This window comes from Somniosus microcephalus, chromosome 3 (genome assembly GCF_052327205.1).
Source record: "Somniosus microcephalus isolate GS21.2 chromosome 3, FLI_Smic_1.0, whole genome shotgun sequence".
Classification (NCBI taxonomy): domain Eukaryota; kingdom Metazoa; phylum Chordata; class Chondrichthyes; order Squaliformes; family Somniosidae; genus Somniosus; species Somniosus microcephalus.
In genome coordinates, this window is record NC_140989.1 from 344,906,274 (window position 1) to 345,028,169 (window position 121,896).

Genomic DNA, 121,896 nt, shown 5'->3' on the forward strand with positions numbered 1-121,896 from the left:
ACATTAAAAATGAGTTCGCAGGTGACTGATGAGTCCAATGCGAGAACTACAGTCTCTGTCACAGGTGGGGCAGACGGTGGTTGAAGGGGCGGGTGGGTGGGGTGCTTGGGTTGATGTGCGCTCCTTGCGCTGCCTGGGCTTGGCTTCCGCTTGCTCCCGGCGAAGAGACTCGAGGTGTTTCTCCTCCACTTTGTGCGGTCTTGGGCAAGATGTAAATACAAGATTGGACTCAGCTGTGATGACCCCCTATGCTGGAGTAGCCTGGCTATACTCACTGTCCACGGGCAAACACACACAAAACAGCTATTTAGACGACGTACTGGACGGTTAGTACAGCTTATGGATCTACATGAGTCACCAAATTATGACAGGAACAGTAAAGAAAGATGATTCGCATCATAGAAACTTACAGCACAGGAGGAGGCCATTCGGCCCGTCGTGCCTGTGCTGGCTCTTTGGAAGAGCAGTCGTGCTCAGTCCCACAGCCCCGCTTTTTGTCCATAACCCTGTAAGTTCCTCTTCCTCAAGGACCTGTCCAACTCCCTTTTAAAATTATTTATGGAATCAGCTTCCACCACCTTTTCAGGCAGAGCGTTCCAGATCCCGACAACTCTGGGTAGAAAAATTTCTCCTCATCTCCGCTCTAGATCTTTTTCCAACAATTTTGAATCTATGACCTCTGATTATTGACCCACTCACCAGAGGAAATAGTTTTTCTCTCTTTACTCTATCAAAACTTCTGACCATCTTGAAAACCTCTAACAGCTCACCTCTTAACCTTAGCAAAATACTGCGGATGCTGGAAATCCAAAATAACAACAGAAAATGCTGGAATAACTCAGCAGGCCAGGCAACATCCGTGGAGAGAAAATAGAGTCAACGTTTCGGGTGAAAACCCCTTTGTCAAGACTTGACAAAGAGTTTGACTCGAAACGTTGACTCTATTTTCTCTCCACGGATGTTGCCTGGCCTGCTGAGTTATTCCAGCATTTTCTGTTGTCACCTCTTAACCGTCTCTGTTCCAAGGAGCACAGTCCTAACTTTTCCAACCTCTCCTCATAACTGAAGTCCCTCATCCCTGGTAAACCTCCTCTGTCCCCTTTCTAAGGCCTTTACATCTTTCCTGAAGTGTGGGGCCCAGAATTGTCCACAATATTCCAGCTGAGGCCTAACCAGTGACTTATAAAGTTCTAGCATGATCCCTTTGCTTTTATATTCTATTCCTCTATTTATAAATCCAAGTAACCCATATGCTTTTTTAATCACTTTATCATCATGCCCGGCCATCTTTAAGGATTTGTGTATATGGACACCAAGGTCTCTCTGCTCATCCATACTTTTCAAAATGGCACCATTTATAATGTACTGTCTTTCCATATTAGTCCTCCCAAAGTGCATCACTTCTCCGCATTGAACTCCATCTGCCCTGCGTCCGCCCATTTCACCATCATGCTCTACTACTTTGCCAAATTTCGTATCATCTGCAAACTTCATAATGCTGCTCCCTACACCCGAGTCTAAGTCGTTGATAAAAATTGCAAAGAGTAATGGACCCAAAACTGACCCTTGGGGAACACCACTGAAATAAAGGAAACTACGATGGTCTGAGGAGCGAGTTGGGTGGGATTGATTGGGGAATGGCACTCAAAGGGTTGATGGTGGATAGGCAATGGCAAACATTCAAAGACCGAATGGATGAACTACAGAAATTGTTCATCCCAGTTTGGCATAAAAATAAAACAAAAAAGGTGACTCAACCGTGGCTAACAAGGAAAATTAGGGATAGCATAAGATCCAAGGAGAGCACATATAAATTGGCCAGAAAAAGCAATAATCCTGAGGATTGGGAGCAGTTTAGGATTCAACAAAGGAGGACAAAGGGATTAATTAAGAAAGGGAAAATAGAATATGAGAGTAAGCTTTCAGGGAACATAAAAACTGACTGTAAAAGCTTTTATAGATATGTAAAGAGGAAAAGATTGGTGAAGTCAAGCGTAGGTCCCTTGCAGTCAGAATCGGGGGAATTTATAATGGGGAACAAAGAAATGGCAGACCAACTAAATATATATTTTGGTTCTGTCTTCACAAAGGAGGACACAAATAACCTCCCAGAAATACCGCGGAACATAGGGTCTGATGAAAGGGTGGAACTGAAAGATATCAGTATTTGTAAGGAAATGGTGTTAGGAAAATCGATGGGACTGAAGGCCGATAAATCCCCAGGGCCTGATAATCTACATCCCAGGGTACTTAAGGAAGTGGCCCTAGAAATAGTAGATGCATTGCTGGTCATCTTCCAGAACTCAATAGACTCTGGAACAGTACCCATGGATTGGAGGGTAGCTAATGTTACCCCACTATTCAAAAAAGGTGGTAGAGAAAAAGCGGGGAATTATAGACCGGTAAGCCTGACATCGGTAGTGGGGAAAATGCTAGAGTCCATTATAAAAGATGTAATAGCAGAGCACTTGGAAAGCAGTGACAGGATCGGACAAAGTCAACATGGATTTACAATAGGTAAATCATGCTTGACTAATCTACTGGAATTTTTTGAGGATGTAACTGGTAAAATAGATAAGGGAGAACCAGTGGATGTGGTGCATTTGGACTTTCAGAAGGCTTTCGATAAGGTCCCGCATAAGAGGTTAGCGTGCAAAATTAAGGCACATGGGATTGGGGGCAAGGTATTGACTTGGATAGAGAACTGGTTGGCGGACAGAAAGCAAAGAGTTGGAATAAACGGGTCGTTTTCCGAGTGGCAGGCAGTGATTAGTGGGGTACCGCAAGGATCGGTCCTAGGACCCCAGCTGTTCACAATATATATTAATGATCTGGACGAGGGAATTGGATGTAATATCTCCAAATTTGCAGATGACACAAAGCTGGGTGGGAGGGTATGCTGTGAGGAGGATGTTGTGAAACTCCAGTACGATTTGGACAGGTTGGGTGATTGGGCAGAAACATGGCAAATGCACTATAATGTGGATAAATGTGAGGTTATCCACTTTGGTGGCAAAAACAGGAAGGCAGATTATTATTTGAATGGCAATAGATTGGGAGAAGGGGAAGTGCAAAGAGACCTGGGTGTTCTTGTGCACCAGTCGCTGAAGGTAAGCATGCAGGTGCAGCAGGCGGTTAAGAAGGCAAATGGTATGTTGGCCTTCGTAGCAAGAGGGTTTGAGTATAAGAACAAGGATGTCTTGCTGCAGTTGTACAGGGCCTTGGTGAGACCGCACCTTGAGTATTGTGTGCAGTTTTGGTCACCTTACCTGAGGAAGGACGTTCTTGCCATGGAGGGAGTGCAGCGAAGATTCACCAGGCTGATACCTGGGATGGCAGGAATGACGTATGAGGAGAGATTGTGTCAATTGGGCTTATACTCACTGGAGTTTAGAAGATTGAGAGGGGATCTCATCGAAACCTATAAAATTCTGTCAGGTCTGGACAGACTAGATGCAGAAAGGATGTTTCTGATGGCCGGGGAGTCCAGAACCAGGGGTCATAGTCTAAGGATAAGGGGTAAGCCATTTAGGACTGAAATGAGGAGGAATTTCTTCACCCAGAGAGTGGTGAACCTGTGGAATTCTCTGCCACAGAGGGCGGTGGAGGCCAGTTCATTAAATATATTCAAAAAAGAGTTGGATATATTTCTTGAGGCTAAAGGGATCAAGGGATATGGGGAGAAGGCAGGGACAGGGTACTGAATTTGGATGATCAGCCATGATCTCATTGAATGGCGGAGCAGGCTCGAAGGGCCGAATGGCCTACTCCTGCTCCTATCTTCTATGTTTCTATGTTAAACCACCTCCCAGCCTGAAAAACATCCATCCACCACCACCCTCTGCTTCCTGTCACTGAGCCAATTTTGTATCCATACCGCCACTTTCCCCTTAATTCCTTGGGCTTCCATCTTCTTAATAAGCCTCCTGTATGGTACTTTGTCGAATGCCTTCTGAAAGTCCTCATGTACAACATCTACTGCACTACCTTCTCTGTTACCTCATCAAAGAATTCAATCAAGTTAGTCAGACAAGGTTTACCTTTAGTAAGTCCATGCTGGCTCTCCTTGATTAACCCATGCCTTTCCAAATGAAAGTTTATTTTGTCCCTGATAATGGTTTTCAATAACTTCCCCACCACCGATGTTAGGCTGACTGGCCTGTAGTTTCCTGCTTTATCCCTCGCCCCTTTCTTGAATAGTGGTATAACATTAACAACCCTCCAGTCCTCCAGCACTACTCCTGTATCTAGTGAGGATTGAAAGATTGTGACCAATGCCTCTGCTATTTCTACCTTTGCTTCTTTCAGCGACCTAGGATGCATTCCATCTGGACCAGGTGACTTACCAACTTTTAGTAATGCTAATCTTTTTAGTACATCTTCTCTATCTATTATTATCCTGTCCATAACTTCCCTCTCCTCTTTTAGTGCAACCTTCATTTCATCCACTTCCTTTGTGAAGACAGATGCAAAGTACTTATTTGATACTTTTGCCATGTCCTCTGCCTCTACATGAAGATTTCCCTTTTGGTCCTTAATCGGCTAAACTTATTCCCTAGCTAACCGCTTACACTTTGTTTTTATGTTAAAATGTTTTGAGGTTCAGTTAAATGTTGCCTGCTAATCTTTTCTCGTAACCTTTCTTTGCTTCCCATATTAACTTTTTCAATTCCCTCCTGTACTTTCCATAATCTATCTGGTTATTAATTGAATCTTGCTCCTGACATTTGTCATAAGCCTCCTTTTTCTGTTTCATTTTAACTTTTATTTCCTTTGTCATCCAGGGCGCATTAGCTTTGGATGCTCTACCCTTTCTCTTCAAAGGCATATGTCTAGTTTGTACCTGAACTGCCTCTTCCCTGAATGACTTCCATTGCTCAGTTACTGCTTTACTCTGCAACCGCCTTTTCCAATCTACCTGTCCTAGGTCCCTTCTTAAATCACTGAAATTAGCTCTTCCCTGGTTGAGCATTTTTACCGTCGATATTTTCTGGTCTCTTTCCATAGTTACTTTAAACTGAATTATGTTGTGGTCACTGTTAGCTAGTTGATGCCCTACTTCATTTCCCAGAAGCAGATCCAACACTGCGTCCTTTCTTGTTGGGCTAGAGACATATTGATCGAAAAAGTTCTCCTGTGCACATATCAGAAGTTCTTCTCCTTCCTTCCCCTTAGCACTATCTTTTTCCCAGTCTATATTGGGGTAATTAAATCCAATTTTTGTTACACGCGTTTGAAATTTGCTGAAAAATTTGCTCATCTATCTACCTCTCCTTCCTCCTTTAAGACGCTCCTTAAAACCTTAAAGCTTTGACCAAGCTTTTGGTCACCCGCCCTAATTTCTCCTTATGTGGCTCAGTGTCAAGTTTTTTGTCTTTTAATACTCCTGTGAAGTGCCCTGGGACGTTTTACTATGTTAAAGGCGCTATATTTCTCTACCACAGAAGGCAGTTGAGGCCAATTCATTAAATATATTCAAGAAGGAGTTAGATATATTTAAGGCTAAAGGGATCAAGGGATATGGGGAGAAGGCAGGGACAGGGTACTGAATTTGGATGATCAGCCATGATCTCATTAAATGGCGGAGCAGGCTCGAGGGGCCGAATGGCCTACTCCTGCTCCTATCTTCTATGTTTCTATAAATATAAGTTGTTGTTGTTGTTTGGAGCTCTATTAAAAAAAAACTCCCAGCAATGTAACAGCTCCCCCTCTGTTCCTCAACTCAAGCCAAATAGATTCAGTCCTAGAACCATCGAGTAAATACTTTCCATTTAGAACTGTAACTTCATCCTTAATCAAGACTGCCATGCCCCCTCCTCTTTATCCTTCTCTATCATTCCTGAACACTTGGTGATCAGGAATATTAAGAACCCATTCCCAGCCTTGTTTGAGTCATGTCTCTGTTAATACAACCACGTCATAATCCCTTGTGACAATTTGTTCCTGCAGCTCACCAACCTTATTAGTTACACTACGGACATTGACGTACATACAATTTAATACCTCCTTCATCACTTTTGCTATTTCCCTCAATCTGGTCCCTGCAATTTTGGGAATATTTCTAATTTTACTGCTGCTTATATCTCTGTCCTCTGATCTCATTGCTGCTCCTTTCTGCTATTTTCTGGTTCCCCTCCCCCTGCCAAATTAGTTTAATTCCTCCCCAGCAGCACTAGTTAACCTCTCAGCGAGAACATTGATCCTGGCTTTGTTCGGGTGCAACTGGCCACCTTGTACAGGTGCCCCTTCCCCCCAGACCCGGTCCCAATGCCCCAAGAATCTGAAACCCTCCCTCCTGCGCCACTTCTCCAGCCACGCGTTTACCTGGTTCCTGGTTCTATACTCACCAGCACATGGCGCTGGGAGTAATCCTGAGATTAGAGAAAGGGGTAGTTTTAAAAATTCACAGTAAGGCTGATCTCTCACTGATAGTGGCCTCTATGTTTAGAACAGTTCCAAAGCTAAATCCTGCATTTTATCAATTAATCTCAATTCCCAGCACCTCCCTTGTTACTCCAGTGAAAAGTCAAGGTGCGATCTTAACCTGAAGGGCTCTCAAAAATGTTTGCATTGTCACCTGTCCCTCCCACCCAAACTATAGAAACATAGAAGATAGGTGCAGGAGTGGGCCATTCGGCCCCTCGAGCCTGCTCCGCCATTTAATGTGATCATGGCTGATCATCCAAATTCAGTGCGCTGTCCCTGCTTTCTCCCCATATCTCTTTAGCCTTAAGACATATATCTAACTCCTTCTTGAATATATTTAATGAATTGGCCTCAACTGCCTTCTGTGGTAGAGAATTCCACAGGTTCACCACTCTCTGAGTGAAGAAATTCCTCCTAATCTCTGTCCTAAATGGCTTACCCCTTATCCTTAGACTGTGACCCCTGGTTCTGGACTCCCCCGCCATCGGGAACATCCTTCCTGCATCTAGTCTGTCTAGTCCTGTTAGAATTTTATAAATTTCAATGAGATCCCCTCTCATTCTTCTAAACTCCAGCAAGTATAAGCCTAATCGACCCAATCTCTCTTCGTACGTCATTCCTGCCATCCCAGGTATCAGCCTGGTGAATCTTCGCTGCACTCCCTCCATGGCAAGAACATCCTTCCTCAGATAAGGCGACCAAAACTGCACACAATACTCAAGGTGTGGTCTCACCAAGGCCTTGTACAACTGCAGCAAGACATCCTTGCTCCTATACTCGAACCCTCTCGCTATGAAGGCCAACATACCATTTGTCTTCTTAACCGCCTGCTGCACCTGCATGCTTACCTTCAGTGACTGGTGCACAAGGACACCCAGGTCTTGTTGCACTTCCCCTTCTCCCAATCTATTGCTGTTCAGATAATAATCTGCTTTCCTGTTTTTGCCACCAAAGTGGATAACCTCGTATTTATCCACATTATACTGCATCTGCCCAATCACCCAGCCTGTCCAAATCGTACTGGAGTTTCTCTGCATCCTCCTCACAGCACACACGCCCACCCAGCTTTGTGTCATCTGCAAACTTGGAGATATTACATCTAGTTCCCTCATCTAGATCATTAATATATATTGTGAATAGCTGTGGTCCTAGCACCGATCCCTGCGGTACCCCTATGCACTACTCCTTGGCAGGTGGAAAATATACCTGTTCTAAGGCCTTTGCCAAGATACCAGGTGAGAGAGCAAACCCACTTCTGCCTATGGGAAAGAACCTCTCCTCCTCCAACACTTTCTTGTGAAATGAAACCAGTTATGGCCCATCACCAGAACAAAATGGTTTTCATTTTGTGGCTTTTGAGGATGTTGTCCCGTCCAGCCCATATTTCCATGATTGGACGACAAGTCGGACCGCTTGTGTTTTTTTAAACGCTGCTCCTGTTCAGAGGTTAATGCAACTTTTTAAAACAACTGTAGACTGTGTTGTGGCTGTTTGGTGATAATCACTTGCAGGTGCCGCTCATCCATCTTCACTGCAGCTAGCTATATTGCTGAGAAATGAAAATATTACATGGCAAAATTGAATCAATTGATAGATGTTAAGATTCATTTTAGGCATAGCGAAATGATTAAATGATATCGCCCTTCAATGCTAATAAAGCATTTTATCAGATCAAATGGAATGAATTGTGCAGAACAATGTCTCAATTTCCATTTGAACCAATATTTATAATGTTAAGTTACCTAAGGTAGGTACAGTCTTGTCAGTTCCCGCCACTTACAAATAGAATTTCCCATCATCCCGTCAGGGGCAAGGGAAAAATCACCTTGGAGGAATGTGATGCTTTAAGGAAGTCAGGTGACCTAGCCCACCCTCCACCCCCCAAGCTGTGTATTAGGCCACGGGCTGGTATTGACCCTTTGTTCTTTGACCAGAGGAAGCAGCACTGAAACACACACAACGAACAACATCAACACTGGGTCAGAAAGAAAAACAGAGGCTAGGTAGGCTGGGTGGGAACTGGATTTGTGGAAGCTGAACCACATGACGATTATAACCAAAGTAGGTAAACAAATGTTCTTCCCCACTGAATGAAGTGGTATTGCAGGAGCTGGCAGTGAGATAACTGAAGAGCTAAATCTTCAGGCTCACTTGAAACAAACTAATACTTTCTTTCAACAGAAGAAACGTGAGGTGATAGATAAAAAATTGGGACTGTGATTTCCTAGACAATTTTGGGCAAGATTATTGAGACCTGAAATCTGTCAGAGGTTTGTGATTTTAAGCCCCTTTCCGGGTCATGAGCATAGTCTAGGTTGGCTGAAGAAGTGCTGCATAGTTAGGGCTGGTGTCCTTCAGACGAGAGATTAAAACAAGGTCTGGTCTGCACATTGTATTGGTTCAGGAGGATGATTAAAAATCCCTGGACACTAGGCAACGAAGAACTAGGAGTTCCTCCTGTGTCTGGCCAACATTCCTCTCCCTAACCACCATCACCAAAAGTAGATTAACTGGTCACTCACCTCATTACTGATTATGGGATCTTGCTGCATTTGCCTACATAAAAAAGTGTTTAAAATCATGAAGGATTTAGATACACTGTTTCCAATGGGTGAGGAGTCGATAACAAGAGGGCTCAGATTTAAGGTGATTGGCAAAAGAACCAGAGGCGACACGAGGAAAAACTTTTTTATGCAACGAGTTGTTAGGATTTGGAATGCACGGCCTGATAATGTGGTGGATACAGAGTCAACAGTCGCCTTTAAAACAGAATTGGATAAATACTTGAGGGAGAAAAAATTGCAGGGATATGGGGAAAGAGCGGGGGAGTGGGACTAACTGGATTGCTCCTCGAAAGAGCCGGCGCAGACTCGATGGGCTGAATGGCCTCCTTCTCTGCTGTACTATTCCATGATTCTATAACAAGCACTGCACTTCAAAGGAATTAATTGTATGTGAAGCACCGAGATGTTTGACATGTGATGAGGTGCTATATAAATGAAAATGTTTCTTTCCATGTGCCAAGTAAGGTACTATGGCCTAGAAATTCAGTTGGTTGCGCCAGCCATTAGCGCCTTAGGAGGAGTAGATGTCGGGCGCTAGGCGGGTAGCGCCCGGGCGCAGCGAGAACTGCGCCTCGCCCCAACTTCACTCGAGATTTAGCGCCGGCGCAAAGTCTTTGCGCGCGCTCAGCTGCGCGCGCAGATCATGACGTCATTTCCTCGTGCAACGCCCTTTGTGCGCCCCCCAACCGGAACTTCAGTGGCAACGCCCCATTGTGCGCCTGACGCCCCTAGCGACTGTTAAGTGGAACGGTGCTCAGCCGATGCGGGGCACGGGGGGCGCAAATTAAAGGGCACTCCTCCTGCAATATAAAAGGCTGCCATTTTGCAGCACTCCCTCTTGCGAAACGGATCTTTGGAGAGAGACCAAGGTAGATAGCTTTCTGCTTTGGCCCAACACTCGGACAGGTACTTCTGGCTTCAGGCCACAGCTTTCCACTAGTCTTTGCCTTCATTGACATCTCATTGTTTGCCAGCATATTATGGGGGCTGCAATGGGTGTCAACGCAGGCTTTTTCAATTACATCCAAAGGGCTCACAGACGCCGTGAGAGAGTAGCAGCCCTGGCTAAACGGAGAGGGGGCAACAGGCGTCGGCAAAGGAGGCCTTACCCACCCAGGGTATACCGCCAGCAGTTCTCCTATCTCAACATGTCTGAGGAGCAGTGTGTTCGGAGGCTGCGATTCAGAAGGGACGTGGTCACAGAGATCTGCCAGCTGCTTGGCGGTGATCTGCAGCCACAGCTGAGGAGCAGGACGTCTCTGTCAGTGGCAGTGAAGGTGACGGTGGCTCTCAACTTCTATGCCACCGGCTCCTTCCAAGCCGCTACTGGGGACATTGCCAACATCTCCCAGTTCGCCGTGCATTGCTGCATCCGCCAGGTGACCAATGCCCTTTTCCAAAGGAGACGTCAGTTCATCTCCTTCTCCATGGCCCTTGCCAAGCAGCAACAGCGTGCAATGGGCTTTGCAGCATTCGCGGGCTTCCCCATGGTGCAGGGCGCCATTGACTGCACGCATGTGGCTTTGCGGGCACCTCTGGAGAATGCCGAGGATTACCGCAACCGGAAGGGCTACCATTCGCTGAACGTACAGCTGGTGTGTGACCACAGGCAGCTCATCCCAGCTGTCAATGCCCGCTTTCCAGGCAGCAGCCACGATGCCTTCATCCTGCGACAGACTTCTGTGGCAGACATGTTCCAGGCCCAGCCTCACCCACGCGGATGGCTTATCGGGGACAAAGGCTATCCTTTGTGTACCTGGCTGATGACCCCGCTCCGTGCGCCCAGCACCCCTGCTGAAGAGAGATACAACGAGAGCCATCAAGCGACCAGGAACATCATCGAACAAACAATCGGCGTCCTGAAGCAACGGTTCCGCTGTCTGGATCGTTCTGGTGGAGCCCTACAGTATTCGCCGGAGCGAGTCTCCCATTTCGTGGTCGTTTGCTGCATGCTGCACAACCTGGCTATCCGCAGGACTCAGCCACTGCCACCACAGATTGGAGGACCACCTGAGGAGGAGGAGGAGGACCAGCACAGGAGGGAGGCACAAAGTGCAAGGGCCGCCCGTCGCCGGCTTATTGAACGTCGGTTCTAGGCCCCCTCTCAGGGACTGGCATGTGCCAATGTCAGCAGATGAATGTAGCCGCTCCACAAGCCCTCAGAGCAGGGCAACCAGGACTTAACCAAAAAAACATGCACACTGCAATTTAACAACAATAATTTATCGAAAACCTCTGCCCTTCCCACATTACATGCTCATGTGGAGAAGCCCCCTCCAAAAACACAAAACTACCAGTCTCGGCCTTACAAAAAGAAAGAAAGATACCAGTCTCGGCCTTACATAAAGAAATAAAGACACCAGTCTCGGCCTTACACAAAAACAACTGCACCAGTGTCGGCCTTACAACAAGCACCAGGCATTTGTGCATACCTCTACTTTTTGGCCTGCGAGGGCGATGCCTTGCGCATCCTTGCCTGGCCCCTGGCCCGCCCTGCTGCTCCTCCTCAATGCGAGCCCAGTGGCTGCAGCAAGGCTGGGGGAAGGCTGCTGAGGGGCAGATGGCGAGACGGCAGATGCCCTTGGGGGTCGGCCTGCACCAGCTCTGGCCTTGGAGTGGCCGGCTGCTGACTGCTCCAACTCTAGCTGGGCGGCAGCAGTCTGTCCAGCAGCTCGTGGCAGCTGCAATGGCGGAGTGGCAGTGTCGGCTGCAGGAATGGTGGCAACCTGGCAGATCGCAGGTGCTCGCTGGTCGCCTGAGACACTGGCACTCACACGGGCCAGCACTGCAGCATGCGCAGCAAACAGCTGAAGGACAGACTGCTGGGCTGCTGCTGCGCGGCGAGTGCCCTTGCGATGCCTGTCTGATCCAGCGAGGGTGGCAGCAGTTAGTGCCCGTGTGGCCCTGGTCTGTGTCCGCATGACACCAGCCAGTGAATGGACGGCACGACTGAGCACTTGGCTAGAAGCCGACTGTGCTGCCGCGAAGTCCTGCAGACTCCTGGCCTGTGCTGCCGCGATGTCCTGCAGACGCCTGGCCTGTGCTGCACTGAATTGTTGCAGACTCCTGGCCTGTGCTGCCCCGAATTCCTGCACACTCCTTGCCAGTGACTCTATGGAGTCAGGCATCCTTGCCACTGCAGCCATGAGCTCAGTGTGCCTGCGCTCAGCCTGGACGGCCATTTCCTCTAGGAGGCGCACCTCCTCTGCGCTGACCGTCGCAGGACTGGAGGCCGCACTCACCCTCTGGGGAGAAGTCCGCCGAGCTTCCCCACCCCTCCCGCGTTGCAGCAGGCCACTGGGCCCCGGAGCTTCACTCTCCTCCGACCCTTCCCCCCGGCTCCCCTCCAGGGAAGACGTGTCCCCTACATCGTCATGGGCTGGCGCGGCTGAGGGTGGCACTGATGGGCCGGCTTCCTCTTCCTCCTCCTCGTCTTCCGAAGGGCTGACAGTGGCAGCTTGAGGGCCCGCCTCCTCACCTGGCGATTCACCATCTGAAAGCAGGAAGGCACAAGAGTAGCTTTAGAGTGAGGACAGGGCGGCAGCGAGGGAGGCATGAGTGGTGCCATTCACTGCATTGGTCGGACAGTGGCAAAGGATACTGATCTGATGCGCAAGTGGAACGAGAGAGGTCCAAAAGGTGATGCCCTTACCATTGGTGCCCAGAACAGGGTCGGCATCTCCACTGGCGACGGGGCCAATCAGCCGGACTCCCATAATGCGCTCCACACGCTGATCGAGGTTGGAGAGCTCTTTGAGGTCAGGACGGCCTCCGCCGGTGTCAGTGCGGTTGCGCCGGTTGTGCGCAACCTTGGCCTGCAAGAGAAAGGACGGCCTCTAAGTACAGTGTGTAGCCCTGATCTTGTCTGCACTGCCTCCCATGGTCGAATAGCTTGGACAGTGTGTAGCCCTGATTTTGTCTGCACTGCCTCCCATGGTCGAATAGCTTGGACAGTGTGTAGCCCTGATCTTGTCTGCAATGCCTCCCACGGTCGAATAGCTTGGACAGTGTGTAAAGTGCTGAATGTGCAATTGATTTTCATGCCAGTCCCATAGCTGCTGGATGAGGGCTGGCCATTAGGGCTTTCAGGTCCCTTTGCCCATAATGTGAGGTGCACATGCAAGGATGAGGAGGACACTGGAAAGGGTACTCACCCCGACAACCCGAGTGAGGTCATTGAACTTCTTCCGGCATTGCACAGGAGTCCTGGCAACCACGCTGTTGGAAGACACCCTGTTGGACACCTCCCTCCAGGCTTTCCGGTAGGCGCTGGGCAGCGGCCTCTTGCCACCTTCTGGGAACAAAACATGGCGCTTGCACTCCAATCTGCCAACCAGCACCCTCAGGTCTCCATCGCTGAAGCGCTGCGCTCTCTCCCTGGCCTTCTCCATAGTCCTGGGCGTTGTACAGGTGAAGCTGAAGTGGTCAGGCCTAGGTTGAGGGCTGCAGTGTGCAGGGCGTGGCAGGCAAACAAATCCACCCTCCCCCTTTAAGAGATGACCGGCGCCAGAGTGTCTGCCGTCAATCAAGAACTTGCCGCACCTGCGCTGCGCCCGGCCTCGGGGGTATCGCTCAGCACCGCCGGCTTAGCGCCTAAAGATAGTCGTGCATCGCTTGTTTTAGCGCAGCAGCAACCTCTTGGGGCATTGCGACTGAATATCGGCGAAGGGGACGCGACTTTGCGCCGGGCGCAAAATTTAGCGGCCGCCCGACTTTACCGCCCCAAAAGTGGCTATACTGAATTTCTAGGCCTATGTCTTTACCACCAATGACTACATCATGCCAGCAATAATTTTGCTCATAAAAAATTCATTGGATTACTTAGAACCAAATGCAAATCTCCACTAGGAATAACCTGAGGAAAGGAGTCATACTTTTCAGAAATTTCATAAAATCAGAGTGTTCTCCACCACCAATCCCAAGAAGCTGGTGATAGTAAGAAATAGCTAGTCAGTGAAAAATGGTTTCTGCTATGGCACCTCCGATGACTATCTAGGATAGTTACTCGGGTTAACGAAGGTTATACTCTTGGTCCAAAGCAGTCCTAATATAGAACTGAACAGTTTTGTTAAGATGGTCAGTCTCTCCCATCTCTAAGGGCCTTCTCACCAGGTGTAGTGCCTGCAAAGCCATCATCTTAAGGATCATGAACTCAGATTATTTTCTGAAACTAGGCTGGTGTACTGATTACATTGAGCTATAGAAGTTTACTCTACAGGAGGCCATGCAACCAATCATGTCTGCGTCAGGAATCCAAAGCTCATCTCACTGCCCGACTCTCTTCCCGATGGCCTTGCATCTTCCTTTGCTTCAAAAATATATCCAATTTTCCCTTAATAGACACGATGGTCTCTACTTCAACCATTCCCTGTAGCAAAGAATTCCATGCTCCGACAATCCTCTGTGTAAAGAAAATTCTCGTCACATCTCTAAGATATCTTTTAAGATAATTGGCGAAAGAACCTTGGGGGGGGGGGGGGATGAGGCAAATTTCTTTATGCAGCAAGATACGATGATCTGGAATGCACTGCATGAAAGGGTGGTGGGAGGAGATTCAATAGTAACTTTCTACGGGGAATTGGATATATACTTGAAAAGGAAAAATTTGCAGGCTATGGGGAAAGAGCGGGGGAGTGGAACCCAGGGTCTCGTTTCAGAATTGTCCTTAAACTGGATAGCAGAGGTAAAGGATAATAGAGAAAATATCCAATTTTTAAAAGTCTATTCAATTTTGAAAGAAATATCAGCGTGGCAACAAAACACTGGGCTGTGCCCGTGTTCCATGCAATTTTATGTCAAGATGCTCAGTGTGTTTAGCAGCCCAAAAGAGATTACATTTCTAGAGACAGATCGTGAGATGCAAGGAAAAAATGGGTCTCCATTGCCATCGAACCTGTGGAGGCTGATAAGTTTATGTTTGCCTGTACTGTTTACTGCGCAAGACTTAAACCTCAGGAGTTGACTACACTTAAGTAAACATGCTTTGAAAGTGTTCAAACCAAACTGCTGGGAAACTTACATAGGTAGAATTTCTGAATGCCCAATATTAATTGCATATGTTCTTTCCCCATAAGGTTACATCCGCTTACCTAAGCTTAGAGAACTTAGGGAGAAGTTGGCAACAGTCAAGGCTTAGGCTCCCACCCCTCCCCCAAGGTGGAGGCCCGAGGATCCAGATCCTCCATATCTGACTAAAGCATAGGATAAAGTTAGTACTTTAACCTTGAACTGTGGGGGAAGAGCTCATGAAAGTTTTCATGGAGAACACATATACTGATTACAGTACTTCAAAAAAAAGCTTTTATTTCAGCTGTAGTTTATTTGTTACACAACCCAAATCATAACTAGGGCTTGCCAACACTCCAAGAATGGAGCACGAATCTCCCATGCACTTCTGCTAGCAGCCCAGGAGTATTTTGCCTTTTTAATTTCTCACTGCAGCAAAGCCCCCCACCCCTCCCCCAGTGAGAGCCAGCTCCTGCTTAGGGATGACCAGAAACAGGACGGGCTGATGGAGAAACAGGCTGGAATCTGGAGGGGAGAAGGGTCGAGTTGGAAGAGGGGGAACAGGGACTCGCAGGTGAAAGAGTAGGAGACTGGCAAGAGAGTGACAGCAGACTGGGGGGTTGGAGGAGACGGAATGGAGCAAGAGGGAGACTGGAGAATTGGGGTCAGGGCCTCGGGGGTGACGCAAGGTCAGGGAATGAGAGCGAGAGGGAAGAGGGAGACTTAGGAATGGGGGTGGTCGGGAGATTGGGGTTCAGGTGGGGGAAAGGAGACTGGTATCAGGGGTTTGGGGCTCGGGTGGGGGAGGAGAGTGAAACTGCGATGGGGGTGCAGCTCAGCATTTCCTGCAGAGCCAGGAGCAGCAGCAGCGTTGGTGAGTGTGAACGGCATTGAGATAGGAGCAGCCAGTAAAGAGGTGTGAACCCTAGGGACTGAGTAAATAGTGAAAGACTGTTTCCACTCGTGGGTGAATGGGGAACAAGGGGACGCAGACAGAGGATTCTCATTGGAAAAACCAGGGAGAAAGGAGAAGTTGGTTTTTGCACCAAGGGCTATTAGATTCTCCACCACAATGAGGCAGACACTGAGTAGTGGGCAAAGTACGGCCTGGGGGCCATATTTGGCCCGCCAATTGATTTTATCCAGCATGCGGACCCCCGGAGGTCTATAGAGGCTTTCCATGGGGTCCACGAAATATTCTAAAGATTCAGAGACTTCGAGATGGGAAGGAAATCAGCTTACCTGCTTTTATCTGGATAGAGTAGACCTTTAATGAATGACCGCAGGAAGTGCTCAAGAGTAAGCCAATGAGCAGCGGCCGGAGGCGGGCTTGGTGCGAGGCGGGAACAGAGTGCGGCTGCCACGTGAGGAGGAGGGGTGTGCATGAAGGAGCGGTGAGGGCAGCACAAAGATTTACTATGTAAGTAACCATCTGATTGTCTCCTGATTTCTGTTGACTTTGTGTTCAACACTGGAACAGAATTCACTGAAGCGGTTTAAAGTGCCAGTGAGCATAGTATAGGTAGGTTATTACATTTACCAATTACCGTGCCTATCAAATATTTTCTTTGATCTGAAACAAACATTTATACTGTTCTGATTTCAATGATTTATTGATTAATAATTATTTCATCCCAATCAATAACACAAAAGCAATATTGGGGGGAAATCTGTGTATCTGATATCTGTAAGTAAATACAAAAGCAAAATACTGCGGATGCTGGAAATTGAAATAAAAACAGAAAATGCTGGAAATACTCAGCAGGTCAGGCAGCATCTGTGGAGAGAGAAACAGAGTTAATGTTTCAGGTCAATGACCCTTCGTCAGTAAGTAAATACCTGTTTTCTTAAAAGCATTATTAAACTAACTCTTTAAATGCAGCACTTTCATATTATGAGTATTGTATAGTATTATAATTTAGATCGGGGGGGGGGGGTGGTCTGTGATCACTAATCCATTGAAAAGGGGTCCTTCAACCAAAAATGTTTGTGAACCACTGGTGTAACAAAAGATAAAACACATATGTGTATATCACCACTGCACGTGAATAACAAAAACGTCTCTCCGGGGTACAGTGTGCGTGATTTGGGCCTTGCTGCAGTTCGTTGATTCTGATGTGACGTTACAGTAATACCAGAAAAATACGCTCAAACCCTAACCCACATTTGATGAGCTCATCAAAGAGAAAGGTAGACGCTGAATGCCGAATATTCAACAAAGAATGGAATTCTAAATATTTTTTTAACCAAAAGCTGTGTGCTTAATTTGCAAATAAAGTGTGGCAGTGCTCAAAGAATACAATTTGAACCGACATTTTGAGAGTAAACATGCATCCAAATATAAAAGCTTGTCTGCTGAAGAAATTGCAAAGAAAGCTGATAGTTTTGTGAAAAAACTTTGCTTTTTACAACCACACCATCAGCAGCACAGGATGGAATTACGAGAATGAGCTACGTGATTGCACACACAATCGCCCAGAACAGCAAACTGTTCTCTGAAGGAGAATTTATAAAGGAATGTATGGTTGAATCTGCTGCGATTTTATGCCCAGACAAGAAAAAGCAGTTCAAGAACATTTGCTTGTCATGGCAAACGATTGTGAGACGTGCCAAGAGTACTTGGACCTGCAGTTGAAAAGTGAAGTAAACAATTTCTCCCATTTTGCATTGGCACTCGATGAAAGTTGTGATGTCAAAGACACAGCTCAGTTGTTGATTTTCATTCGTGGTATCACTGAAAATTTTGAGCTCACAGAATTGTCATCAATGCAGTCAATGAAAGATACAGCAACAGGAAAAGATTTATTGGAGGCTGTAAATCAGTGCATGTCAAAATTAGGAGTGGAGTAGAAAAAATTGATGTGTGATCACCGATGGAAGCCCAAATCTGACAGGCAAACATGTTGGATTACTGAAAAGAATTCATTGCCAAATCAGAGAAACAAATCCAGAACAGAAAATTATTTTTCTACATTGCGTTATTCATCAAGAGGTCCTCTGTAAAAATGTTCCAAAACTAAGCAATGTCGTGGACACAGTTATGAAAGTGGTAACTATATTCAAGCAAAACGATTAAACCACAGGCAATTTGTAACACACTCTGCTTGAGGAATCTGAATCCGAGCTCACGGATATTCTGTACCGTACCAACGCTAGATGGCTTAGTTTGGGTAAAGCTTTGAAGTGTGTGGGAACTGAGAGCCGAGATTGGGTTTTTATTAATGAATTTTTTTTTTGCATTTTCCAGTTGAACGAAGTGGATTGGCTCTCTGATTTTGCATTCCCTGTTGATATCATGGGCCACATGAACAAACTGAATTTAAGACTGCAAGGGAAGGAGCTTCTACTCACAAGTTGCATTTCAGTGTCAAGTCATTTATGGTGAAGTTACTCCTTTCCTCCAGTCAGATAGAAAACAAGCAGCTCAGCCATTTTCCCACTCTGCAACAGATTGTTTGCGATCAAAAGCTGAGAAAGTACACGTCGTCGCTACTCAACTTGCAGGCTGAATTTTCTCGCCAGTTGCAGGATTTTAGAATGATAGAAATTGACTTATCGTTGGTATCCTCACCATTCACATTTGATAGACAACACTCCATGAGACCAGCAACTCCAGCTCACCAACCTGTAATGTGACTCATTGTTTGCGGAACAATTCAAATGGGTGCCGCTTCCTGGGTTTTACGCCTCTCTCAATGAACAGAGCTTTCCAAAGACCAAGGCTCATGCCCGGACGATGCTTGTGCTGTTCGGATCAACATACTATATGCAAGCAGACATTTTCTGTGATGAAACTCAACAAATCAAGACACAGATCTTCGATCTACAATTGTTAAAATTATATCTTCTGAAAGTTTATAACTGCTTACATTTTTTTCTTTACAAAATTTTACCAGTTGTTGAGTAACCAGTTTTAATTATGGCATAATAATGTCAACGGCTAAAAAGTTTTGGGTAAACCTGTATCATGTTCGTTTGCGTGTTAACAAGTGTTATTTTGATTAAGTGTGGAAACAACATGAAAGGCTCTTTATACAATAAATGCCATAACAAATTTTAATGGTGCCTGTTAACAATTCATTTTGTGTGCGGCCCTCACCGGCTCACCAAAACTTAAGTTGTCCTCCAGCCCAATTCTCCACCCCTGCTCTAGAACATCATTAAAAAGAGAATTGAATAACTATTTGAAAAGGAGGAATATAAAAGGACCTGGGGAAATAGGGTTACCGGAGAGAGCACCAGCACCGTAATGGCCTCCTCCGGTGCTGTAATTGCTATCATTCGATGAAAACGCTCCTTTATTGAGTCTGAGCCCGGGAAGTGGTTTAGAAACACTGGTGCGAAGCTGAGTTTAGGACAAATTGAGAGGTGCCCCCACCATTGCATCACATTTCTGCAATTAAATATCACTGTACAGAAATTTCAGTACTCTCAAGTACCAATACAGAAATTATTTACAATATTATAACATGTGCCAGTGAGTGCCTCAGTGTCGAAGCAGAAGAGCCATCTTGCTTCCAAAAATAAATTTAGGCAATAATGAACAAAAAGTCAAACCTTAAACATAATTTGGAACTTGACAGATTTGCTAACATAGAATGTTGATGGTGTATGCAATGCAAATAAAACTGAAACTTTGGTTTATCACCTCATGCTTTCGACCAACTCTGTCATTCTCAACATTATCCACTGTAGTCAAGGGATAATCTATTTTAGATATTGATATCAAATCTATTGCCTGCCATAAAGGAGATATGGAGAATTCCAAAAAAAATTACAATACATCAAGACTAGCAAAAGCAGTTTTTTGGAACTCTTAATGAGTACCTCCCACTCTAACTCAAAACCTAATGTAACATTTAGCTGCTGTATCTTTTATTTTTCAGAGCTCCTTCAGCTCTCTGGTACATCAGGACAATTACTATAATTAGTCCATTCCCACCTCCATTTGAGTGCTGCAGCTCAGTACTAAAGTGAAGAGAGCGCACTGGACTCACGTCTAGCATTGCACCATAATTTTCAAGCACTACCCCACTCAGCATGGGAACAGTCTAATGGCTGCAATCATCAGTACTCCATCTAGCCACTCAAACTCAAAAAATGAAATATATTAAAGTTTTAACACTTTTTGAAACTAATAAATTGGAATATTCAGGTGTAGGGCTTCACTAAAGTAATTTCCTGGAGTATGTCCTTCAATATCTTCACAAATGAATAAGATGGATTATTTTACCCCTTCCTAATCAGCAATTACAAGTACTAAATGTATAGAATACAACACAAAACATAAATAATACGAACCATACACCAAGTCTGTATTATGACAAACTGCATGCACAGAACTGATCATAAATTGTTTTAAATAGTTAACAGAGCTTTTAAATGTGAGAAATCTGGTCAATGGCAATGCAGGTTGCATAGAACCTGTCCAGTTGCTATTTATAGGTAATTCAGTTTTAATTTTAAAATGTTTAAAGATATGATATCCATAGGTTCATGTGCAGTAAATACTACAATTCAAATACAATTTATGAGGTCCAGCGCCACCATGCCACTTTCATTCTGTCCCAAACTGCAGTAAAGGAATCCAGAGCTGGACGCACATCTAGAGCAGTGAACTGGTACGTTGACTTGTCAACCTCGCCGCCATCATAGTAATCAATCACATATCGTACTTCTCTTCCACAACGGTTCACAATCCAGTCATGTCGGTCAAAGGGAAGTTCATACCTAGCGGGATTTTAAAATAATCAACTGAAATACAACAGTCACCTTACCAAACCAAGTTAATACTAAATACATCCACATTTTTAAAACTTAAATTTTGTGATTAGTCTCGAGCAGAGGTGTCCAGACTTTTTGTCTTAATGGCTCACTTACCTGCATGTCACGGAGCCTCACAAAATAAAACACTAAATTCATGGAATGCTACAAAACATTAAGCTCAAAAGCATTTAATTTAGTCAATGCCTTCTCATTTACTAAATTAATTGCCAAGTCATTTATATTCATTTACTCCTTTTCGGCAATAATTCTTGCTTTTCTACTTCCTCATAACATAACTCAATAGTTAATATACAAATTTATATTGACATTGGTACTTACCATGGTATTCAAGATCATTTCTAAACATTCCTTAACGTTAAAACTGCTATGTTGCCTCCTCCCCCTCCCTGTAGTACTCTCCCTCTCCAATGTACTGACCCTGATCGACTCGCCCTCTCTGATCTACACTCACTCTGATGTGCCAACCTCTAATCTAACTCAGTTTCTCTGGATGTGCCAGTCTCTGAACTACTCACCCTCTCTGATGTGCAGCTCCCAATCTGCCAGTCTCAGATCTGTTCCCCATTTTCCTTGATTTACTCACCCAGTCAAATTGTTTTATTCACTTTGCAAGCCATATTTCTGGTCAGACCCAATAAGCAACAGTTTCAAAGACGATCAATCTTACTGTACCTGCTCGCCTGGTTCCAATCCTAATGTTTCCCGCTTGCATTTCTTGCCCTGTTAGCTTCTACCAGAGTTACCAACGTCTGGTGGTTTGGAAAGGTATCTTCACCACTGCCGAGTCATTGGTGGATTTAGGAATGATCTACCAATGAAAAAGCAGCATTAAGAAGGCCTTTGCAAACCACCAAGCCTGAGAAATTCGAGAAGAATAATGCCTCATAAAAAAGGACCACAAATGGAAAATGTGGTCTGGGGACATGGTTTAGATACCCCTTCTCTATGACATATCACATCTTTTGATGCCAGAATTTGTTCTTTCTTACGTAGAAACATAGAAGATAGGAGCAGGAGTCGGTCATTCGGCCCCTCGAGCCTGCTCCGCCATTCAATGCGATCATGGCTGATCATCCAAATTCAGTACCCGGTCCCTGCTTTCTCCCCATACCCCTTGATCCCTTTAGCCTTAAGAAATATATCCAACTCCTTCTTGAATATATTTAATGTATTGGCCTCTACTGCCTTCTGTGGTAGAGAATTCCACAGGTTCACCACTCTCTGGGTGAAGAAATTCCTCCTCATTTATGTCCTAAATGGCCTACCCCTTATCCTTAGACTGTGACCCCTGGTTCTGGACTCCCCGACCATCGGGAACATCCTGCATCTAGTCTGTCCAGTCCTGTTAGAATTTTATAAGTTTCAATGAGATCCCCTCTCATTCTTCTAAACTCCAGCGAGTACAAGCCCAATCGACCCAATCTCTCCTCATACGTCATTCCTGCCATCCCAGGTATCAGCCTGGTGAATCTTCGCTGAACTCCTTCCATGGCAAGAACATCCTTCCTCAGATAAGGCGACCAAAACTGCACACAATACTCAAGATGTGGTCTCACCAAGGCTCTGTACAACTGCAGCAAGACATCCTTACTCCTGTACTCAAACCCTCTCGCTACGAAGGCCAACATACCATTTGCCTTCTTAACTGCCTGCTGCACCTGCATGCTTACCTTCAGCGACTGGTGCACAAGGACACCCAGGTCTCGTTGCACTTCCCCTTCTCCCAATCTATTGCCATTCAGATAATAATCTGCCTTCCTGTTTTTGCCACCAAAGTGGATAACCTCACATTTATCCACGTTATATTGCATCTGCCATGCTTCTGCCCAATCACCCAACCTGTCCAAATCATCCTGGAGTTTCTCGGCATCCTCCTCACAGCACACACGCCCACCCAGCTTTGTGTCGTCTGCAAATTTGGAGATATTACATCTAGTTCCCTTGTCCAGATCATTAATATATATTGTGAATAGCTGGGGTCCAAGGACCGATCCCTGCGGTACCCCACTAGTCACTGCCTGCCACTCGGAAAAAGACCCGTTTATTCCAACTCTTTGCTTTCTGTCTGCCAACCAGTTCTTTATCCAAGTCAATACCTTGCCTCCAATCCAATGTGCCTTAACTTTACACGCTAATCTCTTATGCGGGACCTTATCGAAAGCCTTCTGAAAGTCCAAATACACCACATCCACTGGTTCTCCCTTATCTATTTTACCAGTTACATCCTCAAAAAGTTCCAGTAGATTAATCAAGCACGATTTACCTTTTGTAAATCCATGTTGACTTTGTCCGATCCTGTCACTGTTTTCCAAGTGCTCTGCTATTACATCTTTTATAATGGACTCTAGCATTTTCCCCACTACCGATGTCAGGCTTACCGGTCTATAATTCCCCGTTTTCTCTCTACCACCTTTTTTGAATAGTGGGGTAACATTAGCTACCCTCCAATCCATGGGTACTGTTCCAGATTCCATCGAATGTTGGAAGATGATCAGCAATGCATCTACTATTTCTAGGGCCACCTCCTTAAGTACCCTAGGATATAGATCATCAGGCCCTGGGGATTTATCGGCCTTCAATCCCATCAATTTCCCTAACACCATTTCCCTACAAATACTGATTTCTTTCAGTTCCTCCCTTTCATCAGACCCTATGTTCCCCGACATCTCTGGGAGGTTATTTGTGTCCCCCTTTGTGAAGACAGAACCAAAATATGTATTTAATTGGTCTACCATTTCTTTGTTCCCCATTATAAATTCCCCTGATTCTGACTGCAAGGGACCTACGCTTGACTTCACGTATCTATAAAAGCTTTTACAGTCAGTTTTTATGTTCCCTGCAAGCTTACTCTCATATTCTATTTTCCCTTTCTTAATTAATCCCTTTGTCCTCCTTTGTTGAATCCTAAACTGCTCCCAATCCTCAGGTTTACTGCTTTTTCTGGCCAATTTATATGTCCTCTCCTTGGATCTTATGCTATCCCTAATTTCCCTTGTTAGCCATGGTTGAGTCACCTTTTTTGTTTTATTTTTATGCCAAACTGGGATGAACAAATTCTGTAGTTCATCCATGCGGTCTTTGAATGTTTGCCATTGCCTATCCACCGTCAACCCTTTGAGTGACATTCCCCAATCAATCCTACTCAACTCGCGCCTCAGACCATCGTAGTTTCCTTTATTTAAAATCAGGACCCTAGTCTCTGAGTCAACTACTTCATTCTCCATCTTAATGAAGAATTCGATCATATTATGATCGCTCCGACCCAAGGGGCCTCGTACAACTGGTCTAAACTTCTTGACATTTGATGAAATGAAACCAGTTCTTGCAATTTGATTCAATGCTTTATCAATATGTAATTATATGAAATGAACAATTGTAAATAGGTGGCATTGACTAGATTGACCTTCAATTAGTGTGCCAATATAACGCAATACCATATTTAGTAATCAAAGGTGATGGAGCAGTCAGTCAACGAGATGCCATTCTCTGCCACTCCCTCCCTAAACTGTTCTGCCTTTCCACTTCTCTTTCTCCTTTTAAAAACCTTCTCAAAGCCATCTTTTCGACCAGGTTTTTGTTCACTTCCTTAATCTCTTCTTCCATGGTTTAGCATCCATTTCCCTATTTTCATTTGTGAAGTGCCTTGTGACTATGTTAAAGGAGCTATATACATGCAAGTTGTTCTTGGAAATATATAAAATTCATACGCAAGTAAAATTATAATGCAAACTTGCATTCATTTAGAATTTATATATGTAATCATTTTTGTAGTAGTGTAAAAAAAATTAAGCATGGAGTGACAAATATTTATTTTGAGCACGGTTCTGCTAATAAGTTTTCAAAAACCTTTCCCCAATGCAGTGCATTCAAAATTCCAGCAGATGGTAGTCACTGCATATTAAAAGGAAGGAATAAGGTAGACAATAAGAACATAAGAAGTAGGAGCAGGAGTAGGCCATACGGCCCCTCGGGCCTGATCCGCCATTCAATAGGATCATGGCTGATCCGAACCTAGACTCACGTCCACTTCCCTGCCCGCTTCCCATAACCCTTAATTCCCTTATCAGCTAGGAAACTGTCTATCTCCGTTTTAAATTTATTTAATGTCGCAGTTTCCACAGCTCTCTGAGGTAGCAAATTCCATAGATTTACTACCCTCTGAGTGAAGAAGTTTCTCCTCATCTCAGTTTTGAAACGGCAGCCCCTTATTCTAAGATTATGCCCCCTAGTTCTAGTCTCACCCATCAGTGGAAACATCCTCACCGCATCCACCCGAACAAGCCCCCTCACAATTTTATATGTTTCGATAAGATCGCCTCTCATTCTTCTGAATTCCAATGAGTAGAGGCCCAACCTACTCAACCTTTCCTCATAAGTCAACCCCCTCATCTCCGGAATCAACCGAGTGAACCTTCTCTGAACCGCCTCGAGAGCAAGTATATCTTTTCTTAAATATGGAAACCAAAACTGTACGCAGTATTCCAGGTGTGGCCTCACCAGTACCCTGTATAACTGAAGCAAGACTTCCCTACTTTTATACTCCATCCCCCTTTGCAATAAAAGCCAAGATTCCATAGGCCTTCCTGATCACCTGCTGTACCTGCATACTAACCTTCTGTGTTTCATGCACCAGGACCCCCAGATCCCTTTGTACTGTAGCACTTTGCAGTTTCTTTCCATTTAGATAATAACTTGCTCTTTGATTTTTTCTGCCAAAGTGCATAACCTCACACTTTCCAACATTATATTCCATCTGCCAAATCTCTGCCCACTCACTAAACTGCACAAGTGTACCTCATGGTGATTCCCAGACTTTTAGCTCACTCACATTTAATACAATAATGTGATTAAATTAGACTGTTCATCGTTTATAATGGTCATATATATTGCCCTGTCCCACACACAATGGTGAAACAATGGTTTATACATACAATTCCCTCAACCTCACAGGGAGTTCCTAATCTCAAAGTCTAATTAAGGGAAGGTGCCATGGGCAGATTAAAAGGTTAACAGCCAGATCAATGGTATCACTGGTGAAGGACTAGGGAGAGCATTTGAGGAAGTATAACTGGCAGTGCGACTGGGCCGAATTCAAGAAAATACTTTGAACTGTACTGCAGTGTGGAAGGATTTAGACCAGTTGGTTACCACGTTCTCTTGCATGCCATCTCTTTCCTTCCCCCCCCCCCCCCACCCCACCCACAGCATTCAGGAGGGCCTCCTTTTTTTCCCCAAAAACACCATGGCACAATTAATTCATATGCTTAAAAAGATCATGTAGTCTATGACAATCTGACACAGTAAAAATAAAGCGTGAAATACATCAAGTGGGGCAAAATAAAATGCGCTGCGTAATCTAATTACATTAAATAATAATTTCAATAAACAGTTCAAAACATACCCCATTAAAGAACGCATCCAAGCTCTTGGTGAATACTCCTTAGCTTTTCCCCCAAAGCGGATTAGTACAGGCCCACAGGGACATTCTCTAAAATACCAAAAACAAAAGTATATCAAATGTTTTCAATTTAACTAAATTGACATTTAAACCCAATATTGATCCTATAACTATAATACATGCATTGATTTTTCAGAATATTATGTAGCAGTGTGACCCTGAAGTTTATTGAAAGATATGACGATTTCACATTGGAGACATTATTCAAATTATGAGAAAACCACCAGACAGTTTAAGGAGACAACATAGATAATGACTGGGGTATATTTTAAGATGTGACAGAGTCCCAACAAAGTTAATATTGAAGCTCCTCCCCATGTGACACCACCATCTATTGCAGTGCACCAGAAATTCAGCCAAACAAGCAAGTGTACAAGATTACAAGTAGTGTAGGGAAGCTGTGAAAATTCAGGAACACTACGTATTAACTCAAAAATAGCAGCACCGATGTTTAACCAGATATTTCACTAGCACTATTTTGCTGAGAAGAGGCAAGAAAGAAAGAACTGGGACAGAAAGCTAAACTGATACTAGACAGATTATAGTTATCTTTTCAAGTGTCCTTATTAGGTCCCATTTTTAAATCTAATTCTACTCATTTTGACTGTCAAATTCTGGGCAAGATAAAGAGGGTGAGTCTTGCATTGTGTTGGGAGCAATCAAATTACATTGGCAATAAAAGTCATACAAAATAATGCAGGAGAAATCGGTGGAGCATTTTGGCTAAACCTGCAGGGATTTTTAAAAAATAAATTAAATATATACTTGCAGAGGATATCTTATTCATATGTTTTATAAATAAAAGCTGTGTAAGTCTGGATTACAATTCTTAAAAACCACAAGTGATAATGCATACATGAACACTCCCTAAAGGAATGGGCAGTCTCTGAGCACAGACTAGATTAACTTGCCCCTTTTCGTTTTACAGAAACATCTAACCTTTTACACCACAGCCCACTTAAATATTCAGCAATTCAATCTAAAGAAAACATTATACATACTGAATACAAAATCATTCAAGATGTGAAAGTGTCTAAGCAATTATTTGTGAATATTAAAAACTGGATTCAAACATGAAAACTCAATCTAGCATAAACTGATGTACCTTAGATCAGAAGTTCCATATAAGGTGCATGAATGGAAAGTGACTTTGTATTGGGATATCGTGTCCAGGTATCATACTGATTGTATGTGGAGAAATATGTTTACACAGGTTGTTTTGTCTGTCCCTACTGGAATTTTTTGAGGATGTAACTGGTAAAATAGATGAGGGAGAACCAGTGGATGTGGTGTATTTGGACTTTCAGAAGGCATTCGATAAGGTCCCGCATAAGAGATTAGCGTGTAAAGTTAAGGCACATGGGATTGGGGGCAAGGTATTGACTTGGATAGAGAACTGGTTGGCAGACAAAAAGCAAAGAGTTGGAATAAACGGGTCTTTTTCCGAGTGGCAGGCAGTGACTAGTGGGGTACCGCAGGGATCGGTCCTTGGACCCCAGCTATTCACAATATATATTAATGATCTAGACAAGGGAACTAGATGTACTATCTCAAAGTTTACAGACGACACAAAGCTGGATGGGCGTGTGTGCTGTGAGGAGGATGCCGAGAAACTCCAGGATGATTTGGACAGGTTGGGTGATTGGGCAGAAGCATGGCAGATGCAATATAATGTGGATAAATGTGAGGTTATCCACTTTGGTGGCAAAAACAGGAAGGCAGATTATTATCTGAATGGCAATAGATTGGGAAAAGGGGAAGTGCAACGAGACCTGGGTGTCCTTGTGCACCAGTCGCTGAAGGTAAGCATGCAGGTGCAGCAGGCGGTTAAGAAGGCAAATGGTATGTTGGCCTGCGTAGCGAGAGGGTTTGAGTACAGGAACAAGGATGTCTTGCTGCAGTTGTACAGGGCCTTGGTGAGACCACACCTTGAGTATTGTGTGCAGTTTTGATCGCCTTATCTGTGGAAGGATGTTCTTGCCATGGAAGGAGTTCAGCGAAGATTCACCAGGCTGATACCTGGGATGGCAGGAACGACGTATGAGGAGAGATTGGGTCGATTGGGCTTACACTCGCTGGAGTTTAGAAGAATGAGAGGGGATCTCATTGAAACTTATAAAATTCTGACACGACTGGACAGACTAGATGCAGGAAGGATGTTCCCGATGGTCGGGGAGTCCAGAACCAGGGGTCACAGTCTAAGGATAAGGGGTAAGCCATTTAGGACAGAAATGAGGAGGAATTTCTTCACCCAGAGAGTGGTGAACCTGTGGAATTCTCTACCACAGAAGGCAGTAGAGGCCAATTCATTAAATATATTCAAGAAGGAGTTGGATATATTTCTTAAGGCTAAAGGGATCAAGGGATATTGGGAGAAAGCAGGGACTGGGTACTGAATTTGGATGATCAGCCATGATCGCATTGAATGGCGGAGCGGGCTCGAGGGGCCGAATGGCCTACTCCTGCCCCTATCTTCTATGTCCCAATCCATGTATTTTTAAGCTGCTGATTACACAGTAATAGATGTGAACTATTGTTACAAGAGCCAATAATAGGTAACAGCACATCTTGCAATGAGTATTGCAAATGAATCTTCTTGGCTCCAGTATTACATTCATAAGTATTTATGATTTTGAATAATTTGACACCAATGTTGCAAACACTGCAAAGGCATTTTAAGAAACTATTACAGCGGAGCCTGTTTAAGTAAGTAGGCCACTTGCCAGCAAAACGTATCAAGACTATATTCTTCCCTATTTTTCAATGCTTCTGCTACCCATGTTGTTTTAAACCAGCAGTTTTGAACATCACAACTGACTAAACTGTACCTGGGCAGCTGGAAAAGAGCGAGCACAGAGCACGATGAATAAACCGAGTGTGCGATGAATGCATGCTCGCAGTACATAGTTGACTGGTCAGTCAGTTGTGATGATGAAAACCGTTTTCAGTCACTGCAAAGATTGTAGCTTCCAGATAGGGATCAATGGCTCAACTGAATTCCAGATGGTAATATTTTAGTTCACTTAAATATTCTGGAAAACAGAGGAAATCATGTGAAAAGAATTTCTGCATGGAGAATTCACTTGCTTAAGTGGGCAATTCCCTTATGCAGTCTCCACTGTACTAACATTAGTGTCACTGTTATAAATCTCATCATCGTAAAGAAACTACTCATGAAATAACGCTGGACGGCCAGCTGATGGCGCTGTCCAAGGAGTATAAATACTCGGGCGTGGGCCCAGCTTTCCAGGGACATTTTGTAAGACAGGAACTAGTGAAGTACAACTAGACCTCCATGTTCTGAAACAAGTTGATTAAAGCCTTGCTTTATACTCAAACCAAGTGCGTAGTGAGTTTTATTACATCAGTCACTAAGGACTTGTCCACAGAATAAAATCTGTAGCATATCATTTTGATGCTTCAAAGAAGTGAATAATAAAAATCTTATTATTACAGGTGGGTGGAAGTAACTAACATGCACAGAATTCCCAGAACTTTCAGAATCATAAAGACTGTAAACCCTCTGATGAGATCAGTGGGTATCTGGCCTTCCAAGTGTTCATTTAAATTAAAGAGTAACTCAATAAATCAAAGTTTGATACATTGCAAGGTCATAAGAACATAAGAAATAGGAGCAGGAGTAGGCCAATCGGCCCCTCGAGCCTGCTCCGCCATCAATAAAATCATGGCTGATCTGATCCTAACCACCAATCTACTATCACAGAACCATCTCCTGAATCTAACAGAATTAGACACACGAAATAGGAGCAGGATCAGGCTACACGGCCCCTGGGCCCGCTCCGCTACCCACAGGACCATGACCGATCCACACCTAAACTCATGTCCAAATTCCTGCCCGCTCCCCGTAACCCTTAATTCCCTTTACTTCTAGGAAACTGTCTATTTCTGTTTTAAATTTATGCAATGATGTAGCTTCTACAGCTTTTTGGGGCAGCATATTCCATGGACCTACCACCCTCTGAGTGAAGTAGTTCCTCCTCATCTCAGTTTTGAAAGAGCAGCCCCTTATTCTAAGACTATGCCCCCTAGTTCTAGTTTCACCCATCATCGGGAACATCCTCCCCGCATCCACCCGATCCAACCCCTTCACAATCTTATATGTTTCAATAAGATCACCTCTCATTCTTCTGAACTCCAATGAGTCCCAATCTACTCAACCTCTCCTCATATGTCCATCCCCTCATCCCTGGGATTAACCGAGTGAACCTTCTTTGTACTGACTCGAGAGCAAGTATGTCCTTTCTTAAGGATGGACACCAAAACTGTACGCAGTATTCCAGGTGCGGTCTCACCAATACCTTGTACAACTGAAGCAATACCTCCCTATTTTTATATTCTATCCCCCTAGCAATGAAAGCCAACATGCCATTGGCCTTCTTAATCACTTGCTGCACCTGCATACTAACCTTTTGAGTTTCGTGCACCAGGACCCCCAGATCCCTTTGTACTTCAGTACTTTCCAGTTTCTTGCCATTAAGATAATAACTTGCTCTACGATTTTTCCTGCCAAAGTGCATAACCTCACACTTTCCAGTATTGTATTCCATCTGCCAAATCTCTGCCCACTTACTTAGCCTGTCTATGTCCCCTTGCAGGTTTTTTATGTCCTCCTCACTCACTACTTTCCCTCCCATCTTAGTATCATCTGCAAACTTTGATATGTTACACTCAGTCCCCTCCTCCAAATCGTTAATATAGATTGTATAGAGTTGGGGACCCAGCACAGACCCCTGCGGAACACCACTAGTTACTGATTGCCAGTCTGAGAATGAACCATTTATCCCAACCCTCTGCCTTCTGTTAGATAGCCAATCCTCTATCCATGCCAGAATATTACCCCCAATCCCGTGATTTTTTATCTTAAGCAATAATCTTTTGTGTGGCACCTTGTCAAATGCCTTTTGGAAGTCTAAATACACTACGTCCACTGGTACCCCTTTATCCACCCTATATGTTACTTCCTCAAAGAACTCCAGCAAATTTGTCAAACATGACTTCCCCTTCATAAAACCATGCTGACTTTGTCCTATTAAATTATGATTATCCAAATGTCCTGTTACTGTCTCCTTAATAATGGACTCCAAAATTTTACCTACCACAGATGTTAGGCTAACCGGTCGAGAGTTTCCAGCCTTCTGTCTACTGCCCTTTTTAAATAAGGGTGTTACATTAGCAGTTTTCCAGTCTGCCGGGACCTTTGCTGAGTCCAGGGAGTTTTGGAAAATTATTACCAATGCATCCACAATCCCTACCGCCACTTCCCTCAAGACCCTAGGATGTAAGCCATCAGGTCCAGGTGATTTATCCGCCTTGAGTCCCATTATTTTACCGAGTACCACTTCCTTAGTGATTTTGATCGTGTTTAGCTCCTCCCCCCCATAGCCCCCTGTTTGTCCAGTGTTGGGATATTCTTAGTGTCCTCTACTGTAAAGACTGATACAAAATATTCATTCAGTGTTTTTGCCATCTCCATATTTCCCACCATTAATTTCCCGGTCTCATCCTCTAAGGGACCAACATTTACTTTAGCCACCCTTTTTCTTTTTATATAACTATAAAAACTCTTACTATCTGTTTTTATATTTTTTGCTAATTTACTTTCATAATCTAGCTTCCCTTTCTTAATCAATCTTTTTGTTATTTTTTGCTGTCTTTTAAAGTTTTCCCAATCCTCTATCCTCCCACTAGATTTGGCTACCTTATATGCTCTTGTTTTTAGTCGAATACTATCCTTAATTTCTTTACTTAGCCACGGATGGCTGTTTTTTCTTTTACACCCTTTTCTTCTCAGTGGAATATATATTTTTTGGAAGTTGTAAAATAACTCCTTAAATGTACACCACTGATCATGTATCGTCTTACCCTTTAATCTATTTTCCCAATCCACTCTACTCAATTCCGCTCTCATACCTTCATAGTCTCCTTTATTCAAGCTTAGCACGCTTGTTTGAGATCCAACCTTCTCACCCTCTAATTGAATATGGAATTCAACCATGTTATGGTCACTCATTCCAAGGGGATCCTTTACTAGGACATTTTTAATTAATCCTGTCTCATTACACAGGACCAGATCTAAGGTTGCTTGCCCCCTGGTCAGTTCAGTTACATACTGCTCAAGAAACCCATCCCTAATACACTCAATGAACTCATCCTCAAGGCAGCCCTGCCCAATTTGATTTGTCCAATTAATATGATAGTTAAAATCCCCCATAATTATAGATGTTCCCTTATTACAAGCCTCAACTATTTCCTGATTGATACTCCGTCCAACAGAGTTGCAACTGTTCGGAGGCCTATAGGCTACGCCCACTAGTGTTTTTTTCCCCTTATTATTCCTTACCTCCACCCAAACTGTTTCATTATCCTGATCTTTTGACCCAATATCATTTCTCTGTATTACAGTGATTCCTTCTTTTATTAACATAGCCACCCCGCCTCCCCTTCCTTCCTGCCTGTCCTTCCTGATCGTTAAATAACCTGGTATGTTTAATTCCCAGGCATTGTCACCCTGCAGCCATGTTTCTGTAATGGCCACAAGATCATACCCATATGTAGTTATTTGTGCCATTAACTCATCTATTTTGTTACGAATGCTACGTGCATTCAGATAGAGAACTTTCAAATATGTTTTGTGACTTAGTTCCTGCTTTTGCCCTTTTTATTACTTTACCTTTTACTCCATACCTTCTGCCCCTTCCTGACATGCTCTGGTTTTTAATTTCCCCACTGCTACTTAAGTCTATGACCTTCTCTGTTGTCATTTTTATTATTTGCTCTCTAGGAACCTCCCCCCCACCAGTTAGTTTAAAGCCCTCTCTACAGCCCTAGTTATATGATCCGCCAGGACTCTAGTCCCAGCACTGGCCAAGTGAAGCCCGTCCCAATGGAACAGCTCCCTCCTGCTCCAGTACTGGTGCCAGTGTCCCAGGAAGCAAAACCCATTTCTCCCACACCAGTCTTTGAGCCACGCATTTAACTCTCTAATTTTATTTGTCCTAGCCAAATTCGCTCGTGGCTCAGGTAATAATCCAGAGATTATTACCCTTGTGGTTCTGCTTTTTAATTTGGCCCCTAGCTGCTCAAACTCCCTCAGCAGAACCTCCTTCCTTGTCCTATCTATGTCGTTGGTACCAACATGGACCACGACAACTGGATCCTCCCCCTCCAAGTTTCTCTCCAGTCCAGAGGAGATGTCCTTAACCCTGGCACCGGGCAGGCAACACAGCCTTCAGGACTCTTGCTCTCGGCTGCAAAGAACTCTATCTATCCCCCTAACGATACTATCCCCTACCACTACAACATTTCTTTTAACTCCCCCAACTTGAATGGCCCCCCGCTCCACGGTGCTGTGGCCAGTTTGCTCATCCTCCCCGCAGTCCCTGTTCCCAGCCTCGAACCTGTTGGACAAGTGCAAGGGCTGCGGCTCCTCCAACATTACCTCCTGGATCCCCGTACCTGCCTCACTTCGAGTCACACCATCCTGACCCTGGCCACGGACTACATCTGAATTAATTCATCTAATTGGTGTGAATACCTCGTGATACACAGAGTCCAGGTAACTCTCCCCCTCCCTGATGTGTCTCAGTGTTTGAAGCTCGGACTCCAGCTCTTCAACACGGAGCCGGAATTCCTTGAGCAGCCAACACTTACTGCAAATGTGATCACCGTGAGCATCAATGGTGTCCACCAGCTCCCACATATTGCAGCAGGAACACATCACCTGATCTCCCATTCTATGTAATTAATTAAATTTATTAATATTATTTTTAAATACCCTCTGCTCCGATTCTAGATGATGAATATTGCACCTTAGAAACTATAAACCACAGAGTTTAAGCTTAAAAAAGAGAGAAATACTTACCAACCAATCACTTACCCGCTTTCTGGTGACGTCACACTTGGATTACTTTTTACTTCTCTCCTTCCCTCCGAGTTCGGAGACTGGTAGGCCTTACCTGGTCTCTGGGGCCTTTTATAGCCCCGCTCTGCTGCTCGAGATTCCGCCGACGCTGTGAGGCCTTACCTGGTCTCTGGGGCCTTTTATAGCCCCGCTCTGCCGCTCGAGATTCCCGCCGATGCTGTGAGGCCTTACCCTGGCCTCTGGGGCCTTTTATAGCCCCACTGCCGCTCGAGATTCCCGCCGACGCTGTGAGGCCTTACCTGGTCTCTGGGGCCTTTTATAGCCCCGCTCTGCCGCTCGAGATTCCCGCCGATGCTGTGAGGCCTTACCTGGTCTCCAGGTCACTTAGAACACAAAGGTTGTGCACTGTTGGGTTCAGCCTGAATAGGCAATCGGGGAGTCCAGTAGACGTCTTAAAATAAATATTTGTATTTACATCAATTGAATAGGTTTTTTTAATACTTGGATATATTAATACCTGTTCCAGTGTTAAACTGGAGAAAGTTTTCACTCATCCATGTCAGACAGCAACAGTCATGGAGCTGAGGTTGGTGGCAAAGAGGTAAAGCGAGGTGTTAATAGCATGCATGTGGAAGCTGACGTCCTATTTATGATAATTCAGTGCCTTTATGAGTAGGAGGTACACAGCCGCTCAGCCCGCGATTCCCGCCGATTCTCGCACTGAGGCCTTACCTGGGTCTCTGGGACTTTACACAGCCGCTCAGCCCGCGATTCCCGCCGATTCTCGCACTGAGGCCTTACCTGGGTCTCTGGGACTTTACACAGCCGCTCAGCCCGCGATTCCCGCCGATTCTCGCACTGAGGCCTTACCTGGGTCTCTGGGACTTTACACAGCCGCTCAGCCCGCGATTCCCGCCGATTCTCGCACTGAGGCCTTACCTGGGTCTCTGGGACTTTACACAGCCGCTCAGCCCGCGATTCCCGCCGATTCTCGCACTGAGGCCTTACCTGGGTCTCTGGGACTTTACACAGCCGCTCAGCCCGCGATTCCCGCCGATTCTCGCACTGAGGCCTTACCTGGGTCTCTGGGACTTTACACAGCCGCTCAGCCCGCGATTCCCGCCGATTCTCGCACTGAGGCCTTACCTGGGTCTCTGGGACTTTACACAGCCGCTCAGCCCGCGATTCCCGCCGATTCTCGCACTGAAATAAAATAACTCTAACAACGACTGTGCTATTCAATAGGTGCACCTGCTTTCAGCAGTTGAACTAACTTGGCATGGAGCGCTTCCCACTTGAGTATTTCATTCCAGGCCTGTTCATTGTTCTGATTATGGATCTTAATAATGTTTGACATATCGTTAGCTGTAATGTCTTCATTACGCCAGCGCCACCTGCAAAATAATTATAGAATGGTGGAATACAACTTTAAATCAAAACACTGAACACTTTTTTCACTGCTCAAATAATCAATTTTCTTGAGCGGAACACAAACAATCATACTGAGTGAAATGAATGTTGAATTACAGAATATAAAACCATGACCTTTTTTCAAAATCAGCACTTACAACAACAAGAATACAGTGATGAAACACAGATACTCTGTACTATTCATTAATCTGAACTAAACATTGGTATTTAGACATCCTAGCAATATAAAACCTGTGCTAGATTAGTAATAGGACAAAGAAAACTGTTTTTATTTATTTACAGCATATAGTTTTACAAATATAGGGTAAAAGATATTTGTATTGGCGTGTTTTATTTTAATTTTCCTTTCCTCTCCTGAAGTCTTGCTGGGGTACGGTTCTCCGAGTGCCAACAATCTCCAGTAGCTTACCACGGTGAGAGCGTAGACAATGAGAGTCAAGAGGCTATTGCCCATGAAGGCATCACGGCTGAGCCCAATCCTGTCTTTACATCCACACCTCCCAGCAAAGGTAACTGGACAGCAATCAGGAACAGGAATCTGCTGATTTTTCACATCCCTAGTCCGGGGCACCGTGGCAAAGTTCAGCTAACTCACCACAGGCTTGGAATCAAGCCTTGAACCCTCCTGGTCTGTATGGTTCAGTTTCACACAATGTTGTACATTTACTCACTGAGCCACTGGGATGCTCCAATTACCATCAACTTATTACAATTGCACACACTTGATCTAATAATTCACTGACTTTCCTAAAACAAGACTGTTAATTAAACTCAAGACCAAAGCACATTTTTATTATTAGCTAGTCAACAAATCTATGCAGTGGCTGAAAATTTTAAACCAAATAATCTGGTACTCATTCAATGTGACATGAAACATTGAGCCAAGTGCTCAAAGCAGGAATACAAAAATAGACTAAAAGCAATTCTGAGCTTTTGCTATACTACCACAATAACAGTCCTCAGTCACAAAATAAGAGTGCCCCATACTGCATCAGTTTTAATCCTTCCATCTGCACAGCCTTCTTTTCGAGCTCCTTAGAGAAACTACAAATCTCTAGGTTTTTAAGTAAGGGTAGCTGTGTGATGCAGACTACAGATAGAATCAAACCTGCAAGCATTAGCAGCTACCTGGTGGCATTCCTTTCCTTAACCCATGTCTGAAGGTAGTAATGGAGACTGGTACTCAAGTTACATAACTTTTCTCTCCGTAATACAAGTGCCTACGTAACAATATGTCTTTGTCTGCTTACCCTTTCCTCAGCATTGCATTCCAAAACATCTGTTCAGAAGGGTATACCCAATTCTTTTCTGAATGAGGCCTAGGAATGGAGGACTCCTCTCTGACTACAGAAAGAGGGTAAGGCTGATCTGGTGCTGGCTTCTGGTTAGGTGGTGGCATCTATAAAACAAAGTGATAAGGTTCTTGTACATATAAATACCAACTTCAAAAAACAATCACAGGGTGTCATCATATAGCTTTTATCTAAAAAGATAAATACAGCCCCTGCTCAAAAGAGTTGATTTCACTAAACTGAATCTTAGAAAGGAAAAATTAAAAATCTAAAACCACTGTCAACACTCACTGTTTAAATGCTAATTTCAGCTGAAATGAAATGCATCTTCCCTAGAACACATTCTGCCTCACTGCAACTAAGTTTCACAATTTATCTAACTTCTCTGTAACATGTTGCAAGCTTTCTATTACTTCCTTTACAAGCAAGACATCCAAAAAATAATTTTAGAAGGTGCAACATGTTGAATTTATAAATAAACTGGTAGCATAGGTTATTAATTTCATAGATGTGACTGTGCAACATCTGTCTGATATGCCGAGCAAGGCCAACTATCTGGAGTTCAAGCATCAATTGCTCAGTCAATCAACAGTTAAAATAAGCACGTAAATAGATACAGACAGCAGAATTAAAGCATCACATTTTGATGAAAAACATTATATAGCCTACCAAAGGTATTCGTGGTATCTATCTTTACCCGTAAGGTTTTAAAAATGATCAGCAGGGCAGTTTTTGCCTAAATTCTTTACTATAATGGAAAACTTAGCAAGGGTAGCAGTGAAACACACTGATTTACAAAGTGGAAAAACATGGACAACGTTAACATTTAAAAGATTAGGATGAATCCTGTCCTACTTACCATATTTCTGGGATCAATATCATCTCCTGTTTCTGGCCTGTCAGCTGCTCTCATGGGACACTTCACATATTCATACGCCCTCTCCTGATGTGCTGGCAAGGGATAAGATGCATTCTCCGCTGAGGGAGCTGTTGCAGTTGCCTGATCCATTGGACAACCTGACGGAACGCAGGTTGCAAAAAGATGATCAATTCATATAAATTAATTAGAATTAACATTATCAATGCTATTCTGTAGTGACAGCCTTGAAATTCTGCTGTTGGTGTTTTAGAGTATGAATGCTAAATTCCTTTGTTGGGTTAAGAGTCACGAAGATAGCAAAGTAACAAACACACTAAATATCAGTACACTAATATTCACAGCGTAACGTCAAGGACAATGAGTTTAAAATACTTGTTCATGCATAACACAAATGGTCAGATGTGTAAAATACCCTTACTGTGTGAATATCCAAACTTTCTAAAGTGCCAAATTATGTAGCAACTAAATTAGTTGCTCTCATTCTGAAAAGACTCTACAGCAATTGTCACAGAAACCCCACAGTGCAGATAGAGGCCATTTCGGCCCGTCGAGCCTGCACCGACACATATCCCACCCGATCCCCGTAACTCCTACACCAACACATATCCCACCCTATCCCTGTAACCCCACGTATTTAATCCCCCTAACACTAAGGGTCAATTTATCATAGCCAATCAACCTAACCCGCACATCTTTGGACTGTGGGAGGAAACCGGAGCACCCGGAGAAAACCCACGCAAACACGGGGAGAATGTGCAAACTCCACACAGACAGTCACCCGAGGCCGGATTCGAACCAATTCCAAGATACATTTAATTTTCTCAATAATGATGAGATCCTCTATCCCCAAAATGTGCTTAATATAAAACATTGTTTTCACAAAAGAATTTTACTAGTGGGTTGCAGATCACATTCCTATGCTTCAAGCACACCAGTATTCAGGCGCCAACTATTTAAATATGTTTACCTTCCTTCTTGGCTTGATGCATAGGGCATTCCGACAATGAGGATGTTGCCTGTGGTGCAGCAGTAGCAGAGGCTATTTGCACATCGTTAGGTAGCGTTGACGTGGATGCTCCCATCCTTTGGATGACTTAAGGCCTCAAGTATATGCTGTGAAACATGGTAAGCCCTTTAAATTTATAACAATGTGACAAAAAGCAACAATCCGATTATAAGCTGAATGCCATGCTAGCTCTACGGTATTATTGTTTAAAGTATCAAAACGTCAGCATTTACTCAATACATGGGTTATAATTAATAATATATAAACCAGACCACCATCTGGTCATGTCCTAATTCAAAAGAAGCTGTAATTAAGAGGTAATCAAACTGACAAGATCCTTGCAAACCTTTTTTTTTACAATTCCCATACTTAAATATGCTATAGACAAGAATTCATTTTTCACTTATCAGTTCCCATAAACAATTACGATAGCAAAATACTGCAGATGCTGGAAATCCAAAATAACAACAGAAAATGCTGGAAAAACTCAGCAGGCCAGGCAACATCCATGGAGAGAAAAAAGAGTCAACGTTTCGGGTCAAACCCTTTGTCAAAACTGGAAAAGCACAGAAAATGAAATAGATTAAAAGGCCGGGCTGGGAGAGAACAAAAGAGAAGTGAAGAGACATTAAGAGGTATTCAAAACGAGATGAGATGATGATAGGACTCGTAAAGAGACAAAAGACAGCTCTAGATTAGGTGTGAAATGCACTGGCAGAATGGGAGACAGCTGCCATGTAGGAGAAAAAAAGGGGGGGGAGGAAGGGCCAAAACAAAGGCGTGGATAAAAAATAAGTAAAAATGTAATGGGGGCCGAGGTTATGATCTGAAATTGTTGAACTCGATATTGAGTCCAGAAGGCTGTAAAGTGCCTAATCGGAAGATGAGGTGCTGTTCCTCGAGCTTACGCTGAGCTTCCGTGGAACAATGCAAGAGGCCGAGGACGGTGAGGTCTGAGTGGGAGTGGGGCGGTGAATTAAAGTGACAGGCGACCAGAAGCTCGGGGTCATCCTTACGGACTGAACGGAGGTGTTCCGCAAAGCGGTCACCCAATCCGCATTTCACACCTAATCTAGAGCCGTCTTTTGTCTCCACTAGTCCGATCACCATCTCGTCTTGTTTTGAATACCTCTTAATGTCTCTTCACTTCTCTTTTGTTCTCTCCCAGCCTGGCCTCTTAATCTATTTCATTTCCTGTGCTTTTCCAGTCTTGACAAAGGGTTTGCCCCGAAACGTTGACTCTATTTTCTCTCCACGGATGTTGCCTGGCCTGCTGAGTTTTTCCAGCGTTTTCTGTTGTTATCTTAAACAATTATGTCTTCCACAATCTCAATAGTGTCAGCCTTCGCTCAGTGGTATGTCTCTCGCCTCTGAGTCAGAAGGCTGTGAGTCCAAGCCCTATACCAGATTTGAGCATTTAATCTAGGCAAACACTGCAGTGCCATACTGAGACTTACACATGGGATTGGGGGTAATATATTAGCATGGATTGAGAATTGGCTAACGGACTGAAAACAGAAAGTAGGAATCATTTTCAGGATCGCAGGGTGTAACTAGTGGAGTGCCGCAAGGTGTCAGCTATTTACAATCTATGTTAATGACTTAGACGAAGGGACCAAGTGCGATGTATCCAAGTTTGCTGACGATACTAAGCTGGGTGGGAATGTAAACTGTGAGGAGGCGCAAATGGGATATAGACAGGTTAACTGATTGGGCAAGAAGGTGGGAGATGCAGTAGCGTGGGGAAGTGTGAAATTATCCACTTTGGTAGGAAGAATGAAAAAGCAGAATATTTTTGAAAAGGTGAAAAATGTTGGGATTCAGAGGGATTTGGGTGTCCTTGCACACAAATCACAGAAAGTTAACATGCAATTAGGAAGGCAAATGGTATGTTAGCCTTTATTGCAAGGGGGTTGCAGTATAAGAGTACTGTGTGCAGTTTTAGTCTCTTTACCTAAGGAAGGATATACTAGCCTTAGAGGGGGTGCAACAAAGGTTTACTAGATTGATTCCTGTGATGAGAGGGCTGTCCTATGAGAGGAGACTGAGTTTAGAAGAATGAGAGGTGATTCCCATTAAAACATATAGGGGGAAAAATTCAGTTGGTTTGCGCCTCCCGTTAGCGCCTTAAGAGGGCGCTAATGGGGCGCAAAGCAGCTAGCGCCTGTGCGCGCCGATGTTTGCGCCGCTCGCAAAATTAACTAGATATTTTGTGGCGGCGCTAAACACTACCGCCACGATCTCCTGCGCTGGCAGATCGTGACGTCAGTTGAGTGTGCAACACCCCGGACCGAATACTGAGTGGCGCCCCCTGCCTTACCCCCTGCCGCGAGCAACAACAGGTTGAGGGGAGCGTTTTGCAGTCAGGAAGGGACTGGGGGAGCGCTATTTAAAAGCGACCGCTACCTGCCTTTTTTTGTTGCTGACATTTTTGCATCACACATTCTGAGAGAGAGACTTCTGGAGAGATTCAACGCTGTGTGAAGGAGTTTTGGGTACTGAGCAGCACTTTGCAGGTTCATTTTGACTTGCCCTTCCTTTTATCGATTTAGAAGAGACTGTGGGGGCTGCACTCTCAGCTCTTTCCCTGGGCCTCTCCATTGTTCTTTCCAGTAGATTTGATGTACAGGTCTCTCCAGACCGAGATTCAAGGCTGCAATGAGCAGGATGTGGATGGAGAGCAAGATCGACCCTCTCCTTTAAGAAATGGCCGGCGCCATTGTGTCTGTGTTCCATTGCTGACTGACATCACATGAGCTTCGCCAGCGCTCTGAGGTAGCGCCTCGCTCCTCAGCCTTTGCGCCTTAAGAGGGGTGTGTAGTGCCTGATTTAGCGCTCCAATCAACTCCGGAGGCAATAAAAGCCAAGTTTGCAGTTGGAGGCGATAATTAGCGCCAGACACTAAACTTTGCGCACGGCCGATAATCGCACCCCAAACGGGGCGATACTGAATTTTTCCCCCATAAAATTCTTAGAGGGCTTGACAGGGTAGATGCCGAGAGGCGGTCTCTCCTGGCTGGAGAGTCTAGAACCAGGGATCAGTGTCGCAGGATAAGGGCTCGGCCATTTAAGACTGAGATGAGGAGGAATTTCTTCACTCAGAGGGTGGTGAATCTTTGGAATTCTCTACCCCAGAGGGCTGCGGATGCTCAGTCGTTGAGTATATTCAAGACTGAGATAGATTTTTGGGCACTAAGGTAATCAAGGGATATGGGGATAGTGCGGGAAAGTGGAGTTGATGTAAAAGATCAGCCACGATCTTATTGAATGGCGGAGCAGGCTTGTGGGGCCGTATGGCCTGCTCCTGCTCCTATTTCTTATGTTCTTACGAGGGAGTGCTCCACTGTCGAAGGTGTCATCTTTCCAATGAGGTGTTAAACTGAGGCCCCATTTGGCCCATCAGGCTGACGTAACATATTCCATGGCACGATTTGAAGAGCAGGGGAGTTCTCCCAGTGGCCTGGCCTACATTTATTCCTCAATTAACACCAGTAAATATAGATTATCCATCCAGTCAGTTCTCTCATCACAGGACCTTGCTGTGTGCAAGCTAGCGACCACATCTGCTGACATTACAACAGTACACTTCATAGTGTACTTCAGTGTCTGTAAAGCACTGTGATGTCATGAGGATGTGAAAGGTGCCATATAAATGCAAGTTCTTTTCTAACCATCATGATTCAGTGGGGAGATTTCACTCATCACATACCACTTGCAACTGCACAGGGCATTGTAAAATTTAAAAAGTGCAAAAGTTCTAAGTCATGGAATTAATTCCTCCATTAAATGTTGGTCATGACTAAAATTTACATCCACCGGGCATTAAGAATAGTTATACTAAGCCTGCCGAAAACATCTTGCATTAGCATAAAAAAGATAAGGTGCTTCGCTAACCAAACAGCAGTCTTGGTGCTAATGCTGTTAATCTGGGGAGTGCGACCTTTAAACATATTAGAAATTCAACGTCAATTGCTGAATAAATAAGTCCGTTGAAATAACCTAAGAATTATATATCTTCCATAATTTTATTGGTCATCTAATTACCACGTAACTCTTAAATACTGGTCTCCATGTGTGTTGGTTGGGGATGGGGGGACAGCGAGATTAGTCCATAAAAGCCATTTCAGTAGAAAACATGGATAGGTGAAGAAACAGAATAGTCCCTGAAGTGATAACTGATCCTGTAACTCGTGACACAAAACAGCAAATCACTTACCTCACCCCATTTATGTAAGAGTGGATTGCTTTGTGTATTTAAACCAATTCTAAAGTAATATATTTCAGCCACTTGTGCCGCATGGAAAAGGCAAATGATCTGAAATATGTCTAATATGAAATATATTTATTGAAATTCGTGCTTGCTGAGCAGTCTCCACTGCTATATTAGATTCTACAGATGAGACAACGAGGTCTAAGATGATGAAAATGTGGGTCACAATCATTTTAATGATATCGGAATTAATATCCTCATATATCCAGTTAAGTATCTCAGCACAAGTGGTAAATCAGAGGAATCTCATGTTTTTAAATGCTGACCTTCAACACCCTTCACAGAATCTCACTGGCCAAAACTGAGGAGCAATTTCTAGAATGTAATGGTTATTGGCCCAGAAATTCAGGTCTCCACGGGTAAGCACACACGGGGTACTCACCCGTAAGCCCAATGGAAGTGCCGGTTTCGTGCATACACTGCGCATGCGCGGGAAACCGGCACTTCAGTTCCCTTGAAAGGGGTTAAGAGGTGGAACACGTGCGCATCGAACTTACGTTTTTTTTCCAGGTTTCTCCGGGAGGGTAAATCTCCAGGAGTTACACTGTTAAAAAGCAGGCGCAAGGCCTGCTTTTAACAAGGTAAGTGCAGGTCGGGGGCTTACACCCACGGGAAGCCTCCGACCCGAATTTCTAGGCCATTGTCCATACTCTACCATCTCCCACAACATTGCATAACCCTCCGTACCGTTCAAACAGTTTATCAATGATCCACTATTACCCAGGCATTGTATCGGAACTCCGGTTGTGTTGTCCGCTTTACAGGACACGCACACGTCTGGAGCGGGTTATCAAACAGGCGAATGTTGCACTGGGGAGGTGGCAGGGCTGGTATTTGGGTTGGGGTTGGGGGGGGGGGGTGGGAGATAAGGTAAAGAGGTGAACTGAAGCTTAGAACAGATACCGAGGACTCAATATTGCAGAAACCCAAGAAGAGCATGGAAAGTGCAGGGGGGAAATTAAAAAGGAAATTAGGAAAGCAAAGAGAGGGCATGAAAAAATATTGGCAAGTAAAATCAAGGAAAACCCAAAGATGTTTTATAAATACATTAAGAGCAAGAGGATAACTAAAGTAAGAGTAGGGCCTATTAGGGACCATAAAGGTAACCTGTGTGTGGAGGCGGAAGACATGGGTATGGTTCTTAATGAATACTTTGCGTCTGTTTTCACAACAGAGAGGGAAGATGCAGACATTGCAATCAGGGAGGAGGAGTGTGAAATATTAGATGAAATAAACATAGTGAAAGAGGAAATATTAATTGGTTTAGCATCTTTGAAAGTGGATAGATCCCCAGGCTCAGGTGAAATGTATCCCAGACTGTTGAGAGTAGCAGAGGCTCTGACCATTTTCCAATCCTCTCTGGCTACAGGTGTGGTACCAGAGCATTGGAGGACTGCTAACATGGTACCATTGTTTAAAAAGGGAGAAAGGGATAGACCGAGTAATTACAGGCCAGTCAGCCTAAACTCAGTGGTGGGAAAATTATTGGAAAAATTTCTGAGGGACAGGATAAATCTTCATTTAGAAAGACACAGTTTAATCAGGGACAGTCAGCATGGATGTTAAGGGAAGGTCATGTCTGACTAACTTGATTGAATTTTTTGAGGAGGTAACAAGGAGGGTCGATGAGGGTAGTGGGTTTGATGTAGTCTATATGGATTTTAGCAAGGCTTTTGATAAAGTCCCGCATGGCAGACTGGTCACGAAAGTAAAAGCCCATGGGATCCAAGGCAAAGCGGCAAGTTGGATCCAAAATTGGCTCAGAGGCAGGAAACAGGGTAAAGGTCGAAGGGTGTTTTTGTGACTGGAAGGCTGTTTCCAGTGGGGTTCCACAGGGCTCAGTACTGGGTCCTTTGCTTTTTGTGGTATATATCAATGATGTGGACTTGAATGTAGGGAGCATGATTAAGAAGTTTGCAGATGATACAGAAATTGGTCGTGTGGTTGATAATGAAGAAGAAAGCTGCAGACTGCAGGAAGATATCAATGGACTGGTCAGGTGGGCAGAACAGTGGCAAATGGAATTCAATCTGGAGAAGTGTGAGGTAATGCATTTGGGGAGGGCTAACAAGGCAAGGGAATATACAATAAATGGTAGGACACTGAGAAGTGCAGAGGATCAGTGGGACCTTGGAGTGCATGTCCATAGATTCCTGGAGGTAGCAGGACAGGTAGATAAGGTGGTTAAAAAGGCATACGGGTTATTTGCCTTTATTAGCCGAGACATACAAGAGCAGGGAGGTTATGCTTGAACTGTATAAAACGCTAGTTAAGCCGCAACTAGAGTACTGCGTGCAGTTCTGGTCACCACATTACAGGAAGGATGTGATTGCACTAGAGAGGGTGTAGAGGAGATTTACGAGGATGTTGCCTGGGCTGGGGAATTTTAGCTATGAGGAAAGATTGGCTGGGCTGGGGTTGTTTTCTTTGGAACAGAGAAGGCTGAGGGGAAACCTAATTGAGGTGTATAAAATTATGAGGGGCCTAGATAGAGTGGATAGGAAGGACCTATGTCCCTTAGCAGCGGTCAATAATGAGGGGGCACAGATTTAAAGTAATTGGTAGAGGGATTAGAGAGAAGTTAAGGAGAAATGTTTTCACCTAGAGAGTGGTGGGGGTCTGGAACTCATTGTCTGAAAGGGTGGTAGAGGCAGGAACCCTCACCGTATTTAAAAAGTACTTGGCTATGCACCTGAAGTGCTGTAACCTACAGGGCTACGGAGCAAGAGCTGGAAAGTGGGATTCGGCCAGCAGACACCATGGGCTCAATGGCCTCCTTCTGTGCTGTATATTTCTGATTCTATGAGGCCGGGCCTCTTGTAGGTGAACCGATGGTCAATGCGCGCAGTGCGGGGAGCTGGCAGGAAGCAAGAGCCGCTCCTCTCGTCACCCCCCCCGGTAACCCAGAGGCCACCTTCACACCCCGACACGCCACTTATAGCCAGCAGCGGCCCGACCAAACCTGACGGGCCCGGTTACCCCACTCGCCGCTCACCTTCACCCGCCCCGGGGCCGCCACTTCTAGATCTCTCCGCAAGGTGAGCTCACAGGCAGCTCCCACAACCCGCCGCGCTAATAGACCGCTTTCCACCGGACGTCACTTCCTGCCATTGTTCCCGGGCCGCGCGCCTGACCGCAACCTGCCCCCAGCCCGGGGCAGGGATTCCCCCCCCCAACAACCCGGGGCAGGGATTCCCCCCCCCAACAACCCGGGGCAGGGATTCCCCCCCCCAACAACCCGGGGCAGGGATTCCCCCCCCCAACAACCCGGGGCAGGGATTCCCCCCCCCAACAACCCGGGGCAGGGATTCCCCCCCCAAACAACCCGGGGCAGGGATTCCCCCCCCAAACAACCCGGGGCAGGGATTCCCCCCCCAAACAACCCGGGGCAGGGATTCCCCCCCCAAACAACCCGGGGCAGGGATTCACCCCCCAAACAACCCGGGGCAGGGATTCCCCCCCCAAACAACCCGGGGCAGGGATTCCCCCCCCAAACAACCCGGGGCAGGGATTCCCCCCCCAAACAACCCGGGGCAGGGATTCCCCCCCCAACAACCCGGGGCAGGGATTTCCCCCCCACAACCCGGGGCAGAGACCCCCCACAACCCCCGGCCCGAGGCAGGGACCCCCAACAACCAGCCCGGGGCAGAAACCCCCCGCAACTCGGGGCAGAGACTACCCACAACCCCCGCCCGGGACAGAGACCCCCAGCCACAACCCGCCCCCAACCAGGGCAGAGACTCCCCCCGCAACCAGCTCCCGGCCCGATGCAGGGACCCCCACAACCAGCCCAGGGTAGAGACCCCCAACAACCAGCCTGGGGCAGAGACCCCCCCTGCAACCAGCCTGGGGCAGAGACCCCCCTGCAACCAGCCTGGGGCAGAAACCCCCCTGCAACCATTCCGAGGCAGAGACCGCCCTGCAACCATTCCGGGGCAGAGACCGCCCTGCAACCATTCCGGGGCAGAGACCGCCCTGCAACCATTCCGGGGCAGAGACCGCCCTGCAACCATTCCGGGGCAGAGACCGCCCTGCAACCATTCCGGGGCAGAGACCGCCCTGCAACCATTCCGGGGCAGAGACCGCCCTGCAACCATTCCGGGGCAGAGACCCCCCTGCAAAGATTCTGGGGCAAAGACCGCCCTGCAACCATTCTGGGGCAGAGACCGCCCTGCAACCATTCTGGGGCAGAGACCCCCCTGCAAAGATTCTGGGGCAAAGACCGCCCTGCAACCATTCTGGGGCAGAAACCCCCCTGCAACCAGCCTGGGGCAGAGACCCCCCTGCAACCATTCCGGGGCAGAGACCGCCCTCCAACCATTCCGGGGCAGAGACCGCCCTGCAACCATTCCGGGGCAGAGACCGCCCTGCAACCATTCCGGGGCAGAGACCGCCCTGCAACCATTCCGGGGCAGAGACCGCCCTGCAACCATTCCGGGGCAGAGACCGCCCTGCAACCATTCCGGGGCAGAGACCGCCCTGCAACCATTCCGGGGCAGAGACCCCCCTGCAAAGATTCTGGGGCAAAGACCGCCCTGCAACCATTCTGGGGCAGAGACCGCCCTGCAACCATTCCGGGGCAGAGATCCCCCACAATCAGCCCGGGGCAGAAACCCCCCCGCAGCCAGCACGGGGCAGAGACCCGCCTGCAACCAGCTCCCAGCCCGGGGGAAAAGACCACCCCCCCCCCGCCCGAGGCAGGGACCCCTGCAACCAGCCCAGGGCAGAGACCCCCCGCAGCAGAGACCCCACACAACCCCCGGCCCGAGGCAGAGACTACCCACAACCCCTGGCCCGGGGCAAAGACCCCCCACAACCCCGGCCCGGGGCAGAGATCCCCCGCAACCCGGGGCAGAGATCCCCGGCAACCCGGGGCAGACATCCCCCGCAACCGGGGCAGAGACCCCCCACAACCCCCGGCCCGAGGCAGAGACCCCCCACAACCCCCGGCCCGGGGCAGAGAACCCCCACAACCGGCCAGGGGCAGGACTCCCGCAGCCTCCAGTTTGTGGTAGGAACCCCACAGCCTCCAGTAGGGAACAGACATAAGGGGTGCCACAAGCCAGTTTCTTTTACTCAGTATAAATCTTCCCCGCCGCCATCAACGCAATGTCATGACGATGGAAAATGTAATTATCCCGAGCGATAAGAAAGACTTGCATTTATATAGCGCCTTTCACAATGACCTGGCGTCCCAAAGTACTTTACAGCCAATTAAGTACTTTTTGAAGTGTCGTCACTGTTGAAATGTAAGAAACACAGCAGCCAGGACACCGGAGAGAACTCCACTGCTCTTCTTTGAAATAGTGTAATGGGATCTTTTATGTCCACCGAAGAGAGCTGACAGGGCCTCGATTTTAACGTCTCATCCGAAAGACGGCACCTCCGACAGCGCATCACTGCCTCAGTACTGCAATGGAGTGACAGCCTGGATGTTTGTGCCCCGGTGTCCTGGCCAATATTTATCCCTCAACCAACATCACTAAAACAGATTATCTGGTCATTAGCACATTGCTGTTTGTGGGAGTTTGCTGTGTGCAAATTGGCTGCCGCGTTTCCCACATTACAGTTACTCCACTTCAAAAGTACTTAATTGGCTGTAAAGTGCTTTGAGACGTCCGGTGGTCGTGAAAGGCGCTATATAAATGCAAGTCTTTCTTTTTTCTTTATCAATCTTTGTCAAAATAATCTTGTGGAAAATTAAAAGTTAACATTTCTTGATTCTAACCTTTACTTATAAATGCACAGGAGGGCACAGCACAGTGGAAGATAATAAATGTGACATATTGTTATTTACACAAGTGCCTATGGACCTCAGTCCACTATGCTTTGCTATACATCTACCATTAGCCAGCAACCTTTCATTTTTATGCAAATGTGATAGAACAGGGAATGTACTCTGGTCAGATGTACTGGGGCCTCACTCAGTTTTTCACTTTGTATATCAATGACTTGGATGAAGTAAGAGAGTTATATATCCAAGTTTGCAGATGACATCAAGTTAAGAACTCTATTACGTTGTGTAGATGGAAGCATGAAGTTATAACAGCGGTCCAAAGATGTGCGGGTTAGGTTGATTGGCCATGATAAAAATTGGCCCTTAGTGTTAGGGGGGATTAAATATGTGGGGTTATGGGGTTACGGGGATAGGGCTTGGGTGGGATGGCTGTCGGTGTAGGGACTGGGTGCTAGGGTTTGGATGATCAGCCATGATCTCGTTGAATGGCGGAGCAGGCTCGAAGGGCCGAATGGCCTACTCCTGCTCCTATCTTCTATGTTTCTATGACATACGCCGATTAAATGAGTGGACTAAACTGTAGCAGATGGAGTTCAATATGGGGAAGTGAGGTCATCCACTTTGGAACCAAAAAGACAAATCGGAATAGTTTCTTAATGGCAAGAGACTAGGAACTGTGGAAGAGATGGATTTGGACGTCCATGTGCACAAATCACCAAAATCTAGTGCACAGATATAAAAAGTAATCAAAAGGGCGAATGCAATGTTGGTCTTTATCTCAAAGCAGCTGGAATACAAAGAGGAGGAAGGATGCTTCAGTTATAGAGAGCCTTGGTCAGACCCTGTTTGGAGTGCTGCGTTCAGTTTTGGGCACTGAACTTCATAAAAGATATATTGGCCTTGGGAGAAGTTGTGTAGATTCAACAGAATGATACTTGGTCTTAAAGGGTTAAATTATGAGGCCAGGTTGCATAAACTTGAGTTGTATTCCCTTGAGTTTAGATGGTTGAGGGGTGACCTAATTAAAGTGTTTAAAATTATAAATGGATTCAATGGGGTACACACAGAAACTGTTTCCTCTTGTAGGGGAATCCAGAACAAGGGGGTGCAATCTTAAAATTAGCATCAAGCTATTTAGGAGTGAAACCAGGAAGCACTTTATCACACAAAGGGTAGTGGAAATCTGGAACTCTCCCCCCAAAAGGCTGGAGCTGCTGGGTCACTTGAAATTTTAAGAACTGAGATCAGTAGTTAAGAACATAAGAATTCAGAGCAGGAGTCGGCCACACGGCCCCCTGAGCCTGCTCCGCCACACGGCCCCCCGAGCCTGCTCCGCCACACGGCCCCCCCGAGCCTGCTCCGCCACACGGCCCCCCGAGCCTGCTCCGCCACACGGCCCCCCGAGCCTTCTCCGCCACACGGCCCCCCGAGCCTGCTCCGCCACACGGCCCCTCGCGCCTGCTCCGCCACACGGCCCCTCGCGCCTGCTCCGCCATTCAATAAGATGATGGCTGATCTTCAACCTCAACTCTTTTTCTGCCCTATCCCATATCCCTTAATTTCCAAAAAATTATCAAGCTCAGTTTTGAATATACTCAATGACTGAACATCCACAGCCCTCTTGGGTAAAGAATTTCAAAGATTAGTCTACCTGTTTAGTCAGCTTTCATTTTATGAAAAGGACAAAAACATTCTAACAATATTGCATTCAAAAACTACTTATGGGTTCATGTACTATCCGAGGAGATGCTGTACTGTGCCTTGTAAACCAGAAGGTTCCAGTTTTGATTCTCGTTTGTGCTGAGTTAGTCAGGACAACAGTTACAAGCCACTGGAATCTTGGAACCTAGGCAGAAAAAACACTCCTGATCACTATGCAGTAAACCTCCCTGCTCCTGCCAGTGTGTATGCATGGATGTCAGGCAACAACAGGATCAGACACCCTCCATCACAAAGCCTGCTGCCACTCACCATCTGGGCTTGCATATAAAAGAATGTGGACAAGGGCAGAGAGGATGGGAAAATAAATTTATGGAAAACCAAAGTATTCTTCAGCAAAATCAATGACCAGAACACATGCTTTATTGTCATTTATATATGATCTTTCAGCAAATTGTTCAAGTTTTTAAGAAAAAAAGCCTCTTCACAACTGTGGACAGTGTAGGATACATTTAATAGAAACAAAGCTTGCAAAAAAGATTATCTGGCACAGCATCAAAAGCTTTCAATGAAAACTTAAGAGGTATAGTTTTCAGCAGCGCGAGAATTGTAAAATTTGATATACAATGATATTTACATGACATTTGATTCATACGACTTGGATTCATAATCTTGTGGTACTTATTAATGACATTGTGTGAACATGCAATTTTCAATGTAAAACCGCTAATCATATAGAATGATATAGCACAAAAGGCCATTCGGCCCATTGTGCCTGTGCCGGCTCTTTGAAAGAGCTATCCAATTAGTCCCTCTTTCCCCATTGCCCTGCAAACACTTCCCCTTCAAGTATTTATCCAATTCCCTTTTGAAAGTTACTATTGATTCTGCTTTCGCCACCCGGTCAGGCAGTGAATTCCAGATCATCATAACTCGCTGTGTGATTTGTTTTCTCTCATGTCACCTCTGGTTCCTTTGCCAATTAACTTAAATCTGTGTCCTCTGGCTACCGACCCTTCTGGCACTGAAAACAGTTTCTCCCTATTTACTCAATCAAAACCCTTTTATAACAATTTAATGGATTGTTATGCATGGATTTAAAGTAGCACATAAATAGATTCCATTGTATTGTGTTAACATTATGAAACTGTAAAATGATGGTAAGTATATAACTAATGCACGAACATTCACTGCAGGCAGCTGTGCCTCCCTATATGAACTTTCCTCAGGATCCTTTTGTCATTTTGCTACACTGTAAAAACTATTGACAATCTTGCTGGGAACTTCTTTGAATGCAACCTTAACTCTCCATCAAAACGTCACGTGTCATTAAAAAATGTAAGCGGTTAACGGAAATTTTAAATTCATCAGCACCTAAAATAAACATACCTCAAAATGATTCACAAGCAAAAAACCTTCAGATTCATGGACAAAACATTTATAGGCAATGTAGATGAAGAGCAAAAAAAAATAATGCACAAATACACCTAAAGTAGTTCCTTCTTAAAAAAATTAAGTAAAATTGTGTCAATTTTATTATATTTTAAGGCCAACTGAATTAACATCCTGGCATGTATAAAAACAATATACACATTAAATAAAATAAAATATTGCTCCAAATCAAAAAATAAACATCCTAATATAATAGGACACTATGTCCTGTAACAAACAGCAGACAAGCTTTCCACACACTCCATTGGAAAACATTATCTTGGAAGTTTGGAAAATTCATACGGTCTGCTTGGAGCATTACAACAATTTTTTAATAAGCCATAAATGTAACCAATATGTAACTTTTTTTAAAAACAAGCAATTTTCTGTGTCATGAAGATGCTGACTCTTGCTAGGGTACAGTTGCATGGGTACAAGTAGCAGCCAGTACCTCACACCACGTGAGCTTAGACAGCAAATCTCAACCGGCTAGTTCACCATGGAGGGCATCGTAACCAAGTCTGATACCGACCGCCATCACCAGACATCCACATATACACACGTTTCAGCAGAGGGCAACAATTAGGAGTAGGAGCCCTTACAGGTTTACTACTTCCTTGCCTAGAAGGGAGGGAGGGTGGGGGCTGAAGCCAATTCTAGCAGCCCAATTGCTGCACCCACTTGGGATTAATGAACTTAAACAGTACAGGAATCAAACCTGGAACCTTCTGGTCCAAATGGCTTAGTGCTACACCAGTCTTTCCTGTATTCCAGTAAGCATCAACAGTTTCACAGAAGCCCCTAAGCCTTGTTGTATCTGCACTAAATTTCAATTTGACTTCAATGGAAAAGTAAATCGGATGGAGCGTATAACGGGCCATCGCCAAACATTAATTTCTACCCTTAAATGTCCGTCACTAAGACTAACATAAAACAAGAGACAAATTAACATCGACTATAAAACATTGCATAAAACCAAAACATGGTCAGAACGTCACTTTTTCCAAGCTCAAATTTCTCTTTTTGATGTATAACTGTTATATTTACCATAAAAATGATATAAATGCACACACACACCCACACCCCAAAAGAAATGCTTAAATAATTAACTACAAAATAGGATATTTATTGTGGTATGTGAGAATCCCTGGATAATTTGACAGATAATTATGGTAACATATATATGCATAATATAGGAACACCTTATGTTGTTTTATATAGATTAAAATTTATTAGTTTCATCATAAATAGGCTTGTATTTTGGTATAAAGTATTGAAACTAAAATAGTCTTCTATACTAAGTATTTTACTCATATCAATAGGAATAAGATTAAAAAATATGATTTATGTTTAAAACAGTTCTATAAACAGCACAATAGTTAGGGCATGCTTTCTCAAAAATATAGAGACAGCTGAATTACACACATGAAACAGTAGGTAGCTACATTTACTGGATAATATAGCTGTGGATCAGCAGCTTCAACTGACATATAGTTCATCTACAATGCTCTCAACTTGCTAAGGTGCTGCATTAACATTTTGCAATTCTCAGTTTTATCTGCAATATACATTTTGAGTTTCCAATATAAATTAATTGTTTTTACACAAACTTTGACTTTTACTTAAGTCCCTCAACTCACGAGGAGAAAAAAAAAGATAAAAGCAATGTAAAACATACTTTAATGACAGTAAATGTTAAGGCAATTCATCCCTCCAACTGGCTTGTATGAGATCTTGGTGAAAAATGCACTTATAATCTTCAGATATACAAACACACACCAAATAACTGGATGTGTAGGAAAAAAATACATTAAAGTTAAGATTTTTTTTAGAAACCTCTATCTCATTAACAGTTTACAGATACATGTCACAGGAGTGGGTTTGGAATTGCTGTGCAGGTGCTGCAGTAGGTTTGAATAGCAGGCTGGATCAATTGGTCTAAAATTTGCTTTAGGTTAGACTAGAGAATTCAGAAACAAGTACATGCAGTACACTATTCCTAGCCTGTTTTAGTACTTATGTGCATCATATGACCACCATAACATAACCATTGATAAACATACAATAATGCATATAAAATACAAATAAACAATTTCATAAACATCATCTACCCATGTGGTTACGTGGTGATTTGACTCAGCCATTAAAGAAGCATACCAGGACTAGCAAATTGTTTAGCTGCCTACTTAAATCTTGTACACTCAATCTTTTCACCTTGGTGAAGTGTAATCAAGCATAATTTTAAAGAGGTACGATTTGAACTGAGGTTTCCAGATAGGTACTTAGTCCAGTAATATTTACTGATTTTAACCAACTTCCTCTGCATGACTTCTATTCAAATACTTAAACTTGAATAAGTAAGTATCATTGGGTGTTTCTTACAATATTCAGTGACACAACTGATAACAGAATAGGGCTTTTGACATCAGGTGACTTAGGACTGCAGCGACTGTTCAATCTTCCAAGCCTATGTGACCGAATGATACAACCATTGCACTATACACCTGTTCAACAAAAAGTCTGCAAAGTTTCAAATGAACCTGCACAACGAAGAAGCATTACAGCAGAGAAAATCTCAGTATCAATTCTGTATTGCAAATAATAGAAATAATATTGCGTTGGAGGGCTTTGCGGTCATGATTTAAGAGGTGTTGGTCAACACTAATTGTGAGCACTACAGTAAAGACCACACAAGACTCCACGTTGGATGCCACTGCTATATTCATGAAACAAACCATTGTGGCTCCATCTATCTCATGTGAATTAAGATCTTAATGGTTGTTATTTGTTCCGACAAGATACAAAATTCACAAGTCTATTAAAATCTACACTGTATTGTCTACACGAGTACACATTCAATCTAAATATTACTCAAAACCAGAAATCAAAGCTATTATAGGAACCTGTTTGCAACCTCTTCAGCACTAATTATTGTACAAGGTTAAATTATAAAATCACATATAGCACTAATTACTGACTGTAAGTCTTGTAAATCTGTAGAACTATATACTTTTTTAGGTTCATCAAAAAAAGATTTCATTTTGTCTGTATGCCTAGCAGGCTATTGTTAATCATTCTTAAGACAACAAAAGGTCAATAAATTATGTTCCGGACAGCCAGCAGATCAACTTATCTGACTTCTCATGATGAAACCTCTCAATATTTATTCATTTTAAAAAATACTACTGTTGAATTTAGATAGTAAAATTCAGATAGAAGATATTAAAAGGAGTCCATTTATGCATGCAGATAGACAGACTGATCCTTCAACCTGCAGGAACATGACCGTTTCCCTCACGGCTTTGTGAAGCATCTTGGGATATTTTTCGATATTACAGGCGCTATATCAATGTAAGTTATTCTTGCTAGTTTCCAGTGAAGAAGAATTTGTTGGACATGGTTGGCGTGAACATCCTCGAAGCCGCTGTTTACAAGTATCCTAAAAGTAACTTCCTTCGTAGCAAGAAAAGGTCTTTGATGCAGGCATACAATTGGCTCGCAGTGTTCAAAGCATTACATACAATGTTTTCCAAAATAAATAGTGCAAACCTAAAATCATGCTTAATGGGGAAGATTCTCCAGCGTTAGATGTAAAAGGCATGCAGTTTGAGTGCCTCCACTTACTATTTGCAAGTATGAAAAGTCAAGTGGTAGTTATTCAGTGCATATTCAGTTTTTACACTTTACCTTTGCAGAGTCATAAATGTTATAGGTTATAAGCTCCAAAATGCAATGGTCACCTGTATTTGCATATAGTCCTTTGAAGTGATACAGTACATTGTTGGTTTATACGACTAAGCGGTATTCTCCAGCATTGTGTACAAAACACCAGCTACTGCTCTTATCAAAAAAAACTCCAAGCAAAGTGAATCTCTACCGTTGTTTTCCATTTTCCTGAATGTCTGCCTTTTCCTTCTTGCAGGCTCGCAAAACCTTGCAGCATCCCTTTCCAATCTTGTACATCCACATTATATTCATAACATCTAAGCAAATGCTGGCAATGATCCAAGCAAATTGTGCTCGTAGTCCAAGCTTGTAAAAGGCTTCCGTTCCAAATGTGGAAATCATCTTGTGATAGTATAGAGGCATGACGGCAATTCTCACCAGGAAGAATATCATTAGCATCAGAAACCCATTAATAATGTTTTGCATGGAAGTTTTTGGATAACCTAACACATCAAAAAACCACCTGAAAAGGAAAGGGCAATGATGAGAAACACTTCCAATGCAATACCACAATGCAAATACAATTTATGTATCTGCATCATAATCTGTGGCAATTTAAACAGAAATTGACAACCAGATTAAATGACAACTCTGATGGCCAAGAGAGATTTAACCAAATACAAAGTGCTCCTGCCTCATTGTAAAGTTCAATCTTCCTCTCCCTCATAATGTCAGAAGCTAGAACTTCATAAAATGCAATGCTCATGTAAAGATGAGTAAATACAGTACATTTCACAAATATGACTGTTGGTTGCTGGAAGCAAAGGAGAAACTGTACTGGGGTATCAACCAGAAACCAATTATTTCCCAATTCTGCTTTCAAACTTCTACATGCAAGAGGTAGAATTTTGGATAACACTATCTGGGAGAGAGTTCCAGAGACCAAGACAACTGGTGTGGAAAGCATAATTGCTTTTTTTTAAGAATCAATACAGAATTTTAATATCAACCTAGAATAGCTGGCATAAATATGCAGTCACAAGGTCCTGCACAGTTTTGCCACAATCTCCCTGATGCTATTGAGGATGGAATCGGACATGCTATTGAGTGATTAGTGCCAAGCTTTGAGGAACCCTACTCTTCTTCCAGTTTTTACAGACTTCTTCCTCACCGTGGATCTAGTTAGAAACCCACGGAGCTAAATGCTTGTAAATGAAAAAGACCGGTTTCTTTACAGAATAGAGATCAGCAAGCAACATCACAGTTTAACTATTCTTTGATAGTTAATAATTCAGTGTTTTTCAATATTAAAGAAAATGCACGATTTGACTGTCCAATTGCATCTATAATTGCCTGCGGTGATTTTGTAGCTGCTCGTTTTACACCCTATAGAAAATGACCTTGATATTTAACATCATTCAATCTTGATGACATCCATTAGGGCATTGAAGAGGAGTGAACAACTAATTGCTATGACCCAATTTTTGCATCAAAAGATAATTATGGATGAGGTAGGTCATTTGCCCCATCTTAGTTCATCCATCTAGAAGGACCATAAAGTCTCCCCAATTGTAGCTTCCACATGTTTTTCTTTTAAATCATCTGAGGGAGTCACATAGCTAGAGCAACATCTACCAAAATCTGCCACACTCTTGGCTGCTCAGAGTCCAGTACGAGTCAGAGTAATATTGAAGAATGCTGCTCTAACTTTGTGCTGGCAATTGACAGAATTACACTATATCTTGACCATGAGATTGAGAGGATCACAAGTTGACTAATTTGCTACTAAGCCAAACTGGTACTCAAAGAGCAGGATCATGTGATTTAAATGTACAAACAACTGCCTATTCACTATGGATTCCTTGATTTTTTACACAATTAACAAAGTAGGTACTGGTTTGTCTTTATCCAATCCCTCACTTTTTCTTGTCACTAAGTATAGCATCCCATTTGGATGAAAAACAGCAAACTCTTGATATAGGTAACTAAAATAGATGACTAAGTTAAGTGGTTGTGGACCTTCTCCTTGAACAGCTGCGGTCCTTGTGGCGATGGTGCTCGCACAATGGTGTTAGGCAGGGTATTCCAGGATCACCTTGAGTATTGTGTGCAGTTTTGGTCGTCTTATCGGAGGAAGGATGTTCTTGCCATGGAGGGAGTGCAGCGAAGATTCACCAGACTGACACCTGGGATGGCAGGAATGACGTATGAAGAGAGATTGGGTCGATTAGGCTTATATTCGCTAGAGTTTAGAAGAATGAGAGGGGATCTCATTGAAACTTATAAAATTCTAACAGGACTAGAAAGACTGGATGCAGGAAGGCTGTTCCTGATGGCGGGGGTGTCCAAAACCAGGGGTCACAGTCTAAGGATAAGGGGTAAGCCATTTAGGACTGAGATGAGGAGGAATTTCTTCACCCAGAAAGTGGTGAACCTGTGGAATTCTCTACCACAGAAGACAGCTGAGGCCAATTCATTAAATATATTCAAGAAGGAGTTAGATATATTTCTTAAGGTTAAGGGGATCAAGGGATACGAGGAGAAAGCAGGGACAGGGTACTGAATTTGGATGATCAGCCATGATTGCATTGAATGGCGGAGCAGGCTCGACAGGCCGAATGGCCTACACCTGCTCCTATCTTCTATGTTGACCCAGGAACAGTGAAATATGTCCAAGTGGAGGTGGTGTGTGATGGTGTTCCCAATGGGCTGCTGCTCTTGTCCTTCTTAGTGGTAGAAATCACAAAGCTGGGAAGCTTGGTGAGTTGTTGCGGTGAATCCTGTAGATAGTGCGTAGTTTCCTGGATCACTGGGTCTGTTTATGGGGAAGGTAGGACCTGTACAAGTCGGACGGGTTGCACCTGAACCAGAACGGGACCAACATCCTTGCGAGAAGGTTTGCTAGTGCTGGGGGGGGTGCACAGCCAAATATAGAGGAAAAAACAAGTCAGCCTGGAGGGCAGAGCAAATATGTAATGGCACAAGGGAGTATGGCAAGGCTGGATGGCATTTATTTTAATGCAAGGAGTCTTGCGAATAAGGCTGATGAATTAAAGGTGTTGATGAACACATGGATGTATGATATTGTTGCTATCACAGAGACATGGTTGAGGGAGGGGCAGGACTGGCAGCTCAATATTCCAGGGTATAGAATCTTCAGATGAGACAGAGGGGGTTGTAAAAGAGGGGGTGTTGCAATATTAATCAAGGAGTCAATTACTGCAGTAAGGAGGGATGATATCTTAGCAGGTTCCTCTAATGAAGCCATATGGGTAGAACTTAAAATCAAAAAGGGGGCAAGCACTTTGCTGGGAGTGTACTATAGGCCCTCAAACAGTCAGGGGGAGATAGAGGAACAGATATGTCGACAAATCTCAGAGAAATGTAGAAATAATAGGGAAATAATAGTAGGGGATTTCAACTTCCCCAATATTAACTGGGATAGTCAGAGTGTGAAAGGTTTAGAGGGTGCGGAATTCTTAAAGTGCATCCAGGAGAGCTTTTTGAGCCAGCATGTAGAAAGTCCTACAAGAGAGGGAGCGGCACTGGACCTAATTCTAGGGAATGTAGCCGGGCAAGTGGTAGAAGTGTCAGTAGGAGAGCATTTTGGTGACAGTAACCATAATTCAGTGAGATTTAAGGTAGTCATGGAAAAAGACAAAGATGGACCGGAAATAAAGGTTCTAAATTGGGGGAAGGCTGATTTTAATATAAGGCAGGGTCTGGCCAAAGTGGACTGGGATCAGCTACTTGTAGGAAAATCCACATCAAAGCCGTGGGTATCTTTCAGAAAGAAAATAGAGAGAGTACAACGCCAACATGTTCCCGTAAAGATCAAGGGTAGGACCAACAAGCCCAGGGAACCCTGGATGTCAAGGGATATACAAGAATGGATTAGGGAAAAAAAGGGAGGCTTTTGGCAGATACAAAGGACTAAAAACAGTGGAAGCCCTAGAGGAGTATAGAAAGTGCAGGGGGGTACTTAAAAAAGAAATTAGGCGAGCGAAGAGGGGGCATGAAAAAACACTGGCGGGCAAAATAAAGGAAAATCCCAAGGTGTTTTATAAGTATATTAAGGGCAAGAGGATAACCAGGGAAAGAGTAGGGACTATTAGAGACCAAAGTGGCAATCTGTGTGTAGAGCCGGAAGATATGGGTGAAGTTTTAAATGAATATTCTGCATTTGTGTTCACAATGGAGAAGGACGATGTAGGCATAGAAATCAGGCAGGGGGATTGTGATATACTTGAACAAATTAGTATTGAGAGGGAGGAGGTACTAGTGGTTTTAGCAGGCTTAAAAGTGGGTAAATCCCCAGGCCCAGACGAGATGTATCCCAGGCTGCTGTGTGAGGCAAGGGAGGAGATTGCAGATCCTCTCTGGCCACAGGGGAGGTGCTAAAGGACTGGAGGACAGCTAACGTAGTACCATTATTCAAGAAGGGTAGTAGGGATAAACCAGGGAATTACAGGCCAGTGAGTCTAACATCAGTGGTAGGGAAATTATTGGAAAAAATTCTGAGGGACAGAATTAGTCTCCACTTGGAGTGGCAAGGATTAATCAAGGATAGTCAGCATGGCTTTGTCAGGGGGAGATCATGTCTAACCAATTTGATTGAATTTTGAGAGGGGGTCACTCGGTGCGTGGATGAGGGTAGTGCAGTTGATGTAGTCTACATGGACTTCAGTAAGGCTTTTGACAAAGTCCCACATGGAAGACTGGTCAAGAAGGTAAGAGCCCATGGGATCCAGGGCAATTTGGCACATTGGATCCAAAATTGGCTTCGCGGCAGGAGGCAGAGGGTGATGGTCAAAGGTTGTTTTTGTGACTGGAAGCCTGTGTCCAGTGGTGTACCACAGGCATCGGTACTGGGTCCTTTGCTGTTTGTAGTGTACATTAATGATTTAGATATGAATGTAGGAGGTATGATCAGTAAGTTCACAGATGACACGAAAATTGGTGGAGTGGTAAATAGCGAGGAGGGAAGCCTCAGGCTACAGGACGATATAGACGGGTTGGTCAGATGGGCAGAACAGTGGCAAATGGAATTTAACCCTGAAAAGTGTGAGGTGATGCATTTTGGACGGACTAACAAGGCAAGGGAATACACAATGAATGGTAGGACCCTAGGAAGGACGGAGGATCAGAGGGACTTTAGTGTGCATATACATAGATCCCTGAAGGCAGCAGGACAGGTAGATAAGGTGGTTAAAAAGGCATATGGGATACTTATATTCTATGCCTCGGCTAATGAAGGCAAGAGCAGGGAGGTTATGATGGAGCTGTACAAAACGCTAGTTAGGCCACAGCTGGAATGCTGTGTGCAGTTCTAGTCGCCACACTATAGGAAGGATGTGATTGCATTGGAGAAGGTGCAGAGGAGATTCACCAGGATGTTACCTGGGCTGGAGCGCTTCAGCTATGAAGAGAGACTGGACAGGCTGGGGTTGTTTTCCTTAGAACAGAGAAGGCTGAGGGGGGACCTGATTGAGGTGTACAAAATTATGAGGGGCATAGATAGGGTAGATAGAAAGGAGCTTTTCCCCTTAGTAGAGGGGTCAATAAGCAGGGGGCATAGTTTCAAGGTAAGGGGCAGGAGGTTTAGAGGGGATTTGAGGAAAAACATTTTCACCCAGAGGGTGGTTGGAATCTGGAACTCACTGCCTGAAAAGGGTGGTAGAGGCAGGAACCCTCACAACATTCAAGAAGCATTTAGATGAGCACTTGAAATGCCATAGCATACAAGGCTATGGACCAAGTGCTGGAAAATGGGATTAGAATAGACAGGGCTTGATGGCCGGCGTGGACACGATGGGCCGCTTTCTGTGCTGTATAACTCTATGCGTACTGCAGCTACAGTACGTCAGTGGTGTAAGAAGTGGATAATGAGTGCAGTATCAAGGGTACCAATCAGCAGAATGTTTCTCCTAGATAATGTCAAGCTTCCCGAGTGTTATTGCAGCTACATCCATTCAGACAAGCGGTGAGTACTCGGTCACATTCCTGACTTCAGCCTTATAGATGGCAAAGAGGCTTTGAAGGGTCAGGAGGTGAGTCACTCATTGCAAATTACCCAGCTTCTGCCCTGATCTTGTAGCCATGGCATTGATATAGATGGTCCAATTAAGCTGCTAGTCAATGGCGACCTCAGGATGTTGATAGTGAGAGACTCGGCGATGGTGATGCCATTCAAAGTCAGGTGGAGGTAATCACTGCATGGCACTTATGTGGTGTGAATATTGTCAGCCCAAGCCTAGATGTCGTCCAAATCCCAGCATAGAATGTTTCAGTATCAGAAGAGTTGTGAATGGAGGTGAACACTGTGGAATCATCAGCGAGCAGCCTCACTCCTGACCTCATAACAGATGGATGGTCCATTGATGAAACAGTTGAATATGGTTGGCCCAAAGACACTATCCTGAGTAACTTGGTCTGCAATGTCCTAGGGCTGTGATGACTGGCCTCAACAACCACAACCATCTTTCAGTGTGCCAGGATGATACTCGGGTGAAAAATTATGCTCTACAGCAAGATTCAAGATCTTGTTAGTTTGAGACCAAAACCTGGTACAGGATTCTGAGGTATTGGCATGTACTTCACCACTCATCCTAACCATTAACATTTCCAAAAATAGTTTCTTCTTAGATGACAATTAGCTTGTGGCTACTGAGTGTGAAGTGAAACATAATGAGCTGCAAAAGTGTTTAATGCATCAGACATAAGCTACATGTTCCACCTGCTGACAAACAAACCAGACATGTACACCTGCTAAACATGGATCGAACTAGTCTATACCGAGGACCAGGACCAGTGAGGCAAGATAGTGGGTATTTTACAAATGGCCTCCGTATCCTCAGGGCAAGGGAAAAAATGTTAATTGACTATGATCCTTGCCCTGGATTCCTAATCAGTGACCTGGAAGTGTGACTGTAGAAAACAAGGGACACCACCATTGCGCAGCTCAATATGAAATAGCCTTCTGACTTCTACTGTCTAGGCTTACGTAAGATTAATGGACTCTTGTGTGGGATCCTGAAGGGCTGCTGCTGCCCAAGGAACAATATCATAGCTTCGGGACAGATGAGGTTGCAGAGTTAGGGTGGGGCAAGACCTGGGACATGCTTATAGATGACAAATGTAATGCCTTTGAGGAAAGAGAGCCACCAAGGAAATTGGTGATGTGGAAGCGGGATTTAGTGCGTGACAGGTTCCAGGTAGCAGAGTTTTAGACAAGATGAACTTTATGGAGGATGGTGGATGGAGGTCAGCAACAAGACCATTGGAGCAGTTGAGTTTGAAGGTGGCAAAAGCGTGGCTACAGGTTTCAGCAACAGAGATGTTGCAATGATGAAACTAAGTCTTTGATGAGGGATAGGATCTGGGGTTCAATGTCAGCTATGGGTCAAACAAGGCACCAAGATTGTGAATAGTTTGGCTCAGCCCAACAGAGTAGCAGGGAGGAGGATGGACTCGGTGCCAAAGGAGCGAAGCTGTGGCTGGAACAGAAGATTATGCCTTTGGTCAATGTTGATGCTGGAAGAAGTTGTGACTCATCCAGGACATAATATTAGACAAACAATCTGACACCACAGAGGCAGTGGTGGTGAGGCAGAGCTAGGTATCATCAGCATGAATGTGTAAATCTGACCCTGTGACCAGATGATGTCACCAAGGAGTAGCAGATAGAGGGGGCAGTTAAGGATAGATCCTTGCCTTGCAACCTTGGGGGTGATGATGTGAGGGAGAGAAATGAAGCCATTGCTGAGATGCACTGGCTGTATGGAATAGGCAGGAATGGAAACATGCTGGGGCAGTCCCATGGAACTGGATGACAAGGCGTTGAATGCATGGTCAAGGCTACTGTAGCCTTTTGGTCAGGGCTGCTGGTGGAATGTATAACCAGGCAGGGAGGTTTCTGTAAAAGGGAAAGGAGTTGCTGCCAGTGCTAAGACAGCAAAACAATCACCACAATGATGTAATGAATGGCAAAAGCCATGATTCGTGAAGAATTGACAAAAAATCATTTTTACTGCACCAGATATCCTATGTTTACCAATTTAAAAAAACTCATCTAAACTTTCACTTTTGTTACAAACTTAGACCGCCATGACCCACTCTGGTAGGATCAGGAAGCCATTTGAAAAGTACCTTTGTCCCACATTCTCCAGCTATATTTTCTGTGTTTTGCATAACAAAGCCTGAATCCTGTTTTCACCCAATGTGCTTTGCTAAAAAGAATAATCTTTCTTCCCTTACCCACGTCATAGCACAGTACAGTAATGTAAACATGAAAATCATCTTTGTTGCTTTCCATTAGAGACTTTGTCACTCTCAAGATGGGCACGAGGTAGTATACAAGAGTGGGGAAAGCATAAACATCAGCATGAACTTGTTGGGCTGAATGGCCTGTTTCTGTGCTGTAAATACTTTGCACGAAGCATTATGCTCAGGATTGTCGAAGTCCAGTAATATTGCACATAGCTAAACATTGACAAATTTGCTTTGTCATATAAATCACATGGTATTCAACAGCAACACTCTCAACCCCCAATTCTGATGAAAGGCAATGCCAGAGACGTTTAATATTTTTACTTTTTAAAAAAAATATAAAACAGATGCTATCTGACTTGTTGAGTGTTTCCAGCATTATCTATATATTTTTTCAAATTTCCAGCATCTGCAGTATTTTGTTTTACAGAATACAATCAGTTTAACCAGTCTTTTCTTAATATAGTTATATCATTAAATTTTAGTTACATTATTTGTGAAACAAACGACCTTTTGGAAAACAGTCATCATTTATATAAATGCCTGATTAAGCCAATCGTGCTCCAAGGGTGTCTGATCACTCACTCGAGACTTCTTACTACAGATAGAAACAGCTTGCATCATTCATACATGTTACATTTCTAATAGTGTGACCGCATCCCACTCTGCTCTCTGCCGCTCTTTCCTTGGGCTCAAACACCAGAAAAAAAGCCCAAAAGCCTCCAATTGGAAAGCTGCAGTTAGCCTGGTCACCATTTGGAATGATGTAGGGGCAAGACCTGCCAAAGCCACCCCACAAGCATTCGGTGGGTCAGGAGGTGATCCCCAGTTGAATGTGGGACACTTATGAGGCATCTCGGTCAGTTAGCATCCTGGCCAGGTGCTTGCACGGTCAACTAGCTACCGCAGGCGAGATGCAAAATCATTACAACGACTGGCAGGCAGCAGAAATAGAAGTTGCAGGAGAGAAACAAAGAAAATAAAACAGTTATTACACAGGACCACATACTTAACCTGAACAATGAATCAGGTCCTAGTGAGTCTAAATATAAAATATTAGAATAAATGTTGATGTTTGGATTTAAGATCTGGTTTTAACTTTTCCCCAAAGGCACACTGGATAGCTTCAAAACAACACTGGCCCAGATTTTCCTGGAGCGGGTCATCTCACAGCGTACCACATTAGTTAAGACTTTTTCCCCTCACTCTTTAGCTCAATTTTTTTTGCCCTGCAAGTTGCTGGAAGTGCGAGCTGATAACGGCACGTAGGGCAACGGGACATGTGGGACCTTGGTGAACGATGGGACCAACAGTGTATCTTCTTAACTAATGAGATTTAAGGATTGAGAATAAATAGAGAAACGACAGAGAAGGAAATAGGGTGAATGAGAGTCAAATCAGGTACAGAAAGAGAAATAGAGCGGGAAAGACAGATTGGGTTTAGAGATAGAAAGAGAGACAAAGGAAAAGAAAGAAAAACATTTTAAATAAAAAAATCTCTAGCAACAATTTACTGCCTGTAGGAATAAGAATCCACAGTTTAAATTGTTCCATTTTTGGGCTCGAGAGGTTGATTAGCATTGCACGAACATAAATCACCTCATTAAAAAGGTACTTACGCTGTTAAGTAGCAGCCTTAACTTTCTACGGAGAGTTTAATTGGCAATTAATGAGCACATGCAGCAATTTCTTGAAACACACGGGGTGATGCCGTTTTCATGAGGCTAATGGTGGAGCGGCGAAAATCATCCAGCAACTTGTGGCGATTTGCAATTCACAGGGTCTCTCGTCCTCGCCACAAGGCACTGGACGATTTGCACACTAATAACCGCAAGCGCCATTAAACTCACCATTTCTGTGGGGTTTCTGTGATTTCTGTGATTATTTTGGGAGCTAAATCTGGCTCGTTATCTTTTTTTTTAAGACTGCACCAAATTTCAAATGAGCAAGAACTAAGTAAGAATAGTTCTTTCTTTGGCACCCCTGAAACACTACAGATTACATCTGTCAGTTTGTTCATAAATACTAATATACCTACCGCTGGTTAACAAAAGGAGTTGAAAATTCTGCAATCAGACGGAAGTTAGCAAAATAAGGCAGCAATCCTTGGCCCTAAAAGAGCAAGTTAAAAATTCAAAGTTTACCTATAATCCACATCATCAAACAAATCTCAGCGAAAATAAATATAGTTGCCCAAGGCATCAGTGTTGAAAAACTATAAAATTGATAAACAAATTAATACTTTGGTCATTTATTTTCCACTAATAACCATGCTTTGGGGGCTGAAACAGAGTGAAATGCAGATGGTATAATTGTGCTTTATACGCCCGTCTCTGCAAGTATGAAGGTTAATTCTTCTAAGATAAACCGCACTGTTAATGCACATATTATATTTCGAGATTGAATATTTGTATCAAACGTCAACCAGAACATTTAGAGGGAAATCCAGTTAGGCAGTCAGTCAAATCGATTTACTGCAGTTACAAGTAACGCCACTGTTGCTGAAAAACATAGCTGCACGTTTAATTTTGGTGCACAAACACACTTAGCTTACAGGTTATTCCACCTGCATGTTCTATCCAGCCATAGTTATTCCACCTGCATGTTCTATCCAGCCATAGCGAACACAGCATGTTGACCAACGTCCTTACGATGACCTGCTTACTTTCAGGATAAAGAACTCCAGAATTAAGTGTGGAAAATGGAACTCCAGCTTTTTCCCTTTCATTTTTGATCATAAACCCTTTTAACTGTTGAACTAGAGAAAATGGGAAGAGGACAGATTTATTTTCAGGCTGTATGTAGATAGTGAGTTCACATGGTTAGAGGATAGTGAACTTTCATCCGTTCCAGTGGGACACAGCGTAAACAGCAGCAGTACGGAAATAGAGCAAGAGAAAAATGCATTTAAATACTAAAATATGAACAGGCTTACACAACACAGTTGAAATGCAAGATTAGAAGTCTTTTGTAAGCAATAGGTTACAAGTTCGTTGGATAGTTCTAAATGTTTAATCCAGTGGGAGCCTTCCCATAAGTGATATTCAGGCAGGCTCAACCAAACTACAATTTTTTAAATAAAAATATGACTTGGCAGTTCTACTGTATATTCTGCAGGTTCAAAAATCTGTTGAGGCCCAAAAGCATATAAAAAAAACAGGAAACTTTCGATTTACCAGCACCTAAATAACCGGAAATCTCGGTTAACCGGCAAAATTCAGGAGTAGGTTCAGGTAACTTTTATTACTTGCCTTCCTCCATTTGTTGCTGTGCAAGGGTGTGGCTGCAGCTGTTGCTAAGCTACAGAGACGCTTGCAACTTGTGGCCATTGTTCTGAAGCTGTTGCTAAGCAACAGGGTTTGTTGCTTCTTTTACTATAGCTTTCGGTTATCTGGAATTTTTGATGAACCGGCACCACGTCGGTCCCGTCCGTGCCGGATAAAAAAAAGTTTCCTGAACTAACAAATTACCCAATGTAGAAAGTGCAGAACCTATATTATTCTGTGGTTTCAGACCGTTACAAGAATTCATTGCAGTGAAAATAAAAACAATTCACTAAGCCATGTAAATGTCTGCCCCATGTGCTACAAATTAGGATTCCACCACCCTCACAAGGAAACATTTTTCTCTCCCTCTTTAAGCCTCTCTTTCCCCACCTCAAGATCATGCCCTGATCAAGCAGCAGGTGACATCTCCGGCATCTACCAATGCCAATCTAGTCGCAAAGTGAGGAGTGCTAATGTCGACAAACACTCCAGTAAAACTTCCAAAATTCATATGCCTCATGATGACCACTACTGGCACTAACTCGAGAATTAAAAAAGGGTATGGGAGTGATTTACCTGCTTATTCTTTCAGACAAAATAAATGTAGAAATGCAGTAGGGCATTTAGGGGGACAGAAATATAGAGAAAGGTTTTTTAAAAAACCTTCAGCAAAACAATGAGGAAATTGTTTAAAAATATAAAGAGAAGTGTTCAAAATTCTTTCAAAATATGTTACGTACTCGGTGACATTATCTGAAAACACGTCAGGTTCCACATCCACGCTGACAACACCCAGCTCTACCTTACCACCACCTCTCTCGACGCCTACACTACTAGTGTCTTGTTAGGCTTCTTGACTGACATCCAGTCCTGGATGAGCAGAAATTTCCTCCAATTAAACATTGGGAGGACCAAAGTCCCTGCCACAAACTCCGTTTTCTAGCCACCGATTCCATCACCCTCCCGGGCCACTGTCTCAGACTAAAACACACTGTTCGCAACCTAGGTGTCCTATTTGACCTCAAACTGAGCTTCCGATTCCACATCCTCACCATCACCAAGAGGGCCTACTTCCACCTCTGTAATATTGCCCATCTCCACCCCTGCCTCAGCCCACCTTCTGCTGAAACCCTCATCCATGCTTTTGCTACCTTAATTCTCAACTGTTCCAATGCTCTCCTGGCCAGTCGCCCCCATCTTGCACCCTCCATAAACTTCAGTCTAAAACTCTGCTGGCCATATCCTGTCTCACATCAACTCCCATTCATCCATCACCCTTGTGCTGACTGACCAACAATGGCTCCCAGTCCAGCAACACCTCGATTTTAAAATTCTCACCTTGTGTTCAAATCCATCTATGGCTGCACCCCTCCCCATCTCTGTAACCTCCTCCAACCCTCCGAGAGCTCTGCGTTCCTCTGATTCTGGCCTCTTCTGCATCCCCGATTTCCTTCGCCCCACCACTGGCGGCCGTGTCTTCAACTGTCTAGGTCCCAAGGTCTGGAATTCCCTCCCTAAACCTCTCTGCATCCCTACCCCTCTCTCCTCCTTTAAGACGCTCTTTAAAACCTCTCTCTTTCACCTCTCATATCATCTCCTATGTGGCGCGATGTCAAAGTTTTGTCTAATAATGCTCCCGTGAAGCACCCTGGGATGTTTTACTATGTTAAATGCGCTGTATAAATACAAGTCGCTGTTGTTGATAACCAACAAGCAGTAACCAAGGAAGTAAAGAGCACACAACAATCAAAAAACGCTTGCACTCTGCTTTTCATCTTATTTTACCAACAAACATACACGTAAACATACACCCTGTTAATATGAGAACAGAGATCACGTGCCCAATGACTGTATCCGTTTCTCATTTTTTATTTACTAATCAAAAGTGCAACCATCTGCCTCTGGGGTGCCACATAACCACATGTGGTTAGTGGTTAATGTATTGGACAACAATGCTTTACACTTGCATGTTGAATTGCATCTGCCACCTCTCTACCCATTGACCTAGGCTGTCTTTTGTATCATTGCACATTGGTTGGTATCATTGGCACAAATGAACCCAATTTAGTCCCATCCACAAACTTGGACAGTACTCCATTGCTCCAGTCATCTATAAATAGTGAAAAACAGCAGCTCCAACAACCACCCCTGCAAGATTCCAATGGCAGTAAATTTCCACTTGGGTATCTTGTCACACATCATCAACCTTTGCTGCCCAGCTTCCAGCCATCTATCCCATGTGCATGCACTTCTGAGAATCAGTCAGTTATCTGGGACAGTGTCAAGTGCTTTCCTGAAATTGAGGAAGAGAACATGCACTGCCTCGCCCTTATCCACCAGATCTGTAACCTCCACAAGGAAATCCAATAAATTGGTCAGACATAATTTACTCATTCTGAACCCACAATGGGTCTCTCGAATTAGCCCCTGTCCTTTCAGATCACCTTTATGTTATCCCTCAACAAAATAATTTCGTCCCTTGCTCCTCTTTTTTTTTTAAAAAAGGAGGCATGAGATTTGCTACTTTCCAATGCCTTGGGATGTTACCCAATTCCAATGAGCTTTGAAAGGTATCAGTGGGGAGGTCGCCTCAGTCAACTTCGCTAGCACCCTTGGATGGAAATGGTCACAGCCATGCGCCTTGTTCACCTTAAGCTTCCTAAATCCTTCTAATTTTACTTCTCAATGTGATACCAAGGGTTAAGTCTGTTCTCTGCCCTATATTCCTCCCTCTACTCAGGCATATCTTCCCTTTCAGTGGTAAAAATCTCATGGGTAAAGTAGTGTTGTGGTTATGTTACTGGACCAGTAATCCAGAGATTTGAATTAATAATCCTGAGAATACAAGTTCAAATCCCACCAAGGAAGTTTGAGATTTTGAATTCAGTTTTAATAAAATCTGGAAATAAGAAATCAATAAAAGTGACCCCTAAACTGTTAGGTTGCTGTAAAAACCCACCTGGTTCACTAATGTTACTTAAGGAAGTTCTGGCCTATGTGAATCCAGTCTCACACCAACCTGGTTGACTCTTAACTGCCCTTTGGCTTGCTAGGCCACTTCACTCAGTTCTATCAAACTGCTATGAGAAAAAGGCCCACAAGCACCTCCTCAGGGCCATTAGGGTTGGCCAATAAATGCCGGCCTTGCCAGCGACACCCACATCCCAAGAACGAATAAAAAGTCACAAAATAACCATTTAGTAATTCTGCCTTTTTCCTGTCCTCCGACACCACCACTGCCAATGGTGGACAGCCTGTACTCTTCTCTTGCTCCAAATATACTTAGAGAGCACGTTGTTATCGTCCTTTATATTTTTCACTATATTCCACTCACGTTCCCTCTTCGCCATTCATTAGTTTCTTGGGTGTTGTTCTGCTTGACATTACGGTTCTTCCTATTCTGTATATTTCATGTTACACACAACCCTTATCTCTCTCTAATGACTTCCCTATGAATCTATTACAACGGAGGCTTTTGCACAATCAGTGCGACCTTCCAAAAACTGAGTCTCCACTTTTTTATTTTGGCGCGACCTGTAACATTCCTATCCATAACTTTTTCCCATTTTTATCTTTCAGATGTACCCAGATATTCTATACCAGTTTTTCCCCACTCAGCAATGCATGAACCCTCCCTGATAAAATGTATCACTCCACCCCCTCTCACTCATCCTTTAGTCAGATTTCAGCAACTCCTGTGACATTTGAAGCAATACATCATGTGATTGACACAAGGTAAATATATTACACACCTTACCGATACCAAAAGATACAGACCTCACCCAAATACTATTTCAAATTTTAGTCTGATTACACTCATGTGAAGCACCATGAGACGTTTTCCTACATTAAAGGCACTATATCTAGAACAGTCCCAGCAGATTGGAAGGTAGCAAATGTAACCCCACTATTCAAGAAAGGAGGGAAGAGGGAAAACAGGGAACTACAGGCCAGTTAGCCTGACATCAGTCGTTGGGAAAATGCTAGAACCTTAGAGGCGTTGCAACAAAGGTTCACTAGATTGATGAGAGGGATGTCCTATGAGGAAATACTGAGTACATTGGGCCGATACTCTCTGGAGTTTAGAAGAATGAGGTGATCTCACTGAAACATACAAGATTCAGAGGGAGATTGACAGGGTAGATGCTGAGAGGTTGTTTCCCCTGGCTAGAGAGTCTAGAACTAGAGGACATGCTGCACTGTCGGACGTGCCATCTTTCGGATGAGACGTTAAACCGAGGTCCTGTCTGCTCTCTCAGGTGGATGTAAAAGAACCCATGACACTATTTCGAAGAAGAGCAGGGGAGTTATCCCTGGTGTCCTGGCCAATATTTATCCCTCAACCAACATAACTAAAACAGATTATCTGGTCATTATCACATTGCTGTTTGTGGGAGCTTGCTGTGTACAAATTGGCTGCCGCGTTTCCCACGTTACAATAGTGACTACACTTCAAAAGTACTTCATTGACTGTAAAGCGCTTTGAGACGTCCGGTGGTTGTGAAAGGCGCTATATAAATGCAAGTCTTTCTTTCCTTCTTAAATGACCGACTGTTTATTCGGAGACTGGGATGAGGATGAATTTCTCCACTCAGAGGGCTGTGAATCTTTGGAATTCTCTACCTGTGTCATGGAGTATATTCAAGGCTGAGATAGATTTTTGGACTCGAGGAATTAAGTGATATGGGGAATCGGGTGGAAAAGTGGAGTGGAGGTCGAAGATCAGCCATGATCTTATTAAATGGCAGAGCAGGGCCGTATGGCCTACTCCTGCTCCAAATTATTATGTATATCAATGCAAGTTATCGCCTGCTTTACAAAACTTTGTTAAGATGCAAGTAAAAACATAGGAAGGTACACTAGAAGAGTCTGCGATTCATCTGGGCTGATCCCTCAATCATCTATGACATGCTCCCTTAAATTTTCCATGACTTAGGTAAATAGCAAAGTAACCTGGTTTATTCTTTTCTCTCTAAAACTTATTACCAATTACTTACATTATAACTTTTTATTTCTTTACCACATATGGTGCATTTGCAATATTTGCTTAAGAAGCAAGTAGCCTGTTTATTGTTCCCTCCTTCCCCAAAACCTTCCTCCATTCCCCCAAGTTATGTGATTATAATTTCTTCCCACCCACCCCTCCCCTCCCCTCCCAATTCCCATATTCCTTGACTCCCCTTTGGGTAGAGAATCCCAACGATCCACAATCTAAAGAGTGAAGAAATTCCTTCTCTTAAATGGCCGACCCCTTATCCAGAGACTCTGCGCCCTACTTCTAGACTCTCCAGCCGGGGAAATAACCTCTCAGTATCTACCCTGTCACTCCCCCTCAGAATCTTATATGTTTCAATGAGATTACCTCTCATTCTTCTGAACTCAATAGGCCCAATCTACTCAGTATTTCCTCAGAGGACAACCCTCTCATCCCAGGGATCAATCTAGTGAACCTTTGTTGCACCGCCTCTAAGGCAAGTATGTCCTTCCTCAGATAAGGAGGCCAAAACTGTGCACAGTACTCCAGGTGTGGTCTCACCAAAGCCCTGTACAATTGCAGCAGGACTACTTACTCTTGTAATCCAAACCCCTTGCAATAAAGGCCAATATGCCATTTGCCTTCCTAATTGCTTGCTCTACCTGCATGCTAACTGTGTTTCCTGTACGATAACACCCAAATTTTTCTGAACACCAACATTTAATAGTTTCTCACCATTTAAAAAATACTCCTGTTCTTCCTATGAAAGTAAATGTCACATTTCCCCACATTATACTCCATCTGCCACCTTATTGTTCACTCAACCTGTCTAAATCCCTCTGTAGGTTTTTTGTGTCCTCACAGCTTACTTTCCCACCTAGCTTTGTATAGTCAGCAAAACTTAGATACATTACACTCAGTCCCTTCATCCAAGTCATTAATATAGATTGTAAATAGCTGAGGTCCAAGCATTGCTCCTTGCAGCACCCCACTAGTTACAGCCTGCCAACCTGAAAATGACCTGTTTATCCCTACTCTGTTTTCTGTCAGTTAACCAATCCTCTATCCATGCTAATATATTAGCCCCCAATCCCATGAGCCCTTATCTTGCATAACAACCTTTTATGTAGCACCTTACTGAATGCCTTTTGAAAATCCAAATATACTACATCCGCTGGTTCCCCTTTATCTACCCTGCTAGTTACATCCTCAAAAAACTTTAATAAATTTGTTAAACACGATTTCCCCATTTCATAAAAGTTGTTAACTTTGCCTGATCATATTATGATTTTCTAAATGTGGCGTTACCCCTTCCTTAATAATGGATTCCAGCATTTTACCAACAACTGATGTCAGGCTAAATGGCCTGTAGTTCCCCATTTTCTCGCTCTCCTTCCTTTCTTGAATAGTGGGGTTACAGATTAACACTAAACTTTACTGAGTGGTTTCATGTTGTCCAATCTATATCTACAGCCCAGTTACAGTGCAAATACAGCCTTAAACCAGTGTTGTCCAATACTTTAGTCTCTAGCCACATGTGGCTAACTTGCATCCAGATGTGGTTAATTGTGTTTGATTAGTAAATAAAAAATGAGTAACAGATCCGCTGGGTATATGATCTCAATACACATATTCGCACAGCGTATGCATGTGTATTTTAACCTTTTTGTGGATTTGTTGGTAAAATAAGACAAATAGTAAAGTATGGAAACTTTTTTTTGATCATTAAGAGTGCTTTACTCCTTAGTTACTACTTAGGGGGTCATCTAAAATAGTATGTAACAAGGGTGAAAACACCAGACTTTAGCATCATAAAAACACCAACATTACATGGAGAGAGGAGCGGTTATCATGTTCAACATGACCAATCGGAATAACCGCTGCAGGCTGGCAGGAGCAGGCCCAACCAACAACGAGCATGGTTTTATTAAGCTCCAACAAGCAGCATCTTGGCAAAGAACAAGCAGCTTCCAACCACGTTCTGGATGGCGAGCAGGGATGGGTCTGGCGCGTCACGTTGTGCGAGTCTACATTCTCAGCAATCACTCTGATGAAGTCAAAGTGCTGCTCGCAACTGCTGAAGAAAAACTTAGAAGCTGCACTAAGTTGTGCGGTGTCTGGTAACTTCATGCCAGAAATTCCAAACTGACACGTTCTGTAACTTTGAAAGCAGCTTGTTTACCATTAATAATTAATAAAGGGCATAATAGATTGCAAACACCAGACTAAGACCACAACGTTCAAACCCTGCCAATCTCACAAGCGCAATGACGGCATTGCTCAAATAAAACCAGTGCCTATTCATGCAGATCCCATTTTTGTGGACTTCAGGTTTTTTTTGAAACTATAACGAATCGCAGTATGGAATGTTTTTTAATTTCAATACAATATGCCTTTTTGCCACGGTCAAAAGAATATAGGCTAAAATTACCATTGGCATTAATATGAGAAACGCAACACATTTGTACAACATTCCCCAGTAATTAACAGAATGAATGGATTAACATCGCAATTAAATATAGCGGATGAAAGAATGTCATAAAAGCTAGTTAAGCATTTTTCCCACGATTACTGCCAACAATAATTTCTACTCTTGTGTTTTAAAGTTTTAAAAACAGATAACATTTTGAATTACACAAGCAGGGTGACCAGCATCTAAGAGAGGAATTGATCAGTTAATGTTTTGGTGTTGACCCTTCATTCAGACTCGATCCAAAATCTTGGTTTGATATTGATTCATCATTATCCCTCCTGAAGCTATTTAAAAATGGAAGTTTATTTGAAATAGTAAAATCTGCACAGCCTCAGTCCAGCAAATTCCCTGCCTGCTTCTGGGCTGACGGGGTGTCTGGGACAGGGAGCCAGTTTTGTCTAGTAAATGTGGAATGTACAGCTGGTTAGAATAGCTGTTGTTCGGGGGGGGGGGGGGTGTTGTAAAATGTTTCAGGTCACAAATTAGCATCATCTTTCTGGGTTTTGATTGCCAACAGACTAACAACCATATGATGTCCATACAACTACTTGATTTCCAAATTGTAGCATGTATAGCCTTTCCAGGGTAAATTATTTTTAAATTAGGGCAAATGGGGGGGGGGGGGGGGGGGAAGAAGGAAGAAAGGGTTGCCCCCAGACACTCCTAGAAAATAAACATTCCCTCTCGGTAATTTCTAAATCCACCACCACTATGTGTTTTCTTCGTACTTTATATTTGACCCCTGCCAAGAAAGTGATGGGATGTTGGCCATTCCTGCAACTTAAGTTATAACAAGTCTGTAGTCATTCCACTGCTCTTCAAGTTTGCCTGTCTTTGCGTGCCTTCAGGCCTTTAAATCAGGGCTGTTTTTCTTTTCAGAACTTTTTATTAGTTTTACTGATATGCACAGAAAACATTTACAAATGATGACTTGGCAACCGTCCTTTCTGCGAGTTGAGCGAACAAAACAGCAATGAGAAGTTTTGGAAGTTGGCAGGCACGGCATGTCATTTCTTGACCCTGTTCAAAAGATGAAACTTAGTTTCACCTTTAACCTTGATTTCCCAAACAGGCCGCGAGTTATGCAAAATTCAGCGAATTAGCTGGAGCAGCTACTGCTGTACTGCAATTGGCTTTCGTGTCCCTTGGTTGGGGTGGAGAAGATTGGAAATTCAATCTGCTCTCCCTTGTTATCCAGTAACCCCTACTGGAAAGCAGTGATCCGATGTTTAAATCAACAGAAGGGAAGAGAAGGACCTCAAGACTATTAGCACCATTGTGCTCCTGACCATCAGAAAGGAAAAGAATCTTAGTCAGATCTCTAGTGATTCCAAAATCAGTGGTTTGTTCCAGGAGGGAAACCTTGTGATGAAGCAGAGATTTCTGTTCTAACCATTCCACAGGACCACACATGTTTACAGCACAGTTCACTGGGCCCATCATGTCGATGCTGGCTCTTTGCCAAAATAAATCCCACTGGCCTGCTCTCTTCCCATTGTCCCGAATCTTGCTCTGATTTGAGTATTTACCTGCTTTTCCCTTAACAGACAGTTCTTTAAGCAAGGTTTTGTACAAATTAATCATTATTTCTTTGCTCTTGTACTCTGCCCATATTTATAAAACCAAAAACACTGTTGGCCTTTATGTCTTGCTCTACTTGCACGCGCAGGGAATTATTATTCGAACACCCAGCTCTTATCATTCATCTACACTTTTGAGCATCTTTCCAATTCTTGTTTTGCCTCCCAAAATGCATGAATACTTATCCACACTAAATTGCACCTTTTTTTTTTTTTTAAATATTCGTTCATGGGATGTGGGCGTCACTTGCAAAGCCAGCATTTATTGCCCATCCCTAATTGCCCTTGAGGTGGTGGTGGTGAGCCACCTTCTTGAACTGCTGTAGTCCCTGTGGTGAAGGTACTCTCACAGTGCCGTTAGGGAGGGAGTTCCAGGATTGGGACCCTGCGACGATGAAGGAACGGCGATATATTTCAAAGTTAGGATGGTGTGCAACTTGGAGGGGAAACTTGGCGGTGATGGCGTTCCCACCATGTAGCATCTGCTACTTGCTGCCCATTCCTTCCTGAACTTGCTGCTGCCAAACCCCATCCTTTAGTGTCATCGGCAGATTGTGCTCTCTATGCCCAAGTCCAAATCATTTATACTGTATTTAAAAATAAAGTGGATCCAGTACTGAGCTCTAGGGTACACAACTTCCAACCCTTACTCAATCTGAGCAACAACTTTTACCCTACCTCTTCTGCCGCTTGCCCACCAAACAATCTTGTATGGAGCAGACACTAACATTATTCCCAATTAAGTCATACCCTTTTGGGGACCATTTGATTGAGTAAGCTTCCACTTCTCCACTAAAACACTTACTTTTGAGGAAAGGAGTTGTTGTTAACCTGATCATAGGTCATTTAAAATCAACTTGAATTACTGCCATACTGACAATTCCCTTACCAAGAGGGAAATATTAAATTCACCTTGGATACAACCACTACTACACTCACCAATAAATTCTACTCCTGCCACTTGAATTGTCTATAGCAGAGCCGAGTGCAATACAACTGCCATGACGTGCCTCAAAATAACAGATTTGTTCTAGTACAGTAGTCTGATGAGGTTAGTTATGTAGTAATTATGGGCCTGTACCCAGTAAGCCTGACATCGGTAGTGGGGAAAATGCTAGAGTCCATTATAAAAGATGTAATAGCAGAGCACTTGGAAAACAGTGACAGGATCGGACAAAGTCAACATGGATTTACAAAAGGTAAATCGTGCTTGACTAATCTACTGGAATTTTGTGAGGATGTAACTGGTAAAATAGATAAGGGAGAACCAGTGGATGTGGTGTATTTGGACTTTCAGAAGGCTTTCGATAAGGTCCCGCATAAGAGATTAGCGTGTAAAGTTAAGGCACATGGGATTAGGGGCAAGGTATTGACTTGGATAGAGAACTGGTTGGCAGACAGAAAGCAAAGAGTTGGAATAAACGGGTCTATTTGCAAGTGGCAGGCAGTGACTAGTGGGGTACCGCAGGGATCAGTCCTTGGTCCCCAGCTCTTCACAATATATATTAATGATCTAGACAAGGGAACTAGATGTAATATCTCCAAATTTGCAGACGACACAAAGCTGGGCGGGCGTGTGTGCTGTGTGAGGAGGATGCCAAGAAACTCCAGGATGATTTGGACAGGTTGGGTGATTGGGCAGAAGCATGGCAGATGCAATAGAACATGGATAAATGCGAGGTTATCCACTTTGGTGGCAAAAACAGGAAGGCAGATTATCTGAATGGCAATAGATTGGGAGAAGGGGAAGTGCAACGAGACCTGGATGTCCTTGTGCACCAGTCGCTGAAGGTAAGCATGCAGGTGCAGCAGGCAGTTAAGAAGGCAAATGGTATGTTGGCCTTCGTAGCGAGAGGGTTTGAGTACAGGAACAAGGATGTCTTGCTGCAGTTGTACAGGGCCTTGGTGAGACCACATCTTGAGTATTGTGTGCAGTTATGGGCGCCTTATCTGAAGAAGAATGTTCTTGCCATGGAAGGAGTTCAGCGAAGATTCACCAGGCTGATACCTGGGATGGCAGGAATGACGTACGAGGAGAGATTGGGTCGATTGGGCTTATACTCACTGGAGTTTAGAAGAATGAGGGGATCTCATTGAAACTTATAAAATTCCGACAGGACTGGACAGACTAGATGCAGGAAGGATGTTCCCGATGGTCGGGGAGTCCAGAACCAGGGGTCACAGTCTAAGGGGTAAGCCATTTAGGACAGAAATGAGGAGGAATTTCTTCGCCCAGAAAGTGGCGAACCTGTGGAATTCTCTACCACAGAAGGCAGTAGAGGCCAATTCATTAAATATATTCAAGAAGGATTGGATATATTTCTTAAGGCTAAAGGGATCAAGGGGTATGGGGAGAAAGCAGGGACAGGGTACTGAATTTGGATGATCAGCCATGATCGTACTGAATGGCGGAGCAGGCTCGAGGGGCCGAATGGCCTACTCCTGCTCCTATCTTCTATGTTCTATGTAATACAATTTACCAAACGCACTGAAACAGCAATATGAAGATGGACAGACAGGCGAGAAAGAGAAATATCCTCTGATTTACTGTGAGCAATGCAATGAGAATGAGAACATATACACACACAATAAAAATTATAGTAGTTCTCCACCTATTACAGGCAGGATATACATTCAAGGAAGTCAGTGGAATCGCTCATTTCAGAGTTTTAAAAACCAGAACAAGGCTATCTTACTATGCCATGGTCAGTTCTTTCAACTAGGTAAGGCATATATCAGGTTAACCCATTTGCAAACTCGCAGTCCAATCCTTTCTATTTTTGTCTATGATGATTCAGTTGCTGCTCAACTCTCTCTCTGAAAGGCAACAGCTTCTTCACCAGTGTTTATCAGCAAAATGATAACTGTTGTTGATGACATTTGCCATTTATTCATGAGGACGAGGTACAGAATGGAGCAAAGCGTATTTCTCAGAAAGCCTGGCATAGATAGTGATAAATACAGCTGCTTATTTATCATGATCCAACGTTTATATCTCTTTAAAGAAAGAACATAGCAGTTCATTAGCTAAAATCAAGATTCTGGCTTTCCCAATTCCAAGCGCCTCAGGAAAAAAAGGGGGAGAGACTTTCACTGAGGAAGTGGTAAGAACACAAGGCACCTCAAAAATCCTCACCTAGGTGAGCGGTGGGTGCACTTTTCATGAAACCATCAGTGGAGATAGTAGGATGCAGTGCTATTTACTTTACCAGGACACTCAGTAGAGTGCAGATTTCTTTGGTTATTTTCCCTTTTCCGTGATGGTATACCACTTCTACCTGTTCTAATTCTGTAGAGGGTGGAACTGGGACTGGATTTTTAATGAATTAGGAGCTTCACAATAGCCTTCAAAAGGGATGCACGACCAATGGCTCAAAATTGATTTGACACTGAGCGGTTTCATCAGTCCTGCCCAGTAATGTGTTCAAAGGCAAGCTGGATCCTGATCCCACTGTGCAGAAAAATTGGGGAAGTTTTAGGTTGTGTGGTGGTGTCAGAATTTTGCAGAATTGGATAACAAAGAGGACAGTGAAAGGCAGGAAGAGCATCAGAGTGCTACTTGCTTCCTCCACCACTATCAAAAGTGTCAAACTAGGCCAACACTAGCATAGTTTTCACCAGTGGATCAGTGGGTAGCACCCTTGCCTCGGAGTCAGAAGGTTGTGGGTTCAAGTCCCACGCCAGAGAGACTTGAGCACAAAAATCTAGGTTGACACTCCAGTGCAGTGCTGAGGGAGTGCTGCACTGTTGGAGATGACGTCTTTCGGATGAGATGTTAAACCGAGGCCCCGTCTGCTCTCTCAGGTGGACGTAAAAGATCCCATGACACTATATCAAAGAGCAGGGGAGTTATCCTCGGTGTCTTGGCCAATATTTATCCCTCAATCAACGTAACAAAAACACAGTATCTGGTCATCATCTCATTGCTGTTTGCAGGAGCTAGTTTTGTATAAATTGGCTGCTGCGTTTCCAACATTACGACAGTGGCTACACTTCAAAAGCGCTTCATTGGCTGTAAAGCGTTTTGGGACGTCCCGAGGTCGTAAAAGCTGCTATATAAATGCAAGTCTTTCTTCCTACGGCTTTCTTACAACCTTTTGAAACATTGTTTTTACTTCGATTCTGGACCACGGGGAGCGAGGGCCAGGGGAGGACTGAGCGAGCAAGAACACCGACTGACTGTGTGTGTGCGTGCGTGCGTGCGTGCGTGCGTGCGAGAGAGAACATAACATAAGAAATAGGAGCATGAATCGGACACTTGGCCCCTCGAGCCTGCTCTGCCATTCAATAAGAACATGGCTGAACTTGGGCTCAAAGCCACTTCCCTGCCCGCTCCCTATAACCCTTCACTCCCTTATCTTGCAAAAATCTGTCCATCTCCACCTTAAATGTATTTAATGACCCAGCCTCCACGGCTCTCTGGGGCAGAAAATTCCACAGATTTACGACCCTCAGAGAAGAAATTCCTCCTCATCTCAGTTCTAAAAGGGCGACCCTTTATTCTAAAACTGTGCCCCCGAGTGGAAACATCCTCTCTGCATCTACCTTGTCAAGCCCCTTCAGTATCTTATATGTTTCAATATCACCTCTCATTCTTCTAAATTCCAATGAGTATAGGCCCAGCCTGCTCAACCTTTCCTCATAAGTCAACCCCCTCATCTCTGGAATTAACCTAGTGAATCGTCTCTGAACTGCCTCCAATGCAAGTACATCCTTCCTTAAATAAGGAGACCAAACCTGTACTGAGTACTCAAGGTGTGGTCTCACCAATACCCTGTACAGTTGTAGCAGGACTTCCCTATTTTTATACTCTGACACCCTTGAAATAAAGGCCAACATTCCATTTGCCTTTTTGATTACTTACTATACCTGCATGCCAACGTTTTGTGTTTCATGCACAAGGACCCCCAGGTCCCTCTGAACTGTAGCATTTTGTAATCTCTCTCTATTTAAATAATAATTTGCTTTTTTTATTTTTCCTGCAAAGTGTATAACCTTGCACTTTCCCACATTATACTCCATCTGCCAAATGTTTGCCCACTCACTTAGCCTGTCTATATCCCTTCGCAGATTCTTTGAGTCCTCTGCACAATTTGCTTTCCCACCCATCTTTGTATCATCCGCAAACTTGGCTACATTACACTCGGTCCCTTCATCCAAGTCATTAATGTAGATTGTAAATAGTTGAAGCCCCAGCACCGATCCCTGTGGCATCCCACTAGTTACCGTTTGCCAACCAGAAAATGACCCATTTATCCCGACTCTCTGCTTTCTGTTATTTAACCAATTCTCGATCCATGCTAATATATTGCCCCCAACTCCGTGAGCTCTTATCTTATGCAGTTACCTTTTATGTGGCACCTTATCAAATGCCTTCTGGAAATCCAAATACAGCACATCTACTGGTTCACCTTTATCCACCCTGCTCGTTACATCCTCAAAGAACTCCAGCAAATTTGTTAAACATGATTTCCCTTTCATAAAACCATGCCGACTCTGCTTGACTGCATTAGGATTTTCCAAATGCCCTGCTACTGCTTCCTTAATGAAGGGGAGAGACAGAGAGAGAGACAGAGAGAGACAGAATTCCTAAAATCTATAAAAGACATCAATATAATTGTATAACAGAAACATGGTGTCAAAAGGACGTGCCCACCCACTGTCCTCCAATGTACCATGAAATCATTGTGCCCTCAGTAAAGAACACTAAGGTACGCAAGGGCAGAACCTCCGGGGGAATCTTGGTGTGGTATAAAGGAGAACTGGACAAACACATCTCACCGGTAAAACAGGGGAAATCACATGTATGGCTAAAATTAGATAAAAACATAGGAATAGCAAAAAAAAGATGTCTACTTATGTGCGATCTACATACCCCCAATAGAATCGCCATATTTTGAAGAGGAGTTATTTGAAACTCTCCACATGGAAATCAGCCATTTCCAGGCCCAAGGAAAGGTGCTACTATGTGGGGACCTAAACGCAAGGACCGGATGTGAACCTGACTTCAAAGACCCACAGGGCAACAACCATGTGTTTGGCCAGACCCCTTTATATGTCACACCAGCCATCACAAATCGGAACAACCTTGACTGTGAAATAAATAAAAGCGGCAGGGAGGTAGTGCAACTCTGCCGAGCCTTAGGCCTGTACATAGTTAACGGTAGGTTCAGAGGGGACTCCTGAGGGAGACTCACCTATTCCTCAACTCTTGGGTCTAGTGTGGTGGATTATACAATCACTGACATGGACCCCTGCGATATCAACGCATTCACTGTCAGGCAACAATCCCCCCTCTCAGACCATAACCAAATAAATGTGTACCTTAAACTTTCTGCCCAAACTACAGACACAAAAAAGGAACCCAGTAAGCTCCATAAACTAAACCAGACATACAGATGGGCCCCAGACAGTGGAGATAAATTCATCACAGCACTAAATTCACCTGATCTCACAAGTAAAATATCAAAATTTAAAGAAAATCTATATGAGATCACCAGAGATGGTGTAAACATGGCCATAGACGATATAAATAGGATCTTCCATGAGGCAGCTGTAAAAGCCGACCTTGTGAAACAGCAGAGGAAACGTTACAAAAGACAAAAAAGAGAAATGGTTTGATCACAAATGCAAAAATGCCAGAAAAGACCTGAGAAAAATATCAAACCAAAAGCATCGCCAACCAAACAACCCAGACCTGCGTATTAGATACAATGAGACCCTCAAAAGATATAAACACACCATTAGGAACAAAACACAAAACTATACCCACAAAAGACTTGAAGAAATTGAAAACTCCATTAATCAAAATCAATTCTGGGATATGTGGAATAACCTGAGTACAACTCAATTACAAGCATTACCAATCCAAGATGGTGACATCTGGAGAACACATTTTGAAAACCTCTACAAAGACATCCCAGTAAACGAATCAAACTCAAGTCAACATCATGTCACAGAAAAACTCCACACATTAGAAGTAACAATTAAAGACAACCAAAACCCTCTGGACTCCCCAATCACTTGGAAAGAACTGGCCACAAAAACAAAATCTCTCCACCTAAAGAAAGCCTGTGGTCCAGACAACATCAAAAATGAAATGCTCAAGTTCAGCACTATGGAGATGCAGGGTGCGGTACTCAAGTTATTCAACATCATATTACGTTCGGGCTGTTTTCCAGATATCTGGTGCCAAGGACTCATCTCTCCCATATATAAAAGTGGAAACAAATCAGACCCAAACAACTACCGTGGCATCTGTGTCAACAGTTGTTATTCTGCAGTATTCTAAATAGCAGATTACTGGATTTTCTTAATAAACATAATATCCTTAGAAAAAAATCAAATAGGCTTTCTTCCAAAACACCGCACCACCGACCATATCTATACCCTTCACACTCTCATTGAAAAACATATACACCAAACAAAAAATGGGAAAATATTCGCTTGTTTCATTGACTTCAAGAAAGCCTTTGACTCTATTTGGCACGAAGGGCTCTATTACAAACTTCTTCAGTATGGAATAGGGGGCAAAGTCTATGACCTTATTAAATCGATGTATCTGAAAAATAAATGCGGTGTCAAAATTGGAGACAAACGCACCGGTTTCTTCACCCAGAGAAGAGGCGTCCGGCAGGGTTGCAACTTGAGTCCGATCCTGTTCAACATATACATAAATGAGTTAGCAGACAAGCTGGAGCAAAGCGAGTCACCGGGTCTCTTTCTCCTAGATGGGGAAGTGAAATCCCTGTTCTATGCGGACGACCTGGTTCTGCTGTCTCCCACAGAACAGGGATTACAGCAACATTTAGACCTACTCGACAAATACTGCCAAAATTGGGCCCTAACAGTAAATCTAAAGAAAACCAACATCATGATTTTTCAAAAAAGGCCCAGATGTCAGGAAAACAAATACCAGTTTACTCTCAGTGATACCATCATAGGACACACTATGAGCTACACTTACCTTGGTCTAACCATTACAGCATCAGGGAGCTTCAACATAGCAGTGAATGCACTAAAAGAAAAAGCCCGAAGAGCCCTATATGCAATAAAAAGAAAATTCTACAACATCCAAATTCCAATCAAAATCTGGCTCAAAATATTTGATAGTATAATCCTGCCCATTGCGCTGTATGGTAGTGAAGTATGGGGCCCACTCAATCACCATAGCTACACTAAATGGGAAAAAAACACAATAGAAGCGCTACATGCAGAATTTTGCCGAAGCATTCTTCGCACCCAAAGGAAAACACCAACAAATGCATGTAGAGCCGAACTAGGCAGATACCCACTGATAATAAACATCCAAAAACGAGCACTAAACTTTCTAAATCACCTCAAATCTAGTTCCCCAGACACCCTTCATTTTAAAGCCCTCCAGATCCAAGAGCTGAACCCAGAAACGAGTCCCCTGAGTCAGTTGTTACTGAAACTAAGTTCTCCTACCCAGCCGGACCCTGACCAGTCCCAGACCAACACTGCTCCCCAAACACCAATCCGAGTGAACCAAATCATTAAACAATGCAAAGAAACCTACCTGGAACATTGGAACACAATAACCAAAAGCCAAAGCAGATTAGAATGCTACCGGGCCCTAAAAAGAGAATATAAACTGGCAGACTATCTCTCGACCATCAGAGACACAAAACAGAGACAGACCCTCACCAGATACAGACTAAGCGACCACCAACTGGCAATTGAAAAGATACAAGAAATCCTGGCAACCTAAAGAAAATAGATTATGTGATCACTGTCTGGCCGGCGAGGTTGAGACAGAGGTGCACTTCCTCCTAAAATGCGAAAAATTCAACGAGACAAGAAACATATTTTGACAAGCTCAGCCTTACAACCCCAGATTTCAAAGAATTGGATGACCTGTCAAAATTAAGAATAGTCCTGGGGGAGGGAGACAGACCATATCTTGGTGCCCAATATGTAACAACATGTCACAACCTGAGGAACATTGAGTGACTAACGAGCACACCCATAGCATATATACGCTAAAAAAAAAATGTTTAAATCAATACCGAATGTACCCGACTGTTTTAAATTAATACTGAATGCACCCAACGAGGGTCAAAAACGTTTGACACCTACAGAATGTTGGAAACCTGTACTTTTTGTTATGTAAGCTTTGGCAACATGGTTCCCTGTAAACTTTCATGCCAATAAAGCATTTGAATTGAATTGAATTGACAGACACAGAGAGAGAGAGAGAGAGAGAGAGAGAGAGAGAGACAGACAGAGAGACACACACGGAGAGAGACAGAGGGACAGAGAATCTAGAGAGACATCAGTTCGATCTGGGAGCAGGACATTGTGCACCAGACAGTTGGTGCACAAGTTATAACGAAATTCACACAGCAGGAAGAGACATATAAAATAATTTCTGGTGGCGGAGCGGATTGATGTGCTGCACCACAGTCGCAGGATGTTGGCTACCACTCCCCTCCCCAAAAATCAAATTCCAAGTATCAGGGGAGAGTCAAGCATTTCATTGTTGGGGACATCTGTGGGCAAGTAGCACCTGGCTGGTTGCTCCCGCACACTTCTTAGCAGCTAATTACAAAATGGTTCTGGCAAATATTAGGATCCACTTTCCATTCTTGGAGCTAGAAATGGTGCAAAGGAATAAAAACAATGCAAGAAAAATATGTCCAAATAAAAAGCATGGATCATGCAATTTGCAGTATTATTATATACTTTATGCTGCTGCCGTTCTTTATATCAATAGCTACTACTTGTTAATAACAAAGACACTTGTACTCTTATCTGGGGAAAAACATCTTGTTATCTTACCGGATAGCTCTACTGAAAGGGAAAAAAAGATTAAAAGCATACTTACAGCGTTATGAATGCATAAACTCATGAAATGTACAATGGCAAAAAAGGAAAAAAAAGCCCTTTCAAAACTGAGGTTGAAAGCATTGTATACTAATACCACTACATTCTGGTAAGTCCATATTATTACTAGGCAATACAATTGCTCAGTGTGTAGTAATAGCATTTAAATGCAGACAAGACAGGTATAGAAGCTCACTAGGTAAATTGATTCTCTCATCATTTTGTAATTTTGCAGTTTCACATGTTTAGTTTGGACTGGTAAAGGGAGTGGGGTTGCAGTATATAATTAGGTAAGTTAGAGAAAAAAGGACAAAGTTAGACAACTACACAGATAGGACTACAGCTAGCAGCAGAGAAGCAAAAAACACATGCATTCTAGCACTGTGAAAGGAAAGACACAACGTTAGGTGTTGACTGAAACGCACACTTTTCAGACAATCCAGAAAGACAGAAGCCGTCATCAGCAGCCAAGAGTCAGTAACAGTACAACTAAATACAAAAAAGTTTTCACTTAAGTCTATGTTGCACTCTATAGATTCACACTTTTCAATTTACAGTACCAAATGGAGGGAAGAGGGGAAAAAAAGGACCATCCTTTCAAGAGTTTACAAGAAAGCAGTTACCAATGTTCTGCTGCCAAAGTAAATGTAAAAATGTCAGTATTCCCCATTAGATCTTTAATATAACACAGGTGGTCTCTTTTTTTCAAAAAACACAAAACTCTGGACATCATTTCATGCAAATTGACCATTCCACGTTTGACTAAGTAAACTCTGACCTCCAGAGGAACTCATTAATACTGCTGTAACAAATTATCAAAAAGATACCATTGTGTAGGGCCTTCAATTTTCCATTTAGGACATGTAGAGGCATTCCTTGCATGCTCAAAACCATATACTAGTAAATTTAATCCTCCCATTGTTCCTCCTCTATATAGCTTTAAACTATGGACTTTTATTATGCCAAATTGTAGTTAGATACAGTAATTAGCATTTTCAGCACTCAACAGGTTTTATACATTATTTTACCTTGCCACTTAAAGCAGTAACCAAAAGGTTTGCTTGCATCAATTCCCATGTTGGAAATAAACCAAAAGGAAAAGAAATAGTTCACACTAGTTATTTTAGTTCAAAGATTACTTATTGTGGAAAGAATGTTTGGAAGAGAGCTTTGCGTGCCATCACAAGGTGATGTAAAAAAAAATATTGGGGCCATTGTGTCAGAAACCTGAGTGAGCTGTGGACATTTTCCTTTATTAGCAATTTGCACTGGTGGGCATTTTGTTTTTAAATGAAAGAACTTTGGCGACAGTTATACTGTGCTATTGGAAAGTGCCAAAATATGATTCACAGTCAGCAAGGCCTTGCTGCAATGCCGGTCAGCAAATCGCACTATTCACAATATATATTAATGATCTAGACAAGGGAACTAGATGTAATATCTCCAAGTTTGCAGATGACACAAAGCTGGGTGGGCGCGTGTGCTTTGAGGAGGATACCGAGAAACTCCAGTATGATTTGGACAGGTTGGGTGATTGGGCAGATGCAGTATAATGTGGATAAATGCGAGGTTATCCACGTTGGAAGGCAGATTATTATCTGAACGGCAATAGATTGGGAGAAGGGGAAGTGCAACGGGACCTGGGTGTCCTTGTGCACCAGTTGCTGAAGGTAAGCATGCAGGTGCAGCAGGCGGTTAAGAAGGCAAATGGTATGTTGGCCTTCATAGCGAGAGGATTCGAGTACAGGAGCAAGGACGTCTTGCTGCAGTTGTACAGGGCCTTGGTGAGACCACACCTTGAGTATTGTGTGCAGTTTTGGTCGCCTTATCTGAGGAAGGATGTTCTTGCCATGGAGGGAGTGCAGCGAAGATTCACCTGAGATGGCAGGAATGACTGGGTCGATTGGGCTTATATTCGCTGGAGTTTAGAAGAATGAGAGGGGATCTCATTGAAACTTATAAAATTCTAACAGGACTAGACAGACTACATGCAGGAAGGATGTTCCCGATGGTGGGGGAGTCCAGAACCAGGGGTCACAGTCTAAGGATAAGAGGTAAGCCATTTAGGACAGAGATGAGGAGGAATTTTTTCACCCAGAGTGGTGAACCTGTGGAATTCTCAACCACAAAAGGCAGTTGAGGCCAATTCATTAAATATATTCAAGAAGGAGTTAGATATATTTCTTAAGGCTAAAGGGATCAAGGGGTATGAGGAGAAAGCAGGGACCGGGTACTGAATTTGGATGATCAGCCATGATCTCATTAAATGGCGGAGCAGGCTCGAGGGGCCGAATGGCCTATTCCTGCTCCTTTCTTCTAGGTTTCTATGAAAGACTGCAGAGTTATATTCTCATTTTTGTTGCTGCAAAGTAGAAACACTCTCAGTAATAGTGCAACTGCATCCTGAGGTGATGTTATGGTTTACATTTCTGGATGGATAATTTAAAGCAAGCAGACATTTGCACACAGAATCACAATGGGTCTGCATTGTCCAACTGCAAATGGTTTTAAATGTAGGAGCCGTATTCAAAAATCAGAATTGGGCAACAGTTAATGCTCAATGAAGAGAGTGATTAATTAATCATTTTTATTCATACTAAACTGTGGTAGTGGGTCGCTACTCAAGTTTATTAGTTTGGGCTCAATTTAGAACAGTACCTTGGTTAGGCACAAAATGATACAGCAATATGTTCATGCATCAAAATCAAACAGGCCAGCATTAAAGTTAATTCATAGATGAGCTTTTCAATTAGCCTATTTTTAAATTGACCAACCTCATCAGGCACCTCTCTACAGAGGCAATGGAGTGTTTACTGCCTGTCCTATTCGTGTATGGAGGTGACCGCAAAATAAACAGGGCAAAAAAAAAAAATCTTCAAAGCAAGCATCCCATTGGCTCAATGGGTAAATCCATCCCACAGTGGGGTGCTGAGCCTAACAGACCTGTGAGATCTTCAGTTTCACCTGGCTACCGAGTTAGCTGGTCTCTACCAGAACACCGACAGGAATACGACAATTGGGATAAATAGCTCTGGAAGGGGAGGGAGCAGAAATTATCAACCTGTTCAGTGACCCCTGTAAGTGTGCACAGATGAAGACAGGATCCCTACCGCTGAACAACCTACTAGCATACACAGTTTAGGCTCACAAGACCGCTTAGACCAGGCCCTCGATGGATACCACCACCTGTGGAACTGTACCCCAGCACCAGTCATAAATTTCAGGAGAGGAGTGGCAAGGGAATAGAAACTAGGAGACAGGGCATCTTAAAACTGGGAACTGCCTTATTTTAGTCAAGATGTTCCTAGCAGCAAAATTGAACCCTGGGATCACACACAAAGACACATGCAGTACTGAAGACACAAATGCAACAACATGCACAATTACAATAGGTAAAGACAGAGATGAAGAAGAATGTTAATTTAAGTCCCACTTACAATAAAACACTGCATGCAAAAATACCAAAATAGTGAGATAAATCAGCTAACCCAGTGACGCAAATCTCCCAAATCTTTGGACCAAGGGTGAACAGCCAGAGGCAAGACTAAAGCCATAGCGACTTCCCATAACTCCAATATGGCAAGACATTTTAGAATACTAAACTGCCAATTCACAGCCCTGCAAAAGGTTTCAGTTGCAACAAAAGATGCATTATTTATTGTGTATAATTATAGCGCACCAAGTTTTAAAACCAGAGAAGTTAGTCAGTCAGTTTTAAGGAACTACAGACTTTGCGTCGAGTATATAAGCACGGCACAAATCTCCAGTAAAGTAGTCATTAAAAGACATCAAGAGTACACATTTTACTTACCACACACTCTTCCACAAAATGTACTCCCAACATTCTTTTATCCAGTTTTCCCTCTCAAATTTTCCTCCCACTTTCACCGACCTGACCTACTTTTGTCTGAATTCCATTACCATTAGTCTCTCTGTATTTCAACACATTAATCCTTTTCCCTGCTTCTCAGGATTTCTGTCCTCAAGGGATTTTCATGTTTTACCCCCCTTTCCCACCTCTGGTTTGTAAAGGGAAGGGAAGAAGAAAATCCTGAACCCCCAACTTCACACTTTCTCTGTTTCAGTTCCAACTTTTAAACACAACCAAGACACTGGGCTAATTACATCCAGCACTCACTTCTACATATAGCACTTCTATAGCTTGAACTCATGGAGAAAGTAATCCTGTGTGCCCCTCTCCATATTTGCGTTGCTAAACCGTTTTCCTTATCCAGGCAGCAGAATCGTAGACCCATCTTTCACAAGTCCATGATTCTGCTATTGGGATTAGGGAGTTGTAAATGGGGGTGGGAAGAAAGTCATCTCCTGCAATCCAAACTATCAAAGTGTTAAATATAAAAAGCACCCTAAATTCACCCATTCTTCCAGATCTCTGCAACTCTACAGATTCTAAAGAAGTAGGGTGATGTAACTCAAAATTAAATGCTGGAGTGTGTTTAGTAAATTACCATGATCAGCTCAGTGGGCAAATATACCAGGAATGTCCCAGGTCCAAATCACAGCCCTGTGTGGAGTTAGCTGATCTTATCTAGGTCAGTAAATGGGACGTTACAATCATCCTTCGTGTCCCTAGCGGAGGAGATGAAACAAAATAGCCAGGATTTCCATTCCTGGCAGTTACATAGGATATACGGCACAAACAGGCCATTCGGCCCAACTAGTCCATGCCGGCGTTTATGCTCCACTCGAGCCTCCTCCAGTCTTTCCTCATCTAACTCCATCAGCATAACCCTCTATTCCCTCCTCCCTCATATGCTTGTCTAGCCTCCCCTTAAATGCATCTATACTATTCACTTCAACCACTCCCTGTGGTAGCGAGCTCCACATTCTCACCACTCTCTGGGTAAAGAAGTTTCTTCTGAATTCCCTATTGGATTTCTTGGTGATTATCTTATATTGATGGCCTCTAGTTATGCTCTTCCCCACAAGTGGAAACACTCTCTCTGTATCCACTCTATCAAAACCTTTCATAATTTTAAAGACCTCTATTAGGTCACCCCTCAGCCTTTTTTCCCCCAAGAGAAAAGAGAGCCAGCCTGTTCATCCTTTCCCAATATGTATACCCTCGCATTTCGGGTAAATCTGCTCTGCACCCTATATATCCTTTTTATAATATGGCGGCAGAACTGTACACAGTACTCCAAGTGTGGTCTAACCAAGGTTCGAGACAGGTTTATCCCAAGAAGAATGGCCACTTGGGAGTCTTTTTCCACCCATGAAACCATACACGAACATACGAATTAGGAGCAGGAGTAGGCCATTCGGCCCCTCGAGCCTGCTCCGCCATTCAATAAGATCATGGCTGATCTGATTACTCCACATTCCCGCCTACCCCCGATAACTTTCCACCCCCTTGCTTACCAAGAATCTATCTACCTCTGCCTTAAAAATATTCAAAGACTCTGCTTCCACCGCCCTCTGGAGGAAGAGAATTCCAAAGACTCATGACCCTCCCGAGAAAAAATTTCACCTCATGTGTCTTAAATGGGCGACCACTCATTTTTAAACAGTGACTCCTAGTTCTAGATTCTCCCACAAGAGGAAACATCCTCTCCACATCCACCCTGTCCAGACCCCTCAGGATCTTGTATGTTTCAATCAAGTCACCTCTTACTCTTCTAAACTCCAGCGGATACAAGCCTAGCCTGTCCAACCTTTCCTCATAAGATAACCCGCCCATTCCAGGTATTAGTCCAGTAAACCTTCTCTGAACTGCTTCCAACGCATTTACATCCTTCCTTAAATAAGACCAATACTGTACACAGTACTCCAGATGTGGTCTCACCAATGCCCTGTATAACTGAAGCATAACCTCCCTACTTTTGTATTCAACTCCCCTTGCAATAAACGATAACATTCTATTAGCTTTCCTAATTACTTCTGTACCTGCATAGTAACCTTTTGCGATTCATGCACTAGGACACCCAGATCCCTCTGCAATCTCTCACCATTTAGATAATATGCTTCTTTTTTATTCTTCCTGCCAAAATGGACTTCACATTTTCCCACATTATACTCCATTTGCCAGATCTTTGCCCACTCACTTAACCTATCCATATCCCTTTGTAGCCTCATGTCCTCTTCACAATTTACTTTCCTACCTATCTTTGTGTCATCAGCAAATTTAGCAACCATACCGTCAGTCAATCATCCAAGTCATTTATACACATGGTAAAATGTTGAGGCTCCAGCACGGATCCCTGTGGCACACCACAAGAATCCTCCTCAATCGCGTTCTCCCAGTGGCCGAAGAGCTCCTCCCAGAGTCGCAATGCAGATTCCGCCCACTAAGGGGCACAATGGACATGGTCTTCACTGCCCGTCAATTACAAAAGAAATGCAGGGAACAGCACCAACCGCTGCACATGGCCTTCTTTGATCTCACAAAGGCTGTCGACACAGTCAACGGTGAGGGATTATGGCATGTCCTCCTCAAATTCGGCTGCCCTCAAAAGTTTGTCACCATCCTCCGCCTGCTTCATGACGACATGCAAGCCGTGATCCTAACCAACGGGTCCACCACAGACCCAATTCACGTACGAACCGGGGTCAAGCAAGGCTGTGTCATCGCACCAATGCTCTTCTCGATCTTCCTTGTTGCAATGCTCCATCTCACCCTCAGTAAGCTCCCCGCTGGAGTGGAGCTAATTTAAGAACAAACGGGAAACTGTTCAACTTCTGTCGCCTCCAGTCCAGATCCAAGGTCGTCCCATCCTGTCGTCGAATTACAGTATGCAGACGACGTTTGCGTCTGCGCTCACTCGGAAGTCGAATTCCAAACCATCATCAACACCTTCACCGAAGCGTATGAGAGCATGGGCCTTACACTAAACATCCGTAAGACAAAGGTCCTCTGCCAACCTGCCCCTGCCACACAGTACTGCCCCCCGATTATCAAAATCCACGACAAGGCCTTGGACAACTTTCCATACCTCGGGAGCTTACTGTCAACAAGGGCAGACGCCGACGATGAAGTCCAACACCGCCTTCAGTGTGCCAGTGGAGTCTTCAGTCGCCTGAGGAAGAGAGGGTTTGAAGAACAGGACCTCAAACCCGGCACTAAGCTCATGGTCTACAGAGCAGCAGTGATACCCACCCTGCTGTATGCCTCAGAGACATGGACCATGGACAGCAGGCACCTCAAAGCACTGGAAAGGTACCACCAACGCTGCCTCCGCAAGATCCTGCAAATCCATTGGCAGGATAGGCGCACCGTCAGTGTTCTTGTTCAGGCCAACATCCCTAGCATCGAAGCTTTGACCACACTCAATCAGCTCCGATGGACAGGTCACATTGTCCGCATGCCCGATACGAGACTCCCAAAACAAGCGCTCTACTCGGAACTCCGACACGGCAAGTGAGCCCCAGGTGGGCAGAGGAAATGCTTCAAGGACACCCTCAAAGCCTCCTTGAAAAAGTGTAATATCCCCACCAACACCTGGGAATTCCTGGCCCAAGACCGCACAAAGTGGAGGAGAAGCATCCGGGAAGGCGCCAAACACCGAGTCTCTTCGCCGGGAGCAAGCAGAAGCCAAGCGCAGGCAGCGCACGTCAACCCAAGCACCCCACCCACCCGCCCCTTCAACCACCGTCTACCCCACCTGTGACAGAGACTGTAGGTCCCGCATTAGACTCAGTCACCCGAGAACTCATTTTTAATGTGGAAGCAAGTCATCCTCGGTTCCAAGGGACTGCCCAAGAAGACCACTCGTTACATCTTGCCAATCAGAAAATGACCCATTTATGCCTACTCTGTTTCTTGTTAGCTAGCCAATCTTCTATCCATGCCAATATGTTACCCCCTACACCATGAGCTTTTATTTTCCGCAATAACCTTTGATGTGGCACCTTATCAAATGCGTTCTGGAAATCCAAGTACAGTACCTCCACCGGTTCCCCTTTATCCACAGCACATGTTACTTCCTCAAAGAACTGCAATAAATTGGTTAAACATGTTTTCCCTTTCACAAAACCATGTTGACTCTGACTGATTAGTTTGAACTTTTCCAAGTGCCCTGCTAGAACGTCTTGAATAGCTTCTAACATCTTCCCTATGACAGATGTTAAGCTAACTGGCCTGTAGTTTCCTGCTTTCTGTCTCCCTCCCTTTTTGAATAAAAGAGTTACATTCGCTATTTTCCAATCTAATGGAACCTTCCCTGAATCTAGGGAATTTTGGAAAATTAAAACCAACGCCCTAGCCACTTCTTTTAAGGCCTTCGGATGAAGTCCATCAGGACCCGGGGACTTGTCAGCCCGCAGCTCCAACAATTTGCTCAGTATCACTTCCCTGGTGATTATAATTTTCTTGAGTTCTTCCCTTCCTTCCATTTCCTGGTTTACAGCTATTTCTGCGATGTTACTTGTATCCTCTATAGGTGAAGACCGATGCAAAATACCCGTTCAATCAACTGCCATCTCCTTATTTTCCATTATTAATTCCCCAGACTCACTTTTTATAGGACCAACGCTCACTTTGTTAACTCTTTTCTTTTATAAATATCTATAGAAACTCTTACTACACCAGCACACAAGTTACAACATTCAGGAAAGGACCCGGGGAGGGAGGAAGAGAAGAGATGAAAGAGCCCCAACTTCTCCAATTTTAACATTACAGGAACCAAAGTGGGAATTATACCCCTTCCCTTTCCACTGTACACAATGTTTGAGAATTACAAGCATACCCATTTTTTCCCCATTCTTGGGATGTGGGCGTCACTAGCAAGGCCAGCATTTGTTACCCATCCCTAGTTGCCTTTGAGAAGGTGGTGGCGAGGGGCTTTCTTGAACCGCTGCAGTCCATGTGGTGAAGGTATTTTCACAGTGCTGTCAGATAGGGAATTCCAGGATTTTGACTTAGCGATATATTTCCAAGTCAGGATGGCGTGCGACTTGGAAGTGATCGTATTCCCACGCACCTGCTGCCCTCGTCCTTCTAGGTGGTAGAGATCGTAGGTTTGGGAGGTGCCGTCGAAGAAGTCTTGTCGAGTTGCTACCTGTGCAGTCACAATGTGTGGTGGTGAAGGGAGTAGATGGGCTGCCAATCAAGTGGACTGCTTTTATTAAAACAAGCTTCTTGAGTGCTGTTGCAGCTGCACACATCCAGGCAAGTGGAGAGTATTCCTTCAGAATCCTGACTTGTGCCTTGTAGGTGGTGGAGGGGCTTTCAGGAATCAGAAGGTGAGCCACTTGTCGCAGAATACCCAGCCTCTGACATGTTCTAGTTGTCATGGCATTTATGTGGCTGGTCCAGTTGAGTTTCTGGTCAATGGTGACCCACAGGATGTTGACGGTGGTGGATTCAGCAATGGTAATGCCAATCAAGTGGGGGGGGGGGGGGGCGGTGGAAAGAAGGTTCGAGACTCGCTTGTTGGAGCTGGTCATTGCCTGGCACTTGTGTGGCACGAATGTTACTTGCCACTTATCAGCCCAAATCTGAATGTTGTTCAGGTCCTGCTGCGGTCATGGATTGCTTCATTGTCAGAGGAATTGCGAATGGAACTGAACACTGTGCAGTCATCATCGAACAGCCCCATTTCTGACCTTATGATGGAAGTAAGGTCATTGATAAAACAGCTGAAGATGATTGGGAGGCTGCACGGAGGAACCAACAACCACAACGATCTTCCTTTTTGCTAGGTATGTCTTCAGGCACTGGAGAGTTTGCCTCCTGATCCCCATTGACTTCAGTTTTACTAGGGCTCCTTGGTGCCACACTCTGTTAAATGCTGCCTTGATGTCAAGGGCAGTCACTCTCACCTCACCTCCAGAATTTCAGCTCTTTTGCCCATGTTTGGACCAAGGCAGTAATGAGGTCTGGAGCAGAGTTGTCATGGCAGAACCCAAGCTGAGCATCAGTGAGCAGGTTATTGGCGAGTGTCGCTTGACAGCACTGTTGACTATTTCTTCCATCACTTTGCTAATGACGAAGAGTAGGCTGATGGGGCAGTAATTGGCTGGGTTAGTTTTGTCCTGCTTTTTGGGGACAGGACATACCTGGCAATTTTTCACATTGTCAGGTAGATGCCAGTGTTGTAGCTGTACTGGAATAGTTAGGCTAGAGGCATGGCTAGTTCTGGAGCACAGGTCTTCAGCACTAGAGCCGGGTGTTGCTGGGGGCCACATAGTCCAGCCATTTCTTGATATCACGTGAATTGACTATATATTGGCATCTGTGATGGTGGTGTCCTCAAAGAGACCGAGAAGATTCATCCACTCGGCATTTCTGGCTGAAGATGGTTGCAAACGCTTCAGCCTTGTCTTTTGCACTCACATGCTGGGCTCCGCCATCATTGAGGATGGGGATATTATTGGAGCCTCCTCCGCCCGTTAGTTGTTTAATTGTCCACCACCATTCACGACTGGATGTGGCAGGACTGCAGAGCTTTGATCTGATCTGTTGGTTGCAGGATCGTTTAGCTTTGTCTCTAGCAAGTTGCTTCCGCTGTTTAGCATGCTTGTAGTCCTGTGTTGCAGCTTCATCAGGTTGGCACCTCATTTTCAGGTACGTCTGGTGCTCCTCTTGGCATGTTATTCTACACTACTCATTGAAACAGGGTTGGTCGTCTGGCTTGATGGTGATGGAGGAGTGAGGAATATGCCGGACAATGAGGCTATAGATTGCAGTGGAATACAATTCTGCTGCTGATGGCCCACAGGGCCTCATGGATGTCCAGTTTTGAGCTGCTAGTTCTGAATCTATCCCATTTAGCACAGAGGTAGTGCCACACAACACGATGGATGGTGTCCTCAGCGTGAAGACGGAACTCCTACCAATGTTGTCATGGGCAGATGCATCTGCGACAGGAGGACGAAGTCAAGTAGTTTATTCCTTCGCGTTGGTTCTCTCACTACTTGCTGCAGGCCCAATCTGGCAGCTATGTCCTTCAGGACTCGGCCAGCTCGGTCAGTGGTGGTACTACCGAGGCCTTCTAGATGATGGACATTGAAGTCCCCCACCTAGAGTAAATTCCGTACTCTTGCTACCCTCAGTGCTTCCTCCAAGTGGTGTTCAACGTAGGGGCATACTTCATCAGCTGGGGGAGGGTGGTAGGTGATAATCAGTAGGAGGTTTCCTTGCCCATGTTTCACCTGAAGCCACAAGACTTCATGGGGTCCGCAGACAATGTTGAGGACTCCCAGTGACACACCCAGCGACTGTATACCACTTTGCCCCCACTTCTGGTGGATCTGTCCTGCCGGTGGGACAGGACATATCCAGGGATAGTGATGGAGGAGTCTGGGACATTGGCTGAAAGATATGATTCTGTGAGTATGACAGTGTCAGGTTGTTGCTTGACTAGACTATGGGACAGCTCTCCCAACTTTGGCACCTGTCCCCAGATGTTAGTGAGGAAGACTTTGCAGGGTCGACTGGGCTGAATGTGCCTTTGTCGTGTCCGAATCCGATGCCTAGGTCAAGGCCGAGTGGGGAATTCAGAATGTGGGGAAAATCCCATTCAGCAACAACGTGCTGCACTACCACATCCATTTCAATCTAGGTTTTTGTTACAGCAAATCCCTCAATGAGAATCAATTCCTGTCAGATAGACAGGATGTACTGTTACAGGAATATCTCACACTAATACTGTGGAATTCTGAAGTCAAAACAGGAAATGCGGTTTTAACAACATTAATAGTAAATCCTTGACCTATATTACGGATGGCAAATGACATCCCAGTTCATTGGTTCAGAAATGAGAATTAAAAAAAAAAAAAAAACTACAAATGATTTGAATTTTGGCTCTAAATATTTTATTGAATGTTGAAACCTAAAATGTCACACCCCTATTAGTGCAGGGGGTAGGGGGAACAGAAAAATAGAAATACACAAGCACGGTGGCATAGTGGTTAGCACTGTTGCCTCACAGCGCCAGAGACCCGGGTTCGAATCCGGCCTCGGGCGACTGTCTGTGTGGAGTTTGCACATTCTCCCCGTGTTTGCGTGGGTTTTCTCCGGGTGCTCCGGTTTCCTCCCACAGTCCAAAGATGTGCAGGTTAGGTTGATTGGCTATGATAAATTGACCCTTAGTGTTAGGGGGATTAAATACGTGGGGTTACAGGGATTTAGGGTGGGATGTGTAGGGGTTACGGGGATTGGGTGGGATATATGTGTCGGTGCAGGCTCGATGGGCCAAAATGGTCTCTATCTGCACTGTGGGGTTTCTGTGATTTCTGTGATCTGTGAAGTAATATGTTGTCAAAACCTATTTCAGACAACAAGACATTCAGGATATCTTTTCACACTGTTCACAAATTGGCTTCCAAGTTTACCCACAAGTAATTTAATTGCCTGTGACGTGCTTTGGGATGTTTGAGACATCTGGTATATAAATGCGAGTTCTTTCTCCGCAGTGATTATGCTAACACGAGTGCAAAGCACGTTCACTTGTTAATGCAAATTTAATTCCACGAGTCATTTTTAGAAAGTTACCAAGTACTCGGTGAACTCAATTCAATGGTGAGCCATAACATTTATTAATTCAACCACTACATTTGGTTATTTCCTCATTATTGGCCAATTAATTTGAACTTGTAAACTGCGAATAAAATCTACTGCCTGAAGCACAAGCCTGTTGCCGTTTCCCCTTGGTCCTTTCTTGCCCACAAATACGGCTATTGTCTAATATGGCACTCACCAGCACATAGTAGTAAGCATACAGCGCTGTCAAATGGTGGATAATAAAGTATATGTCTCCAATTGCATTCCAATACCATAAAATAAGCAGGAAATCTAGAAAAGCAATACAAAACAAAAATTAGAAATGGGTGTAGACTAGAGGTTTATTCAGTTGCTCAAGCAAAACTATAGCAGCTTTTCCAACAGGATCAGGCTGATTTAGTGCCTCAAACAGTCCAGCACAAAAAGCACTGAAAATATATTACTTAAATCGATCAGTTTCTCAGTCGATCAACTGTTAAACTGGAAAAGTAGCACTACTCATTTTTTTTTTAAACTTCCAAAACAGTCAGTGAAATTTGTGCTGTGAATATTTTGTTAAAATTGAGTAGAACGTTCAATTTCCTCAGGCAAACTTTTTATTTTGCATATTCCTAAACAATGCTTTAAATACAATTTATCGAATAGTGAATTTCTGTATTTGATAATACAGCTTGTAGAATCAATCTAGGTTAATCAATCAATTATCTACATATATGGTTTAGATACTTCAATTAAGTATTATGCACGAGCTACTGATGCATATTTAAACGAGGGCAAATCTACAGGTAAGCAAAATTGGCAGCAAACGCTTCTGTTAAGTGTCTGGTTTTAAAAATATTAGATTACTGTATATAAAAATGACAGGACACCTCTGTGCATCCCTGTATGTCCTCCATTAAAGTTGCATTAATTGGGTGGACACACCCAGGTGACATCAAAGGGCTCCCTTTGCAAGCACAGTAACTCCATAATATTGGCGTCAGTGGCACTCAGTCTGATTAGTCTCCAAAACAGACTGATTCCCACTGCAAATATAAATAGTAATGGATTATTTCTAACATAGGAGCTGCTATTTTTAGTAAATGATCTGAACATTTTGAATGTGTAACAGTGTTAAAATTCTTTAATGATAAAGCAAAAATATATATATGTTATGTTAAAAGCACTTCCCCCTATTGTTTCAATAGCAAAATACTGCGGATGCTGGAAATCCAAAATAACAACAGAAACCGCTGGAAAAACTCAGCAGGCCAGGCAGCATCCGTGGAGAGAGAAACAGAGTTAACGTTTCGGGTCGAAGACCTTTCATCAGAACTGAAAAAAAGCAGGAAATGGAAAGCAAGTGGCTGGGAAAAGGGAGGGGGGTGAAAGAACAAAAGGGAAGGTCAGTGATAGGATAGAAAGCAGGAGAGTGTAAGAGACATTGAGATATTCAAGGCAAGAGGAGGTGGTCATGGGACAGGTTAAGGAATAAAGGATGGCTCTAGATGAAGTGTGAATTGCGCTGGCAGAATGAAGGACAGTTGCCATGTGGGAGGGAAGGAAAAAAGGCCAAACAAAAAGTGTGGATAAAAAAAGGAAAATATATATATGTGATGGGGGCCGAGGTTATGATCTGAAATTGTTGAACTCTATGTTGAGTCCAGCGGGCTGTAGAGTGCCTAATCGAAAGATGAGGTGCTGGTGCTCGAGCTTACGCTGGGTTTCCGTGGAACAATGCAAGAGGCCGAGACGGTGAGGTCCGAGTGGGAATGGAGCGGTGAATTAAAGTGACAGGTGACCGGGAGCTCGGGGTCACCCTTACGGACTGAACGGAGGTGTTCCGCAAAGCGGTCACCCAATCGGCGTTTGGTCTCCCCAATGTAGAGGAGACCACATCGTGAGCAGTGAATACAGTATACTAGATTGCAAGAAGTACAAGTAAATTGTTGTTTCACCTGGAAGGGGTGTTTGGGACCCTGGACAGTGGGAAGGGGGTAGGTATAAGGGCAGGTGTTGCATCTCCTGCGCTTGCACAGGAAGGTACCGGGCGAAGGGGAAGGGGTGCTGGGGATGATAGAGGAGTGGACTAGGGTTTCGCAGAGGGAGTGGTCCCTACGGAATGCTGAAAGGGGAGGTGAGGGGAAGATGCGTTTGGTGGTGGGATCACGCTGGAGATGGCGGAGGATGATCCGTTGAATGTGGAGGCTGGTGGGGTGAAAGGTGAGGACAAGGGGAACTCGAACGCGGTTCCGGGAGGGAGGGGCAGGAGTGAGGGGCAGGAGTGAGGGGCAGAAGTGCGGGAAATAGAACGGACACGGTCGAGGGCCATGTCAACCACAGTAGAGGGGAATCCTCAGTTGAGGAAAAAGGAAGACATGTCGGAAGTACTGGTATGGAAGGTGGCATCGTCTGAGCAGATGCGGCGGAGACGGAGAAACTGGGAAAATGGAATAGAGTCATTACAGGAGGCGGGGTGGGAGGAAGTGTAGTCCAGGTAGCTGTGGAAGTCAGTGGGCATGTAGTGAATGTTTGTCAATTGTAGTGAATTGACAAACAAACAGTCACTACAAACCCACTGACTCCCACAGCTACCTGGACTACACTTCCTCCCACCCCGCCTCCTGTAAGGACTCTATTCCACTCTCCCAGTTTCTCTGTCTCCGCCACATCTGCTCCGACGGATGCCACCTTCCATACCAGTATTTCCGACATGTCTTCCTTTTTCCTCAACCGAGGATTCCCCTCTACTGTGGTTGACACGGCCCTCGACTGTGTCCGTTCTATCTCCCGCACTTCTGCCCTCACCCCTGCCCCTCCCTCCCGGAACCACGATATAGAGTTCCCCTTGTCCTCACCTTTCACCCCACCAGCCTCCACATTCAATGGCTCATCCTCCGCCATCTCCAACATGATCCCACCACCAAACGCATCTTCCCTTCACCTCCCCTTTCAGCATTCTGTAGGAACCGCTCCCTCCGCGACACCCTAGTCCACTCCTCTACCACCCCAGCACCCCTTCCCCTTCGCCCGGCACCTTCCCGTGCAAGCGCAGGAGATGCAACACCTGCCCTTATACCCCCCCCCCCTTCCCACTGTCCAGGGTCCCAAACACCCCTTCCAGGTGAAACAACAATTTACTTGTACTTCTTGCAATTTAGTACACTGTATTCACTGCTCACGATGTGGTCTACTCTACATTGGGGAGACCAAACGCAGATTGGGTGACCGCTTTGCAGAACAGCTCCATTCAGTCCGCAAGGAGGACCCTGAGCTCCCGGTGGCCTGTCACTTTAATTCACCGCCCCATTCCCACTCAGACCTCACCGTCCTCGGCCTCTTGCATTGTTCCACTGAAACTCAGCGTAAGCTCGAGGACCAGCACCTCATCTTTCGATTAGGCACTCTACAGCCCGCTGGACTCAACATAGAGTTCAACAATTTCAGATCATAACCTCAGCCCTAATATACACACTTTTTTTTTTTTTTTTTACATCCACACTTTTTGTTTGGCCTTTTTTTTCTTCCCTCCCACATGGCAGCTGTCCTTCATTCTGCCAGCGCAATTCACACTTCATCTAGAGCCATCCTTTGTTCCTTAACCTGTCCCATGACCACCTCCTCTTGCCTTGAATATCTCTTAATGTCTCTCAATGTCTCAATCTCTCCTGCTTTCTATCCTATCACTGACCTTCCCTTTTGTTCTTTCATCCCCTCCCCCTTTTCCCAGCCCCTAAACTTGCTTTCCATTTCCTGCTTTTTTCCCCAGTTCTGACGAAAGGTCTTCGACCTAAAACGTTAACTCTGTTTCTCTCTCCACGGATGCTGCCTGGCCTGCTGAGTTTTTCCAGCGGTTTCTGTTGTTATCCCCCTATTGTTTACTTGGATGGTCACACATTTTGACCAAGTCAGTCAAAGAACAAACTGCAAATGCTGGAAATACAACGCAGCATCTGTAGAGGGGCAAGTTAACATTTCAAGTAGAATCCATCTTCAAAACTCAGCTCCGACTTGACTTGCCGTCTATTTCCAGCATTTTTTGCTTTTACTTGACAAAGCCACTCTCTAACATAGGTGGTCGGTACATTTGTTAAGTCAGTGACAATGAAAGTGGTTTTTGGCTCTTGCAATCCACAAAAGCTGTTCTGACGTGAAATGCCAAGTCTTCAGCAAACTGCTGGCAAGCGATATTTGGCGTTACCTCGTGATGAGTAGTAAAATATATACACAACTGCTTTTAATTATAGCCAGCGAGCAGTGAAGTACTTCACATTGAAAGCAGTACCCCGAAGTAACTGTACCCTTTAATTACAGGCCTGGAATGGTGCTGCAATCATATGTTGATCATCAATCGTTAAAGGACTGCAGTAACATGTCCTTAACCTAATCACATGACACAAAACCCCTCCAGAGCTAAAAGCCTCACTGAAAAATACCACCTCTTCATTCTTCTCCCTCTCCCCTCCCAAAAAACTACCTCAAACCAAAACACATTTCTGAAGATAAAAACAAAACGCTTATTCTCTTGGGACCTCTGCCAGAAAAAAAAAAATCAGGGAACGATCGAGGCCTCGGGTTACTCCAGTTTCAGCTTTTTAGCTTAGACAAACAGGACAAGCCTTCCACACAGGGGCAATAAGTAGTTTTCATTTGAAACTATTCAAACACTGTAGCAGTGAAGTTTTCATTACAGAAATCTCTATGCTAAGATGATTCTTAGAATGAGGTATATCGTGTTCTTATAAAAAGACGTCACAAAAAAAAAAAATTTTTTTGCAAAGTCCAAACTATCATTTAACATTAAGCATTAAAATATCTCAATTAGTCAACAGAAACATTTCATGTCATTATGAAAAAAGTACTTCATTTTACAAAGTTGAAGGGATATATGTTCTTCAGAAAAAAAAGTCATTTTAGTACAAATAAAGATAGATCTACAAATGCTGGAAATACACACCAGGTCCATCAGAATCTGAAGTAGCAGAGACAGATTAACATTTTGGGTGCAGATCCTTCACCAGCCTTCATCTGACATCCAGTCAGCCCGAAATGTCAGCCTGTTATTTTTCCCTTTATATGTGCTGTTGGAGCATTTTGCATTTTAATGTCATTGTTTTAGTGTTCTACTCATACTAGCTCAGTAACAGCAACACTACCCTAACAAGATTCCAGTTTACATTTCTTAGACTGTACTCCACAAAGCCTTTTGTTTCCATTGGATTCTTTCAAGAAGAGAAAGATGATTAAACCAGAGATTTCCACATCCAATATCATAATCCATATCTGGTCTAGTCATGAAGCAGTGGCCCTTTATTACCTAGTTCCTAATCAAATTCAGATGCTGCTGTGCTACAGAGAAACTACAATACATTCCAGTTAAATAAAGTATTGACAAAGAAAATGCTTTGGTTGAAAAGGTACTCACCTGAAATGAGGTAGCCTGCAGTTAGACCAACATTTAATTTTACCAGTGTAGGTTCCCCCCTGTAAATAGCAAGAAACAGAAGTTTACATTTCACAACAATAGCCCGTGTTCAATAATAGCGCTTCCAGCATGGAACCCCTGTGTTACTGAGTCGCAATAGACCAGGATGGTCCCAGGTTTGTGCAGTGGTCAGAGCGGCCTCAGCAACCAAGTGACTCGTGCTGGAGGAGAATGTGTGTGGATATTGGGCCCGGCTGTGATGCCTTTACAGTTGAAGAGCCTGCCAAAACTCAATATAAAAACTCACATACGAATAAGTGCCACTTGGGTGAGGTACCAAAGGGCAACTAGAAACTGTACCCCAACAAGGAGTCAGTGCCTGCAGGAAAGATGGGGACAGGGGGAAATTGAAGAGGAAAAAGTGGTTAAGAAGCACATGGTAAACATAATGGAGTTCTATTTTTTTCTATTTCTTCTCCACCCTTAACCAGCATTTTAATGCACAAATTAGTCATTTTTTGTTTCAGATTGTAATATTGAGACTTCATGTATGCAACATGAGTATGTCTACATTTTCTAAACAAACAATACTGGCAATTTGATCTTTAAATTTGTCATTCGTGTCCAAAGTTCAACCATGCAGAAAGATAAAGAAGTCTTTAAGGTTTTAGGCTTCAATCATTTAAAGTCAGAAAACGAACAATCAGGAATTACAGTCAAATGATCCGATAGGACTCAAATGTTCAGAGTCCTAACAAGTTTAGATCAAGTTCTATGCTTAAAGGGAAATACCAGAAAATTTAAAACACATTCACTATTCCCAAGTGTAAAATAAAACCTCAATAATATTTTAAATATAAAATCAGCTCCCCAGTCACACAAACAATTTTGTCCTCAATGCTGGAAGTCGACATCTTCCAATTAGTTTGGATTTTGTTGAGCATGGTCAAGTAAAAAGTGTTTCTCTTCCTGTCCCATACAGACATTGAAAATAAATGGCAGAACTACTCATTCACATCAACCAAAGAATGCTGGGAAAGCACGTTAAAATATCCATTTATTTTCTCATATTGGAACATAGGAACAGGAGTAGATCATTCAGCCCCTCAAGGCTATTCCACCATTCAATGAGATCATGGCTGATCTGTATCCTAACTCCATCCACCCACCTTGGCTCCATATCCCTTAATACCCTTGGCTAGCAAACATCGATCAATCTCAGAACTGAAATTTATTCGTTGAGCTACCACCTTTTGCGTAAAGAAGTGTTTCCGAACTTCTCTCCTGAATGGCCTGGCCCTGATTTTAAGATTGTGTCCCCTTGTCCTAGACTCCCCCACCAGCAGAAAAAGTTTCTCCCTATCTACCCTATCAATTTCTTTCAAAATCCTAAAAACCTCAATCGAATCACCCCTTAACCTTCTATATTCCAGGGAATACAAGACTGGTTTATGCAGTCTAACCTTTGGAGCCCTGGTAACGTTCTGGTGAACCTGTGCTGCGCTCCTTCCAAGGCCGGTATATCCTTTCTAAGGTGCAGTGCCCAGAACTGTACACAGTACTCCAGATGTGGTCTAACCAGGGCTTTGTACAGCTGTAGCAAAACTTCCTCCCCTTTATATTGTAGCCCTCGAGTTAGAAAGTTAACATTCTCAGGCCTCATTGACTATTTATTGTGCCTGACTACTACATTTTAGTGATCTATGTGCACTATATTGACATTATAGTTAGCATGATGTTGCTAATTTAGTGGCGATCAGACAAGAATGCAGTAAGTTGTCAGTGTGTTTCCCTTTAAGGATTTTGCAGCACACTTTCGTCTCTCGAGTTTCTGACCACTGAAATGAATAGACACAAACAGCCAGGCCAAGTAGGTTTCTTACCAGATAGGATCTGCATTAACAGCATCATCAAACCACAGCAAGTACACACACAATAGTCCAACCACCAGAGCATGGATTGTGGACACGACCCTAAAAAACAAAAGTGAAAACATAGATTGGGCATCTCTGATGTATTCTGTACAGCCTACAGTCCATTTAATATGGAAGATTCCTTCCATCATTTATAGCAAAATCACATACACCTTTACAGAGAATTCATTAATGATTTTAGCAAAATAAGACCAACAGAGGAATCCTTCCCCTTAATCTTGTAATTATGACATTTTCAGGTATAGCGGTCTCTTTTCCTTGAAGCTCAGTAAAACATAGAATCAATGTGTAGCACAGAAACAGGCCATTCGGCCAAACTGGTCTATGCTGGCATTTATACTCCGCACGAGCCTCTTCCTACTCGAATTACCTCTTCCCATGCTCTAACCCTCTATTTCCTTTTCCCTCACACATGCATCAAGCCTCCCCTTAAACGTATCAATGCAATCTACTTCAACCACTGTGTTGGAGTTCCACATTCTCACCACTGTATGGAAAGAAATTCCTCCCAAATGCTTTATTTGATCAGTTAGTGGCTATCTTGTATTTCTGTCCCCCTGTTCTGGACTCACCCACAAGTAGAGACCGTTTCTCCACATCCACAATTTTAAAGAATTCCATCAGGTCTGCTCTTAACTCTTCTATTCTCCAATGAAAAAGAAAGACTTGCATTTGAAAAGAGCCCCAACCTGCTCAATCTTTCCTCTTAATTCTGGTAACATACTGAATTGGGTTCAAAATGACTCCTTTGTAACACCATGTTGGAAATGTTTTAAATTCTATGGGGGAAAAATTCAGTTGGTTGCGCCTCCCGTTAGCGCCTTAAGAGGGCGCCAAGTGGGGCGCAAAGCAACTAGAGGCCGGGCGCGGCGATGTTTGTGCCGCTCGCGAAATTAACTAGACATTTTGTGGCGGCACTAAACACTACCGCCACAATCTCCTGCGCCGGCAGATTGTGACGTCATTCGAGTGCGCAACGCCCCGTTCCAGATATTGAGTGGCGCCCCCTGCCTTACCGCCTGCAACGACAGGTTGAGGGGAGCGTTATGCTGTCAGAAAGGGACTAGGGGAGCGCTATTTAAAGGCGACCGCTTCCTGCCTTTTTTAAAAATCGGTGACATTTTTGCACCACGCAGAGAGACGGAGAGAGAGACAGACAGACTTCTGGAGAGATTCAACGCTGTGTGAAGGAGTTTTGAGTACTGAGCAGCACTTTGCAGGTTTATTTGGATTTGCCCTTCCTTGCTTCGCCAGCACTGAGGTAGCGCCTCACTCCTCAGCCTTTGTGCCTTAAGACAGGTGTGAAGCGCCTGATTTAGCGCTCCAATCACCTCCAGGGGTGATAAAAGCCAAGTTTGCAGTCGGAGGCGATAATTAGCGCCAGGCGCTAAACTTTGCGCACGGCCGATAATGGCGCCCCAAATGGGGCGATACCGAATTTTTCCCCCAATAACTTTACACACTCACCCAAACAAGAGTTTGATTTATTATGTCACTAATTTGCACTACTTAAAATGGAGCAAAAAAAAAATCCACTGGTACTTGAACCGCCCTGCGCACAAAATGGAAATATTTACAAATGCAGAACACAACTAGTATGAAATAACGTCTAATGCTGTGCTTCGAAGATATAATCATGTACTTTTTACAAGCTCAACAATTCAAACAATGGAAGCCTTTTTTTTCCCCCCCCAGTCAAAGGAGACAATATAAAACTTCTGAAAGGCATTACAATCCTGTGTAGAGTAGAGAACACCAACTGTGGAATAAACACCATGCAATTTCTAGTTGCGAACTCGAAGCAGAGTACATTTCACACCATACAGTGCATTCTTCAATCTAATATCTACACATGAACTTCTGTACATGATATCTGTGTGTGATTAACAGCATTCCAAAAACCCCAGCTATTTATAAAACAATGACAATCCAATTATAAAACCAGTGCCTGCTCTCAAGTGTTCTGTTTTCTTTTGTTTACAATGCATGTCTCTACCAAATAAACCAGAGTTCTTTGCACTGTTCCCCTCTTATTTAGTAAATCCCAAGAATAGTTTTTTAAATCTATCCCCTTAATTATAGAGTCCTCTATCACTACCACATTTCTATTCTGCTCTTCCCCGCACCCCGCCCCCCTTGGACAGCCTTCTGAGCCACAGTGCCTTGGTCTGCATTGTGGTTGTCCTCCCTGCAGTCTTTCTGGGACAGGAAGGAGCTGTACCGATGGGACGGGCTCCACCTGAACCGGGATGGGATCCGTGTCCTAGCAGAAAGGATAAATAGGGAGGTGGCAAAGGCTTTAAACTAGTAAGATGGGGCGAGGGATCTACAAGAAACGTAATCAGCCTAATTATAAAAACAGGAAAAGAAAGCATAGGAAAAAATGAAGGGAGAACACTGATGGCAAGGGATTAAATAGAGTTATAGAACAGGAGTCTAAAAAGATGGTTAAACATAAAAAGTGAGAGGAAATCCTATTAGAAATGAGTTAAACTGACTGTACAGCAATGTAGACCAAGGCACTGGTCTGTAATAAAACAGGGGAGCTGGAGGCAATCATGCGTTGCGAGGAACCAGACATAGTAGGGATTACTGAGACATGGCTACAGAAAAATCAGGACTGGGAATTAAACATTGCAGTGTATAACATATTTAGAAAAGATAGGGAGTGGAGTAGCTGTACTTATTAGGCAGTAGAAAAAAGTGGCGCAGCTATCAGCAAGACAAAAATAGAATCCATATAGATAGAGATAAAAGATAATAAAGGATCAATCACACTAATAGGTGTAGTCTACAGGCCACCTAATAGTGGAAGGGAGGTGGAGGAAGAAATATGCAGACAAATTAGGGAAATGAGTAAAAAAAGAGAATAATCATGGGGGATTTCAACTACCCCGATATTAACTGGACAGAAGAGGTAAGTAAAGGGGATAAGGGAATGGAGTCCCTACAGTGTGTACAGGGCACCTTTCTAGCCCAAAATGTAAAAAGCCTAACAAGGGAGAATTCGCTTTTGGATCTAGTAATGGGGAATGAACCAGAGCAAATAAGAAGTAAAAGTAGGGGGACATCTAGGCATTAATGACCATAATATAATACGCTTTAAAACGATAATTGAGAAGGACACAAGTATGACAAACACCAGGGTAATAGGCTGGAAAAAAGCTGATTTTGAGGGGCTGAGAATAGAACTTGGGAAAATAAAATGGGCAACAATATTGGCAAACAACGATGTAGAACAGCAATGGGAAACATTTAAAATGGTGTTCAACAGAGTGCAGGAACAAGAACAAACTAAACACTAATGAGACTCCATGGATGAATAAAGCCATTAGGGAACAGTTGAGGGTAAGGAAAGAGGCATACATTAAGTTCATAGACAGAAGGGGAGTGCATGATAAGGGAGAATACAAAGAGATTAGGAGAAAAGTCAAAAAATCAATTAGGAAGGCAAAGAGGAGCTATGAAACATAAAACAAAATAGTAAAATATTTTACAAGCACATCAATAAAAAGGTTGGGATGGGAATAGGGCCATTAATGGATAGACGGGATAATACCACAGGTAACGAGAGAGATGGCAGAAATATTAAATAATTATTTTGCTTTAGTATTTACCAGGGAGACAGAACAGGTGGACAGGACATTGGATGATGAGATTAGTAATGAGATAAGTGCATTTAAAGTAAAAAGAGAGAGGGTATATATTAAATAAACTAATCAAACTCAAAGGAGGATAAAACCCCTGGTCCGGATGGATTTCATCCACGCATTTTAAAAGAATCTAGGGAAGAGATAGTAGAGGTACTACTACACATGTTTAATAATTTGTTAGAAAAAGCTGTTGTGCCAGAGGACTGGTGGATAGCTAACGTAATACCTATATTTAAGAGGGATAGAACATGTCCAGGCAATTATAGACCAGTCAGCTTAACATCGGTGGTAGGAAAAATAATAGAATCCCTACTAAAGTGGAAAATAGAAGAACATCTCAAAACCAAAAACATAATAATGAATAGTCAGCATGGATTTCAAAAGGGGAAATCTTGCTTGACCAAACTCATTGAATTTTTTGAAGAGGTAACAGACAGAGTAGACAATGGTAATGCAGTAGATGTAATTTATCTAGATTGTCAAAAGGCCTTCGATAAGGTACCCCATAATAGACTGATGAACAAGGTCAGAGAATGCAGAGTCAGGGGACAAGTAACAGAATGGATAGCTAGCTGGTTTCAAGACAGAAAGCAGAGAGTAGGGGTAAACGGTAGCTATTCAGAGTGGCAGAAGGTGGGTAGTGGTGTTCCACAAGGATCAGTGCTGGGACCACTGTTGTTCACAATTTATATACAGGAAACTTTGAGCTATCCGGAAGTTGAATGTCCGGCAACTTTGATCCAACGGCAGAAATCAGCCGCCGTTTTGGTTAGGTGTTTTTTTTCTCCTAGCATTCTTTTCACAGGCAGGCTCTGGAAAGCGTCTTTGTCGCTTAGCAACAGCTTCAGAGACGCTTCCAAGCTACTGGGCCGAGTGTTTACAAGCTGTTGCTGAGCAACAGTGTTTGTGGTCAGACACGGCAGGCTCTAGAAAGCGTCTCTGTATCTTAGCAACAGCTTCAGAGACGCTTCCAAGCCACGGGCCGAGTGTTTACAAGCTGTTGCTGAGCAACAGTGTTTGTGGTCAGATACTGCGATGAAAAGCTCCTATCTGATAACACTGACGCTGGTCTATCCGGAGCTTTTAAAAAAACCGCAGTAGCTCGGTCCCATGGGTGCCGGATAGCACAAAGTTTCCTGTATTAACAAATTAGACTTTGGAATCAAAAACACAATTTCTAAATTTGCGGATGACACCAAAAAAATTTTTGGGGGGGGGCGGGGAAGAAGATAGTCAATATTGAGGAGGACTGCAACAAATTACAGGAGGACATTAATAAACTTACAGAATGGGCATATAATTGGCAAATGAAGTTCAACACAGATAAATGTGAGGTATTACATTTTGGTAGGAAGAATAGGGAGGTCACTTATTACTTGGAGGGTGCGAGTCTAGGTGGGGTAGAGGAACAAAGGGATCGCAGAGAAAAATTACACAAATCACTAAAAGTTGCGACACAGGTTAGCAAGGCCATAAAAAAAAAGCAAACCAAGGTCGTGAACGGAAACCCCACCATGGCAAGCTGTGAAACTGGATTCAATAAATCTGTGCATTAGCACCAGAGAAAAAAATAACTACGAAAACTGCCACATTGCTGTAAAAACCCAACTAGCTTTCGAGTCTCCTGCAGGGCTGGAAACCTATCACTCCCACCCAGTCTGGCCTACATGTGACTCCAATCCACAACACATGGTTGACTCTAAATGCCCTCTGAAGTAGACGAGGAAACCACTCAGTTTGTAAACAAAATCACCACATCTACGGACGGAGGATAAATGCAGCCTTGCCAGCATCGTGACATCACAAAAATAAAAATGTTCAAAGCAAAACAAGCAAGCTTCTATTTTTTTTAGCCATTCTGAACATTTTAGAGCATAAAGGTTTTATGAAAAATTATATAGTGCGGCCCTTAAATGAGGCTTGATTTTAAGAGTATGTCTGGTTGTACCATTACGCAACTCCACCTTGAAAATTGCAGTTTATTATTAGGTATTCTTTATTATACCTTTAAATCAAACTACTAAATAAAGTTGTCTGGGGAAACATTACACATCAGAAAAAACTGTCCCATCCCAATAGTTTTCCACTGTTAAAGATCATTTAAATTAGGCAACACAATGAGTGACAGAAAATAAATTTTCATCTAGAAGTTCTGATGCCAGTCATAAGGTCATGAGCAGGGGAACAAATCAAATAGTCAGTCACCCCACGCCATACTCATGGACTTCAAGTGGTAGAAGCACTGGCAGAGGTAGGGCACGCAGAAGCACTGGCAGAGTCTGCAAGCAGGTTACCGTACCATCCCCTTGGATGCTTGGGGATGGTGTACCAAAGGGAGACTCTCAAGGAAGGCAGAAATTTTGTTTAAAACTTACTTTTAAGGTTTAACAAAAATAAAAATTGACTATTATAGTGTCTATATAAGAGAACGATTACCCTCAACTGCAGACAATATTGCAAACGTGTCTTCATTTGAATTTGTCTATTCACGTGCTGTATATTTCCTGCAAATAATCTCAAGAATGTATACCTGGAGTTCCATTCAGTCTTCTGAATGTCAGTCAGTGTTCGGTAACCCTTGCAGAAACACACAGATATCCTTGCACTTAAACAATGGAACATAATTTGAAATATAGTGAAACTAGCTACTGCGACAATCAGCCAATCAAGCGAAGCCATGACAACTGGACCTCTGTAAGAAAATAAACATTTGGTAAAATATTCCAAGTAAAATTAGGACAATTAATAAATCAATTCAATCACCCAACAGTACATTACTGTTTAAGTTCATATTTACTTTTACAGTTCCAAATGGAACAACCTAAATTAAACATTTCAAATCTCTCAGACCACCTTTTTTTTTAAAACAAAAAAACAAAAAAAAGGCTGCAAAAGAAATGAAATTAATTTTCTAAAAGTGTATTTGGAATCCAACAATGGTCAGCAGATCTAGTCAAGGTTCTTGTAAAACCACAATTCAGTTCACAACAGATCAAATGGCAACAGACACTAATGTGGTAAAATAAAAATGTAGGGAAATATTAAGGAGAAGCACACGGGCTTTTTAAAATACAAAGAACCACAAGGACAGGTGCAATCAGAAGCCTGTAAAATAATTTTGTGTTTCTGGAGATAATGTATTGGTTCACATAAAATGATAGTAGGAATCCAGAATTCAAGGACAACAATGGCAGGGTTATGCAATACGCACGCAGAGAACAAAACAAATTATGTTTTTAATATCTTGGCAAGTTCATTTAATTTGGAAGATACGCCGAAGGATTGGAAAGTGGCGTACATAACTCCATTTAACAAAAGGGTTACGAGACATGCCAGAAAACTACTGACCAGCAAATCTAAAAGGAGTTGTGGGAAAATGATTAAGCGAGCTCTAACATGAGGAAAAGCATTAGCTATCGAAAGGACAAAAATTAGCAAGGATTCAGGGAAACAAGGGCTGCGAATCACCTCAGCTGCTTGTGCTCGGCCGCCGTAACTGGAAACCTAGTTTATGTGCATAAGCCAGGGTTGCCAACCCTTCCGGATTGTCCAAGAATCTCCCAGAAATGAAGTTTGCTCTCCCGGACATTGCTACCAGCAACCTGGGAGAAAAGTATTTTGTTTCTCTGCTGGTGTTAAAAACAGTAATAGCACCTGCTACGTGAACATGTTTAACGACTTGGCTGCACTGAAAAGACAGGACATCTCCACCATCTCTCCGTTCCAGCTCTGTAATTCACTATAACTCCCAGAACACCTGTGGTCCCAATATTGGTGTATGGAACTGATTCTGCAGCCATAATTTCACTTGATTTAACAGATAGCTGTTAATAACAACTTGCATTTATATAGTGCCTTTAGCATCCTAAAGAAATATTCCAAGACCCTTCCCACCTAGGTATAAAGAAGACAGATTTGTGCGTGACCCCAAAAGCTTGGTTGAATAGATGGGCAGAGTACCTGCCTGCTTTCAATTCTGAAAATGTTAACTCTGTTCTTTGTCTACTAACCCACCTGCGAGATTCAGGATCAGGATCGACATTTGAATTGGCAAGAGCGGGGTGAGGGGAAGCGGACAATGTGTCCTTTAAATGTGACCCGGTCTCCAGTGACTGAAGGCGATGGGAGAAGGGCAGTTCATGTTAGCCAGTGCTGTACATTGTTGTATAATGGCCCGGATTTAGCGGTCAGTGGCCGAAGGAACAGAGCTCGCCGTTCTCTACGCTGACAGCTGCCCAGAGAGTTTTCGAAGGCTTTTGAGCAGCGACTTGCTGTCATCGGACGTCTGATCCAGCACGGTGCCCTCTACAGGGGGTCTGTGCCATGTGGGAGCAGGTCAAGCAACAGCGAGGCTCTTCAACCAATCAGATTGAAGAATCCTCACTGAGGCACACAGAGTCTAAACCAGGAAGTATAAATTATATTTAAATCATGTACAGAAAGTGAAATAAAGAAGGAAAGAAAAATGGGATTGAGAGAGAGAAAAGAAGAAAGATGGAATTGATCTTTTTTAAACTCTCCAACATTAATTACATTTGGAAGGAATAGGACTCCACACTTAAAAAATTAAATTCTCGGTGCCAGAGGTTGATTAGCAGCAATTATGACTCACCACGCCATTAAAAATTCATTTATAGTTGAATGCACCAGCCCTAACTTTTTCTGGCGTGTTTATCACAGAATCACAGAAACCCCACAGTGCAGATAGAGGCCATTTCGGCCCATCGAGCCTGCACGGACACATATCCCACCCTATCCCCGTAACCCCACGTATTTAATCCCCCTAACACTAAGGGTCAATTTATCATAGCCAATCAACCTAACCCGCACATCAATGCCATGTCTATAGCGCAGCTTGTGGAGAAGCAGGGCAACTCGGACCGCAACTTCCGGATTTCCGCATTTAATTGAACGTGGATGTACTCCGGAAGTTGCTGTCCGATTTATTCCATAATAATGGTGAGCGCCGTTAGCCTCACTGTTATTCTCAAGGCAAAATCCGGGCCCATGTGTGTTTTATTATGGGAGTTAGCTAGCTTTGGTGATTATCCCCGAGGACTGAGCCTCAGCTCCCTGGAGCTGGGATTCCGCGGTGGGTTGTGGCAGTCAGTGACTTGAATGTTTGTTCTTGGTTTTATTTATTATTTTTTTAGAACTTAGTGTATTGACAAAAAACAGTCATAAAATTGCATGAAAACTTTGGTAAGAATTTACTTATATCAATGATGTTTTGTAGAATCAGTGGAATTTACTTGGTGTTTTTCCACAGGAGTAGTTTTTATTTAAATATTTCTTCTCCTTACATCTTCCTATTCATTTGTATTCTTGCTTTGATTTGTAAATTGTTATAATTCATCTGTGAAATTTTTGTATTCTATAAAACAAAAAAATTGACATTTTATTTGGCCCTTGGCAACACTGAGGGCCAAATAAAATTAGGTAACTAAGGTAAATGCAGCAAAATTTTCAAACAGTGATTGAAAGTCGCCTGATCGATTCTCCAGGAATACATCCAACCAGAGTTGGCAAACTGAGTATAAACACAGTTTCCACCGCACTTAATGCGGCGGTATGGTAACGGAGCAAGAGCAGCTCCGAGGAAATTCCCAGCCAAAGTCACGCTTTACTGTCCTGCCACATCTGCCACAATGGAAATGCACTTATACATTTGGATTACAAACTCAAGAGGAGGAGAAAAATAAACTCACTTTCCTCCAAGTGGCATTTCCATTGTTACAATTCAAAGCCTCCCCCCAACTTTCGATAAAACAGTGACTACACATCAAAAGTACGTTATTGGCTGTAAAGCATTTTGGGACGTCCTGAGGTCGTGAAAGGTGCTATATGAATGCAAGCTCTTTCTTTCATTTGTGTTCAGAGCAGACTGAAGTTTCCAAAGGCAACCTTGCCTGCTCTCGAGCCACAATTTACAGCATTCAGTGAATGGGAGTAGCTTGCCTCAGCGTTTACAATATACACCGTAATACTGGGTTATGTATTGGAAGTCTTATGGGCTGCCTACTGTACATTTCTGATCTCTTCCATAGGAGGAAAGGCACCACGCTGTCACACCGTGTAGTTCCAGCTAAAACTACAAAGTCAGATTTATCAAAAGAAATAAGTTTACATCATGGGGCCGTGTTAGCTCCAAATGCTAACCTAAATGTGAATGGGGCACAGAATTAGTCAACGATTTTTCATATAGTTTGGTTAAAGTTGGGGCAATTAATTAATAGAAATAATTCAGACACTAATTATAACCAAATGCTGATCACAGACATTAATCTAACAAACCCGATCGTCTACGAGGACATTCACATCACAACATAAACACCCTCCAAATTGGATAGATATTTCTTTATTATGTGAAGTGATGGAGTACCACACTTGTTTTTCTAAGACAAACTATGATTGTTTTTTCAATTTCTATTTACTTTTAGCCCATTATCCAACAATTAAAATCACACTGACATGCTCCTCACTTTGACCCAGGGAACAGAGCTGGCTGGATCACTTCCCCACAACTGCTGTTGGCACTTATGTTAACTTGACAGTAAATGAACATTTCTGTTCACCCTGCCACTGTACATCGCTGCCTCCATCCTACCTTATAGACTGAAAAAAATTATGATGCAGTTGCATTTTTTTTTTTTTTTTTTTGCACACTGTAGTTTTTGCACCAACTGCAATTATTTATTTATTAACATCGGTATGATGCAAAAACCTAAGGAGGCTGAAGGGATATAACCTGTCACCCCTGATCCTCTCTAACTTTTACCGCTGCACAATAGAGAGCATCCTGACAAACTGTATCACAGTATGGTATGGCAGCTGCAGCTACTATGACCGGAAAGCCCTGCAGCGGGTAGTCAAAACTGCCCAACGCATTACCGGCACCCGGCTACCGACCATAGAGCACATATACCAGAAACGCTGTCTACGGAGGTCACGGTCCATCATCAAAGACCCTACCCACCCCAGCCACAGTCTGTTCGCCCTCCTGCCATCTGGGAGACGCTACAGATGCATTTGCACCCGTACGACCAGATTTAGGAACAGCTTCTTTCCCAGGGCTGTCATCCTACTGAACTCCACAAATAAACTCTAAAGCCTGCACATCTGCCAATGCACTTTATTATGGTTATGTTTATGTTAATGTATTACAAGCCAAATGTATGTTGAATGTTTAAATGTCTTAATCTAAATGTACACTCTCGGGAGCAGCAAGCCTACATTTCGTTGTACTGCACTTGTGCACGAACAATGACAATAAAAGTTGATTTGATTTGATTTATTTGAGGGTGTTATAAACCATCTGCCTTTCCACCAGCTGCAGTGTAACCACATCTGGTGTGAAGCAAACTTAAAATGCTCCCCGAACATTTTAAGAAGTTAATTTTTTAATTCCCTAGCATGAGCAAAAAATTTAACTGTCCTGTCAGCTCTGATCTAACACTAAAAATGTTTTACTGGCCATCGAACACTGGCAAGCAGACCACTGTGCACAAGTACATTTATGCACACAGAGCTCTACACATGCGTGCACCGAGCTCTGCTTGCTAATCAAGGAGGGACGTGCAGCCATTATAACTCAGCATTGCAAGCTCTTCATCATTCTAAGGAGCGACCAGGATAAGAGTCCTTTTTTTAAAAAAAAAGACACACTCGGGAAACTGCGGTGCAAGACACACCTTCTTACAATGTGTCTATTTCTTAAAATCTTTGATAGGCAAGCAACTCGCACACAAAATTTTACAGCAAGAGTTTAAATTACACAGCAAGATTCCATTTTGACTAAAAATGGGTTTCACGCATCACCTACATTTGACCCATCGTAACATACAAGTAATATTTATTAAAACTGCCAGTATTCCCTCCTACCACGGTAAATTTACTGGGTCAAAATCCTGGAACTCCCTCCCTAACAGCACTGCGGGAGTACCTTCACCACACGGACTGCAGCGGTTCAAGGCAGCTCACCGCCACCTTCTCGAGGGCAACTAGGGATGGGCAATAAATGCTGGCCTTGCCAGCGATGCCCACATCCCATGAACGAATAAAAAAAACTTTGCATTAAGCAAATATAGGAATCTTATTAGACTAAGTGGGCCACAAAAGTCCTAAGCATATCTCATGAAAGGCCCATCACTAGTGAAATCAACATTATTTGTGGAGATTGGTTTGAGCTGGACTACCCAACCAAGGGTGCACATGGCAATTTTTTTTTTGGCCGGGGGGGTTGGGGGGGAAGGGGGGAAAGAGAGGGGGGTTGCTTAGAAAGAACAGGGAACAAAGACATTTTAATACTTTGAATCTGTGCATCAGATTTGTCATGCTAAAAAGAAAAGTATTACATAATTGTAACTATATTACCTGAGTATTGATTAGTAGGAGTCAAACAGTTTCACTGTTGTCCTGGGGATTGAGCAAAATAAAATAACCGAAATTTTGAATGCCACCAGTATCTCAGCAGTTCTGGTTCCTGTATGTCTAACCAGCTTTGTGCGTGTGCAAGTCAGGCTAAATGAGACAAATAAGCAGAGTGGGGGGAAAAAAGACCGAGTAAGAAGAGACACATAAACAGGTACTATACTAATAGCTTACATACTACCACCTTCCCAATCCCCACTGACAAGGGATTAAAACATCAGATTATATTAAGGGGACCAATTTATAAATATCTAAAAATACAGCTAATGGTAATCTGATTGTTGAAAGTTAAAATTCTACAGATTTCTGCATGTTCGATAAGAAAATCCATTGTAGCTCAAGAAACATGCAGCTAAATTACTGTTACTGCTCAACGTCCTACCAGTTAAAGACACATCAACTACAGGTCACCTAGATTTCCAACCATTGAGATATCCCTCTTTAAATGAACGCAACAGTAATTCTCAGCCTACTTTGACACAGAATATATCAGAAACCTAGAATGTAACATGAAAAAACTTCTTTTTTTTTTTAAATCGATCAATTAGAATAAAACTTCCTATTACTCCATCCCAGCAATATGCTTCAACTCCAACCTCAGAAGCAGGATTTCCTACAATGCCATAGTGGCAACCCAATTAAAAAAAAAAAAGTTTTGTACATTGGATTCAAACCCACTTGAAATTGGGTTGAAACGTCTAAATTCAATTTACTTAGCTGAATGATTGAGTGAGAAGACTTTCATCCCATCCGTCTGGGTTGTGTTAGAATCCTGGTGTCAGAGCTCTAATACAGTAGTCCTACCCCACTGTTAGGTTACCAAGCAAACCAGCCAACTAATACAGTAACCTGATTACTGTACACGTGTCCTCGTCAAACAGACGTGAAAAGGCAGCAATCTGCAGCAGTGTAGACACAGCAGATCGCAGACTGATCCTGGGAGTAAACCTGCCATAATCACGCGGATGAAACACTAATATTCTAATGTCTGCATGATGATAACTATCATTAAAAAGAAAATGCAAAAAATGTTAAGGGGAACTGAAACTTTGTAACAGACCGCCTACAAGTTGCCACTCCCTTGTATTATTTTTTTTTCTTAGTCCCCAATAGATGTTGTACCATTAAGACACACAGCCTGCTCAACAGTTGCAGGGTAACCTCTGAATAGTACAACTGTGGAAATTATGCATTGCAACATACAGTATCTAAATCTGCAAGATACTTTTAACAACAGTTTCTTTTCTATCAGAGGGAGACAGGAAATCTGCTCGCAGACTGGAAAAGATGTGCCAACACAGCCCTGCATTTTGATCGGTGTGTCAATTTTGTTGGAGTTTCGTGTCTCCGGCGAACAAACGTGCTGAAATCAGGAACTTGCCACATAAGAAATCACAGGCACAAAGTTGTATTCTAACACTGTGTAGTCCACCATGCCAGCACTCAAAAGTGTTTAGCCTGCATGAGCTGTACTTAAAAATTACAGTATTCATTATGAATAACCTCATACATAGGCTGCTGCATCGCACACTAAACGGTTACACCACACATCAGCACAACCAAATTGGGTGGCCTTCTACACAAGATTTTCTCCACACTCCAAAGAAATAGAATTGTGCAGCAAAAATAACTGATGCTCATAAGATATAGGAATGATAGCAAAACAGGTTGTTGCCTCAACTGTTATCAGACCAGCAAGTACAGAGATCAATTAAAGGATTCAACCTATGCTAAATTCAACTCCCAAACTAAAAATATACCATCTTCCATATTCTGCATATGTATGAGGATATTCATAATGAACACCTGCATCCTCAGTGTGTTTAAGTCAACTCATTACAGTCTGCTACTTTCCCAGTGCCTACAAACAGTACAATTCCTGCCCTCCTTACTCTTTCCTTCCATCTACAATCGTCAGAAGGCTTTCTTTAAAAAAAAACTGGTTTTGCTTAAACAGGACTTCCTGATTCACCTGCTCCCTTTTCTTCAACATAGTATACCGCGGCTTTGGCCCGTCACCTTGGTTTCCCATTTAAAAACTTTATAAAATCATTGGAGAAGTCCTGTTCTCATCCTTCTCCCCACACCCCCTTAAAAAAAAAGCAACCCCAACACGTTGGGTTTTCTCTTCCCAGCGTGTTTCATCTCACCACCGACCTACAACATTGGAGGTTTAAAATCAGTTTGCCTCATCCAATTCACATTCTCTTTCAAAGAAGGAAAAAAGCCGTCTCACTCTCTCTCTCTCTCTCTCTCTCTCTCAAGGCTGGGCTTATTTGAAGGAGGAAAAGCTACAGTTTTTTCTCTATAAACACTGGGCTGAATCCATCCCTCCTCCAGTGCCTGAATGCTGGATATTGTGAGCTGGGAATTGCCCCATTGCCCCTCACAAGGCCCAGGTGTGACTTTACCTGGGGAGGGAGACAGGAGCTAAGCTGAGCCGCGGCGGGAGGAGGAGGAGATGCTCGGAGGCCTCGGCTCCTCCGCCGCCCGACTCCTCCGTCTTATAATAAATTTAGATAAAAAGGAAAACAAACAACAACAAAAAAAGCCGCCGGTTTGCTGGGTGGATGACAGACAAGGAAATGGCTTCTTCCCCCCCACACACACAGGCCGGGGGCCCGGCGAACCCTCAGGGCGCGGCCTCACCTCACCCCCCGGGAGCGGCCGCCGCCCCACACCACCCGGCAACGGCGACCATAGCCCGGGGCCGGTTATTTCACCCCCTCCCCTCTCTCCTCTTCCCGCGGCTCCATCTCCTCACCAACGCCGGGCAACCATCAGCTCCAAACATCAGCAGCCGTTACTCCTCTTAAAGCCACACTCCAAACCCCCTTGGGATCTCTTGTAACTTTTTTTTTTCTTCCTTCAATTATGCTTTTCTTGACCCTCGATGCATTTTTTTTTTAAGCTCGTTTTTTTTCTGTTGGGGTGGTGGTGGGGAGTCAACAGAGGTTAAGAGAACACATCAACCTTCCTTCTCTCTGGCAAGCTCCTGATGCACTCTCACTTCTTACCATGTGTTTTGCATGCTGAGTTCTCTCTCAATATAGCTTTTATTTCACCGCCAGGGTCAAATTCATTCCTTCCTTCAACTGGAAGTCGGACGTCACATTAAAAGAAAGCAAGCGCCTTTCATGACGTCTCAAAGCAAATTACAGCCCATTAAGGGGTACTTTTGAAGTAGAGTCACTGTTGTAATGTGGGAAACACAGCAGCCAATTTGTCCCACAAACAGCAATGTGCTAATGACCAGGTAATCTGTTTTTATTATGTTGGTCCAGGGATAATATTGGCCAGGACACCAGGGATAATTCCCCTGCTCTTCTTTGAAATAGTGCCATGGGATCTTTTACGTCCACCTGAGAGAGCAGACAGGGCCTCTCGGTTTAACGTCTCATCCGAAAGACGGCATCTCCAACAGTGCAGCACTCCCTCAGCGCTACACTGGAGTGTCAACCTAGCTTTATGTGTTCAAGTCCCTGGAATAGGACCATGAACCCACAACCTGTAACGTCCGTGTGTAATTGAGACACGGACTGCAGGAGTTGGTTATAACAGGTGTTTACTGAATGGAGACAAAACTGGAACTACTATACAAAGTTACTACACAGGCTTATATACAGGGGTGGCCACTACTGGTACTGCAGTATACAGGGGCTGCAGAATATAGTTCCTTCTTCAAAGTACATACACTACAATTCCTCCCCTTTTAGCTAAACAGTACATAACATTCGATTAATAATTAAATAACATATTTACAATTACAGTTGCTATATACATTAGCTGAAGTTAAGCAATTATAAATTCAGTCTTTGAGGAGGCTTCCTTGTTGTGTCGGTGTGAGAGACACTGAAGACAAGAGTTGGTTTCATAGGTGTTTACTGAACAAAGTCTGGAGGGGAACTAACGGATACAACACAATATACAGGCTTATATAGCCCGAGTGGCAATTACCGGCATTACAGTACACATGGGGCTCTTAAAGGCACATACACTAAAATTCCTCCCCTTTTAGCTAACCAGTACATAATATTTTAAGTAATTATTAATTACATGTTATAAAAAAAATAATATACACATTGCTGCAGTTAATTAATTATAAGTCA

General features: G+C 43.6%; 2 protein-coding genes and 1 long non-coding RNA gene across 6 annotated transcripts; 1 reads left to right on the forward strand and 2 right to left on the reverse strand.

Moving 5' to 3' along the window:
* The first annotated feature begins 15,215 nt into the window (after positions 1 to 15,215).
* On the forward strand, positions 15,216 to 19,056 carry LOC147122299 (uncharacterized). Its single transcript, XR_015077723.1, has 2 exons — positions 15,216 to 16,416; positions 18,244 to 19,056. It is a non-coding gene; the product is annotated as an uncharacterized LOC147122299 (long non-coding RNA).
* On the reverse strand, positions 18,821 to 46,104 carry hccsb (holocytochrome c synthase b). Its single transcript, XM_085983273.1, has 7 exons — positions 45,998 to 46,104; positions 38,694 to 38,839; positions 37,706 to 37,863; positions 36,805 to 36,953; positions 35,398 to 35,517; positions 26,185 to 26,271; positions 18,821 to 20,726 (listed from the first exon to the last, which is right to left on the reverse strand). The coding sequence occupies exons 2-7, from the start codon at positions 38,806 to 38,808 to the stop codon at positions 20,525 to 20,527; spliced, it is 831 nt and encodes a 276-aa protein (XP_085839399.1). The 5' UTR covers positions 38,809 to 38,839; positions 45,998 to 46,104; the 3' UTR covers positions 18,821 to 20,524.
* A 4,695-nt stretch (positions 46,105 to 50,799) lies between these two features.
* On the reverse strand, positions 50,800 to 120,987 carry tlcd4a (TLC domain containing 4a). Of its 4 annotated transcripts, none has more exons than XM_085983276.1 (8): positions 120,805 to 120,987; positions 117,731 to 117,877; positions 111,888 to 112,049; positions 105,654 to 105,743; positions 103,771 to 103,829; positions 98,563 to 98,657; positions 65,802 to 65,875; positions 50,800 to 56,018 (listed from the first exon to the last, which is right to left on the reverse strand). In XM_085983276.1, the coding sequence occupies exons 3-8, from the start codon at positions 112,034 to 112,036 to the stop codon at positions 55,703 to 55,705; spliced, it is 783 nt and encodes a 260-aa protein (XP_085839402.1). In that variant the 5' UTR covers positions 112,037 to 112,049; positions 117,731 to 117,877; positions 120,805 to 120,987; the 3' UTR covers positions 50,800 to 55,702. The 4 variants fall into 4 exon arrangements, with proteins under 4 accessions (XP_085839402.1, XP_085839400.1, XP_085839401.1 ...); XM_085983274.1 differs by lacking the exon at positions 120,805 to 120,987 and adding an exon at positions 120,552 to 120,797; XM_085983275.1 differs by lacking the exon at positions 120,805 to 120,987 and adding an exon at positions 120,437 to 120,531.
* Between the last annotated feature and the right edge of the window lie 909 nt (positions 120,988 to 121,896).

Bases quoted from the DNA above. Each gene is read 5' to 3' on its own strand.
- hccsb (XM_085983273.1), bottom strand. From the start codon at position 38,808: ATGGGAGCATCCACGTCAACGCTACCTAACGATGTGCAAATAGCCTCT. The intron at 37,864-38,693 runs GTAAACATATTT...GCGTTCCGTCAG, and splicing joins GCATCAAGCCAAGAAGGAAG to GTTGTCCAATGGATCAGGCA. The intron at 35,518-36,804 runs GTAAGCAGACAA...ATTATTTTGCAG, and splicing joins AATGCAATGCTGAGGAAAGG to GTGGCGCTGGCGTAATGAAG.
- tlcd4a (XM_085983276.1), bottom strand. From the start codon at position 112,036: ATGGCTTCGCTTGATTGGCTGATTGTCGCAGTAGCTAGTTTCACTATA. The intron at 103,830-105,653 runs GTAAGAAACCTA...TGCTATTTACAG, and splicing joins GTTAATGCAGATCCTATCTG to GGGGGAACCTACACTGGTAA. The intron at 65,876-98,562 runs GTGAGTGCCATA...TTGCTCTTTTAG, and splicing joins ATGCTTACTACTATGTGCTG to GGCCAAGGATTGCTGCCTTA.